General features: G+C 37.2%; 4 protein-coding genes across 4 annotated transcripts in view; 1 reads left to right on the top strand and 3 right to left on the bottom strand.

Moving 5' to 3' along the window:
• The window catches only part of LOC127879083 (uncharacterized), a 2244-nt gene extending 1668 nt beyond the window's left edge, over positions 1 to 576 (bottom strand). The window contains exons 1-2 of the mRNA XM_052425690.1: positions 485 to 576; positions 1 to 31 (exon numbers count right to left, since the gene is read on the bottom strand). The exon at positions 1 to 31 is cut by the window's left edge and continues 46 nt beyond it. Of these exons, the coding sequence (XP_052281650.1) occupies positions 1 to 26 (26 nt within the window). The 5' untranslated portion in view covers positions 27 to 31; positions 485 to 576. The remainder of the gene's footprint in view (positions 32 to 484) is intronic.
• Positions 1 to 1467, bottom strand: part of LOC127879082 (ras-related protein Rab-30-like) — a 23926-nt gene extending 22459 nt beyond the window's left edge. The window contains exon 1 of the mRNA XM_052425687.1: positions 1377 to 1467. The gene's annotated coding sequence lies outside the window, so the exon portion shown is untranslated. The remainder of the gene's footprint in view (positions 1 to 1376) is intronic.
• Positions 1468 to 33196: 31729 nt separating this feature from the next.
• On the top strand, positions 33197 to 86550 carry LOC127878559 (DENN domain-containing protein Crag-like). Its single transcript, XM_052425089.1, has 30 exons — positions 33197 to 33351; positions 40139 to 40443; positions 42960 to 43149; positions 43857 to 43913; positions 44806 to 44875; positions 45996 to 46165; positions 46626 to 46870; positions 47433 to 47555; positions 48298 to 48442; positions 49324 to 49417; positions 50221 to 50302; positions 54075 to 54252; positions 54488 to 54629; positions 56319 to 56464; positions 59233 to 59288; positions 59856 to 59918; positions 60344 to 60562; positions 61136 to 61256; positions 61895 to 62023; positions 63012 to 63306; positions 64569 to 64763; positions 66344 to 66460; positions 72100 to 73389; positions 78829 to 79048; positions 79516 to 79567; positions 79931 to 80415; positions 81030 to 81180; positions 82686 to 82939; positions 83323 to 83495; positions 83904 to 86550. Exons 2-30 carry the CDS (start codon positions 40148 to 40150, stop codon positions 84038 to 84040), a joined length of 5895 nt encoding a protein of 1964 aa, XP_052281049.1. The 5' UTR covers positions 33197 to 33351; positions 40139 to 40147; the 3' UTR covers positions 84041 to 86550.
• Positions 86551 to 115799: 29249 nt separating this feature from the next.
• On the bottom strand, positions 115800 to 143969 carry LOC127877773 (tyrosine-protein phosphatase non-receptor type 9-like). The gene is made up of 12 exons (XM_052424001.1): positions 143860 to 143969; positions 135514 to 135657; positions 133148 to 133237; positions 129864 to 129988; positions 127471 to 127576; positions 126935 to 127045; positions 125845 to 126488; positions 125476 to 125636; positions 123511 to 123589; positions 123029 to 123176; positions 121505 to 121709; positions 115800 to 116548 (listed from the first exon to the last, which is right to left on the bottom strand). The coding sequence occupies exons 1-12, from the start codon at positions 143893 to 143895 to the stop codon at positions 116325 to 116327; spliced, it is 2073 nt and encodes a 690-aa protein (XP_052279961.1). The 5' UTR covers positions 143896 to 143969; the 3' UTR covers positions 115800 to 116324.
• Positions 143970 to 144179: the final 210 nt, after the last annotated feature.

Below are 144179 nucleotides of genomic sequence, written 5' to 3'. Positions count from 1 at the left end.
CTGTCAAATAGATCTTTGTCAGTCATGTTCTCTATAAAATATAAAATAAATAAAATAAAATTTCAATACCGGTATGCACAAACCCTGCGACACATAATAACCGAGTCTTAGCATTGCATTCTCAATTTTGCAAAGGTTAATTCTAGAACCTAACCTTTATATATAATAATATCCATTTATTTTTTGTATATTAATCATGTAAATGAAATAAGAACTGAAATTAATTATAGCAGTTTTAATACGTAAACAAAACTAATAATGAGATGGTGTGTGAAATATAATGCTCCCTAAATGTATAATCAACTTAAAACTAATAACGTAACTTAGCTTTTAAGTTTATGATTATGATCAATCACAGAAGTTACATTTTACATTTGTTACAAATGAAGACAAGTCCGGTACGACATGGCGCGGGTACGATCTGGAACAGATTTTCTTTGACATATTTAACACAATAATTTAGGTGATTTAAGTAAATTCATACCTGCATCGATTCCAGATGAGACGATTTCTCTTCCTGCCAAACAAATACTGTGTTTATCGTACCGATATCCGTAAAACCGCTCAAAAGATCGCTCCCGAATTCACAGTAACAACAATGTAATAATTCCGCGGAAAGGGGAGTAACTCTACTGAACAGGTATAGTGGTGTTGGAAATAAATAAATATATATTATTTCACGCGCATATACCTGATTCAAATGGTTAGGATTTATTAAAAAACACAATAATTAATTTATTAAAAGCTAAATTTCAAGTAAATCTGCCTTCTTTCTGCAAAATATTTGCCATCGAATTTTTTACTTTCACTTTTGAGCAATGATTTTTTCTTTTCCGGTCATGGCAAGGTCAGATACCGCTTATTTGGACATATCCCCTCCCACATATGCAAATTTTTCATTTGGATTACTTCTTTTATGCTCGTAGTGAAGCATTAAAAACACCCCACATTTTTCGGTCAACTTTTTGCCTGAACACCGATTGCGCAATAATTTGCATAGCAGGTGCGTGGTTATTGCTATAAAAAGTATCTCTAAATTCTTTGCGCGTCATATAAATAAGACTAATTCACATATTTTGCACCTCAAAATTGACCCCAGCATTTTTCAATTTGACTCTTCAAGATATCAGTCCAGAGGACATTGACTGTTGAATTTTAAAATCAATTCAAATCTCTAAATACATGTTTCATAGTTATCGTTCGAATACGAATATCCGAAATGTTTATCCGAATAGATAATTACAATCAGTAAACATATAAATTGCATGAAGATAAAACAAAATGCATGCGTTATATCGATAGCTTGAAGTTAAACTAAATTCTTCCAAGGTAACATATCAAACAACTATATGCAAAGTGTTTCTTAATTTACTTACTTTTGTAGATTTTTTGTTGTCAAATCTTTTCGTTCTTTTTTGTTTTCTTTAATCAGTTAAATCTCTCTAGTAGGCCCTAACACCCGTATCAATTCATACTGAATGTTTGGGGTAATATAATTTATAACATCTTTCTGCTGGCTGAAATGTGATAGGGTTCCGCTGGGGTTCGAATCCTATGGAAAAGAAAGAATTAGAACTTTTTCGCAATGCTGATTTTTTAGTACTTCACCCAAACTAAATACTACAGGGATATCGAAATATAGGTAGCAGGCTCTTTCGGCCCCAAGCTCTTTCGGCCCAGTCCGAAATTTCAGGCTTTTTCGGCTTTATCAACTCAAATCTACATTTTTGTTACCTGCTAACCCGAATACACACCACACATGTATTTAACAACCTGATAAAGATCATAAAACCGGGCATAGGTGCGAGTGTGCTAGACAATGGCTTCATTTGATAATGATTGACGGGGTCGGAGTAATTAAAGAAAACAACATCTGTTTAATGCATTTACGATGTGTAAACATCGTCAAATTAGTTATTAATCAATAAGGTTATGTTGTAAATTTATGACGAATTTTGCAAACACTTTGTAGGCATATCCGCGACAGAATATTTTAGTACAAAGAGGGGGGATATTGTTCTTACCTTCATCTGCAATGACTGCCGCAACCGCCCTGCAACGCCTGACATCAGCATAAACATCAGACTAAACTTAGAAAATGTCGCGCAGTCGACTATGCTTTAGATACTAGTTACTTCTCTGATATTATTGTTATAAATATGAAGTATATTCAGGTTTTACAGTTTCACAAGCATAAACAAGTTCAAAGATAGTTTTCATTGGTATTATTTATCATTTTGATATCATCTATTAAACGGACTAGCTCTTGAGCTAAATGATTTTTCTTTGTGTTAATCGTAAATCGTAAGTAAAGTAATATAAAACAGTGGCATTATTTTTGACATTAATACATTTAAGTTGTTTATTCGTTGTATGCTCAGGCATCCGAGGATCCTGCTTTGCTTCCACGGTTCGACATTTTGCACGATTTCGGATTGTCCGACGTGTCAGCGTCAGAAGACATAGCGCTCACCCGAACGTCCGAGTTCGAGCCTTTTGATTTGACAAGAGCCGAAATGCAACCGCCCGTTGTGATCGACGAACGGTATGTAAACTTAAAAATGGTATAATCGTGTAACTTATGAGCAATCAATATAAAATAGTTATTCTATTTAACAATGGATACTACTGTTATATGTTAAATGCTTAACATTAGAATACTGTTTTACGTTAAATGCTTAACATTATAATAATATTAAACGTTAAATGCTTAACAGTATAAATGCTATGCCCTTGTTAAACTGTTCGTTTCAGTAATCTTCCAGACAATGTTAAAAACTACATTATTTGTGTATCTGTGTATGCGTAAATAGTGACTTTAAATCAACTGCTTTAATATGCAAAACTACTATATCTATACATTTTAGTCGCGCTCTGTAAAAATGGGGTTTAATGCATGTGCGAAAAGTATTTCTATTTTTTTCAAAACTATTTTACGTAATGAATTAAGTATTTGTATATCAGTTACCGTTATATTTTCCCGTTTACAGAAACAAACAAAGAAGCAAGCTGTGTGGCGATGCAGCGTGCGACGGAAAGCGTTCATGTGTACCGCGTCGGTCACGCAAGAGGGTGACATATTTCAAGCGAAGGGGACGCACACTCACGCTGCTGACCCTTCGATGCGGAAGAAAGTGGAATTGAAACGTAATGTAAGTTAGAATGGCGTGTTTATATATGTACGAAGTTTTGATAAAATAGAGAAAATGAAACGTAATATAAATTATTGATATATTGATGTAAAAAGTTAGTTAATCAAATCTTGTTTAGTTGTATATATAAAATGTACGATGTTTTGAGAAAATAGAGAATATATGTATGTTGTAATCTTGTTCAGTTGAAGACAGAGGCCGTGGCTGATGTGTTCGCGGCCTCCCGTAGATTGGTTAATGACCATATGAAAAAGACCCACGCTGTGCTGCGGCGCATCAACATAGTGGGCCTGAAGACCACGTATGAGAGACGGGAGGCCGTCCATGCCCTGATGAGAAAGTTGATGGCCGTTCCCTTTCTGCCGGGAACTCATATTCCGCGTGCATTCAGAAGGTACAAGTAATGTTTCCAACATGGTTACACGTTCTAGTATATATAATAAGTGGACATTAAATAAACTTTTAATTTTCAAATAATTGTGGTAAAACATGCTTTTTTTATTAAGGTTGGCTGAACGCGCGACGTCCATGGAGACGGAAGCGATGTTCTCCTACATTCAGTCCACCTGGCTTAACAGTTCAATCTGGGTAAATTATGTAGTATGTAATTAGGTTAAATTAATGTATTGTGTTGTTAAGACGTATGTATTCCTTATTGTTATAACTTTAAAATTATCCAAATAAATGTAATATAAATTATTTTATAGTTTTTATTATTTTCAAAGCCGTCTCATATTCTTGTACCTATTCTTCTCATTTCGACGACGATATACCTGAAGCAAAAGACAAAGAGAATCTTTTTTCAAATGCATTAATCCTCAATAAAGATAATATATTACTGTAATGAACAATATTCCATAGTTTTAAAGAGTTTCGACCAACATATTTGCAACGCATAATTCAAATAAAAAAATGGGGCCGAAAAAGCCTGGTACCTGGGCCGAAAGAGCCTGAAAATAGGGCCGAAAGAGCCTGAAAAAACCGGGGCCGAAAGAGCTTGGGGCCGAAAGAGCCGACAACCGAAATATATATATATTTTTTAGTTTTGGGACGATTGAACTTTACCGGTACGTAAAAGAGAATGGAAAAGCGTATAATTGTACCGGTAAAGTTCAAACTAGCCTTTGTTTTTGATTAATTAGGTAGAGAAAAGTAAAGAACTTAAAATCGTGAGAAAAATATTATTTTGGATGCATTAGTCTGCAAAGCTAATCTCGAGCGGGAAGACTGCCAAGAAACGCACTGATACTGGTGACGTTCTTTTCAGCTACACCAGTGCAATTTCTCCAGCAGGACACAGTTAATGCGAATATGTAGCTTCAATAGTTCTAATAACTCTTTAAAAAGTAAGTATCGATTACCATATAATGTTTCGAGAGCGGATTGACTCTCAGAGAAAAAAAGTCATTTAATTATAAATTAGACATATTTCCGCAATGTATGGTGGCGGCTATTACTGTGTACTCACATTTCTATATGAATTATGGAAACCAAATACAACATGCTTATTCTATTTCAAAACCTACCACAGGTATTGCCCACAGATTATGACAAGTTAAACATCTCTTGACTACAAAACTCGCATGACCCAGTTGACAATGATCATGCAGTCTTTAAGACTGAAATCTTCACGGAGTAAAGGGCATCTTCCCTACAAAGTTCATGTACCTCGATACCATAATTCAATAAACGTATGAAAAAACATAATTACCGTTCTTGTCCTTACATTATGAATCAAGACTAACTGTCCAGTGCCGTTTGAAACCTTTGTTTACATACATTTCAACTAACTGACATTTCAAACACACGAGTGATTCCATTGGTCCAATGCGGAGGTGTGTCTTTACAACTGGAGATTTCATTCATAAAGACTGCATGATCATTGCCAACTGGGTCATGCGAGTTGTGTATCGTGTTATTTCTTAAAAGTTTACCCAGCATTTGTAAAAATATTGCAAGACATATACATTTCCAGAAAGGAAATTCATTTCTGCGTTGAATAAGACCGAGATCGTGAAAATCGCTGCACATTTGATGAAGATATGGCTGTTCAAAGCGATGCACCCCGTTTGGGGTGATTTTGAGTTGCATACCATGTTATATATATATATTTGATAGTGATTTTTTTTTCAGAAAAGTTAATTTTGGTTATACTATGATTATTTATCATTCAAAATGATGTTTTCACTAATTAATATCATAGCCATACGCTAACCACCAGTGGTTTCTTCCACCAATCCTTACAAATATATCATAAGTATATTTTCCCTTCGTATCTTTTTTCCCCTATGATGGGTCCTCGTCGAGTTGCACTATCTCAACGATACTGTTTGTTTTTGTACTAATGGGTAACCTGAAAACTGTAATCCATACTCAAGGGATCAATACTGTTTTGTTTGTATAAGACCATGCCCAAACCGCACACTCGGGAGGACTGTATTTAGTCTGTGTCTCAAGAACTACTTTTCAATATTGTTAATTAAAACGAAATTAGGTAAGCATATTAGTATATATTTTAACACATTTAAAATAGATAAAAGTTAGTTTATATATATATATATATATATATTTATATGCAGATTTATAATAGCGAAACATTACTTATTGTATGCTTTAAAATAAATCATTTTTCTCGCGGATGGATACTAATGGATTTGGCATATCCACAAAATGGACTATGGATTTAAGATAGAAAGTGTCAGATAAAGCATTGCTACTTGTTGCATCGCTCTGGTCTACTGACCATTGAACGTAAGTATGCCTTAATTGCCCATGAAGTCGTTTTGAACGCGAAATCAAATAGTCCATGTTTGGTTAGTACTTTTTAGTTAAGTTTTTCTGTTTTGTTTTTGCACGAAATCATGTGACAATGCAAAATACGAGGACATTGGCATTTTCTAATGAACAATACGTTTAACGCGATATGGTAATAAACGCTGTTTGACCATTTATGCGTTTGAATTGTGTAAATGCTTTTGTAAATGTGACTATTTGATTGCATAAGTAACTTGAGCAAACAGTTTTTTGTAATTTACTAATTTATTTGCTGTCAAAATTCAGGTTTGGACACTAAGGCAAGTCTACATGGTTCTTAAAAAGCTATTCAAATCTTCCGCTGTCATTGGACAAATTTTCCAAATTGCGAAAGTGTAGCAATTTTGGCTAATCAAATAATAGTTTTTTGAAGTTGCAATTTGGATGTATTTACTATTCAGTGCTGTCCTAGATTATAAACTTCTAAAAGTTTAGACAATTATGCTTCAATTTTTCACTGTGTTATTGACTGAAGTGGTTGATGGCAGGGCTGTCAATTGTCCAGAGTATTCCGGAAATCTGGAATTGAGCCCTCCAGAGTTGTTTTTGAGAATGTAAATCCAGTGACTTTTTGAGGGGATTCAATTGAGTGCACCATCATTTGAGGATGAAATTAATACTTTTGTTAAAGCTTCATCGGATATCTTGAAAATAAAGCTTGATACCAATTTTGCCTGTATTTTATTTAGTTAATTAAATATTTTTAATTGGTTAGCAGATGGCATGGACATCAGGGTTGTCATTATGATTGTAAACAAAGGATTTTTTTGAAATAGTAACCGATTCGGCCGGGGTCAAAGTCCAGGGCAAGGCCCTGGTTGGGGGTCAGGGGGGCAAAGCCCCCCGATCGCAAACGAATTCTAGACATTTTAGGGACAAAAAACTGCTATTCTCAGAGCATAAAAAGTTAAAATGAGGTCTAGAAAGAATAGACAATTTTAAGATTTTTCATATTTTTAGTATACTGTACAATGTAAAAACATGTTATATTGATAGATCATTGCATGTTCCATATCCATTACCCGATAATCCAGTATTATTACGATTTCTTTTTTTCAAAACCAAATAATGGCCAATTATGACGATGAATGTCGTCCGCCATTTAACGCAAGTGCAAATACAAATTGAATTGTGGGATTGGGGAATTCCCATTGAACATGTGTGAATCACGTGACGCGATTTGAGAGCACTGAGAACCGTTTATATTTAGTAGTTACGACGAATCAACGACTCGCTCTAAACTTTTACGTGTACCTCCTTTAAAAAAGTTTGAGAAAGTAAAAGTGAATTTCTGAGATTTAAAACGCGTCTTTCTTTAAATTTTACCGAGTACTTTTCATTCCGGATCGTGATATAATTTGTCAGGTCATTCATGCATGTAGACCTATAATAATTATGTATGCATAGTTTGGCAATCTCAAAACACGTTATTTACCTACTTATTACATTATGCGTTATGGCAATTTGTATATCAAAATGCATTATTTAATTGAAGTATTTTCAAATGCGTATACTTAAATGTGTTATCCGAAATCATTTTCAGATTTCATTATTCACGGAAAATTAAGAAAATTCTAGCAACAGAGACACATTTCTCGTGTTTTTCATGTATAGATGAAAATCATGCTAAAATTAGACTTCATGTATAACATCACGTCATTCTTCCTCGGGGAAAGCGTGGACTTTTATATCTAGATGCTGAATAACAACTTCGTAGGGCAGAGGTCGCTAATATCTTTTATTTTGGTAGAAAATCGAAGAGCATTTTTTAATATGTGGAAACCTTTTCTCTGACTAAAAAACTAGTTAATTACGCTCTACAGTGCTACATTCGTTGAGCTACGATAAGTAATAATCTGTGAAATGTACAGCTATTTGATACAGTTTCACGTGGGGTCGGCGTGTATTCGGGCGTGTATTCGGCTGCCTGAGCGCTGATTGGTTTACGTGCTTACCAAGAAGAATTTGATTGACAGCTGGAAAAATCAATATTGGCCACTCGCTGAGAAATTCATTGAAAACAGTAGCTCTTAGGCGGAGTTAATGGACCGACTAAATGACCGGGCGTCGCTCTACTATACTACGGTTATTCCTCGTCAATTATTGTCGGTTTGCGTGATCAAAACTTCCAATCGCATTTTTTAAGATTCGGGAAAAACAACCGATTTTCTGGCGATTTTAACCGATGAATTCGATCGGCAATCGGTTAATAATGACAACCCTGGGACATGAACAGTACGTGGCGAAACATCTTTGCTGATTCCGAAAATTTATAAGTCAACAAAATGTTGCAAATGTCAACCATAAAAAATTTCAAGTGATCAATTAGAAAAGTAAAGCAGTGCAATAGCATATTGTAAAGCATTGATTGTGTTAATCAAATTATATTTGCTAGGTAACTGATTTTAAATTTTCTGCAGTCAAACGATATGCACATTTTATTATAATTATAAAATTTTTCAAAGTTCTTAAGAAAAACTAGAATGGCAAATACACAAGCGGTGATACGGATGGTCTGGTTTATTAAAGATAGACTACTAATAAGGCTGATTTTTTTATAAAGCTTTGTCATGGGCAGTCGCTTCCCTATTTAACTTTCAAAATCTTTGAAAATGTGTTTAATTTCTTTGCTGTTTGTTTGCAAATGGTTTTCTTTTGAAGATGTTTAAAGTTATGGAATAATAAATAAAAAAAAATAAACATGTATATATGTGCTATGTAGTTGTTTTTCATGTGCTTAAATATGCTTTTTTATACTCCCGTATACATATGTATATATGTGCTATTTATTTGTTGTACTATGAAGTTATTGTGCATGTGCTTGTATATGCTTTTAAACATGAATTGTGTGCTATACTCATTTTAATATCGTAATATTTAAGTTAGGTCTGCAATGCTTTGTTTGTACAACTTAAAAGTGTATAACATATGTTTTAATTATGAACTATGCAAAAACAGCTCCAATATAGTTTTTAGGTATACACTGTAACTCCAATATAACGCGCTCCTTTATAACGCTGTGTCCAATATAACGCCGGGGGTGCTTGGATCACGTTTTTTCTCCAACCTTCCATTTCTAATCAGTGTCCGACAAATCCATTGCCCGGAGCCCGGGGGCTACCGAAATTTTTCATCGAGCTACTGAAAATCTCCAGCTGACGCCCGCCGGGCTACTATAAATCTATAAGAGCGGTAGCCCGGTTTATTGACAGACATACGTAGAATAAACACGCTGACCATGTGTTTGTACACTGTGTATTGCTTATAATCCGATAACAAAGTGCAATCAATTATCTAATCAGTCACCGATCACTTGCGGTAATGTCTTAAACAGTAACAGTGTATTTTAATCATCCAATCAAAATCAACATTTGTCGTCTGCTAATAATATAATGAGAGCCGGTTGGATAGTTGGCGCACATGATGCAACATCATTTCGCAGTTTGGAATTCTTTGTGAACCGCAACAATGAGTAATAGCGACAACGTTTTTGATGTCGTTAAATATCCAAGGACGCCAAACATTAAATAAATCAAAACAATAGCGGAATCTTCAAAACGGTAACGAAACCGAAAATGAGTATTAATGAAAACTTTGTGAACGCGGTTAACACCTGCTAATTAGTTTGCATTGTCAATTAATAATTGGATTAATCACGGAGTGTATATTGTAATCTAGAGTCCATGGATTAATCGACTGTTAATCAATAATCCCATATATGCACGATTTATATTTTTAAAACCAAATTATGGGTGGGTAATATAGACGATAAGAGTCATAAACACAAACGTTTGAAATTTTCTAAAGTGTCAAATGAATTTCGGCATAAGGTTCTATTTAAAGATATGATGAAATAAGCCCCCAATCAGGACCGTTGTATTGCAACATGCGTAAATAACCTGCCACGGTTTGCATGCGTTGTGTACAGCTATTTTAGGTTACAAAATTCTACATTTAAGAAATGAATTTCTTTTTCCTGATAAAAAGCGGGCGAAAATTGGCGTGGGTGTATTTATTTGTAAATAAAAATTTCGTAGCGGGTACAACATTGAGATCATTTAATTTCCATTAAAAGTTTCGTTGTGAATTTCAACTGAAGTACCGGGGAATCTCGCGAATTATTTGGCATTGCCATTTTCTCTTAATAAAATATCATGTAAACACACTGTATCGTTACCGTTACGCTGTATCAGTTCCTTCATTATTGAAACAATTATTGTATTGTATACTGACTGCACACAAGTGTCGTAACATGCGGATGCAATACGTAAATTCGGACAGTACTTAAAGTCGGACACAAGTAAATAAATGATTTAATACTCTTGATTTCTTGAAACTCGGTATTTGTTGTTAAAATGAGCAATTGCATTGATTAACACCATACGAGTCAATCGTATTGATCATCTAAACGCTTTATTTACGTTTACGACTTAACGTCCTGTCCGAATTTTAGTACACATACATGTGCACATACATGTAATATCTACATGTAGTATATGATTTTCTTTGGTACATTTAAGTACACGGGGCCTGTACTGTAACATTAATTTACAATATTGACTGCAGGGCTAGCGCTGGTCCAAAATTTCTTTGAGCCAACCAGATTTCGTTTTTCGGCGCGCGAAAAGTGGTTTTAAAATAATAATATATACTATCAACTTGTTCATATTTCTTTTTATGGCAGCAAGGGCATATCACATATAATATAACATGCAGTTTTCAATATAGAAGTAATTATGGTACTTTTCAAAGTACAAACATAAGTTAATCTGTACATGTACACTTAACAGTGGAGTAAGTTGTCCCAAATTTGAAATCCTGAAAATAAGGCCGGGGGTCTTAGAACCATGAACCCAACAGGAATAAAGGGCAAAGCCCCCCACCCCACCCAGAGACTTACAAATTGTTCTTTGTGATAGTCTTTCCAATTGCAATTTCAAGTGATTACAATTCGAATTAATATAAACTATATCGTCTGTATTACCGCATGTGTATTCGGCATTCTATTTCTTCTATAAAGAACTCCGAAAATAAATTTAAATCAGCGAAAAATAATGTATCCGAAAACGACAGTCCGAAAAATTGTACGCGTTCTGCACTTGAAATAAAATTTGCATATCGTTTAATTGCAGAAAATGAAAATTGGTAGCCCAGCAAATACGTAATAAATAGACCATTTGGTTGACATTTTTCTTCACAATAGCATGTGAGTAAAACAACATAATTATCACCTTTTATTTCAAACGATAACGACGATAATCGTCAGAAAGGTGTAACATCATCAACATAGAACTAATTATTTAATGATCATCCTTTAATTCAGATCGATAGTCGGTAGACATGTCTAAAGTGATCAGCTGAGAAATTATTTATTATTGCTCTTGTCATTTGTTTATCTTTAAATACGACGTTTGCCATCGGCCGATAAATTGTAGGCAGACGACAATATCAACTGTGTATTCCAAGTGTCTACGCATGATTGATCAAATATTATGCGTGAGAGAATACAATGTTGATTGGCCAGCTACCACGTGCGCTTCAATAACAATAAGGTCAAGCGATGTCTCATGTTCTGGTGCAGAACGGTTTTCGTTTATTGTTCAATTTGCGAACACTTTTAATGAAACAAAGAGAAAACTATAGAAAACCAGCCTGGATTTAAATGGCGGATAATTTCAATGAAGATTTGCGAGATTTTAGCATTTTCGCAAATCAGAATTTTCTTGAGCCAATTTCTCAATATTTTCGCAAATGGCTCAAATGGCGAACGACAGCGCGAGCCCTGCACATCAGACTACTTGCTGTTTTATGTATATATATATATTATGTATATGTAAATGCAGAAATAAAATAAAGATGAAAACCTGCCTCTTATTATTTTGTAGGAAAATTTTATGGGCTACCAAATATTTTTATTTGTAGCCCAGCGGGCTACCTGAAAAATAAGAAATTTGTCGGACACTGCTAATTCAAATCCATGTTATGCAAGTTATGCAACTTCATGTATTTTCAGATAATTCAAAGATGGCGGTGATCACATCTTGATTGCTTTATTCAACCGTCCGTTTAACTGATTTTAATCGCTTTGAGGTTAAACAACACCGACAGCTATTGGGTGTTAATCTGTTGTGTAATGTGAATAAAGTTGTGAAAAACTCGTGTCTCAGTGTTTATTACATGTATTCCTTATCAGAGCGGTTTGGTGCGCTAATTTCAATAAGTTAAGTGCAAGCGGAATAGTTATCAAATTAAAGTTATTTAAAACAATTAGCGGTAAAACATCTTACTTTGATATGATTGCAGTTTGACTATATTAAAGGAGCGGCTGTGAAATATACTGCGCACAGTATAAAACAAGTTTTTCTGTCATTTCATTATCATTCTAGTATTTAGGCATTTAATATTTAAGTAAATGTACGAGAAATTAATTAAATAATCCAGACAATTTATTTACATGCTAACGCAGTGTCATTGTTAACAGAGATTCACTTTCATTTTTGCCCGGCATCAGAAAGTCCCCAGGAGACACGTTTTTTGCAAGACTGCGTATGACGCAATAAAACAAATTTTCTTTGTACATGTATCGTATTGCACTCAATCTAAATTTAAAGTTGCTCGTCCAATGAAAGCTCTGCCCCATAATGCACTGTTTTCTTTACACTTATGAAAAATGGCGTATGCATATGGTTGTGTTTATGAAATTCTTAAACATATTTATCGCCATAAATGTTCAAGACTTTTTTTTTTTTATTGATGTAACTTTATTGGATTATCGGATAAATGTGCACATTAGAAAAAAAGCGGTATGTATACTGTAATCGATACGATTCGGTTTATATGCATGTATTTGCGTATGACAACACAGCATGGCAAAAAACAGGACCTATATTATAGGCTATACTTTACCTGTTTTTATAGCCCACTGCAATAAATGAGCTCAAAACTGATAACGCTGTCGGTTTATAACGCTGTTGCGTGACGTTAACCTGTCATCTGCGTTATATTGGAGTTACAGTGTATTTCCCTTTGTCGTATTTGTGTGTAACTTACAAAATATTATGCCTTTAATGAACATTTTTACTTAATTTTGTGTTTTATATGCTTAAATATGTCCTTGTTCTATAAATGCTTATATGATATGCTTAATCTTTCTCTTTTTCAGCTCAATATACACTTGTTATATATATACAATTGCTTTGTGGGGAAATAGCTCATGAGCTTATGTTTATTGTTATTCACATCCGACGTTAAATAAAGATTCTTGTATCTTGTATGGAAAGAACAGACGATTATCACAGAATCTTGGACCTGGTGATTGGCAAATGAGTAAAAAACAAATTTGCATGAGAATGAGTAGAACAAAATGTGAATATAAATGAGAAAGCAATATTGGTTTCTGAGTGGTTATGGTACACTGTAACTTTCCTGGTAGGCCGAAGCCAAGGATCCATATTTATTAAATAAGCCTCAACCTGCGAAAATAGGGCCTAATGTTTGTGCGTTTACATGTTGTAGTGTCATCCAAGATTAGTCTGTCCAGTCCACTAAGCCTTATCAGGGAAGACTTTTTAGCTCACCTGATTGCTCAGGTGAGCTTTTGTGACCGGTCTTTGTTCGTCGTATGTCCGTCCGTTTGTAAACATTTCCTCGTAAACACTCTAGAGGCCACATTTCTTGTCCCATCTTCATGAAACTTTATCAGAAGCTTTGTCCCAATGAAATCTCGGCCGAGTTCGAAACTGGGTCATGCTGGGTCGAAAATTAGGTCACTAGGTCAAAAAAAAGAAAAACCTTGTAAACACTGTAGAAGTCACATTTGATGCCCAATCTTCATGTAACTTTGTCAAAATGGTTGTCTTAATGATATCTTGGTTAAGTTCAAAAGTGGTTCCGGTCCCTTGAAAAACATGGTCGCCAGTGGGCGGGGCAGTTTTTCTTATTTGGCTATAAAGAAACCTTGTAAACAATCTAGAGGGCACATTTCTTGTCCAATCTTCATGAAACTTGGTCAGAAGATTTGTCCCAATGATACCTTGTAAACACACTAGAGGCCATAGTTTTGGTCAAATAATGATGATACTTGACCAGGATGTTTTTCTTGATGATATCTATGCCAAGTTCTAAAAAAACCTTGTAAACACATGTAGAATTAGCATTACTTGCAAATGTTTTCATGCAAAAAAAACCATGCAAATAGACAGTACACAATCATAATTAATCATAATGCTCACACTGCAAAAGTAGAAGAGAACCAATCTAATATGCTCTAGAGTACTGAATTTTCAACTAAGCAATGAACAAAGTTAAGTTTGAAATGTTTGCTAAAGTGCAATATTTCAAATGAAACTTGTGTTGATATGTCTTGTGTCAATTAAACAGGTCAAGCATACTGTAAAAACGCAGTCATAAGTCTACCCGGCTCATAAGTCGGGGGGTATACTTTGGTACCAAAAGTGGAGATTTTGAGTATGTTAGCTTCATAAGTCTAGTCAGAAATTTTCTGTTTACAAATTTCATAAACGGACGCCATTTTAAATGTACATGAAGTTGCGGTAGTATTCTATACATTGCACGTGACGTCACTGTGGAACTGTTGAACGTAGGCAATGTAGATGTATTCTAAACTGCGTTTAATATATTCAATACGATTTATTGTGGAAATGGAAAATAATATTTTTCAATATAGACAAGCAAAGCATAATCAACCACATAGAAAACAACATAGAAAACTTTAAACAATACGATCTTATGTACATTGTAATATACACAACACATTTAATGGGCGGATTAATGTTACCTTCATAGCACATTAAAATCCCTCGAAACTCGCGTTTGCCAGGCATTTTCAAAGATTTATCGCAAGTCCAGTTGTGTTTTTGTTTATCTAATTAATAAATGGTTGCACTCAATTATCACGCTAGTAATTATCCACAAACTATTTTCCGCTTTTAATCCGATGAAACAATATTATCACTGTAATCCAATCTTTGTACTTTTAATCTGACTGTCAAAACAATTGATTAGTGTCGCGGTAAAACATGTTTTTATAACAATGATTGACATACCCAAGAGACCGCTAACTCCACCTTTTTCTCTGAAACAGTTTCAAATGTGGAGCTATACACGTGCTCAAGCATAATGGGATGGTTGCAAGCGAGTTACAAACACGCGATTGGTTAAGCATATCGCTTCTCTAAACAAAGGAATCCAATTTTGTCGGCGAGAAAGGTGTTCTTTATGGCTTCTTGACAGGAAACGACTTTCCTTTGATGCCGTCAAACTGTCGATTCACACATATTGCGAATTTTCGCGAGACTTTAAATGATGTCCTTGATTCTTTGTTTACATGAACAGTAAAAAAACAACACCTGCTTACATAATGACTGTGGATTAAATTATCAAAATAAAAACAAGAGTAATTGCAAACTGTGATTATATTAATTGGTAAGTAAAAATACGACGTTTTGTTAGTCGTAAATCAACGATTTTTTTTATACAACAACAACAACTATTGCTGCGGGGATCAATCTTCGTCGAATTTCATTATTTTTTTCATGCAATTTCATTATTTTTTTCATGGACCACCTCATAAGTCGATACCGGTTTTTTAATCAAATTTTGGAGGTAAAAAATCTCGACTTATGACTGCGTTTTGACGGTAGGCTTAGCAAATTATAAATTTCATGATCACCCTGAAACAGTAACTTGACGTGTAGTATATTAACAATATCAGGGACCAAAACTTAGCTCGCATACTCACAAAATGCGAGCGACATTTATGGATAGCGAGTTGAAAAATATAAAGCTTGCAATTTTCTGCAAGTAGAAATTTCAGATTTTTCAAACCTATTTTTCCATAAATCCTTTTAAGTATTGAGAGATATTACTTTCCATAATCGCAACTCCCATTTTCAATATCAAAATCTTGCTTAAATTAAGCGATTAAAGTGTTACAGAATTGCATTAACATAATCGGCCGCTATTGTTGATGTTGTTGTTGTAAGATTCAAGAGAAGCTACTCTGGTATGAGCTATGGTTTGCTAGTCGCTTGCAGCTAATAATGCACAATTTTAAGCAATATGGTACAATAATGTTTTAAACAAAAAATATATAAAAAATCCAAATTGCGAGTAAGTTTTTCATTTTGCAAGTGAAAAAAAATCAACTTAATAGGTTAAATTCGGTTTCTGAATGTTATGAAATTCTTTTAATTTGTTTCACATTAGTCACAGCTTGAGTAAAATATAGAAAAGATGTTACATCATATATATTGATTTTGCATGATACATGTAATTGTCAACGTGGTATCATGCTAAAAAAGAAATACATGTAGAGCCAGTGGCTCTGTTGGCTACCAAAAAAGTTTTCAAAATCAGGATCAACAGATTGATGTATGAACAAGTTAAGTTCAAGTATTAAGCAGAATAAAACACATAAACAGTGTAGATGAAGACTAACAATTAACAGAGTGAACATTTGGAAACTTTGTTTTGTTCATGTTACCTGGCCTTTACCCAGATGCTTTCATCAAAGTGTCATCAATGTGCCTATTAAAATATTTCAAATCTGCTGCCAGGTTTAGAAGCTGTATTCTTTCAAGCACAGCATTAGAATTGCAATCATCTGACATCTGCTGACTTGAAAATAAAATTATCAGCAGCAAAAGACATTTTTGTTAAAAAGAAAACACTTTATTGTTTTGGCTTTGTCCGTCCGTCCGGCTGTCCGTTCGTCCATCCGTCCGTCCATCCGGCACTTTTGTGTCCGGAGCCATATCTTGGAAGTACTTTGGCGGATACCATTGAAACTTAGAATGAGTATATAAATGCATAAGAGGATGATGCACGCCAAATGGCATTGTACACCATCTGTTAAAAACAGAGTTATGGCCCTTTGTATCTTGAAAAAATGCTTTTTACTATAGGCACTTTTGTGTCCGGAGCCATATCTTGGAAGTGCTTTGGCGGATTTCATTGAAACTTGGTATGAGTATATATATGCATAAGAGGATGATGCACGCCAAATGGCATTGTATACCATCTGTTAAAAACAGAGTTATGGCCCTTTGTATCTTGAAAAAATGCTTTTTACTATAGGCACTTTTGTGTCCGGAGCCACATCTTGGAAGTGCTTTGGCGGATTTCATTGAAACTTGGTATGAGTATATATATGCATAAGAGGATGATGCACGCCAAATGGCATTGTATACCATCTGTTAAAAACTTATGTCCCTTTGTATCTTGAAAAAATGCTTTTTTACTATAGGCACTTTTGTGTCCGGAGCCATATCTTGGAAGTGCTTTGGCAGAATGCGGAGGGATATTGTTTTGGCGTCCGTCCGGCCGTCGGCCTGCCCATCCGTCCGTCAGGCACTTTTGTGTCCGGAGCCATATCTTGGAAGTGCTTTGGCAGATTTCATTGTAACTTCGTATGAGTATATATATGCATAAGAGGATGATGCACGCCAAATGGCATTGTACACCATCTGTTAAAAACAGAGTTATGGCCCTTTGTATCTTGGAAAAATGCTTTTTACTATAGGCACTTTTGTGTCCGGAGCCATATCTTGGAAGTGCTTTGGTGGATTTCATTGAAACTTGGTATGAGTATATAAATGCATAAGAGGATGATGCACACCAAATGGCATTGTACACCATCTGTTAAAAATTGAGTTATGGCCCTTTGTATCTTGAAAAAATGCTTTTTACTATACGCACTTTTGTGTCCAGAGCCATATCTTGGAAGTGCTTTGGCGGTTTCATTGAAACTTGGTATGAGTATATATGCATAAGAGGATGATGCACTCCAAATGGCATTGTACATGTATACCATCTGTTAAAAACAGAGTTATGGCCCTTTGTATCTTGAAAAAATGCTTTTTACTATAGGCACTTTTGTGTCTGGAGCCATATCTTGGAAGTGCTTTTGCGTATTTCATTGAAACTTGGTATGAGTATATATCCCCCGCCAGAGGCGGAGGGATATTGTTTTGGCGTTGTCCGGCTGTCCGTCGGGCTGTCCGTCACTTTTGTGTCCGGAGCCATATCTTGGAAGTGCTTTGGCGTATTTCATTGAATCTTTGTATGAGTATATATATGCATAAGAGGATGATTCACGCCAAATGGCATTGTACACCATCTGTTAAAAACAGAGTTATGGCCCTTTGTTTCTTGAAAAAATGCTTTTTACTATAGGCACTTTTGTGTCCAGAGCCATATCTTGGAAGTGCTTTGGCGGATTTAATTGAAACTTGGTATGAGTATATATCCCCCGCCAGAGGCCAGAGGCTGAGGGATGTTGTTTTGGCCTTGTCCGGCTGTCCGTCCGACACTTTTGTGTCCGGAGCCATATCTTGGAAGTGCTTTTGCGAATTTCATTGAAACTTGGTATGAGTATATATATGGATAAGAGGATGATGCAAGCTAAATGGCATTGTACACCATCTGTAAATAACGGACAGGGCTTTCCTTAGACCTCAAATCTCAAGAGTCAAGGACTCTTGGGACCATATTTTCAAGAGTCAAAATCAAACTTCTGAGAGTCCTAATAATAACGCAGAAGAGTCAATGATTTTTTGCAATTTAAGCAAATTACTGAGATATAATATATAAAAAGCAACAAATAAAAAGATACATGTATGTTAACATTTATTTCTTACATTTTACTGTCACTACAACACTATGCATTTAAACACAATATTTCAATGATTAATAAATACAAAACATGTATTCTAATACAACATTAACTTCATGTATACAGCAGAGTAATATGTCATATGTTCTTCTTTCGCACGTTTGGGGGTGTTAGGAGCACTGTCATTTAGATCTAAAGTACGCTTTGTCGTTGGCGTCTTACACACACTTTCAGAGTTACTACCGATTCCGAATTCGAAAAGGTTTCTCTGCGACATTTTCCGAATGCACTAGCACAATTACACTTTGCACAATTACACTTTATCCAATAACTTTGTTTGACCGTTTCGCGTGGCTATTAAATTAAGAATGAAATACAAAATGTGAAAAAAAAACATTTCCGCTGGCTATCACAAAAAACAACAACAACATACGGGTGGTACCTAAACACAATAGCCTATATAAATCGGTAAACTATAAAAGGAAATTATTTCTACTCGCCGATAAAGGTGCCTCCGTATTTAATCCCATCGAAAATTCCGACGCCCTGTAATTATTTCATGTGCCATCTTCACGGAAGACGTGCGACAAACACGCCGTTTTCTATGCCTTATCAAACAGTCAATTATTACGCCTACATGTATTTTGTAATCAATTAGCTCATGCAAAAATTGTCACTTTGCCACAAGGCCAGTTGTATCGGTTCTATAGTTATTTTTAGCAACTTTGATGCAAAGCGTGTAATTTGACGTTGAAGACAGTACATATGCCAGCATAACTTTCGCGCGTCTTTGAACTGAGCAATCATGAAGTGAAACAGTGATGGGTGCATTCAGCTTTGGAAATACATTCTGCCATACTCTGGAAATATCTCAAAATATGCTTTACGGTGTTATGTGGATATGGATGTTATTATTTTATATTGAATATTATTAAAACTGACGCGGATGAGTCCATTCTGTTTTGGTGGGTTTATAGTTCTTCTTAAATGCTCTGAGCTTTTATGAGTACATACGTACAGCTCAGAGGGTCAATAGCTGGGAGTTGGATTATTGCAACTAGGTGGGTTTAATACACGTCTTTTCCGCAAACAGCTGATAACAAACGCTATGATAAATAATGGAAAGTTAATACACGCGTCATCGAACCAGCAGTGTTTTAATTGGTCAATACTAGATTTCTTAATTAACCAAACTCCGCCTACTGGGTGGACTTGTGCTTCGATGATTGGAAACGGGCGTTAACGATTAGCGTGTACTAAATGAGATACTCCGCCCCGAGCCAATTATCGCTTAGTCTTAACAACTTTTGATCTCGTTGACGCAAGTCGGTATATTCCCCCAAGTCAAATGTGACGCATGACGTAATTTTCTCAAGAGTCAAAAAGGGGTCTTCTGTAATTTTCAAGCGTCAAAACCCGGGAGCTCGGGTCAAAGGAAAGCCCTGAACGGAGTTATGGCCCTTGGTATCTTGAAAAAATGCTTTTTACGATAAGGTTATACCATGTCCATTAACCCATTCAGCCCTAGCGTTGTATAAATGCGTCCAATTTATCTACAGTGGAGTTCCTAGCGTCGTATATAAATGCGTCCAATAATCTACAGTGTGAATTCCTAGGGTCATAAATATACGACAACTTGGATGTATCTCTGAATGCCTAATGACTTAAAAATACGTCTGTTTAATGTGGTATTAAAAAATATAGTTATTTATTTGCAGTTAGTTTTCCAACGTAAGGATATTTTTGTAACAAATACTTTCTCAATCTGAAAATTAATTTTGCTTGACTATTTGTGGTCAAAACATGTGAAAATAAGACAAAAAATATAAATACATTGCAAGTACATGTACTGTCAACTCATGTTTTTTCTAATAAGGATATTTATTTGCATTCAATTTAATTTTATAAAGTTCTAATATAAAAATAATAAGATAATCTCAAATTTTGGTTGTTATCCCCACGCTTTTTGAAAAAAAGGTGGGGATATTGTGGTGATCTCCGCCGTCCGTCCGTCTGTCCGTCTGTCCGTCCGTCTGTCCGTCCGTCCTGGCCACTATCTCCTCCTACACTAAAAGCACTAGAACCTTGAAATTTACACACATGGTAGCTATGAGCATATGTGCGACCCTGCACTATTTGGAATTTTGATCTGACCCCTGGGTCAAAAGTTATAGGGGTTGGGGTGGGGCCGCGTCAGAAATTATCACTCATTTTTTTAGGTTATTTTACATTTACTTCTTTATTTCTACACCGATTCACTTCAAATTGATACTGGACCTCACCTATGACAATACGGTCAATCTCAACCATGCATGGCCCCATTCCCAACCCTGGGGCGCCCCGCCCACATAGGCCACACCCACCAAAAAATTCCATTTACTATAATTTTTTCATTTCTACACGGATTCACTTCAAATTGATACTGAACTTTTGTTATGACATTAGGGTCAATCTCAACTATGCATGGCCCCAATCCCAACCCTGGGGCGCCCGCCCACATAGGCCACACCCACCAAAAAATTCCATTTACTATAATTTTTTCATTTCTACACGGATTCACTTCAAATTGATACTGAACTTCTCTTATGACATTAGGGTCAATCTCAACTATGCATGGCCCCATAACCAACCCTGGGGCCCCGCCCACATAGACCACACCCACCCAAAATTGCCTTTACTATAATTTCTTCATTTCTACACCGATTCACTTCAAATTGATATTGAACTTCTCTTATGACAATACAGTCAATCTCAACTATGCATGGCCCCATTACCAACCCTGGGGCGCCCCGCCCACATAGACCACACCCACCCAAAATTGCCTTTTACTATAATTTCTTCATTTCTACACCGATTCACTTCAAATTGATACTGAACCTCTCTTATGACAATACGGTCAATCTCAACTATGCATGGCCCCATTACCAACCCTGGGGCGCCCTGCCCACATATGTCACACCCACCCAAAATTGCCTTTTACTATAACTTCTTCATTTCTACACCAATTCACTTCTAATTGATGATGAACTTCTCTTATGACAATACGGTCAATCTCAGCTATGCATGGCCCCATTACCAACCCTGGGGCACACCTAGGTCAAACATTCGGCGTGGGGATACGCGTCGGCCTCTGCCGCGCCATTTCTAGTTTTCTCTGTTAATGAATTGAATAAAATTACTTTTTATTGAAACATAAATGTGCTTACTATAAACTATTGATGTTTGTTTTTTGTTATAAACAATATCTTATGATTGTTTTTATTTCTTTAAATAATTAGTTTTATTTTATAACATTCTTATATTATTTTTTATATTTGTTAAAGCAGTTTTTATTTGTAAAATCCGTCCGATTTGCACCCATCCTCAAACAAAGCATATGTTGCGGGGGATATCAATTCTACGAATTTGCTTGTTGTGATTATGTGAGCTCTGTTGCTTTTGATGTAGTACAAAGTTGAATACATGGTAGTAAAAAACACCAAAAAAACCCTAGCAATCAACACCTCCAAAAAACAACAACAAAAGAATAAAAAAATAAACAGAACAACAAGCCCCAAAACCAGATGATAGAAAAACGCCTAATTACAAAAAGTTGCAATAATTATCAGATTCTTGGTAGTCAAGGCTACTGTAGATTGGTAGTCAAAGGCTTATAACATGAACATGCACATTTTATTTTCAATCTTAATATAAAGTTTAACTATAGTGTTTAAATGATGAAAACAAACACTTCATAAGTTATTCATATTCTCACTAGGGTAACTTGACCATTAAACATCAGTTACCTTAACAGTGTGTGTTGAACCAGGAACAATTGTTTGGGTCAGGAAGTTGTTGAGTTTCCAGGTCAACTACGCTATTATGTAGTTACTAATTATTTGAACCAGACTCTTTTGACTGTTTAGGCCGACATTTTTATGCCCCCCTTCGAAGAAGAGGGGGTATATTGCTTTGCTCATGTCGGTCAGTCTGTTGGTCTGTCGGTCCGTCCACCAGGTGGTTGTCAGACAATAACTCAAGAACGCTTGGGCCTAGATTCATGAAACTTCATAGGTACATTGATCATGACTCGTAGATGACCCCTATTGATTTTGAGGTCACTAGGTCAAAGGTCAAGGTCACGGTGACCCGAAATAGTAAAATGGTTTTTAAATGATAACTCAAGAACGCATTAGCCTAGGATCATGAAACTTCATGGGTAGATTGATCATGACTCGCAGATGACCCCTATTGATTTTGAGGTCACTAGGTCAAAGGTCAAGGTCACGGTGACCCGAAATAGTAAAATGGTTTCCGGATGATAACTCAAGAATGCATACGCATAGGATCATGAAACTTCATGGGTAGATTGATCATGACTCGCAGATGACCCCTATTGATTTTGCGGTCACTAGGTCAAAGGTCAAGGTCACGGTGACCCGAAATAGTAAAATCGTTTTCAGATGATAACTCAAGAACGCATATGCCTAGGATCATGAAACTTCACAGGTAGATTGATCTTGACTCGCAGATGACCCCTATTGATTTTGAGGTCACTAGGTCAAAGGTCAAGGTCACGGTGACCCGAAATAGTAAAATGATTTTCGGATGATAACTCAAGAACGCTTATGCCTAAGATCATGAAACTTCATAGGTACATTGATCATGACTCAAGATGACCCCTATTGATTTTCGGGTCACTAGGTCAAAGGTCAAGGTCACGGTGACCTGAAAAAGTAAAATGGTTTCTGGATGATAACTCTAGAACGCTTATGCCTAGGATCATGAAACATCATAGGTACAATGATCATGACTAGCAGATGACCCCTATTGATTTTCAGGTCACTAGGTCAAAGGTCAAGGTCACGGTGACCTGAAATAGTAAAATGGTTTCTGGATGATAACTCAAGAACGCTTATGCCTAGGTTCATGAAACTTCATAGGTATATTGATCATGACTTGCAGATGACTCCTATTGATTATCAGGTCACTAGGTCAAAGGTCAAGGTCACATTGCCAAAAAATGTATTCACACAATGGCTGTCAAGGTCACGGTGACTCAACTTAGAAAAATGGTTTCCGGATGATAACTCAAGAATGCTTACGCCTAGGATCATGAAACTTCATAGGTACATTGATCATGACGCGCAGATGAAATAATGATGAAACTTGACCAGGATGTTTGTCTGGACAATATCTAGGTCAAGTTTGACATTTGGTAAAGATTGAATGAACCGACTCCTCTCAGGTGAGTGAACTAGGGCCATTTTGGCCCTCTTGTTTCATGAATGCTACTAGTATTCAACATTGATTTCTACTCAAGAAAGGTTTATTAAGCAGGACATTAAACAATAAAACAAAAAAGTGCCAGATTACACTTTATTTGATGAAAAACAAACACTGAGTGATTTCTTTTAATAATGTTTTAATGTACAATTTTTTATTCAATAGCAGACAATGAAGACATTCCACAAGAATTAAGATTAAAAAGAAATGTTCTTGAAAGATGCATTAATAACACTATTTCTATTGCTTTTAGTGACTAACTGTTTTCATAAATAAGATATATAGTTAAAAAGTAACGTAAAAAGTTGGTTTATAAAAAAAAAATTGACAAGTTTAAACTTTTTTTTTTTTTTGTCGACTGTGATTTTGTTCTTTTATTTTTATTATTTTTTCGACCCCCTGACCCTATTTTTATTAAAAAAATTCAGTAAATCAATTTATTAAAAAATGTTGGCCTTAGTACAGAAAAAAGGGCAATGTCCTTCGGGTAAACTGTAATGTATACTGTGGATATATATAACAAAAAGTTACTACTGTACAGGACTGCTATTTTGCTATTTTCGAGAATTGCGTAAAATATTAATTATGTCACTTTACAACAACAACAAAACTAGCAATTTCAATTACAATGATAGATACATGTAAGTTGCATTATTTCTTATTCATTAGTTCCATACTTCAGATGCTAAATAAACATGGAGTTTGAATTTCATGAGTTGTTGTTCTAAGTGCAAAGGCCAGTGTCATGTTGCCAGATTACAGCGTCATTGTCTCCCATCTAGCTGTAGAACATTTCAGTGTGAGTCCACCATGAGTCACTGACCTTGTGTTGGTTATTGATTGCAGCATTAAGCACATTGAGTCATTCACCTGGTGTCACATGTTTGCTACTGAGCCAGGTTTAGGGGGGGGGGGGTATTACTAGACAAGAATCCTGCTTTTTGTTGAAAGCAAATTACAAAAAATACCGTAAAAACGCAGTCATAAGTCGAGATTTTTTACCTCCAAAATTTGATTAAAAAACCGGTATCGACTTATGAGGTGGTCCATGAAAAAATAATGAAATTGCATGAAAAAAATAATGAAATTCGATGAAGATTGATCCCCGCGGCAATAGTTGTTGTTGTTGTATGAAAAAAAATCGTTGATTTACGACTAACAAAACGTCGTATTTTTACTGATACTTCCCAATTAATATAATCACAGTTTGCAATAACTCTTGTTTTTATTTTGATAATTTAATCCAAAGTCTTCATGTAAGCAGGTGTTGTTTTTTTACTGTTCATGTAAACAAAGAATCAAGGACATCATTTAAAGTCTCGCGAAAATTCGCAATATGTGTAAATCGACAGTTTGACGTCATCAAAGGAAAGCCGTTTCCTGTCAAGAAGCCATAAAGAACACCTTTCTCGCCGACAAAATTGGATTCCTTTGTTTAGAGAAGCGATATGCTTAACCAATCGCGTGTTTGTAACTCGCTTGCAATCGTCCCATTGTGCTTGAGCACGTGTATCGTCCCATTGTGCTTGAGCACGTGTCTCCGCCTTTGAAACTGTTTCAGAGAAAAAGGTGGAGTTAGCGGTCTCTTGGGTATGTCAATCATTGTTATAAAAACACGTTTTACCGAGACACTAATCAATTGTTTTGACAGTCAGATTAAAAGTACAAAGATTGGATGACAGTGGTAATATTGTTTCATCGGATTAAAAGCGGAAAATAGTTTGTGGATAATTACTATTGTGGATTATTGAGTGCAACCATTTGTTAATTAGATAAACAAAAACACAACTGGTCTTACGATAAATCTTTGAAAATGCCTGACAAACGCAAACGCCAGGCTTATGACAATGCATTTAAAATACGTGTGATAGAGTTTGCGGAGAATTCAAATAACAACAGTGCTGCTGAACGTGAGTTTGGTATAAGTGAGAAACTAGTGCGTCATTGACGTCATGTGCAATGTATAGAATACTACCGCAACTTCATGTACATTTAAAATGGCGTCCGTTTATGAAATTCGTAAATAGAAAATTTCTGACTCGACTTATGAAGCTAACATACTCAAAATCTCCAATTTTGGTACCAAAGTATACCCCCCGACTTATGAGCCGGGTAGACTTATGACTGCGTTTTTACGGTACTACTTTTGAATCAAGCAAATAATATTTGATGCAATTTTCAACTGTCAGGGAACTTCAATGGCATAAACAAATATGCTGGAATAGAATAAATGGGATGTCCAATAAATGTTGCCCTGACAATTATTTTTCACAATTGAGATGTCTGTTTGACTCCCAGTTTTCAAATCTTTTGAAAACCGAGAGTTGTGTAATTGTAACCTTTTATTTATCAGAAAATGTTTCTTGCACAACTGTTTAATGTTTTTCTCCTTTTTATACCCCCACAAACGAAGTTTAGGGGGGTATATAGGAGTGAACTTGTCTGTCGGTCTGTCGGTCTGTCTGTCGATCCATATTAATTGTCCGCTCTCTAATTTAAGTAGTTGTCATCCGATCTTCACCAAACTTGGTCAGAAGTTGTATCTACATGATGTCTAGGCCAAGTTCGAACATGGGCCTTGCCAGGTCAAAATCTATGTCACGGGGTCACTTAGTGCGTTATAAACATTCAGCATGTTGTCCGCTCTCTAATTCAAGTAGTTTTCATCCGATCTTCACCAAACTTGGTCAGAAGTTGGATCTAGATAATCATAAGGCCAAGTTCGAACATGGACCTTGCCGGGTCGAAAACTAGGTCACGGGGTCACTTAGTGCGTTTTTTAACATTCAGCATTGTGTCCTCTCTCTTATTCAAGTAGTTTTCATCCGATCTTCACCAAACTTGGTCAGAAGTTTTATCTAGATGATCTGAAGGCCAAGTTCGAACATGAGCCATGCCAGATCAAAAACTAGGTCACAGGGTCACTTAGTACGTTTTACTTATTGAGCATGGTGTCAGCTCTCTATTTCAAGTAGTTTAAATCTGATCTTCACCACACTTGGTCAGAAGTTGTAACTAGATGATGTGTAGGTCAAATTCGAACATGGGCCATGCCGGGTCAAAAACTAGGTCACACACTTAGTGTGTTTTAAACCTCACCATGTTGTCCGCTCTCTCATTCAAGTAGTTTTTATTCAATCTTCACCGAAATTGGTCAGAAGTTGTATCTTGATAATGTCTAGGGCAAGTTTGAATATGGGTCATGCCAGGTCAAAAACAAGGTAACAGGGTCACTTAGTGCGTTTTAAACATCACAATGTTGTCCGCTCTCTAATTCGAGTAGTTTTCATCCAATCTTCACCAAACTTGGTCATAAGTTGTATCTAGATGATGTCTAGGTGAAGTTTGAATATAGGTCATGCCGGGTCAAAAACTAGGTCACGGGGTATCTTAAGTGCGTTTTAAACCTCACCATGTTGTCCGCTCTCTCATTCAAGTAGTTTTCATCCAATCCTCACCAAACGTGGTCACAAGTTTTATCTCAATGATCTCTAGGACAAGTTTGAACATGGGCCATTCCGGGCCTAAAACTAGGTCACGGGGTCACTTAGTGCGTTTTTTAACATTCAGCATGTAGTCCGCTCTCTTATTCAAATAGTTTACATCCGATCTTCACCAAACTTGGTCAGAAGTTTTATCGAGATGATCTTAAGGCCAAGCTTGAACATGGGCCTTTCTGGGTCAAAAACTAGGTCACGGGATCACTTAGTGCGTTTTAACAATTGAGCATGGTGTCCGCTGTTTTTTGTGAAGACGACATGCAAAATATTTTGTGTCAATGCGGCATGCGGGGTTTTATTTCACGTCTGTGACAAAGCTCTAGTTGGAATTTGAAAAGGGGAATAACCCAGGTAATTAATAAAATGACTTACCTATAATCGGTCGGCTTTTATCAGATAATATCATGACCTATTTAGTACTGAAACTGAAACATGCATTCTTTACTCTGGAAAGTGCAATGTGTTATTGACTTCTAATAAAGAAATGCATGCATATTCCTACCTTTTGGTGAAACCTATGTTAAAACTAAAAATAGCTTTTGTTCATAAGGATTCAGATGAAAATGATTATGTTTACAAATTGTCCTTTCTCTTTAAAATTTACAAGCATTTACATTGAAAATAATATTAAGAAAGATATTATATAAATCCTCCAACACAAAGGGAAAACACCATACTCGTGTTTTTTTAGAGTTTTCCTTCAAGAAAATCCCACAGTTTCGAGGGTGTTACTATATATAGAAAATGCACTAACATCCTTATAAAAAGTTTATGTTCACATGGGAAACTAGGCAATATTATTTATTTTACTTTAAGACAATATTGTTGGCTAAGACATTATCTTTTGTTATCCCCCTCCAGAGGCGGAGAGATATTGTTTTGGCGTTGTCCGTCCGTCCGTCCGGCACTTTTATGTCCGGAGCCATATCTTGCAAGTTCTTTGGTGGATTTCATTTAAACTTGGTATGAGTATATATATGCATAAGAGGATGATGCACGCCAAATGGCATTGTACACCATCTGTTAAAAACAGACTTATGGCCCTTTGTATCTTGAAAAAATGCTTTTTAGTGTCTGGAGCCATATCTTAGAAGTTCTTTGGCGGATTTCATTGAAACTTGGTATGAGTATATATATGCATAAGAGGATGATGCACGCCAAATGGCATTGTACACCATCTGATAAAAACAGACTTATGGCCCTTTGTATCTTGAAAAAATGCTTTTTACTATAGGCACTTTTGTGTCCGGAGCCATATCTTGGAAGTGCTTTGGCGGATTTCATTTTAACTTGGTATGAGTATATATATATGCATAAGAGGATGATGCACGCCAAATGGCATTGTACACCATCTGTTAAAAACAGACTTATGGCCCTTTGTATCTTGAAAAAATGCTTTTTACTATAGGCATTTTTGTGTCCGGAGCGGCCATATCTTGGAAGCGCTTTGGCGGATTTCTTTGAAACTTGGTATGAATATATTCCCGCGCCAGAGGCGGAGGGATATTGTTTTGGCATTGTCCACCTAAATAAATTGTGAAGGCTTAAGAACCTTCCTTTGTCTTAGTTTTGTGTTATTGTCCTCCGTCCGTCCATCTATCATTATGTTCATCCGTCCAATTGGCACCCATCCTCAAACAAAGCATATGTTGCGGGGGATACCTTGTTTCACTTGTGTGTGTGTGTGTGTGTGTGTGTGTGTGTTATTGAATCAGATTTCATGTATGTATACATGTAGTTTCTGGATATCATGATTTTACCTGCCGAAAATTCTCTTGTACAAAATTTACTTTTCTTTGTTGAGATCTTTCCATCCTTGGATTTATCTCATATTTATTGCAGTAAAAATTACAGGGATATGAAAATTACTTTGCTTCTTTAAATTTGGTGAAGAGCAAGGGGAGGTCTGCATTATTGACATCTTCTTGCTATTTCACAGATTTTGGCATATTTTGAAGTTTGTCATTAAATGCTTTATATTGATAAATGTAAACATTGGATCTTAAAAGCTCCAGTAAAAAATCAAGAATAAAATTAAAAAAGGAAAAAAAGTAACCGGTACCAGGGCTCGAACCAGTGACCCCCGTAGTCCTGGTATTAGTCTGAAGTAAAAATGTATTAGCCCTCTCGGCTATTCCGCCGAGTATACACAGTTTAAGTATTTTATACCTTATATAAGAAATCTTCGTAGTTTCGTAAATTTAAACGACAACAACAGAACTCTCCAAATTATTTAATCGTTTCGCGTTGCAACGCTTTATAATTTTTAGGTTTTCAAATCGTCAAAAGATACATATAATGGCTATATTAGACTATGGTAAATGTTTAGTAATAGTGTTTCCTCACAAATATCATAACTAAAACGAAAATTTGCGAATCTGAAACAACTTTTTTCAATTTTGCCAATTTACCAAACCGTGAAAAGATCCCGTTAAATTGATAGTGGTACTTCATATCTGATGTGACTGGTATTTCAAAAGATATCAAGCGATTCAAAGTGTTTAAAACAGTGTTAATGGACATAAATATGAGGACTCGGTTATTCAAGTACAATATCACCATTATCATTGATTTCATAGATTATTGTTCTGTTTTAAAACTTTTGGCTTAAATTTAGGTCATTCTCTTTCCTTGACTTGGTACTGCTTATAATTGTGCATTTAAGTAATCAGAAACAGTATTAACACATATGCTAATTTGATTAAAAGAAAATATTTTCTATTTAAAACACCGTTTCCAAAATGTGATATAATGTGAACGTTTCACTCGAGTAATATTGAATGTATTTAACAAATTTAGGCAGCCATTAAGTTTGTTTTGTTTCTTGTAGCACCAATACTAAATTAAAGTTGATTATAAGTGCATTAATCATGTCACATAGGTATATGTGTGACTGACCATCAGCATCTTTTATGTATGTACCTGTGACATATGATCTGATTTGAAGACAACCAGCTGGAGTATAACACTTCATGGTTTGTGAATGAGCCAAGGTGGGTTGGGTATGTTGCTTACATTATTATGGCTGTTTAACCCACCATTCAGAATTTGATTTTACAATCTTCTAGGTATGTCACATTAAAATACTGTGTCTGGGTCATAGGTGTAGGAGAAACAAACTGAACTCTTTGTGTGTTTTGATACAGCTGAATTCATTAGTTGTTGTGAGGCATTTTATTAGCTCACCTGAGCACATTGTGCTCATGTAGCACAATGTGCTCATGTTGAGCTTTTGTGATCGCCTTTTGTCTGTCGTAAGTTGTGATTAGTGGGGCTTCAACATATGCCTTGTTGACACTCTAGAGGCAACATTTATTGTCCGATCTTCATGGACTTTGGTCAGAAGATTTGTGCAAATGTATACATGTATCTTGGATGAGTTTAAAAGTGGTTTCAGTTAGTTGAAAAACATGGCAGCTAAGGAGCGGGGCATTTTTCCTTATTATGGCTGTAAATGGCTATATAAAAAACCTTGTTAACACTCTAAAGGCTACATTTAATGTCCAATCTTGATGAACCTTGGTCAGAAGATTTTTTTCAATGATATCTTGGGCGAATTTTAAAATTGTTCTGGTTGGTTGAAAAACAAGGCGTCCAGGGGGGGGGGGGGCATTTTTCCTTCTATGGCTATAGTTAAAACTTGTTAAAACTCTTAAAGTTATATTTACAGTCCAACCTTCATGAAACTTGATAAATTGGGACGGGGCTTTTTTCCTTATATGGCTGTAGTAAAAACTTGTTAACACTCTAAAAGTCACATTCATTGTCCAATATTCAAGAAACTTTTAAGAATATTTGTTTTAATGATATTTTGTATGGGTTCGAAAATGGTTCCAGTCTGTTGAAAAACATGGCCACCAGTGGGCAGGGAATTTATCCTTATATGGCTATGGTAAAACCTTGTTAGCACCCTCAAAGTTACATTTATAGTTCACTCGTCATGAAACTTGGTCAGAACATTTGTTCTAATGATATCTTGAGCTGCACAGAAGAGGTCAGTTTCTTTGTAACGCAGGCAAGCGACTTTGGGCCCTTCAAGCCCTCTTGTTTAAATTGTGTTACATGCAAACTTGGTTTATATTGGATCTATGATTTGATAAATAACAAACTTTCACTGAAAAGGTTTAGCAAGGAGCATTGTCTATTGCATTGTCTATTTAAATACTAAGTAGATCTATTCATCTTTCACTTTCTGCTCTTAAAAAGATTAGGCTTGTCTTGAAATTTCATTGCATTCGAAAAAAGATTAATGAGTGCAGACACACTTGTAGTAATTTATCGGTACTTGACAAGGTATTATCAAATTATTGAAAAATCAGTGCAAACATACTTGTAGAAATTTCATTGTAATTTAATGATTATTAAGTGCACACATACTTTAGTTATATAATAGCAATTTAATGATTCATGATAAGTTCATACATGTACATGTACATACTTGTAGTAAAGAGGCTTTTGATTCTGTTTTTCATTGATTGATAACCATGAAAGAAAAACCCAATTAATTCTGCACATGTACATGTATGGCCATTGAAATGATGGAGTTACTTTCTTGGAGTTGTTTCCAAATGATGTTACATTATATGTAACAGATTCACGGGCCAGATTACTTGCCAGTGAGTCAGATGTGGTAGATGGGATCTTATTTATCACCAACCCTCACTGCTATATACAGCATTGTCAACCCTGTGTGGTGTTTAATGCATGGGACTGTCGAAAGGAATGTTTTTTTATTGTTGTGTGAACATTTTGGTATTTGAATGTTTCTGTGGGATTTTGGGTATTTGTGTTTTTTTATGACATAGTAAGTTTGATACTACTATATAGATAAAGATCAAGCAATTAGTTTGAGGAAACCAGTACTATGTGTTAACAATTGATTACTTCATTGAGTTGAAATGATCAAGATTTCTGTTTTTGTTGTTGTTTCATTAGTCTGCAGACATGCACTTTATTTTGCATTGTAAAATACATGTCATGTGAAATAAGCACATGACAGAAATATGTTATTTATAGAGGAGTGTGTAAGGTGTTGATGCACTAAGTTTTTAAACTGTTTGCATGGATGCAACACCAAATGTCAATATTGGAACAGACATTGTATGTTTTGAATGGCGTGCAGACACTGCTTATTGCTGTGTGCGGTCAATGAGATAAACAGATTAAATCTGAAAGTACTGGTAATTCCTATCTCAGTCATGTTAATAATTGAATTTTACCTGATTGCAGATTGTGGTTTTCTTTAAAGCAAATAAATAGCAATTTAAATGATTACACACAGTACAATCTAGTTAATGGCATATTTAAATCCTGTATTAACTGTTACTCTTATTTCCCTGAATGTTCTCAAAACTTGAAATTTTTGGGTGACTTAACATTTACAATTGCACTCATTGAAAATTGCTCAAGCCTGTATATCCATCACTGTAACTTGTGTCAGAGTTCCTACATTCTCACTAATGTTTCATGTAGCATTTTAGAGTATGAAGCCTACATACCCTACAATTAAGCAACAATATAGGAATAAGGCTTGTTATGGGTAAGTGCATCATACCTGTGTACCATTCCAATAGCTGCAGCTCTTCTCTGAACTATATGAATAACACAGTGGAGTTCTCTTGTTGCATTGTCACTTTGAAAACGTCTTCTATTTTCAGAGTGGATTTCGTGCTGTTCTTGTGCGATCGCTTACAGATAGATTCACAGTTTCTCACGCTGATGTGTCCTTTCAGACGACTTTTCCCACTTTGTCATCTTGATTGAATCATAAATGAAAACCTATCGTGGACTGTAAAAACTTGATACCAGGCTAGAACCTTTTGCTGAATAGCTGCACTGGCAGTGTAGCCTTCGCAAAGTGCCACTGAAAGGAGTTATTTAAGTATTTGTTGTGTAGTTCTGTGGATAGCATGAAACTGACAATGGCGACTGTTGTTTTGCCTTTTGGGCCATAGAGGACTTGTGGGGAACATTAGGAAGACTTAAGGTAAGATTGGTCAATGGGGTTGCTAAAAATGGCTACCATTAGCTTGTACAGGGTGGGGATTGGGCCTAGGCCATTATCTGTTTAAAAAAAAGAAATAGCAAAATTTTCTATTTTTATGCCCCCGAAGGAGGGCATATAGTGATCGCACTGTCCGTCTGTCCATCCGCCTGTCTGTCTGTCTGTCACACTTTGCGTTTAGGTTTCGAAAAATGCTCATAACTTCTATGTCGCTTCAGATGTAACCTTCATATTTGGTATGCATGTGTATATGGACAAGGCCTTTCCATACACACACACATTTTGAACCCTGTGACCTTCACCTTGAACTTAGGGTCCGCGTTTAGGTTTCAAAATCTGTGTTTAAGTTCCAAAAAATGCTCATAACTTCCATCAAAGCGTTTTTAGGGGGCATATGTCATCCTATAGAGACAGCTATTGTTTAATTTTGGAACAATACGCAAAGTTTAGAGCATATAAAGAATGCATGATTTAAAGCAAACTTTGCTTTATAACATACCTGTTATAGTGTATTCTTAGAGCTTTTGCCACTTATTTTGCTATTTGTTAAAAAAACTCTTGCCTTGTTTTAATTACAATGAACAATTTTGTTTCCAGTTAAATAGTTAAATTGTTAAGACAATTTTTATTAGCTAGGCTGTTTTCGGAGGAAACCCGAGGTATTGTCATAGCCAGCTCGTCGTGTCGTCCGCCGTCCAGCGTCAGCAGTCCACCGGGGTCGTGCTAAAACCTTAACATTGGCTCTAAAATCAAAGTGCTTCCACCTACAACTTTGAAACTTCATATGTGGATGCACCTTGATGAGTTCTACACGCCACACCCATGTACACAATGTAGTATGTCATGTAACCGGTGAGTGATTATTACGAGTGGAATATTTTCAATGCACCGTATAATGAATAACAAACGACTATCTGCACTTTTCTATGCGTTATTTGAACAAAACAAATTTATTTCGCGATGTATTAAATTTAACAATATAGCTTTGAAATACGATAGTAATACCTACTTACCAGAAGAAATTGAATGGACAATATTTATTTATTAAATGGAAATGCGCGTGCTGTGGCGTAGAAGCGTATTTACAAACGTCATCGATAATTCAGATGAACAGTGATAACATTAGAAATAAACTGATTCCATGTAATTGAATACTCCGGATAATTGAATATTCGGACGTGACAAATGGGCTATTCAATTAAGCGAAATCTAATGTATCAAAGTTGTAATGTTTTTACAACTACTTTTTGCTAATTTGAATTTTCCACTTTTAACAAATTCTCTCAGTTGGTGACAAATAGTGTGAAGAATATTTTTTTTTAAATATTTTGCAGAAGTTATAAGCATATTACAAAATAATTAATGAGTGGCATATACATGTACAGTCATGTAATAGGTCCCTAGGTTGAAGGTAAAGCTTGTCATTCAAAGTTACAGATCAGATTTAAAAAAAATGTACTGATACTATGAAAAATCTTGAAAAAGGAAGTTTCTTTGTGTTAATGGTGCAGTTGTTTTAGAAATTCTGTTTAACAACTGATTACTGAACAGAAAAAAAAACAAAACAATACATCAAAACTTGAAGCAGAAACACTTAAAAATTCCGAAAATTGTTTTTGTTAATTTTTTCCATTGCACTTGAAATCTTCAATCCTTGTTATATAAGGGTTATTTACACCTGGTAAAACCAAGCAAGTTTTAACACAATCCCTTAAGTGAAACTGAACAATTTGGCAGTTAGATAAAATCTTTCAGTGGCCACCAAGTCCCTGGTTAGACTGTATGAGTAGTTTCCCTTTGTAACTGTATACACAAATGGCATACAGCTCATTATACAGTTTCAATGCAGATGGTAAGTAAATTACAAGTTCCAATTTGTCATTTCTTTATTCATATACATATGAGCAAGTAAGTTTTGTTCACAAAGACTTAATGTTATACATCTGGTATTATAATTTCCACTGTTCTTGTTTCTTGTCAGCTTACAGTAGTGGGAATTTTGAAGAAAAAATACATAACAAGTCTACTTCTATTTGCTGTATACATGTACATTTGTTTTATTGGGTCTGATGAAGTACAAACTGGGCGTTAAGTGTCATGTAAAGAGTGTTAATATTTTTTAAACATGCTTATATGATACTTGTTGATAAAGAACTTGAACTTGTTGCTATGATTTTTTTTTTAAACAGAATACAGAAATTGTCAAATTGTAAAAAAAAAAATTCTTTGTCACTCTGAGTGAAGTATGGCTATTTCTTCTTACATGTACAAATAAGAACTCCTCAAGTGTTGTTATCTCACCTGAGCACAATATGCTCATGGTGAGCTTTTGTGATTGCCTTTTGTCCATTGTGCGGCGTCCGTAGTTTGGCGTCAACATTTGCCTTGTTTACACTCTAGAGGCCACATTTATTGTCCAATCTTCATGAAATTTGGTAAGAAGATTTGTCTAAATGATATCTTGGACAAGTACAATGTATGAAAATGGTCACGGTTGCTTGAAAAACATGGCCGCCAGGGTGCGGGGCATTTTTCCTTATATGGCTATATATGGCTATAGAAAAACCTTGTTAACACTCTAGTTTTTAAAAAACTTGAGCACTTTGTGCTCATGGTGAGCTATTGTTGTTAGTTTAGTCGGGGCATGTAATCATATTTAAGTGTGTCTTCCTCGTCAAGTGTTCGCTAATTACTAATCCATAGGCCATTATTATAATTTTAATTATTCTAATCTTGACCAACTTTGTCAGAATATTAATATTGACAACATATAGACAGAGTTTGATCTGAGACAGGTGTGTCAAAATAATTTTGCAGGGTAAGTATTCATCAACCCATCCTTAGACTTGAGTATAAATAATAGACTTGGGTTCCAGAAGAAGCACTTAATGACATTTAATATGTACAGGCTACCAATGGCTACCAATGGCTACCAATGGTGCTTATGTTAGGAACATAACATCCTCAGTTAAGAAATGTGTAATCAAGGGTGGTAAATGCCATGTAATATTGTTTGACTCTAAATTGAAGCATTCCTTTAATATTTAAAATGAAAGAATATGCTTTATTCTTAGTCATACAAAGTGTTTGTTTATACAGGCTCTGGTCAATTTTGTAGCAAAAAAGTTGTGTGTCTCTATGAGCCACATTTATCATGCAATCTTTCAACTTGATCAGAATCTGTATCAGAAAAATACATGTATATGTAGGTGGAGTTGAAATCTAGGTCACCCAAGAAAAAGTTCACAAGGTCTAATCTTAGAAAAACCTTTTAACCATTCTAGAGGCCACATTTTTGACTCGATCTTAATAAAACTTATGTTATAATATTTATCTCAACATTGAACAATATCTTGTTCATGTTGGAATCTGGGTCAGATGGAGTGGGTCAATGTCACCTTTTCAAGTCTTCCTCTGTTTGTTTACTTTGTATTCATGTAGCTCAGGTGAGCGCTTAAGGACCATTATGGCCCTCTTGTTTGAATTAAAGAATTCATAAATTATTGTAGTAAAGAGCATCCCACATGTGCTTTTATTGCAATACATCAGACATCTTCAACTGAGTGGGAGTTGTTAGGTGTAAAGGGAGAGATAACATAATCATTAAATCTGAAGACGTTGACATTGAGAGTGAAAACTACAAAGTTATGTATTTTACAGTTTCATTCAGCATGGATTTTGCTTTGATTGCTCTTAACTTTTCTTTGGGATTATATACCGGTAAATTGACATCGAATTAGAATAAACTAGAAATGACGCGGCAGAGGTCGACGCGTATCCCCACGCAGCATGTTTGACCCAGGGGCGCCCCATGGTTGGTAATGGGTCCATGCATAGTTGAGATTGACCCTATTGTCATAAGAGAAGTTCAGTATCAATTAGAAGTGAATCGGTGTAGAAATGAAGAAATTATAGTAAAAGATAATTTTGGGTGGGTGTGGCCTATTATGGGCGGGGTGCCCCAGGGTTGGTAAAGGGGCCATACATAGTTAAGATTGACTTTATTGTCATAAGAGATGTTTAGTATCAATTTGAAGTGAATCGGTGAAGAAATGAAGAAATTATAGTAAAAGGCAATTTTGGGTGGGCGTGGCCTATGTGGGCGGGGCTTCCCAGGGTTGGTAATGGGGCCATGCATAGCTGAGATTGACCGTATTGTCATAAGAGAGGTTCAGTATCAATTTGAAGTGAATCGGTGTAGAAATAAAGAAATTATAGTAAAAGGCAATTTTGGGTGGGAGTGACCTATGAGGCCGGGGCTCCCCAGGGTTGGTAATGGGGCCATGCATAGTTGAGATTGACCTTAGTGTCATAAGAGAGGCTCAGCATCAATTTGAAGTAAATCGGTACAGAAATGAAGAAGTTAATGTAAAATAACATAAAAAAAATGAGTGAAAATCTCTGACCCGGCCCCGTCCCAACCCCCATAACCCCCTCCGAAAAACGGAGGCACTCCCAAAGCAAACGGACCCGATCCCAAACCGAAATTATTAATTTTTTTCCCAATTTCCAAAAAAATACAAAAACTAAAACAAAAATTATTATTCTTTTTTTTTATTTTTTTTTTTTTAAGAATGAAGTGTCTTATAACTTGTGTGACTAACCAGTGTTTGTTTTGGTCAAAAATATCTGCTATAAGGTTTTGACTGTTCAGTTCTTATCACAGAGTGTAACTGTAACTGAAAAACAAAACTGCAGTACTTGAATTTACGTTGAACATGCCCAATATTGCATCTGTTTACATAAAGAAGACAAAATAACAAATAAAAACAAATTTATTTGTTAAACCACTGAATTATTTAAGCATGATTAATTCACAATTTTTTTCCCAAATGAGCCGTTTCATCGAAGCAAAAATTCCCAAAATGACCAATTTTGTCGATAAAAGATTTCCAATTTGGTCAAACTCCTTTTCCCAAAATAGGCAGAAAAACCCCTTTTAAGAAAGCATTCAGTTCATCTCAGCTGAAGTTTACTCAAGTGTGCCGAATATTTGTTATGCAAGCACAGTGGCTGAGAAATCCTGTTGAAATTAGACATGTACAATAACAATTCGGCAATAAAACTCAACATAGTCTTCTATTTCCAGTAGTCTGTATCCTGTGTACAAAATGTACAACATTTATACAGACTGGGTGGCTCTCGTGAAGCTTATCAAATGCAGGGGTGTTTCTAGCGACTTTTGGGTAAAGGAGTCTGGGTCAAATTGGTATTTTTAAAATCGATAAAATGGCAAATTTGCAAAAAAAATCTACAAAATGGACAATTTTTTCCCCAACAAATATTGACAACATCAGGACAAAATCATATAAATAATAGTTATATACTTTGTCAGTGCACCAGCTGGGATTTGAAAAAGGCATAGGGGATATATTTTGTCAAAAGGAAACTGTTGAGCTCGCAGTATATTTTGTCAAAAGGGAACTTTCTAGTGCAAAGTCATATCCTGAAAGCTCCCTGTTGCATATTAATTTTTATTGCATTAATAATTGTTAGAATATATTATTTCCATTACCATCCCAACAATTTGCTACAATGAGGAATAAATTAATATGTAATAAGAGATTTATAATTTTAATATGTCTAAAAAAATAATATTTTTTATATTTTTATAAAAAGGGCAGGGCGGGGCCTCAAGTGGGCAGGGCGGGGTGCCCTTCCATTAAGGCCCAGCTGGAGAACTGCTTTGCTTAATGTTTATGAAATAAAATTGAGATATTATTATCATTGGACATTCTTCCTTATAAAAAGATATTTATTTTTATTGGATATCGGGATTTATGTTTGCAATTTCAGTTTGGGATTGGGTACTTTTGCTTTGGGATTTGGTCCTTTGTACAGCCTTTTTTAAATAGCAGAAAAATCCCTGAAATGGTATGGTATTAGTTCACAACCCTCAGAAATATATTATTGAAAGGTAAAAAGCAAGGCAGTCTTCATTATATTCAGCTTTGTGTAACATGGAGTCTTTACATATACACAATTATGTCTAAGGGAAGTCACTCCGTTTGTTTGTCAGTCAGTGGGGTGGTTTGTTGATCTCTCGGCATCAAGTATCATAGATTAGTATGTGGAGTGAAAAACTTGTGTACTTCCATATACATTTCTTAAGCAATTGAATTAAAACTAAAACATGTCATCACTGAAGTCACAGAGAAATGTTGATGTGAAAAGACTGTTTTGGTTCCCAATTATTCACATGTTCCTGAGTTGTGTACCCTTGAACTTGGTTATTTTTATGTCAGTAGCACAAAATGTTCATTGTTTTTGGAACAAACTACTTTGACATATCAATAGCATTTAACTTGAAAGTTAAAGTATGGCAAGACTATGAAGTTTAAATGTGCAAAACACCTGTCATCCCCAGTGACCCCAAATATCCTGAGTTGTTTGCCCTTTAAAATACATGTAGCTAACAAAAGGGTGCGCAGGTTTAAGTACAATTATTGATGAAGCTATTTTTATATTTCACTAATAAGGATCTATTGAAATATGAACATAATTGACAATAGACTAATACTATGTTCTAACATCCATGTAAGTCTGTCAAGTACATGTACATTGTACTTTTAAGAGTGTTCAAGTGTTTTTAGAAGACATGTGCGTCAGAACAATTAATGTATACATGTAGCTTTTGAATGGCTAAACACACTGTCAATCAAATCTTGTTTTATGGTCAGTTTTGAATGTTATTTAAACGCATAAATAATTATTCACAACATAGTAGTCCTTAATTGTAAAATTTTCGTTTTGTACCCTGTTTTTGCAGGTTGTGAGGATGGATGACCGGCGTGTGGCTGACTACTTTGTGGTTGCTGGGCTACCAGAGAACCCGCAGCCCCTAGAGGAGTTCTCAAATGAGGCTGCCATAAAGTCCACGTACAAGCAGGACCCTATCACAGATATCACAGTGATAAACAAGTCACTGGGGGACAAGGTGCCTAACGGGTATGTGTGCCTGGAGAAGACACCATCAGAGTACCCTGCAGATCTGAACCATGGAAGTATACTGCAGCATGAGATGTACATATGTTACAGACGCAGCCGGGATAAACCACCGCTGACAGATGTTGGGTGGGTAGTTGCAGGATATAGTGAGGTCACTTGTATCTTTAGTGTGAAATAAGTATGTATTTGTAACATAAGTTAACATAACACAATAACATAATGAAGAAAATTGCTGATGTCATTTGGCATGCTAGTGATATGTCAAAATGGCAAAAATTGCTTTTCCTCATTTTTATGCCCCCCTTCGAAGAAGAGAGGGTACATTGTTTTGCACATGTCGGTCCGGCGGTCTGTCGGTCCGGCGGTCCGTCCGTCTACCAGATGGTTTCCGGATGATAACTCAAGAACGCTTACGCCTAGGATCATGAAACTTCATAGGCACATTGATCATGACTGGCAGATGACCCCTATTGATTTTCAGGTCACTAGGTCAAAGGTCAAGGTCACAGTGACTCGAAATAGTAAAATGGTTTCCGGATGATAACTCAAGAATGCTTACGCCTAGGATCATGAAACTTCATAGGTACATTGATCATGACTGGCAGATGACCCTTATTGATTTTCAGGTCACTAGGTCAAGGTCACAGTGACTAGAAATAGTAAAATGGTTTGGATGATAAATCAAGAATGCTTAGGCCTAGAATCATGAAACTTCATAGGTATATTGATCATGACTGGCAGATGACCCCTATTGATTTTCAGGTCACTAGGTCAAAGGTCTAGGTCACAGTGACTCGAAATAGTAAAATGGTTTCCGGATGATAACTCAAGAACGCTTTTGCCTAGGATCATGAAACTTGATAGGTAGATTGATCATGACTCACAGATGACCCCTATTGATTTTTAGGTCACTAGGTCAAAGATCAAGGTCACAGTGACTCGAAACAGTAAAATGGTTTCCGGATGATAACTCAAGAATGCTTACGCCTAGGATCATGAAACTTTATAGGTACATTGATCATGACTGGCAGATGACCCCTATTGATTTTCAGGTCACTAGGTAAAAGGTCAAGGTCACAGTGACTCGAAACAGTAAAATGGTTTCCGGTTGATAACTCAAGAATGCTTACGCCTAGGATCATGAAACTTCATAGGTACATTGATCATGACTGGCAGATGACCCTTATTGATTTTCAGGTCACTAGGTCAAGGTCACAGTGACTAGAAATAGTAAAATGGTTTGGATGATAAATCAAGAATGCTTAGGCCTAGAATCATGAAACTTCATAGGTATATTGATCATGACTGGCAGATGACCCCTATTGATTTTCAGGTCACTAGGTCAAAGGTCAAGGTCACAGTGACTCGAAATAGTAAAATGGTTTCCGGATGATAACTCAAGAACGCTTTTGCCTAGGATCATGAAACTTGATACAGGGTTTTTTTTGGCCCGATTTTATAGCCGAAATTCGGCTATGTTCCCAATCCCAAAAAGTATACTTTTTTCCCAAAATGTGGCAAAAAATTCCCAATTGCAAAAAAAAAATAATTTTTTTTTTTTTTTTTTTTTTTTTTTTAGAAAGAAGTCTTATGTGTATTTTATCTCAATTTTAATTCAATTACATCTAACAAAGTATTATATGATTTTTTCTTTTAATTTGAATGATTATAAAGAGTTAAATCAAATTTAGTATTTCCCTAATCAGTGGACTTTTCGTGTGGAAAAAAAGGCTCATGAATTTATTTTCCCAATTTCATGAAAATGCCGATAAAATTCCCAATTCCAAAGCCATGGGCTATCTTCCCAAAAAGTGGAAAAAAAACCCTGTGATAGGTAGATTGATCATGACTCACAGATGACCCCTATTGATTTTTAGGTCACTAGGTCAAAGATCAAGGTCACAGTGACTCGAAACAGTAAAATGGTTTCCGGATGATAACTCAAGAATGCTTACGCCTAGGATCATGAAACTTTATAGGTACATTGATCATGACTGGCAGATGACCCCTATTGATTTTCAGGTCACTAGGTAAAAGGTCAAGGTCACAGTGACTCGAAACAGTAAAATGGTTTCCGGTTGATAACTCAAGAATGCTTACGCCTAGGATCATGAAACTTCATAGGCACATTAATCATGACTGGCAGATGACCCCAATTGATTTTCAGGTCACTAGGTTAAAGGTCAAGGTCACAGTGACTCGAAATATTAAAATGGTTTCCGGATGATAACTCAAGAATGCTTACACCTAGGAACATGAAACTCCATAGATACATTGATCATGACTGGCAGATGACCCCTATTAATTTTCAGGTCACTATGTCAAAGGTCAAGGTCACAGTGGCAAAAAACATATTCACACAATGGCTGCCACTACAACTGACAGCCCATATGGGGGGCATGCATGTTTTACAAACAGCCCTTGTTTATATTAAGAGAAACTATGAAGATTATAAGCGTTGGATTGGTTTAGGAAAAGTAAGCATTTTAAAAAGTATTATGAAAATAAAATATATAGTCTATGCCAACTCCTGAAAAGGTAGCCCAATATTAAACCAAGGAAATAATTCTGCGCTTGTGTGAGAAAATAAATTCTCTGATTGCTCTTGATGTTTTTTTACGACCGCATGTATCTCCTTGCAGAGTACTGTATGAGAGCAAGGAGCGTCTGATGGGAGGCTGTGAGGTTATCCTCCAAACGTACTACGGCTCTCCCGCCAACGTGAACAACAGCAGCAACCAGCACACCTACATCACATACCGCCGCGCCCCTGAGAATGCCCCCAGTGACATGCTAGCCGTTGTAGACCTCTGTGTCATACTGGAAAACAAGGTGGGTGATTGGGCTTTAAAGTGTTCTTATTTTGTGCTGTAAACAAGAGGTTTTAATATTTGCTGAAGGATGGACCTGATCTGGCCTTAACTGTCCTGACCTGACCTTTTTATGCTCCCCACTGATATTCAGAATTTCTTGTTTTTCATAGCCAGGGCACATTTTGTAGGGATTCTTAAGTTATTCTTAATTTAAGATGACAGAAATTAGAATTTGATTTTAGATTTTTGGTAGGGTGGCATATAGCATTGGAACTGTCTGTCCGTTCGTCCGTATGTCCGAAAACTTTAACATAGGCCATAACTTTTGCAATATTGAAGATAGCAACTTGATATTTGGCATGCATGTCTCTCTCATAGAGCTGCACATTTTGAGAAGTGAAAGGTCAAGGTCATCCTTCAAGGTCAAAGGTAAAAAAAACAAATCAAGGGAAGTAACAAGCTTTAAAGGGAGATAATTTCTATTTATCATTTGGCAGGTACAGATCATTTTCACAAGGGAAGTAATATTTTCAATTATATCCCTTTAAAAAATATTACTTCCCTTGTAAAAATTATCTGTACCTGCCAAATGTTAATGAAAAGTATAATAAAAGCGGCGTAGTAGGGGCATTGTGTTTGTGACGAACACATCTCTTGTTATCTCTTCTCTCTCCCTCTGTGTCTCAATTGTTGTGCTGATGTCTCTCCTCTGTGTGACCGTTTCAGGGAGAGGGACCGCCGCACTCCTACTGTCAGATACACAAGAACCTCAACAGGTCGATGGTATGTTGCACCTGGCTGAGTGTGAACACACAGGCCTCACTCTTACCTTTGGGAACTGATCCATGATCTGTTATCATAAATCTCTATCGGAATTTCTTAAATTTTTAAATCTATAAAAATGTCATTTAAGAGAAAGATTGTTCTTTAATCATTTAGCCACATGATGAAACAAATGGGGTCTTATGCCATATGCAGACAGCATAAGTCCAGACCAGCCTGTGCATTCATTCTTATTTGCTATAAAGTCATGGAATTTGGTGTGGTCTAATTTTTCAACACAGTTACTCCTGAACAGACTGCAAGAATTTGTCTGGAGCTTTGCTGGCTGCATATGGCATAAGAAACCTTTTCGCATGAAGCTGCTCTTGTAACTATATTTTTCAAAGTGTCCAAAGCATCCTTTATCTTTGAACTCTAGTAATAACTTTCCAACTAATGATTGAATCAATAATCATGCAAGAAAGTTATTTACTCTAATGAGAGCTATAAAGACACAAACTTCTCCGTTTGAGAAAAAAAACAGTGACCATGTAGTCAGGCTGGATAGCTTAGTTGTAACTTGTTTAGCGATTGGTCATAAAATCCTTACTACTGCCACCCTTCCCCTACCTCTGAAAGAAGGCCAGTTGTCAGTTACTACTGGCATAAGTACATGTATGTGCACATAGTTCTAGTAAACCAGCTTACCCAGTAAAAGTGCAAGTTGGTTGACAGACCTCCATTATATGACTGAAATGGCAAAACAACAACAACAATTGACTATGCAGATGCTATTGTCTCGATTTTAAAAAGTGATATCAGAATCTGACAATAAAATACTTCAGACCATTTTCAATGTGTTTGGGGTAAGATTCATCTTCATATATGTATGCATATTTTGTCTTCCTTATAGGTGGGTTCAAGTGTTTATCTCTGCTACAAGAAAGCCATGACCAAGACAGATATTCTAGCATACAAGCCAGGTACTATACAGGTCTTAGAGGGTTCATAATGAATAAACACCAAATGTTTTTTGATTTATTAATGATTTTTAATGTTCACTAATATTATACTCCTTGTAAGAAGTAGAGGGATGTATACTTGTTTCACCATGGACGTCTGTGTGTACAAACCTGTCAGACGAGGAACGTCTAGATTTTTCTATGTTTAATATTTAAACTTGCCAGAATTATTCCTTATATTATCAAGTTATCAAAGGCAGATAATCCTATGTTAAAAATTAATTAATTAAGTTAAACCCCATTTTCAACGTAGAACTTATATAACAAGAATACTACAACTTTCTACATTACAAGCAACATCCGGGGACATTTGTCACTGCGATTACAAGCTCTAGTTACATTTTCTCGTGTGATTAATATTTAGGAGCCATTCTGGACTGATATTCAATAAATTAGTCAATTATATAACTCGTAAGATCATGTTTTAGCCCTGTTTGCTCTTTCCCATTTTCAGTGGCCAATAAATAAAAAACCTGATTCTTGCAAATCAAACCACAAGGAAATATTTTTAATAGCTAATACTCATAATGACGAGACAGCAATCTGGACCTATTCCCAGTGTGATTTTTTTTTTAAATTTATGTTGTATATAATTAATTGTGCTCAGTATCTTTTTAAAGAAAAATAATTCACTACAAGGCAAAATTTAAAAAAGATAGAATTTTTGAGAACAAATAAACACAGCTGGATTGTTTAATGTATTTTTAATCAGACCATGTATATATTTTTATATAGCATATGATAGGTTATTAATGCTCTTGATTGTACAAATTTCAGGCAAATGACAATTTTATTGTTTAATAAGTTCACGATGGCCTACCTCCCCAAAAATACAAAGGCTAAGGTGTTTTCTCTCAAAAAGGCCCAATGAAACTACCAAGTGAGCTCCATCAGAAGAAAGCGGGTCTCATGTGGCCTTCTTTGCTTTGACCTGCATATGCATTTTTAGTCATAATAAGACCGGGTAGCTCCCGACTGCTCAATAGCACAAGCTGATCTTGAGCTAGGCTGGAGGCATACAACTTAAGAACCATTTTCCTACAACGCAGCTCACATTATATTCTTGTTTTCTGGTTGCCAGCGGTGCTGGACCGATACCCCCGTGAGGACTATGAGGACTTTCCCCTGCCCGAGTCGGTAGCCATGTTCTGTCTGCCCATGGGGGCCACTGTGGAGTGCTGGTCTGCCAAGTCTCAGCACCCCCTGCCAGTCTACTCAACTTTCGTGCTGACAGGCATCGGCTGGAATAAGGTGGCTAGCATAAAGTATAGTGTGTTGTAGGAGTTTACTGTGAAACTGTATTTGATATCTGATCTAAACATTCTTTTGCAAATGGGTCAGCTTTACACTTGACACTGGGTTTATTTTAGAATAGGCACTGTACCAGTGGTAGAGTATCTTTATGCTGACATGCTTTGGTCCACAGTTATCTTTTTTATCTTATTTGCATCCTTATTTTGTCCAATAAACCATAAAGAAATTGTCAGTAGTTAATTATATAAATTAAGTCAAAACCTAGAAACATAACAGTAATAATTTGCTGATGTTAACAACAGCTCAGTGTATAATACATGCGTTGTCTTTATTATTGGCTTATAGAAGGAAAATCTGTCCAAAGAATTTTAAAGCCTTTGCCCATGAGGAGAAAAAATCTAACAATACTGCTTGAAATGAATCTCACTTGCCGATCAAGCCCGTGTTGTGTACATAGGTGTATGGTGCAGCCATTACTTTCTACGAGGAGTACCCGGAAGACAAGCTGTCCGACTTCCAGATGCGCAACCTCGGGGTCAAAAACAAGAACATTCGGGAGCAGTACCGCATCAGGAAGACTGTGCACTCCAACAAGTCCATCTGCTTGCTGTCTCACTGGCCGTTCTTCGACCCCTTCCGCAAGCTGCTGTCTTACCTGCACAGGGTCTCCATCACTAGCTCTCATATCGTGCCTATTGAACGGTAATACTGGGGGCTTTGTGGTTGATGTCGATTGAATTTTATTTTATATATTTAATTGAATTGTATTTATTAATATGTAAAATTAAATGTTTTAATAAATTATTGCTTTTCTGAATTTAGTTCTTAGATTATTTTTTTAGTTTAATGGTATAAAATAAGGAAGAATATAAAATTCTGATATTTTAGTTTTTAGTTTAAACCTATTTATTTTAGCTCGATTGCATCGTAAGCCTAAGGCTTATTGAAACGCTCTCGAGTCCGTTGTCTGGGCCTAGAACCAGTACTTGGTGTCTTTGGGGGAGATCTTAAGAACGCTCCCACAGTGGGGAACACGTGACCTCACGGTCGCTAGGCGGACACCATATCCATTACACCACGGCAACCTGATATTTTAGTACACTATACAACAGCTTTTTGAAATACATGAACCACTGTTTTATTTAAAGTTTCAGATTCGATCCTGTGATTTTGATACAGTTATTTTAAGTGTTTCATTGCCTACAGTAACATATTGGGAATAACAGACTAATACATACTTAAAGCCGTTCTGTACAACTTGTAGGCACATCTCCCACTTCATGTACGATGTTCCCTACCCCTCACCCCAGCGACCACGTATCCTTGTGCAGCTCAATCAGGACTCTATATGCCTGTCCATGCCAGAAGACTCGCCCCTTCCTCAGACGTGAGTTGAAGTTTAAGTACTTGTAGAAAGTAGTTCATGACCAATCATCACACAAGATGTGGCCAGTCTGGAAATGAACTCATGGTCTGTTGATTGGTGGTCCAGGGCTCTACCAACTGAGCTAGCAGGCTTATATTCCTTAAACCAGAGCTTGTGGCAGAGTCTTCTGAAATAAAAGTGGGCTTTTTTATCACTTCAATTAGTGGTGTGACTGAGGTTTAATACTTAGGGCAATGTAAATACTAAACATATACAACAAAAATTATTGTTGTAGAAGGAATCAGTGTTTTATATTATAAAACTAGTTCGGAGATTGTAATTTACTGGGCTGATGATGCCTCCTGGCAGGTAGAAACACTCCCTTAGCAGCAGCTTTGTGTACATCAAATGACCAAGGTAGATGGTTGCTTCATATTCAAATTTTATCATATAATAGCTGTTATATTTAATATGTTACATTAATCTGAATGTTCATTATTGCAAAAAGAGGCCACCATTGGAATTATAGCCCATCGCACTACCTTTCATACAAAATCCTGGGGTTAAACTATGGACTGCATCATGCGAAAATGTGTCATTTGCCATGGTCTTGGGTAGCTCCAGTGTAGTGTAGTTCTATAATAGTTGTTGACAATATTTGGCAAGTGCGCATGCCTGTCTGGAGGTTTGCTTTTCCTAATGGCATGTATGCCCATTTTGTCATGAAGCGTGTCCAATACTGTTCTGTGTTTGACTCCTCCAGTGGAGCCTCGTTCCTGCTGATGTTAAAGGACCTCGGCCCTGAGAACTGCATGACCATCCTGCTGTATGTGCTCCATGAACACAAGATCCTCATCCATTCCCTCCGGCCCGCCGTGCTCACCAGCGTAGCTGAGGCCGTATCTACGGTAACGTACCAGTAACCCTAGCAGGGCATGGGACAGGGGCTTGGCTAAATAAGTTGCAAGGCTTCATAAGCTTTTGAAAACTGGAAGTTTGAACTTTCTGGCCTCTGGTTTTTGTTTTGCTCGAAGTACTTGTAAGTTTTGACAGCATCAAATGACATTTACAAGTGCAATGCATTATCAATACTCTTATGTTCTTTTACCCCATATTGCATTTTCTGAACCTACTGTAAACTTTGTTTTATTACTTAAATCAAGGCTTTTACACTGTACTTTAAAACAACCAGTTTGTTAGGACTGTCCTCACTTCCAAATGTTGGAAGCATTTTTGTTAAGTTTTCAAACTTCCGTGACTGCAATTTTGGAAAAATTAAGTAGAACATTGGGAGTAAATTATTTTTAAACTTCGTTTTTTTGCAAGCCATGCATGTGTAGGTATTGTACATGGTTTGCAGATTGGACTCTTACTGACTTTACCCAGTATTTATAAGTTTCATTTCTTGAAAACTTGACAACGTCAATACGAAAGTTTGCCACCTCTGGCTTAGAGTTTTGGGTAAAAAGTCATTCAGTGTTGATAAATATATTCTTGAGTTTTGTGAAGTATAATTTTGTGTTTGTCCTATGACTTCAACAGTTTCTGGCATGTATGCTTAACATGTACATGTTCATGACGAATATAAAGTTACTTCATTTAAATCTTTTTGACTTTGTGCATACTTATTTTGTTTGAAAAAACAACAACAAAAATTATCAATAAGTAAATAAGTCCATCCATTTCTGCTTTATTTAGAGTTGTACAATCTTAAGCAATAAATTGTCACATGAATTACCCATTACTTTATTCTTATTTGCTGTTAGTGATTAAGTTGCTATGGTTTCAGTTGATATTCCCCCTGCAGTGGCAGTGCCCCTATATTCCACTGTGTCCCCTGGGACTGTCAGATCTGCTCCAATCACCAACACCATACATCATAGGTATGTTCCTAGGGGATCCATCTTCCAGTGTATTTATGCAATGAATATTGAAGTATAAGATGTGCTATATGACATGGGTTATGCGAAAGTGGGCCATTTACAATATGAGGCCAGCGTTAAACCAGGCCCCATGTTCACAAAATATTTTTTGCAATCAAAAATCGATTTTGCTTGTCATAAAAAATAGATTTCCATTGTAGTTGATAGGCATAAATGAAAATTGATGTCAGTTAAAATTGATTTTCGATTGCAAAATCGTTTTGTGAACAAGGGGCCAGACCTGCCAATGCAATCCTGCAGTCTGGTCAGGAGCTCCCCTGTTTGCTATGAAGATTTTGTTGTCTCATTAGATGACAATGTAGCTCCTGACCAGATGTTTAGATAGTCAACTTGTCTGATGCTATGGTGGCGGCATGTGGCATAAGATTAATTTTTGCATGATGCTGCTCCAATAAAGAATGAAGAAATAAAACTATAAACAGCATTTACCCATTGGACGGAAACTTCAGTTTATTGTTTGAAGCACTGTACAAAAATTGTGTAAATTTCAATGAAGAAATTATAGGGGGAATATTGGAAACATATATTGAGTAAGTTGAAGGTAAATCATATAATATGTTATTTGTGTGAAATTATGTGCTTTTAAACTTGAATATGTATGTGCCATATATGAAATTGTTATATCAAATATATTAAAAATTAATGTACTGTTTTTAATAAATTAAATATGAGTTAATTTTGTTCTCAAAGCCTCTATTGCACTAAGCAGTTCCTGTACTGATGACCATCTTGTACACTTACAGGTTTGGACTCCCGCTACTTTGACCTGTTTGACCCGCCTCCAGATGTGATCTGTGTTGACTTGGACACCATCAACATATGGCCGTAAGTCGAGACTGCTCTTGTGTATGTTATTGGAAGGCATACCATGACCATCTGAGTTTAAACATATTTATTTTAGCTTGATTTCGTCAAAAGCCTCAGGCTTATTGAGACACTCTTGAGTCTGTTTTCTGACAAGTCTTTGTGTATTGAGAGGAGATATTGAGAACACTTGCAGAGTTTGCATAAAACCTTGGACCTGAGATTTTGTTGTTGCTAGACTTAGCCACTTTATCACTGTGACATTACAAGGTTAAATGTGTTGCATATAAAACTGGTTTGACAAGATCTAATACCTTACCTCATATGCATAGGACACACCACATAAAAGTTTAAGAATTCATATATATATTTTACGAGTGAGATGTCAATTTATTTAATGACCAGCGATGTATTAATGTTTAAAATGATAGTTTTCAATTTTAACTGATCCATTTTTAGCTGCAAAGAAATTAAAGTAGCTTTGTTTTCAGACCATATTTGTCTTATGCCTTGGCTAGATGCAGATTGTGTATGTTCTCTTCATATTGTATAATCAATGTACTTAAAGGGCATGTCAACCTCTGTATCATGAAAAGTAAACTTCCAAAAATGTGTTTTGTTACAATACCACATTAAACTTCCAGAAAAACACTCATGAAATGTAGCTATTTAAAAGATATATACATAATCAATTGTCTGACCCAATCCAGATTTTCCAAGCAACATAAACATATCCATATATAACCTCTTCTAGTTGCTATAAACATCAAATTGAACTAGATTTATGGCTGCCTTCTAAAGCAGAGAATTAAATGTGAAATAATCTACCATCATAAAAAAATACTAGGCATACAGATTTAGTACCACAGGTATTCATTTCCCAGGCAATCTGTGGCAGAAAATAACATCCTCATTGTCATTCATTAAGAAAATTCAATTTAATTACTATCAGAAACATTTCATCGTGACTTAAGCAAGACAAAATCAATGCAATTTCAATTTACATCTGTGTATTGGTTTCTTGATTTCTGTCATGCATAGACAGTTGTAGATGAATTCCTTGATACAAGTCAAACATTCATTAGTTTGTGCATACATGATTTGACATTGAAGTTGTATTGTGGTAGAAACACTATCCATTGTAAACATTGGTTCAGTTCCCATAGGATTTCATGTCTAAGGGAGTAATTTTTAAGTTCATGATGTGAAAAACATAAAATGAAACGTACGTCAGTTAATTTCAGATTAAAATGTTATAAAACCAATGTGCACATGTCCACAATAATTTCTTGAATAAATCTCCTACCTTTTGTTTATGTTACTGTACAAGTCAACAATTTAATTTAAAATTATTTTATGACTGTTTAGATGTGTATGGCAATTAGTTATCACTGGTATTTTTGCTTGCCTTGTCAGGAGTTTACGTGGGATTTCTAATAAGTAAGTTTGCGGCATGAAATTAATAGAATGCAACTCTTCAGGCAAGCATGTTGGATTTCTTTTTGCAGATTAATTTGTAGGCATTCTGAAATGATTCCAATACTGCTGAGATTTGTTTGCAAAATGAAGTGGCTTTCATCTGTTATTCTTGCCTTGTTCAGAAAAGTGTGTATTTTGTATTCTAGCTGTGAGGTATTTATGTAAAATGTTTTGTTATTATGTATTATTTTGAAGGAACTTTCCTACTGTTTCTAGCTCAGCATGGTCTACATTTCTTGACTGCTTAAAATTAGTTTTTTATGCCCCAAGGAGGGCATTTAGTGATCGGACTGTCCGTCCGTCACACTTTGCGTTTAGGTTTTGAAAAATGCTCATAACTTCTATGTCGCTTCAGATAGCAATTTTATATTTGGCATGCATGTGTATATGGACAAGGCCTTTCCATACGCACACAAATTTTTACCCCTGTGACCTTGAACTTAGGGTCCGCGTTTAGGTTTTGAAGCTGCGTTTAGGTTTCAAAAAAAGCTCATAACTTTTACCAAGCGTTTATAGGGAGCATAAGTCATCCTATGGTGACAGCTCTTGTTAAGTCAATAATTAATTCATGAAAATTTTTCATCAATTAAAATTCTTTCATTTAGTCAACTTTACTATAGTTAATAAATTGTACAGCATGAATGTTATTTTTGCATTTATTTACATGATATTATTATGTTTTGTACTTGTATATATATATATATATATATATATATATATATATATATATATATATATATATATATATATATATATATATATATATATATATATATATAATCATACAAGTTGGATGTATACATGTATATTTTGTTCCAAACAAACAAATATTACCTTTTACAATGTTTTGTGGTTCATACAACCACCACCCAAAGCTGTAGCCAAATGGCTTTATGAACAATATTTTAGCTTTCTGGAGAGTGAGGAATAAAAAGTTTTGCTAAGAGGTTCATAAGCTTAAAAAAGTTGTATGATGTCAAGGATGATTTACAAAGCAATTACAGAGTAGGTTGTTTCCATGCCAGATCTGTCCATGGATATATGGTGGATATCATAATCATAACAAAGCCAATTACAGTCAAACTCATTTACAAAATACCATTGTCCATATAGTAATGTATTTTGAAGACATGGCTGCAGCTCAATCAAACCCAAGGCCAGTAGGCATAAAGCTCTTTTAGACCAATCCCTTAATGTTATATAATAATCGTAAGCCTGTTTTATGTTTAGTTCCTTTTACATCAAAATTGTAAGATAATAAAATATTCTAAAATAATTAATATTTTACCTTTTTATGTCCCCCACTACTATAGTGGGGGGACATATTGTTTTTGCCCTGTCTGTTGGTTGGTTGGTCTGTTGGTTGGTTGGTTGGTTTGCGCCAACTTTAACATTTGCAATAACTTTTGCAATATTGAAGATAGCAACTTGATATTTGGCATGCATATGTATCTCATGGAGCTGCACATTTTGAGTGGTGAAAAGTCAAGGTCAAGGTCATCCTTCAAGGTCAAAGGTCAAATATATGGGTCAAAATAGCTCATTTAATGTACACTTTTGCAGTATTTCAATATTCAAGATAGCAACTTGATATTTGGCATGCATGTGTATCTCATGGAGCTGCACATTTTGAGTGGTGAAAGGTCAAGGTCATCCTTCAAGGTCAGATGTCAAATATATGTGGCAAAAATCGCTCATTTTATGAGTACTTTTGCAATATTGAAGATAGTAACTTGATATTTGGCATGCATGTGTATCTCATGAAGCTGCGCATTTTGAGTGGTGAAAGGTCAAGGTCATCCTTCAAGGTCAGAGGTCAAATATATGTGGCCCAAATTGCTAATTTTATGAATACTTTTGCAATATTGAAGATAGCAACTTGATATTTGGCATGCATGTGTAGCTCATGGAGCTGCACATTTTGAGTGGTGAAAGGTCAAGGTCAATGTCATCCTTCGAGGTCAAATATATGGGTCAAAATTGCTCATGTAATGTCACTTCTGCAATATTGAAGCTAGCAATTTTATATTTGAAATGCATGTGTATCTCATGGAGCTGCACATTTTGAGTGGTGAAGGGTCAAGGTCAAGGTCATCCTACAAGGTCAAACGTCATATAGGGGGACATTGTGTTTCACAAACGCATCTTGTTTGAAACATGACAGTAGACTTTTTATTGAAAATATTTGATCAGAAATGTTCCCTTTAATATAATTTAAGATTTCCCAAAGGAGCTTTGGGAATTGTGGGTGCATTAACATATTCTCAATCAATTTTGTCAATAAGTCAATTTAAGGAAATCCAGATTTTTTCAGGCCTGATGACAAGAAGAACATTTCTTACAAGTTGTTGCCCAAGAAGCCTGCGAAGGTGTTACAGGAGTCCCTGCACAAGCTGTATGACAAACTGTCCACAGTGAAATGGTCGGGACACGACGAGAGCACAGTAGACATGGGTCCCATGGATCTGGACTTCAAACGCAAACATAGAGAGGTGGGTATCAACATAAAATACAAACATAGGGCGGTGGGTACAAACTTATAACAGAAACACAGGGAGGTGGGTACTGATTTCGAACACAGGCCTTAATAAAACGCTCTTAATCACTGTTTTATGCTAATTGGACAGCACTGTCCAGTTAATGACACGTGGGCATCAGTTTAGACCACCTGTCTGTTTGATTACATCACTGTGAGTTCAAGCCCACCTGCTTGTTTTCTTGTTTCAGATGGTGCTAGATATGCAAATCCAGGAGGCGTTTCTACGGTTCATGGCCTGCATCATGAAGGGCTACAAGCAGTACCTGAAGCCCATTGAGAATGCCCCCGACATTGACACCACCAACGCTGCCTCACTCTTTGATATGCAAGGTAAGTTTACATGGAACACCCCCGACATTGACACCACCAACGCTGCCTCACTCTTTGATATGCAAGGTAAGTTTACATGGAATGCCCCTGACATTGACACCACCAACGCTGCCTCACTCTTTGATATGCAAGATAAGTTTACATGGAACGCCCTCGACATTGACACCACCAATGCTGCCTCACTCTTTGATATGCAAGGTAAGTTTACATGGAACACCCCCGACATTGACACCACCAACGCTGCCTCACTCTTTGATATGCAAGGTAGGTTTACATGGAATGCCCCTGACATTGACACCACCAACGCTGCCTCACTCTTTGATATGCAAGGTAAGTTTACATGGAACACCCCCGACATTGAAACCACCAACGCTGCCTCACTGTGTGATATGCAAGGTAAGTTTACATGGAACACCCCCGACATTGACACCACCAACGCTGCCTCACTCTTTGATATGCAAGGTAAGTTTACATGGAATGCCCCTGACATTGACACCACTGACACTGCCTCACTCTTTGATATGCAAGGTAAGTTTACATGAAACACCCCCGACATTGACACCACCAACACTGCCTCACTCTTTGATATGCAAGGTAAGTTTACATTGAACACCCCCAACATTGACACCACCATTGCTGCCTCACTCTTTGATATGCAAGGTAAGTTTACATGGAACACCCCCGACATTGACACCACCAACGCTGCCTCACTCTTTGATATGCAAGGTAAGTTTACATGGAATGCCTCTGACATTGACACCACCAACGCTGCCTCACTCTTTGATATGCAAGGTAAGTTTACATTGAACACCCCCAACATTGACACCACCATTGCGGCCTCACTCTTTGATATGCAAGGTAAGTTTACATGGAACACCCCCGACATTGACACCACCAACGCTGCCTCACTGTTTGATATGCAAGGTAAGTTTACATGGAACGCCCCCGTCATTGACACCACCAACGCTGCCTCACTGTTTGATATGCAAGGTAAGTTTACACGGAACGCCCCCGACATTGACACCACCAATGCTGCCTCACTCTTTGATATGCACGGTAAGTTTACATGGAACGCCCCTGTCATTGACATCACCAACGCTGCCTCACTCTTTGATATGCAAGGTAAGTTTACATGGAACGCCCCCGACATTGACACCACCAACACTGCCTCACTCTTTGATATGCAAGGTAAGTTTACATGGAACGCCCCTGACATTGACACCACCAACGCTGCCTCACTCTTTGATATGCAAGGTAAGTTCACCTGTTGGGTGCAAATATATTTTTGTTATGGAATACACTTGTGCTAGACTTAAAAAAAGTTGAAGGTACTTACAGCACTGACCTATTTTATGCACCAATATTAGACTACTTAAAGAACGAAAGTAGTTATTATATGTGATTTTTTAACAATTTTGAATGGGTCAGAGTTATTATTTACCCCTACATTAGTGTTATTTGTCCAAAATCTATCACATTCTAGGATTGGTATTTTGTGCTATATAATTTATAATTTTTTGGATCTCTTATGGAGAATATGTATATTTTTTCTGTTGGTAAACTTTGTAATGTATAGTACAGGATATCTAAGGCAAAATACTACTGTTGGTAAAATTTGTAATGTATAATTTTGTTGTATCTTAGGAAAAGTATGCATGTTTGAGGCGCATGTTAAAATGACATTTTCAGGTTTTCTCAAGAGTCGAGATAAAGCCAACCACAAGTTTATGCAGACTCTGCTGAGGACGCAGCTTTTCAACCGGTTTATTGAGGAGCGCTCTTTTGTGTCGGACAAAGATGACAGCCTGGCATTCTTTGATGAATGCTGTGAAAAGGTAGACATTTTTAAGTTCAACATCCCTGAAATTATTGCCTGATAGTCACATTATCTAATCACTGTTGTTTTTAGCTCACCTGTCACGAAGTGACATGGTGAGCTTTTGTGACCGTGTGATGTCCGGAGTCCATTGTGTGTGTGTGCGTGCGTGTGTGCGTGCGTCTGTCAACAATTTGTTTGTGTAGACAGTAGAGGTCACAGTTTTCATCCAATCTTTATGAAATTTGGTCAGAATGTTTATCTTGATGAAATCTGGGTTGGGATTGTATTTGGGTCATCTGAGGTCAAAAACTAGATCACTAGGTGAAAAACTAGGTCAAATAATAGAAAAACCTTGTGTAGACAATAGAGGTCGCAGGTTTCATCCAATCTTTATGAAATTTGGTCAGAATGTTTATTTTGATGAAATCTGGATTGGGTTTGTATTTGGGTAATCTGGGGTAAAAAACTAGGTCACTAGGTCAAATAATAGAAAAACCTTGTGTAGACAGTAGAGGTCACAGTTTTCATCCAATCTTTATGAAATTTGTTCAGAATGTTTATCTTGATGAAATCTGGGTTGGGATTGTATTTGGGTCATCTGGGGTCAAAAACTAGGTAACTAGGTCAAAAACAAGGTCAAATAATAGAAAAACCTTGTGTAGACAGTAGAGGTCACAGTTTTCATCCAATCTTTATGAAATTTGGTCAGAATGATTATCTTGATGAAATCTGGATTGGGATTGTATTTGGGTCATCTGGGTTCAAAAACTAGGTCACTAGGTCAAAAACTAGGTCAAATAATAGAAAAACCTTGTGTAGACGATAGAGGTCACAGTTTTCATCCAATCTTTATGAAATTTGGTCAGAATGTTTATCTTGATGAAATCTGGGTTGGGATTGTATTTGGGTCATCTGAGGTTGAAAACTAGGTCACTAGGTCAAATTATAGAAAAACCGTCAACAATTTGTTTGTGTAGACAGTAGAGGTCACAGTTTTCATCCAATCTGTATGAAATTTGGTCAGAATGTTTATCTTGATGAAATCTGGGTTGGGATTGTATTTGGGTCATCTGGGGTCAAAAACTAGATCACTAGGTCAAAAACTAGGCCACTAGGTCAAAAAACTAGGTCACTAGGTCAAATAAAAGAAACACCTTGTATAGACAATAGTTTTCATCCAATCTTTATGAAATTTGGTCAGAATGTTTATCTTGATGAAATCTGGGTTGGGATTGTATTTGGGTCATCTGGGGTCAAAAACTAGGTCACTAGGTCAAATAATAGAAAAACCTTGTGTAGACAATAGAGGTCGCAGGTTTCATCCAATCTTTATGAAATTTGGTCAGAATGTTTATTTTGATGAAATCTGGATTGGGTTTGTATTTGGGTAATCTGGGGTAAAAAACTAGGTCACTAGGTCAAAAAATAGGTCAAATAATAGAAAAACCTTGTGTAGACAGTAGAGGTCACAGTTTTCATCCAATCTTTATGAAATTTGTTCAGAATGTTTATCTTGATGAAATCTGGGTTGGGATTGTATTTGGGTCATCTGGGGTCAAAAAATAGGTCACTAGGTCAAAAACAAGGTCAAATAATAGAAAAACCTTGTGTAGACGATAGAGGTCACAGTTTTCATCCAATCTTTATGAAATTTGGTCAGAATGTTTATCTTGATGAAATCTGGATTGGGATTGTATTTGGGTCATCTGGGGTCAAAAACTAGGTCACTAGGTCAAAAACTAGGTCAAATAATAGAAAAACCTTGTGTAGACGATAGAGGTCACAGTTTTCATCCAATCTTTATGAAATTTGGTCAGAATGTTTATCTTGATGAAATCTGGGTTGGGATTGTATTTGGGTCATCTGAGGTCGAAAACTAGGTCACTAGGTCAAATTATAGAAAAACCGTCAACAATTTGTTTGTGTAGACAGTAGAGGTCACAGTTTTCATCCAATCTGTATGAAATTTGGTCAGAATGTTTATCTTGATGAAATCTGGGTTGGGATTGTATTTGGGTCATCTGGGGTCAAAAACTAGATCACTAGGTCAAAAACTAGGCCACTAGGTCAAAAAACTAGGTCACTAGGTCAAATAATAGAAACACCTTGTATAGACAATAGTTTTCATCCAATCTTTATGAAATTTGGTCAGAATGTTTATCTTGATGAAATCTGGGTTGGGATTGTATTTGGGTCATCTGGGGTCAAAAACTAGGTCACTAGGTCAAATAATAGAAAAACCTTGTGTAGACAATAGAGGTCACAGTTTTCATCCAATCTTTATAAAATTTGATCAGAATGTTAATCTTGATGAAATCTGGGTTGGGATTGTATTTGGGTCACTTAGGGTCAAAAACTAGGTCACTAGGTGAAATAAAAGACAAACCTTGTGTAGAAAATAGAGGTCACAGTTTTCATCCAATCTTTATGAAATTTGGTCAGAATGTTTATCTTGATGAAATCTGGGTTGGGATTGTATTTGGTAAGTCAGGTGTGCAATTCAGGGCCATTATGGCCCTCTTGTTTTAATATCTGAATTAAATTCAACAACACATCAAACAAACAACACAAAATCAATGCTTTTATCTATTTAAAACTGTTATTCTTGAAATTTTACTTGTCCATTCATATTTGAACAAAATATTGAATATATCCTTCGCTTGTTGAACTCTCATGAAATTGCCTTTGCATGTGTGCCATTAATTTGAACTTAAATTAAACATGTAGAGTTTGATGAACCTAATTAGGGTCACACCCCTGTATAATTGTATTCTCATGTTGTAGGTTGTGGAGACTTCAGAGGAGCCCAGGCTGATAGATCTTGACGACTCACAGAAAAGGTGCAGTTACAGTTTGGAATGTTTTGAACAGAACATTTATTATCTGAATCCATTCAGTTTATATTCAAAACTTGTGTTGATGTTTTCTATACACACTATCATCACACCCACATTTACCTCGCCTCATTTTGACGTTGAAAGTGACCTACTTTTGGATTTGCAATTTATTAAGAACTTCCTAATTTGTGGATAGCTCATAAAGGCACGTTTTGTCTGATATCATAACTGCTTGCTACATCTATGAAAACTCTCAATAAACAGACATCACTTGACCACATTTTACCCTTGATATTGATCTGCTTTTGGACTCGGGCTTATTCAAATGGGCCATTGAATATATAGTGAAAAGTGATTGCAGAGAGTATCTGCATTCACTGAACACATCTATCTTGCTGATATATGTAATAAAAAATATTTAAAGCTAACAGAATGTTGTCTTTGTTAAAATTAATGCTTTCTCTGCATTTCTCTACATTTAAAATATTTTTAACTGTTTATATCTTAAATTCAAACATGTTGTTTCTAATGACTGTTCATTTTGCAAGATATTTTTGTATATACTTACAGTGAGCGCACAATGTTCATTTTACCACCGGAGCCTGTTGGCCTGCCTGAGGGAGTTAGATACAGGTGAGGAGTATCATTTAATATCCGCAGAAACCAGTACAGGCCAACTGTTAAACTGAGACACTGTGATGTGATTGTGCCTGTTTATCTCTACTGTGCCATGTTTTGGGCTGAGTGAGGGAACCCCATTTAGCTGTTGTAACCACTAGTCTACCCTGATAATAATTAGACTGAATGTTATTGGACCGAATCCTATTGTTTAAATAAAACAAGATTGACTATTTTTTTATTGAGAATATAATTCAAATCATTTTGAAAAGTCTAAGTGCTTGAAGACTTTGATTTGGAAAGTATTGCTGTTTACGATTTTTAAAATTAAAAGATATCATTTAATTAAGACATCACATTGTAAAAAAGGTTTTAATCAATTTGGAATTCCATTTGTTCTTGTATTTACGTTATCAATATTTATACTCACATGGTTTCAGCTACAACGGATTCCCAGTGCTACAGCCAAGTCTGTTCTTGGAGAAGAATAAGCCTGCGCGGTCGGCCTCACAGGCTCGATCCCAGGCAGGCCCCAACAGCCCCGTGGCGCGCCGCACCAAACAGGAAGTAAAGACAGCACAAAAAGCAGCACAGCAGGCGTATACTGCCACCTCCAACCCGACAATGTGGGCCAAGTGTCTCCTGGGACATGCCTATAGGTAGGGCACCTGAGGCCTCGTTGAGGTTGCTTTGTGTTGCAAATACACAGGTTGTGTACCTGGTAGATAATGTTCAGTCAATTCAATAGGAATGTACCATTACTGCCTTTGTAAAGATTGTTATCATGTTTTCCTAAAATATTAATCTATTATTGTTTGATTCATAGTGATTATTACATTACTGTGATATTCTATCAAATGCAGATGCAAATCAAACTAAGATTAGGTTCATGTACAATAAAGAACAAGCATGCACACAAACAATAGATGATTCCACACATGCCAATTATATTTAGATTAGCATGTTATATTATCCAAACAACACACTTGGATATCCCTGGTTATAACTAGATTATAAGAAAGTGTAAGTACATTTTGTTTGGGATTTTGCTAAAAACTTATAGTACTGATTGGGGTTTTGAATCTATTGAATTAATTCTTGGATATTAGCTGAGCATGAATTCAAAGTGTTCGTGAAAAAAATCTTGACTGGTCTATTTGACATTCAAGTTTAATTTCTGTTAAAGCACATGTTTCATGCTTACAGTATCAATGTATGTTTTCTTCTTTCAGCCTGTGGTACATGACTCTGCCTGCCTACATCAAGTCTGGCCAGTCAGTCACCAAAGCCCTTAAACTGGGCCACGAGGTCATGAGGGTCATGCAGAAACACCAGCTCAAACCTCCTGATGAGGTCAGTAGGGTACCTGGGGGATCTAGTCATTAAGACTTTAGTCTTGTTCTGGGGAAAATGGGCTTGACGCACTCCACACAAGCTTATTAGAGACAACACTATCCGCCTAAAATGAATTAATGTTCAGAATAGGCTTCCTGTAAATTGAAAATTTCATAAAAGCAGAAAGTGTCCTTTCTGAATACCTTATGTGGGATGCACAGGCTCTTCAATGATGACATATGATGATGCATTAAGCCCTGTTTTCCCAGAACATGGCTGATTTTAAGGATATTTTTCAAATGTGTTCTGGTCCAATTCTAACTCTTTTTTTTATCTCCGTACTCTTTTAAAAATGGTCTACCATATTTTGTTCTAACTTTTGAAACATTGGCACATTCTAGCCATTCAAACACAGTATTTTGCAAAAGCTTCAAGGATTGCTCCAGACAAGCCTGGGCTTTTGTGCAATTGGTCAAGAGCTGCTCTGTCTGCTATGAAGTTGCATACTGTTTCGAGGTATGTTTAGTGGACAGAATAGCATTAGTTCCTGTCAAGAATGTGCAAATGCGCTGGCTGGTATGAAGCTCTGATGGCCACTTATGTCATAATACCCATTTTTGCATGCTTTAACGATACCCCAATTCTGTGTGTTGCAGCTGTGTTTTCGTGTGATGCTCCAACTGTGTGGCCAGTACAACAAGCCTGAACTGGCTGTGAAGGTCTACTCCACCATGAAGCGCGCTGGCATCCAACCCAACGCCATCACATATGGATATTACAACAAGGTATGGCAGCCATGGATGATTTTGAAATGTTCCAGGTTTTTTTCTTGTGTTCAGATCAATGCAGTTAATGAAATATATCTTAAAAATAATGCATTTCTGTTGATTTTTATGTCCCCCACTATAGTAGTGGGGGACATATTGTTTTTGCCCTGTCTGTTGGTCTGTTGGTCTGTTTGTGCCAACTTTAACATTTTGCAATAACTTTTGCTATATTGAAGATAGCAACTTCATATTTGGCATGCATGTGTATCTAATGAAGCTGCACATTTTGAGTGGTGAAAGGTCAAGGTCAAGGTCATCCTTCAAGGTCAGAGGTCAAATATATGTGGCCAAATCGCTCATTTTATGAATACTTTTGCAATATTGAAGATAGCAACTTGATATTTGGCATGCATGTGTATCTTATGGAGCTGCACATTTTGAGTGGTGAAAGGTCAAGGTCAAGGTCATCCTTCAAGGTCAGAGGTCAAATATATGTGGCCCAAATCGCTTATTTTATAAATACTTTTGCAATATTGAAGATAGCAACTTGATATTTGGCATGCATGTGTATCTCATGGAGCTGCACATTTTGAGTGGTGAAAGGTCAAGGTCAAGGTCATCCTTCACAATGTCAAGGTCATCCTTCAAGGTCAAACGTCATATAGGGGGACATTGTGTTTCACAAACACATCTTGCTAATTTTTGTTTATGCATGCATGAACATATAAAAAAAAAAATTCAACCTTGACTTGATTACTGGATAATATGTATATTGCTCTGACTACTCATAAGAATTAAATAGAATAAGTACCTCAAGCCACAAATAACCTATCTTCTATAGAATAGTACCAAGCTCAATGCTTATCTTTCAAAAATGTCAAATAAATAAGTTTGCAAAAAAGATAATTTAACTAAATACAAATTCAAACTTACTTTGCTAAAGGCATACCACTAGACATATATATTCTCTATGCACAAGAAAATGTTGTCCTCATTTCCTGAACAGGCGGTGCTGGAAGGTATATGGCCCACAGCCATCAACCAGGGTCGTGTCCTGTGGCGCAAACTTCGCAACGTTGTTCTGGGAGTGGCCAAGTTCAAACGTACCGTCCGTCGTCGCAGTGTATCCACATTCTCCAGCAGTGAGTCAGACCAGATCTCTCGCACAAGCTATGACAGTTTCCTTGAGGACGATCGTGTGGACGCGCGTCACGAGCCCATCATGAAGTCAGAGGGTCATGTTGAGGTGCCGATGTTTGATGTCCCCAGGAAGACCAGCAATATCCCAGAGGAAGTGGAGAGTAAGGATTTAGCAGCTACTACTTGTGTGGTTGTTTGATTTCACTATGGTGGTGGCCAGGCTTTCTCTAACACACACACATACAGTCAGCCTTGTACATTTAAGAAAGCTTATTTAGGTACCATTGTTATCCCCCGCCATAGGTGGAGGGATATTGTTTTGGCGTTGTCCGTCCGTCTGTCTTTCCATCTGTCCATCCGGAGCCATATCTTGGAAGTGCTTTGGCAGATTTCATTGAAACTAAGTATGAGTATATATATGGATAAGAGGATGATGCACGCCAAATGGCATTGTACACCATCTGTTAATAACGGAGTTATGGCCCTTTGTATCTTGAAAAAATACTTTTTTGAGTGTCAAATATAACACTTTTGTGTCCAGAAGCATATTGGCGGGGGATATCAATTCAATGAATTTGCTTGTTGTTTTGGTTTTCCAGATTATAGATCAAGCAGTCTTGTTTGCCATTAAAGTGCATACAATTTACACTGCATATTTATTGTAATGCAAATGACTGTATGTGTTTGAGTTTTGTTAAACAGAGTTAGTATAATTCACATTTGTTCTTTTCTTGCTTTATCAAATGCAGAGGGTGCATTAGAACTGTTTTACTGACAAATATGAGAAAAGTGTTTTGGGGGTATACATGTGTCTCAATAACTATTGCATGTGTCTATTGATGTAATCAGATACCCTTGATTTGAAAATAAAGGTCAGCAATTCAATGATTCATATATTTATGTGGAAAGCTTTAAATTTCTTTATTGGATCTTGTTGAATAAATGTACATTGAAGACATGTGTTAATAACGAAATAAAATTACTGTAATTAATCTTTAACTTTCGGGGAAATTCTTGAAACCTTCTTAATTAAACATTTCTGTGTGAACATAGAGGTGAACAAAATATGAAATTGTTAGTAGACAAATTAATAATTTAAAAGTTTGTTTTTTCAATATTAAGCCAAGTATTTTTGGATTTGACAATTTTGATGGAAATCTTTTAAAGGGGGGCTAATCATTCAAGGAAAGAAGAAAAACGTGTTTAAAAATTGCATGCATAATCAGCACTTTGCACTGTTTAATTGCTAATTTGTATTTAAATATCTGCAAATATCAAATGTGAGGGATAAGTGAAAGGAAAATCTTGGAATTTCATGTCAGAATTTTACCCTTAGAGGGCTATGTCAGAATGCAGCCTCTTCCCAGTTTGACCACTTGCATTGTTATCTCTGCACCCTCCACCTCTCACCCCTCCTGTCTAGGAGCTGCGTCGGACAGGGGCTATAACTCCATGACTCTGGAAGAAGCCAAGACTTTCTCTGAAATAATCGACACCGAACATAGGGAGTCCAAAGATAAGGAGTCCAAGTTCCGCAGGGATCTGAAAAATGTGCTTAGTTTCAGTTTTAGGCGAAAGAATAAAAAGAGTGAGTCCGAAATACTGGAGGAGTCTAAAGGTAAATACAGAGTTGTTGTTCATAGTACCATTCGTTTTTCAAGGTTTTCTTAGAAAGCTAGAAAATGTATTATGAGTTCGGTAGAAAGCAGTTGGAGTGGATGCAAGTAATTAACATCTTGTAAGACGTATCAATTTGTTTAAGGGTATTTTTTTCAAGTCTTGCTCTTATAAATTTTCCGCTTTGTAATGTTATAGTATCTGTTTCTATTAAACATAATTCATGTTTTAACATTTGAGTCAATCTATGGGAAAACTGGGCTAAATGCATGAGGGTAAAGTGTCATCCCAGATCTGCAGTCTGCACAAAATACAGTATAGACGGAAAGACTCGTCCTTGATATGCTTTAATGGACTGCGCAGGCCACTCTGAGACGACACTTAATGCCTATTCATTATGCTCAGTTTCACCTGAGTGTGCTTCACCTATTTGTTTGGTTTGTGTTGACTTTTAACAGTTGGTTAAAAATTGTTGAGACCACTAACAATTGGCACCTTAAAAATTCATCCATTTTGGTTGTATTCATCTTAAACTAGATATGTTTAATTAACATTATTAAATAGTGAATATTAAAAAAAAAAGAGTTTATAATAGCATTAAATCAATTGATGATGGATATTATAATCTTCTCACAACCACATGGTCAAGAAGACAAGTTTTATTGCATACAAGCATTTTTATCACATTCTATAAAATACATAGTTAAAAATTAAATAGCTCGGAATTATGAAAACTGTTAAAATGTTTAAGTGATGCAAATCAGGTGACAAGCTTACAGTGACATCACTGTAAAGCCTAATTTGCTAAATTATAAATTATTTACAGTCTGTTAATTGTGTTAAATGTGAGTCTCAAAACATGGATTTAAATAGTATGTAGGAAACAAGACCTAAAGTTGCATTCCAGAATTGTAGGATTTCGTCCATTTCGACAAACATGATTGTTTTTAAGTTTTAAAGCGCAAAAAGATGGATTTATAACTTGACACCACCCGATATATTTTAATTGGCATAGATAAAATATGTTTCTTATTTATACTTAAATTTACCATGCCAAATAAGGTGTGTGGCTTTAATTAAATCCTAGCCATGTAGTTGTCATATTTTATAACAGTTTTAATCCATACATTTGTGAATGCAATTTTGATGAGAATTCATTCCATTAGCAGTTGATATTTACCACTTTAAATTTAATTCTGAACATATTCTCTTAATTGTTAAACAGTAATAACTTACAACATTTTGAAATCTGAAAAAAAGTGTTAACCCATTTATGCCTAGCGTCTAGAAAAAAGGCCTTGGAAAACAGTGTAGACCCTGATGAGACGCCGCATCATGCGGCGTCTCATCAGGGTCTGCGCTGGTTGCTAAAAGGAATTTTTTGTAAGAAATATTCTAAATATAGAAATAAATATACTAGACATCCCTAATTTTGGAAATAAATTGATCCAATTTAGAAGGATGGGAGAGTCCACTAGGCATAAATGGGCTAACTACCAATGTGTTTAGAATAGGGGTTGTTTGTTGTCAATTACTTCTGTTCCTTTCAGCCCTCTATATATTAAATTGCTGTGATTTCAGCGGACCTGGATGATGTCTCAGAAAAGGGTTCTGCAGCAGAGAAGTTCCAGTTACCAGCCCACAGCATTGTGAGACAGTCCTCCATTCCAGGAAACACCAGCTCCCCGGACATGTACTGTATGTATTCTCCAGTCTGTTCTTATTGTTTAGGGAAATGTCAAGATAAATATAGTGGGTCTTGGGCCAGCTAGCTAAGTTGTAGATTACTGGACTAAGAATTGTTAAGCACAGGTTCAATCCTTGGGCCATCCACATAACTTGTGTGGGCATGGATCATGAACTCCTTTCTTTGGTTATTCTCCCCACTACCTTTGTTTCAAGTAGGCAATTTTTATGTCCCCCACCACTGTAGTGGGGGACATACTGTTTTTGCCCTGTCTGTTGGTTTGTGTGTGTGTTTGTTTGCCCCAACTTTAACATTTGCAATAACTTTTGCAATATTCAAGATAGCAACTTGATATTTGGCATGCATGTGTATATTATGGAGCTGCACATTTTGAGTGGTGAAAGGTCAAGGTCATCCTTCAAGGTCAAAGGTCAAATATATGGGTCAAAATTGCTCATTTAATTAATACTTTTGCAATATTGAAGATATCAACTTGATATTTGGCATGCATGTGTATCTCATGGAGCTGCACATTTTGAGTGGTGAAAGGTCAAGGTCAACCTTCAAGGTCAAAGGTGAAATATATAGCTTCAAAGCGGCGCAAAAGGGGACATAGTGTTTCTGACAAACACATATCTTGTTAGTTACTGTCATAACACAGGGGTGTGATTTTTCCTCTATTCAGCTAATTTCCTCCATTTCAGTGTTGAACTAATTTTACAAATAGTTGAAAACTTTGCTATATGTATATGGAAACGAAGAGTTTAGATGAACCTTGTAAGGGGGGTAGGGCATTTTCCTCCCCTGAGCAGTTTCTTAAATCACACTCCTGCATAAGTATGTGCACAAATGGCTGGTAAAACAGCGAACACAGGAAAGGTGTCCGTTGGCTTACTGACCGTTGTGAAATGACTTAAATACTGTTGAAAGCAGCAAACAACCCAACTGAACAAACAAACAATCAAACATTAGGTGGCTGTGCCTTTTCCTCTTTTCTTCCCATGTGTTGCCTTTGTGCACTGGTCAACTCAGGAAGACTTTTTTAAATTGTATAATGGCAATAGAAAAGACTATGATTAAGGGTGCATGTGTTAGACAGAAATTTCATGGATGTAGAAAGTTATACAAAAATGTAATAAGACTGGTCCATCATTCTTTCCTCCCTTTTTAACACCATCCTGTACATTTCCTAACCATTTTTTTTCCCTAGCTGTTTCTGTCACTCTCAATTATACCAAGTTATATGAGGGGTGCCCTTTTTAGCTCACCTGAGCTGTGCTCATGGTGAGCTTTTGTGATCGCCTTTTGTCCGTCGTGCGGCGTGCGCCGTCAACATTTGCCTGGTGAACACTCCAGAGGCCACATTTATTGTCCGATCTTCATGAAACTTGGTCAGAACATTTGTCCCATTGATACCTCGACTGCGTTCGAAACTGGGTCATGCTGGGTCAGAAACTAGGTCACTAGGTCAAAAAAAAGAAAAACCTTGTGAACACTGTAGAAGTAACATTTGATGCCCAATCTTCATGTAACTGTGTTAAAATGTTTGTCTTAATGACATGTTGGTTGAGTTGAAAAATGGTTCCGGTCCGTTGAAATATATGGCGGCCAGGGGGCGGGGCAGTATTCCTTATATGTCTATATAGAAACCTTGTGAACACTCTAGAAGTCACAATTTTAGCCCAATCATAATGAAACTTGGTCAAAACATTGGTTTCATTGATATCTCGGACGAGTTCGAAAATGGTCCAGATCAGTGAAAAAACATGGCCGCCAGGGGGCAGGGCAGTTTTCCTTATATGGCTATAGTAAAACCTTGTTAACACTCTAGAGGCCACATTTATTGTCCAATTTTCATGAAATTTGGTCAGAAGATTGGTTTGTATGATATCTTGGATGAGTTCAAAAATGGTTACGTTTGCTTGAAAAACATGGCTGCTAAGGGGCGGGGCATTTTTCCTTGTATGGCTATATATGGCTATAGTAAAACCTTTTGAACACTCTAGAGGCCACATTTATTGTCCAATCTTTATGAAAGTTGGTCAGAAGATTCATCCTAATAATATCTTGGACGAGTTCAAAAATGATGGCGGTTGGTTGAAAAACATGGCCACCACAGGGGCGGGGCATTTTTCCTTATATGGCTATAGTCAAATCTTGTTAACACTCTACAGGCCACATTTATTGTCCGATCTTCATGAAACTTGTTCAGAAGATTCATCCCAATAATATCTTGGACAAGTTAAAAAATGATGCCAGTTGGTTGAAAAACATGGCCGCCAGGTGCGGGGCATTTTTCCTTATATGGTTATAGTAAAACCTTGTTAACACTCTAGAGGCCACATTTATTTTCCGATCTTCATGAAACTTGGTCAGAAGATTTGTCCCAATGATATCTTGGATGAGTTTGAAAATGGTAACCTTTGCTTGAAAAACATGGCTGCCATGGCGGGCATTTTTCCTTATATGGCTATATATGGCTTTAGTAAAATCTTGTTAACACTCTAGAGGCCACATTTATAGTCCGATCTTTATGAAACTTGGTGAGAAGATTCATCCCAATGATATCTTAGAAGGGTTCGAAAATGATGCCAGTTGGTTGAAAAACATGGCCACCAGGGGGCGGGGACATTTTCCTTATATGGCTTTAGTAAAACCTTGTTAACACTCTACAGAGTTCACATTTATTTTCCGTTCTTCATGAAACTTGGTCAGAAGATTCGTCCCAATGATATCTTGAATGAGTTTGAAAATGGTAACCTTTGCTTGAAAAACATGGCTGCCAAGGGGCGGGGCATTTTTCCTTATATGGCTATAGTCAAACCTTGTTAACACTCTAGAGGCCACATTTATTGTTCAATGTTCATGAAATATGGTCAGAAGATTTGTCTTATTGATATCTTGGATGAGTTAGAAAATGGTTATGTTTGCTTGAAAAACATGGCTGCAGAGGGGTGGGGCATTTTTAGCTCACCTGTCACGAAGTGACATGGTGAGCTTATGTGACCGTGTGATGTCCGGCGTCCGTATGTGTGTGCGTGCAACCGTCCGTCAACAATTTGTTTGTGTAGAAAGTAGAGGTCACAGTTTTCATCCAATCTTTATGAAATTTGGTCAGAATGTCTATCTTGATGAAATCTGGGTTGGGATTGTTTTGGGGTATCTGGGGTCAAATACTAGGTCACTAGGTAAAAAACTAGGTCACATAATAGGTCAAATAATAGAAAAACCTTGTGTAGACAATAGAGGTCGCAGTTTTCATCCAATCTTTATGAAATTTGGTCAGAATGTTTATCTTGATGAAATCTGGGTTGGGATTGTATTTGGGTCATCTGGGGTCAAAAACTAGGTCACTAGGTCAAAAACTAGGTCAAATAATAGAAAACCTTGTGCAGACAATAGAGGTCGCAGTTTTCATCCAATCTTTATGAAATTTGGTCAGAATGTTTATCTTGATGAAATCTGCATTGGGATTGTATTTGGGTCATCTGAGGTCATAAACTAGGTCACTAGGTCAAATAATAGAAAAACTGTCCACAATTTGTATGTGTAGACAGTAGAGGTCAAAATTTTCATCCAATCTTTATGAAATTTGGTCAGAATGTTTATCTTGATGAAATCTGGCTTGGGATTGTATTTGGGTCATCTGGGGTCAAAAACTAGGTCACTAGGTCAAAAACTAGGTCACTAGGTCAAATAATAGAAAAAACTTGTACAGACAATAGAGGTCACAGTATTCATCCAATCTTTATGAAATTTGGTCAGAATGTTTATCTTGATGAAATCTTGGATGGGATTGTATTTGGGTCATCTGGGGTCAAAAACTAGGTCACTAGGTCAAATAATAGAAAAACCATGTGTAGACAATAGAGGTCACAGTTTTCAACCAATCTTTATAAAATTTGATCAGAATGTTTATCTTAATGAAATCTGGGGTGGGATTGTATTTGGGTCAACAGGGGTCAAAAACTAGGTCACTAGGTCAAATAATAGAAAAACCTAGTGTAGACAAGAGAGGTCACAGTTTTCATCTAATCTTTATGAAATTTGGTCAAAATGTTTATCTTGATGAAATCTGGGTTGAGATTGTATTGGTAAGTCAGGTGAGCGATTCAGGGCCATTATGGCCCTCTTGTTCCTTATATGGCTATATATGGCTATAGTAAAATCTTGTTAACAATCTAGAGGCCACATTTATAGTCCGATCTTTATGAAAGTCGGTCAGAAGATTCATCCTAATAATATCTTGAACGAGTTCAAAAATAATGGCGGTTGGTTGAAAAACATGGCCACCACGGGGGCGGGGCATTTTTCCTTAAATGGCTTTGGTAAAACCGTGTTAACACTCTAGGCGTCACATTTATTTTCCGATCATCATGAAACTTGGTCAGAAGATTTGCCCCAATGATATCTTGGATGAGTTCGAAAATAGTTTTGGGTGCTTTAAAAACATGGCCACCAGGGGTCAGGCATTTTTCCTTATATGGCTATATATGGCTTTAGTAAAACCTTGTTAAAACTCTAGAGGCCACATTTATTGTCCAATCTTCATGAAATTTGGTCAGAATATTGGTCTCAATGATATCTTTGATGAGTTAGAAAATAATTATGTTTGCTTGAAAAATATGGTTTCCGAGGGGCGGGGCATTTTTCCTTATATGGCTATAGTAAAATCTTGTTAACACTCTAGAGGCCACATTTACTGTCCGATCTTCATGAAACTTGGTCAGAAGATTCATCTCGATAATATCTTGGCTGGTTGGGTGAAAAACATGGCTGCCAGGGGGTGGGCATTTTTCCTTATATGGCTATAGTAAAACCTTGTTAACACTCTAGAGGCCACATTTATTTTCCAATTATCATGCAACTTGGTCAGAAGATTTGTCCCAATAATATCTTGTTATCTCAGGTGAGCGATTTTGGGCATTTCAGGCCCTCTTGTTACTTGTTTCTGATGGTTCCCTTGGTTTAAATGTCAAATGCGTTCTGAATTTATTTAGTCAACTTTTGTTGGAAATATCTGTCTAAAAAAGTCACACCCTTGAATTTAAAGACAAAAAAGGTTATAATTAGTACTAGTACTATAGACATTATTGATTTTATTCATGTAATTGTTTAAGTTATTGCGGTCAGTTGCTATGCTGCTTTCATAATATATTTTTCTCATCAGAATTTTCCTTGGAATACATTTTCTCTGGAATTGTAATAAGTCTTTAGCAGGATTTCAAAACAGTTTTCACAGGAATAATCCTGTTGGGACCCAGAACCCAAAAATTTCAAAATATTCTGTTGATTCTGTACAAATATTGCCACCATTTCATTATATGGCTATCTTGAGAACTCTCAAAAAAATCTTCTCAAAACTTAGATGAAAATGTAATGAAAGATCCAGATCATAATATAATTTTGCCACCCTACTTGGTATATTTTTACTCACAGTCATTGACAAAGGAAGATGGAGATAACCGAGGCAATTATAAAATTTAAAATATGTAAGCATAAAAAACTCATGCATTTAAATGTTAAGATTATTCATAGATCAAGTTGTGCTCCTAACTCCCCCAATTCTTTTTCTGTGCACTGCTCTGAAATTTTCTTGACCCTGACATTTCCAAATCATGTCTCTACGTTTTCCTCTCCTCCACAACAGATGGTTCAGAGGCAGGTCTGCTGATGGTGAGTGAGAAGATGTTGTCTGGTTCCCTCCCCAAGAGCGTGGTACCAACCATTGGACATGTGGGCATCAACCAAGGCGACGAAAAACTAAGGAAACGTCACAGCAGTGCTGGAGACCATCATTATTTGAAAACAAGGTCAAACAGCTTGCTACCCCACTGGAAGATCAGGCATCCCAGTAGTGAGGAGAACAGGGTTAAGGGAAATGACCTTGCTAGTCTTGTTAGTTCTGGGGGTAAGGAAATGTTGTCAAAGACTATTGATAGCAATGTTGGCGTGATGACCAGCGAAATGCAAGAATTGTCGGAGGAAATAAAAGATAGTGGTGTTGGACTGGATGATAATGAGGTGATAAGTGAGGGGAATGAAGAGGGGGCTGAACTTGAGAAGGGAAGTGACGAGTGTGATAAGATAAGTGTCAAAAATGTGTCCAGTGAGGATTCTGGTATTTCGGATAGTGCATTGACAGGTTATGCCACTGAACAAAGGTTGGAGGGTATTACTGAGATGAAAAGTCGGTCAGACAGCCTGAAGTCTGCCACATCTAGTCCTTTACATTCCATTGTGACGCCTGTGACTGAAAATGATCCTCTTGGATTATTTGTTGAACCAGTAGCAGTTCCAAAGCTTGACACAAAAAGTAGTTGTTCAAAACAAAGTTCGCCTGTAAAGGATCGGAAAGATTTTGTTCTGAAGAAACCTTTCCAAGATAGTTCAGACTTGGGTGGGTGCAATACATGTACCTTTCATACAGATGGAATCACGGTCAGGGTAGACCAATCAGAACCTAGCAAACTGCTTACCCCAGTAGACTCCATAAAGCAGACTGTTTTTAAAATAGAAAGGACTAATAGTTTTCCTGGAAACTTAGGACAACCAAGTGTTCAAAGAGCAGAAAACAATGGTGTCAAATCTGAAGTCTCATCCCTTGGACGGTCTATAACATCATTGAACGAACCCAAAAGAGATCAGTTGTCTGGCACCCTGAAAACCGCTGGGTTATTCAGAAACAGGAGTTTTAGAAGCCATAAGGACAATATCAGTGGAATGCTCAAGTTTGCTACTGGTGCTGTGGCCAACAAACTCTCTGAGATCAAGTGGCTCACACCTACCAAACTGGGCTCCAATAACTCTCTGACTCCGTCGCATGATGAGGATTCAGAGGATGAATATAATCGTGGGAAAGCACGCAAGAAAGGCAGCTTAGATTTCCTGAATCGCAGTAATGATCAACTAGATTCATCAAGCATCAATGGTGTTCATGGTAAGTTATCTTGTGGGAGGGGCTGGAAAATCAGTTGTCTTTTTTATGCATACTGACATTTGAAACTGAGGCGGTACATTTTTATTTTCACTTAGATGTTGTATGATTAACAAAATACATCAAAAGACTATTTGCAGCGATTTTTTTGCGCAAACATACCAGTACCAGCCCAATTGTGAAAATTTTGCGCGAAAAACCCTGCAATTGGGAAAATACGCATTGTGAAGTCTTCATATTTGGAATTAGATTATTTGCTCCCTAATACCTTAAAATTGATAACGAAATGTTGTCAAGTTTTCAATATTATATTTACTTAGATTCAAGCTATTCAGTAGAGCTGCATAAGGAAACTAAATGTTGCATTTTATTGATTAAAAAAATAAAAATACATTTTTTTGTTTTTTTAGAAACCTTTATTTTTTTCTTAATAGCAATTGGGAAATTTGTAGTTGTTTCTAATTGGGAAAGTGCCGTTTTCCGGTACTTTATAAAGAAGGAAAAAAATTGCTGATATGAGCAAAATATTTTAACTTAAGTTTTGAAACTTATGAAGATGATCAGACTTTGCCAATCTATAGAAAGGTGGAACCAATGGCCTATAGGTAACTGTAAAACTGTTAAACTCAAGACATATAAGATAGCCTAATTAGGGTGATAAAAGACATGCATAATTAGTAAATGTAGCTAACAAATAATTTGTGTTAAAACAAATTATTGAAATTTCATAGAATTTACACAGTATGTGTTGCACATGGGTAAAAAAGTGACATTTATACATTAATATTAATCAGATAGAACAGTTTCCCAATTAACACTCAAAATGTTCATGTACTTGGATTTTGATGGTTGATCTTATAGTAATCAGAAACCTGCCTATACATGCATGTCAAAACCATGATGGAACTTTGTGTATATTATAATAAATTAAAAAGACGCGCATCCGTGATCATAAGATTCAAAAGAAATGTTTTGAAAGTATTGGTACATGTACATTAAATTGGTATATAAGCTTACAGTTTTTATGAGCAACATTGTATTTTGATAATTAAATATTTGCTGTATAAAAATACATGCATCTGCATTATTGGCAACTTTGTCAACTTTGTAATGTTTGGATGATATTTTTAACTTCTTTAGCATCATACTCCCGTAAGTATTCTCTTGGCAGTGGATGGCAGCTACTACATGTAGATGTGTGTGTGTGAGTGTGTTAAAGGGTGTGAACAGAGCTTTTCATAACAAAGTGCAATGTTTAAAACACACATGTAAACTTAAAAAGTTCTTTTAAAGTTCTCAAGCTATATTTCATAATTATAGCATTTTTATGTGACCAAACTCACAATGGAAGTTTTCTATTAAGCTTAATCATAATACTGCCACAAACACAATTATACTGGAGTCACCTTATTGTTTGTTGGTTGCTCTGCTAGCATTTTGTATCCTTCGAAATACTTTTTAGCTCACCTGATTGCTCAGGTGAGCTTTTGTGACCGGTCTTAGTCCGTCGTCTGTCAGTCCATCCGTCCGTCCACATTTGTTCGTAAACACTCTAGAGGCCACATTTATTGTCCGATCTTCATGAAACTTGGTCAGAAGCTTTGTCCCAATGAAATCTCGGTCGAGTTGGAAACTGGGTTGCGCCGGGTCAAAAACTAGGTCACTAGGTCAAAAAAAAGAAAAAACTTGTAAACACTGTAGAATTCAAATTTTATGCCCAATCTTCATGTAACTTTATTGTTTGTCTTAATGATATGTTGGTTGAGTTCAAAAGTGGTTCGGGTCTGTTGAAAAACATGGCCGCCAGTGGGCGGGGCAGTTTTCCTTATTTGGCTATAGAGAAACCTTGTAAACACTCTAGAAGTCACATTTTTTGCCCAATCATCATGAAAATAGGTCAAAACATTGGTTTTATTGATATCTCGGACGAGTTTGAAAATGGTCCAGATCAGTAAAAAAACATGACCGCCAGTGGGCGGGGCATTTTTCTCTATATGTATATAGTGAAAACATGTGAACACTCTAGAAGTCACATTTTTGGCGCTATTTTCATGAAATTTGGTCCGAACATTTGTTTCCTTGATATGAGAGTTGAGCTCAAAAATGGTTCTAGTCAGTTGAATAACATGGCTGCTGGGGGGGGGGGGGCAGTTTTCCTTATTTAGCTATAGAGAAACCTTGTAAACACTCTATAAGTCACAATTTTTGCCCAATCATCATGAAAGTTGGTCAAAACATTGGTTTTATTGATATCTCCAGGGCCCTCAATCTATCATATCTGCCGCCGAATTTCGGCGTCAGTCCCCCACCTGAAAAGTATACTTTTTTCCCCTTTTGGGGGGGAAATTCCCCTTAAAAAAAAAAAATTTTTTTTTTTTATTTTGTATTTTTTTTTAATTGAAAGATGTGTCTCATAATTATTATATCTCAATTCTATTTCAATTTAATCTTTTAAAACATACTAAATTATGAAAAATGCAATGAATATAGTGCAAACATGTACAAATGAAATAATGAGAGAGTAAGTAAAAAATTCCCCCAAAAAGGGAAACGCCGCGAAAATTCCCCCTCCTAAGGGCTGCAGACCCCTTCCCCCAAAGTAGTGTGAGGGCCCTGATCTCGAACGAGTTTGAAAATGGTCCAGATCGGTGAAAAAACATGGCCGCAGGTGAGGTTTTAGGATTGGTCTTTGTCCGCCGTCCGCCCGTCCACATGCGTTTGGTTTGTAAACACTCTAGCATTCACATTTCTGAAGCATTCTTTATCAAAGTTGCTGAAAGATCTCAGTCAAGTTTGATAATGAGCAAAATCACATAATTAATGCCATAATTATTGCCTTTAGATTGTCCAAATTTTCATTATATTAAACAAAATCCTTGTAAACACTCTAGTAGAAGTCCAAATTTTGTTTCAGATTTTATGAATCTTGGTCATAATATTTATTTTTGTAAGCAAAGTTTGATGTTTGGTAAGGGGGGTCAACTCAAAATATAGGTCAGCAGGTCAAATCTAACGAACACAAAAACACTCCATACGCCAGAGTTTTGGTTCAATAATGATGAAACTTGGACAGGATGTTTGTCTGGACAATATCTAGGTCAAGTTTGACGTTTAGTTAAGATTGAATGAACCGACTCCTCTCAGGTTTGTGAACTAGGGCCAACTTGGCCCTCTTGTTCAATTTTTGGTCAGATTAAGATGAAAATTTCTCATGCATTGAGAATGTATTGAGAATGAGTTTTATTGTGAAAACTTTTAACCATGTTATAATATACTTAATGGCTGACTTAATGCCATATTTGACAAACCAATTGTTGAGACTTCTTTTTTACACCTTAGATGCAAAAAGAGCACTTAGTGCAAAACATGATTTTTGCCTTGCTCAGATTAAATCGGACTGGCTGGCAACCTATTTGGATATATTAACATTTCCTGGAATTGATCTTTTCTATTTGCTTCAATATACTTGATAAAAATTGCTAATTTCTGACTATCTGTCAACTTTAAAATGGCCGACAGACTGCCGTCTTGGATAAAACTTTGACCGTTGAACTACTACTTAAATGTTTGTTGAAAAATTGAAACTTCTCACACTACATGTAGATATTTGCTTGTTTTCAAGATGGCTTACTTTAGGTAATGTTTCATGTGTTACATTTTTTAAGGGACAAATTTCCATAAAACTTCGTTTAATCCATTAACATTTGAACTGTTCTTGTACACCATTCTGCAGATTTTCATTAACCTTTATGTGTGTCTTTTTTTAATAATATTTAAAATGGCTAACTAGTGGTTTTAATTGTTTAAAGGTTGTCGTTCTCAAAAGTATCCTTTAGGCAGGCTTTTTAGGATTTGAAATACCGGTAACTTGGCATAAATGTTAACCTATTTGAGACATTAAGTCATTTGCAAGAACCACATGGTCACCTTCAAGGTCAAGGTCAGGCTTTGACTTTGTAGGTCAATAGGGAGCTTATTGTAAAACCATTAAAACCTCTTTGTCAAAGCAGTATGTAGGGGTATTTATTTTTTTTACTAATAGATCATAATAGATAAATTATAAATCACTTTAAAGAATATTCCTTCTAGGCTATTGTCATTCTGTCTTGGCTACTGTGCTGCAGTAGATGTTGATTTGTCAATATGTATTTTTTTATGTCATAATATTTTGGTATTTGAACTCAAGAATAACCAAATGATGATACAATTTAAATGTTGAGGCATGCCTGGGAAAAAGCACAAGATTGCATCTGTGTCAAGTTTTGTCCTGGGTCAGTCCCATCATTCTGTGGCCTTGATGTTCAAACAGTTAACGTTAAGTCCAAGCTGAACATGTTTCCACACATACATTTTATAAGCCTTGGTACTCAATGAAGTATTAACTGGTTCTACTGACTAGCCGTCATACAGGTGATCATATCACTTCAATATTTTTTTCTCCAAACACGAATCATTGTTAATTTTACTAACAATTAAAATTTGGTGAATTGTGGTACATTTTACCAGCAGTGGATTTATGGTTAGAAGTGACATTTTTCAATCAGAAAATACCATGAAAAAAGGGTGCACCGTCTAATCTTGTACTACACATTTCCCAGATGTATTGAGTCCTGTTTTCCTGTGACATGCCTTTATGAACAGCGTCATGCAGAGAAGGTCTCATTCCATACTCAGCCAGCATAGCCTCAGACCAGCCTCAAAATGCAGCAGTCTGGTTAGGAGCTTCCCTGTCCACCATAAGGTCTCATAAGCTTAGCTATGCTGGCCGAATATGGCACAAGACCTACTTTCGCATGATGCGGCTCATGTTAGGAAGTCATCTTTTACTCCACTGTTACAAAACAACAATGCACATCCCTGTTATTTACCAGGCAAATCACTTCCATGGAATAAAAATAATACAATTCTTTTAGGAAATTCACTATGTTATTTATTATGTTTATTTATTGTTTTATTAACAACACTGACGTTTTTACTACATAACCGATCTCTGTTCTTAATAACAAAAGACATGAAATTATCAACCTGAAATGTAAAAGAATTCGAGTTACGTGTCAACTTTTTTAGAGGACATGTTAAGCTGAAAATTTATATAAAAACATTTAGATATATGAACAAGCAAAGGATAAAACAAAAATGTTTATTTCCAAACCATAGCATGTTTTTGTAAAGGTGGGAACAGAATGATTAAATAAGGGCAAATTATGATTTGTGATCACTAGTCCTCTGGGGCGAGTAGCGTTTTTGGAATGTTATACATCTGAAGTCTGAAAGAGAATTGGATTTACTTAAATAATGTGCAGCAAATCTAAAATTAATATGTTTCAAGCATTCTCATTAGTCTAAATGTATAGTGGAGACAACATAAGAGACATACCTTTTGTAATAAGAAAGGACCTCTTCACAAAATCTTGCACACACCCTTGTGCTGGTATATTTCAGAGAGTGCTCCAAGTGGCCCATCATTCATGGAGCGTATGGACAGGGAGTGTGAGGCGGAGTGTGACAGCGTGTTGGCACTGCAGCCAGACTGTGAGCAGCAAGAGGTGGTGGTGGAGGCTGAGATGAGTAGCTGCTGTCGGTGCACGCGCTGTCACTGCCTGCTGTATGATGAGGAGATCATGGCCGGATGGAACGCAGATGACTCCAACCTCAATACAGCGTATGTCATCATCGTGTTGTGTTCATTGTGTGCTTTATGACAAAATCACTGCCAGAGCATGGGGCCTGCTCCTCATGGCACTTTCCCATCAGATGTTTCTCTATTTAATATGCTTTAAGATCTTCAAGACCAGTCATAAGCCCCAAGTAAAGCTGTGACCTCTCGGCATTTTCTTGTGTATACTATTTATATAGGAGTCTGATGGTGGTCTATTGGCATTTTCTTGTGTATACTATTGATATATGAGTCTCATTTTGAGAAAACTGGGCTAAATGCATGTGCCTAAAGTGTCGTTTAGAAGAGACCTTCTTTGAACAAAAACATTAATAAAAGCAGAAAGTATTGCCTCTGATTAGCCTATTGGGACTGCACAATTCTAATCTGGGACAACACTATACCCATGCCATTGGCCCAGTTTTACCAAATCAAGGCATATATATATCCAGACTTATCCTGACTGCTTTCAGGTGTGTTTTCTGCAACCAGAAGATAGTGCCTCATTTGCTTATTTACATCAAGGTAAGTTCTTATTCAAGTACTGCAACAATTTACCAAAATGGTATTTTTTTATTGCTATAAATACATTTGTCATTTTTTTGTAGGTGGTTTATGAGTTTATAATTTATGAGGGTGCTAGAGAGTTTGTTTTTCGGTCAGTCTGTTGATAATTCTTCGTTCGATAATCCAAGAATATTTAACTGTTGTAAATCCAGTCAAAAAAGTATGTAAGAACATGTCGAGTAGTAATTATACCCTTTGCAAACAAAGTTTTAGGGGGTATAAAGGAGTCATGCTTTCTGTTGTTACACACTCTTGAGCTATGCCCCCCTCTATAAATCAATTTTTCTTTTATTTTGCATAATGTTTGTTCCTCTTTTTTAGGACCACAGGAAACGAAAAGAAGCCAAGATTGCAGAAGAGGAGAAAATAAATGATGAGCTACTGATAGACTTTCATGAGAAGAATCCATCACATACCTCGTACGGCAAGGACGCAAACCTCTGTCCAAGGGAGGACACAAACCAACACTTCATGTTTCCAGACGATGAGGGAGCCGTCGACGACCCATGGGTACGCCACCCCAGCGCTGAGCCTTCCCGTGCCACACAGCCCCCCTCTGATGATACAAGCCCAGAGAGCCCAGAACACGGGCCAACACTGTCCCAGATGGGCCGCATGGGTCACCGGCGCACGACCAGCGAGTGCCTCACCAGTGCTACTAACTATAGCTGCTCTATGGACTCCCTGGAGAACTGTGGAGGGGATGGCAGGAACATTCGCTCCCCGCTCAGTATATCCATGGGAAGCGATGATGCAGAGGGACACACTGTTCTTACACCAGAGCGAAGGAGGGCTATGTTTGAGGGGTGAGTTGGGAGTCTTTGATGTGAGCGCATTACTATGGGATTGATTGAGAGAAGGAGTGCAATGTTTGATGGGCGAGTTGGGGTCTTTCAAGTGAGCAGATTGCCATGGGATTGATTGAGAGAAGGAGGGCAATATTTGTTGGGTGAGTTGGGGGGGGGTCTTTGAAGTGAGCACATTGCCATGGGATTGATTGAGAGAAGGAGGGCAATATTTGATGGGTGAGTTGGGGGTCTTTGAAGTGAGCTCATTGCCATGGGAATGATTGAGAGATGGAGGACAATGTTTGATGGGTGAGTTGGGGGGTCTTTGAAGTGAGCATATTGCCATGGGATTGATTAAGAGAAGGAGGGCAATATTTGATGGGTGAGTTGGGGTGGGGGTCTTTGAAGTGAGCACATTGCCATGGGATTGATTGAGAGAAGGAGGGCAATATTTGATGGGTGAGTTGGGGGGTCTTTGAAGTGAGCACATTGCCATGGGATTGATTGAGAAGAAGGCAATTTTTGATAGAAGACTTTGAGTCTTTAAAGTGAGCACATTACTATGGGATATAATGAGGTGAGGAGGGCAATGTTTGATGTGTGAGTTGTATCAGGTGGTTCTGTATCTCCAGAGCCCTGTCCTCCATGGAGCCTGTGTCTGTGCCCTACCTGAGTCCAATAGTGCTGAGGAAGAGTCTTGAGAGCATTATAGAGAGTGAGGGCAACACTGTGCTGTCCAGAGACACCTTCCTTGACGACCACCCCATCATCTACTGGAACTTGGTATTGTGTATAGTATATTATAATCTGTGATCCTGGTTGCTTGAACTTAGTATAGTTTATAGTATATTATATCCAATCTGTGATCCTGATTGCTTGAACTTAGTATAGTGTATAGTATATTATATCCAATCTTCGATCCTGGTTGCTTGAACTTAGTATAGTTTATAGTATATTATATCCAATCAGTGATCCTGATTGCTTGAACTTAGTATAGTGTATAGTATATTATATCCAATCTGTGATCCTGGTTGATGGAACTTGGTATAGTGTAAAGTATATTATATCCAATCTGTGATCCTGGTTGATTGAACTTGGTATAGTGTATAGTATATTATATCCAATCTGTGATCCTGGTTGATGGAACTTGGTATAGTGTATGGTATATTATATCCAATCTGTGATCCTGGTTACTCTGGGTTCCCAAAGGAAATCTTTATTTTTAATCCTAACTTATCATACAGTATTATCCAGAATATAAGAAGCACCCTTATATAAGACACAATCCCTAATTTCCATTATTTTTAGAATTGTTTCTGCCTACAAGACACATTTGAATATAAGACACAAATAAACTATGATGACATATTCCAATGTATGCATTTACGGATGTTAATCAATGACGTATTTAATTTGCTCTGATGTTTGATTTTATATCAATAATGCTTGTTCAAAGTATGGTTCTTCAACATCTGTCATCTCACAGTTGAAAACTATTTGTCTAATTCCAGGTAATTATTATAAGGATAACCAAAAAGATTGTCACAACAATGCGAACTCAGCAATCAGTCAAGAGACTTGCTGAGCGTGTTTTAACAATACCCAACACTATCGCATTTTGTCTGGAATTTTAGTTAACACAAATTCTGTTCATTAATATACAATACAATAACTATGTAACCAATTTTGTTGTGAACTAAAATTGTGTCATGAAAACAGAAATGCAAAGTACCAGTAAGGGGTATTACTCTTGCATTTATGAAATTTGACTTAAAAATTTGATTTTTTTTATAAGACCCACTTCACGTTTAGCTGCATAAAGTTGCATCTTGTATTCTGGAAAATACTGTAGTTGTATTAAAAAAAGCAAATTGTCTGTATGAAATACAATGATTTTAACTAACATATTGAATATTTTTTTATTTGAACAATATTAAGTTATTAAAGGCCATTCCGCTAAGACATTTTGTGAAATTTGTGAATATAGGCCTTTTTATGGGCCCTTTTATGTTTCCCTCATGCGTTAGTTTACCTCTTAACTTTATATGCTAATGATTGACTATTTTGTTGATGAGATTAATTCTTCTGATATTTATTCAAATTTGACAATTAATGTTCTTGAGATTCAAGAAAAATCAGTATGATTTGTAAAGTTGTAGAGTGTTCTGTATTTCCAAGCCACTTATGTGTCTGTCAAAAATTAAGAGACTATACACAATTGATATAAGTCAAGCAATGTTTGAGTATAATGTTGTCTTGATTCCTATACTATTTCCATGTCTATGCAGCTTTGGTACTGCAAGCGTATCGGTGTATCCAATCATCTGCCTGGCTTCCTACTGACCGCTAAGGCGTACAACCCAAGGCTTGGGGCTGACGATTCCGGCGTGTTCGGGCCAGATAATGTGAGCGTGCGGGCCATGTGGGACAACCTGCGTATCCACCAGGAGGTGGGCATGCCCATGCACCTGGCATGGCGTAACTGTGACAGCTCCACTACTGTAGACGCTCTTCTCACTGACTCGCAGCCCTTCAATAGGCAGTAGGTGTCACCTGCATGCTAGCAGTCCTTGGGATATTAAGTTTTAGTCTAATGCTTATTTAAATGTCTTGCAAAATTGTGTTTTGGAGTCTTCATTGATTTTTAGATACATTTATTAGATTTGATTTTAATTGTATTTAAAACCGATTGTTGTTCCTTGTTTGTATTGCAATCTTTGTCAAAAACATGTGTTCTGGGGACATGAGTGTCTGCGACACATTTCAAGTTCATATAATTGGCTTAAATTATTTCGTTCGTTTTCGTGAACCATTATGGAGCCTTTATCTATGGTGAGGGCCCCATATTTATTCAGCAAGCAAACATTAAATGCACTGAAAATCAGCAAAAGCTTGATTTTTGGTATCCCTTACCTCTATTACCAGAGTGATGCACCAGATCATCTCCAAGATCCAGTGCAATGACGTACTCAGCCCGATCAAGATGGTGATGAATGGTCGGCGCCGACTGCGTACACGCAGGAAACGGTTCCGGAGCATGTACCGAGACATCATGTATCTGGCACTGGAGGCGTGTGGCAGGGATAACATAGATATCGGTATGGATACAGCGAGGTGGTTGTGTGGCCTTTAGTGTTGCTATACCCCTTGTCTGGGAGAGTATGTACAGTTTTCGAGTCAACATTAAATTTATTGTTACATTAAATAGGAAAAACGGCTCTAGTCAAAATCTGGGTTCAGAAATTTCTGCGAAATTTCTGCTGATTTTTTAAGTGCCCATGACCATTTTTAAGATGGATGTAAATTTTAGGAAAACTTTTTTAATTGCTATGATGAGGGAATTTTATGCTGAAATTTAATACGTTGGTAGCTTACATGCAGACCTAGCTTTGAATTGCATAATTATATCAAGTAATTTATTTAGTAAAATGTTGAAAACCAAGTTTCTTGGTACAGCCTTGTTTCTATTAAAATGTTTATTCAGCTTTTCATATTGGCTGTTACAGCTGCATTTGACCGTGAATACAAGATGGCCTTCTCAAGGCTGGCTCAGAATGAGGTGAAACGTGTACAAAGAGATGACAAGCCTCGTTCCCCGCTAGTACAAGCTTGCAGAGCTGCATTCCAAGAATTGAACATGTAGACTGCTGTGACAAGTCACGCTTGCAAAGCTGCCTTCCAAGAATTGGACATGTAGACCGTGCTGTGACAAGTCACGCTTGCAGAGCCGCCTTCCAACAATTAGACATGTAGACTGTGCTGTGACAAGTCACGCTTGCAGAGCCGCCTTCCAAGAATTGGACATGTAGACCGTGCTGTGACAAGTCACGCTGCCTGCTAATACAAGCTTGCAGAGCTGCCTTCCAAGAATTGGACATGTAGACCGTGCTGTGACAAGTCACGCTGCCCGCTAATACAAGCTTGCAGAGCTGCCTTCCAAGAACTGGACATGTAGACCGTGCTGTGACAAGTCACGCTGCCTGCTAATACAAGCTTGCAGAGCTGTCTTTCAAGAATTGGACATGTAGACCGTGCTGTGACAAGTCACGCTGCCCGCTAATTCAAGCTTGCAGAGCTGCCTTTCAAGAATTGGACATGTAGACAGTGCTGTGACAAGTCAAGCTGCCCACTAATACAAGCTTGCAGAAATGCCTTCCAAGAATTGGACATGTAGACCGTGCTGTGACAAGTCACACTGCCCGCTAATACAAGCTTGCAGAGCTGCCTTCCAAGAACTGGACATGTAGACCGTGCTGTGACAAGTCACGCTGCCCGCTAATACAAGCTTGCAGAGCTGCCTTCCAAGAATTGGACATGTAGACAGTGCTGTGACAAGTCACGCTGCCCGCTAATACAAGCTTGCAGAGCTGCCTTCCAAGAATTGGACATGTAGACCGTGCTGTGACAAGTCACGCTGCCCGCTAATACAAGCTTGCAGAGCTGCCTTCCAAGAATTGGACATGTAGACAGTGCTGTGACAAGTCACGCTGCCCGCTAATACAAGCTTGCAGAGCTGCCTTCCAAGAATTGGACATGTAGACAGTGCTGTGACAAGTCAAGCTGCCCACTAATACAAGCTTGCAGAGCTGCCTTCCAAGAATTGGACATGTAGACAGTGCTGTGACAAGTCACGCTGCCCGCTAATACAAGCTTGCAGAGCTGCCTTCCAAGAATTGGACATGTAGACAGTGCTGTGACAAGTCACGCTGCCCGCTAATACAAGCTTGCAGAGCTGCCTTCCAAGAATTGGACATGTAGACCGTGCTGTGGCAAGTCACGCTGCCCGCTAATACAAGCTTGCAGAGCTGCACAGGTTAATCAGGGATGACGCTTTTCTGTCTTGACTGGATTTTTTAATTTAAGCGAACGTGTAAGGTTAAGTCACTGGTCACCAGTCTGGGAGCTTGCTGTATATGGATGCAACCAGGGATCACATTTTCTACATACTATTTCAGTCATTTTGCTGAGTGCATTGTGTTGTTATTTATTTTACACTGGTTTCGACTAAACTTTAAAGGCCTACCTGTTTTGTTATGCAGACTTGCTGCATGCAGATAATGCTTTTTTTCTTGCTGTCATGTTGTAATGTTGTATTATACACCCGCAAAGAAGTTTCAGAGGGGTTGATTGAACTTGCATAGTCAGTTGGTCGGTTGGTTAATCCAAATAAAATGTTACAAGTTTTTTGGGGGGTGGTGGTTGGGGGAGACTTGTTATACATGTCTCAACCAATTAAATTGAAACTTCAATTATGTCATCACCATGAAGTGAGGGTATTAACATGATATATTTGTGTCAAAGCTCTCATTTATGTTATTAAATGATATCTGTTCAATAAAATGAAGTAACCATAAGCAGGCCAGCAAATGGTCACATTTTTTGAAGCATTGGCATTCCATGTAACATATTATGAAATAATGTGCCACAATACCATAGAGAATGAATTTCAAGTATTGTTAGAGATTTTAAATAAAATGTTCACAAATTATTTGTGTTGTATAACATGTGCATCATTAACCTGTTTTGCTGTGATATTGAAATAATGATGTTCAAAACTAAATCTCCAGTGTTTGTGTTTGTACATCAATCATGTATTATATTGTTCTATTATTTCTTTTGCAGTATATTTCAATAGAACTTAACCAATTTATGTGTTCGTGCAAAATATGGGCATAGACTTGTATATTAAAAAATACTCTTGTTTTTTTGCACAGTTGCCATAGTCACTTTGATAAATAATTGAGTTAAATATATGATAACTGGAAAAGTAGTATTAATGCAATTTTTTTAAAGTAATTATGCTGCATTAATTGCTCAATTAAAGCTCGGTAATGAAATGAGTAAAGTGTTTGTATGTGAATGTAAAAATGTCTGATTTCAATGACGTTGTTTTGCATTTAATGGACTATGAACACATGTGTATATAACAATTGTAATTTAAATATGCATGATGTTCTATGCCAACATTTCAGTGCAATATGTTGAGTTGTGCATTACAATTACATTTTTCCAATATTGTTTATAGACTTAGCTTTCTTGATATTCGTTTGTATGCTCTGCTGTATCAAATTTATTTCCCAAATATGTTTGACATATAGATTGAACCTGATTTCATTAGGAAATGAAAATATAACTTGTCCAGACATAAGTATTTTTATTAGCTCATCTATTTTTTGAAAAAAAATTATGAGCTATTGTCATCACCTTGGCGTCGGCGTTGGCGTTGGCGTCGGCGTCCGGTTAAGTTTTGCGTTTAGGTCCACTTTTCTCAGAAAGTATCAATGCTATTGCATTCAAACTTGGTACACTTACTTACTATCATGAGGGGACTGGACAGGCAAAGTTAGATAACTCTGGCGTGCATTTTGACAGAATTATGTGCCCTTTTTATACTTAAAAAATTGAAAATTTTGGTTAAGTTTTGCGTTTAGTTCCACTTTTCTCAGTAAGTATCAATGCTATTGCATTCAAACTTGGTACACTTACTTACTATCATGAGGGGACTGGGCAGGCAAAGTTAGATAACTCTGGCATGCATTTTGACAGAATTATGTGCCCTTTTTATACTTGGAAAATTGACAATTTTGGTTAAGTTTTGTGTTTAGGTCCATTTTATTCCTTAAGCATCAAAGCTATTGCTTTCATACTTGCAACACTTACTAACTATCATAAGGGGACTGTGCAGGCAAAGTAATGTAACTCTGACTGGCATTTTGACAGAATTATGTGCCCTTTTTATACTTAGAAAATTGAAAATTTGATTAAGTTTTGTGTTTAGGTCCACTTTATTCATACAGTATCAAAGCTATTGCTTTCATACTTGCAAGATTTATGAACTATCATAAGGGGACGGTGCAGGCAAAGTTATGTAACTCTGACTGGCATTTGGACGGAATTATGGGCCATTTATACTTAGAAAATTGAAAATTTGGTTAAGATTTATGTTTTGGTCCACTTTACCCCTAAAGTATCATAGATATTGCTTTCATACTTGGAACACTCACAAACTATCATAAGGGTACAGTAAAAGGACAAGTTGCATAACTCTGGTTGTCATTGTTACGGAATTATGGCCCTTTTTTGACTTAGTAACTTTTAATATATGGTTAAATTTTGTGTTTCGATCCACTCGAAGTATCAAGGCTATTGCTTTCAAACTTCAAATACTTACATGCTATCATGAGGTTACTGTACCTGGCAACTTGAATTTTACTTTGACCTTTGAATGACCTTGACTCTCAAGGTCAAATTATTAAATTTTGCTAAAATTGCCATAACTTCTTTATTTATGATTAGATTTGATTGATACTTTGATGAAACTACTCTTACCTGACATACCACAATAGACTTCACCCAAACCATCCCCCGTGCCCTCCCCCCCTCCCCGTGCCCTCCCCCCTCCCCCCCCCCCCCTAATTTTTTTTTTTTTTTTTTTTTTTTTTTATAAGATCATCTCACAAATGACCACCACACCCTCACACTATACCCCCACCCCACCCCACCCCCCCCCCCAATTTTTTTTTTTGATTTTTTTTTTTTTTTTTTTTTTTTTTTAAGATCATCTCACAAATTATCACCACACCCTCACACTATACCCCCCCCCCGGTTAAAACGGTTATGTTTGAAATACCGTCCAACCATCGCACCCAAAACCCCCCCCCCCCCCCCCCGATTTTTTTTTTTTTTTTTTTTTTCGCTTTTTTGGAAGATAATGTAATAAATATCCACAACCCCACACTATACACCCCACACTATACACCCCTCTTCACTCCACTCCTCCCTCCTTTGTGATTGAAAATGAGAGTCCCTTCACCTTTAAAAAGAAAATAGATGAGCGGTCTGCACCCGCAAGGCGGTGCTCTTGTTTAAATAAGTTATTGTGGTATTCAAGATTAACATGTAAATACAATTTATGGTTTGACTTAAGTTTTTAGAGTGTTTTTTCCTTTGCTGTGAAGCATGATGTATTGTGTGTTCTGCTGATTTCCTCGTGGTTTTTACCAATATTAGGTATCAACTTTGATGGATGTGGTGCTTTTTATTCCATGAAGTATTTCCCACATGATATTCTCATTTTAAACTCCTGTGAGCCTGCAACTAGGTCGAGAGTTAATTTCTGCATTCCACTTGTGTGTTAGTGGTACAAGTATCGACATCTTTGCGCAAAAGTTGATTGAGCCCTAAAGTCCAAATCTATCACATGTTTTTTTATTCCCCCAGATCGAATGATTGGGGGTATATTGTTTTGGGCCCGTCTGTCTGTCATCCTGTGGAAAACTTTAATCTTGGTTAAATTTTTGCAATAACTTTTGCAATATTGAAGATAGCAACTTAATATTTGGCATGCATGTGTATCTCATGGAGCTTGAAATTTTGAGTGTTGAAAGGTCAAGGTCATCCTTCAAGGTCAAAGATATGGCTTCAAAGCGGCGCAATGGGGTCATTGTGTTTCTGACAAACACATCTCTTGTTTATACTTCAGAACTCAAAAAATACATTTTGTGAAAAGAGTTTCTGCTCTATTCTTTAATTGATGTTTATTGAACTTTTACTTAAGTTTCACCAGAAATCAAGTTTGACAGAGGTTGTGTTTGTCAACCAAAATTATTTCAAGCCCAGCCGTGTCAATGATGAACTGAAACACACGTTTCTTTCCTCTATTTACATAACTTAAATAATTAAATACCTTCAATTATGTTCTCAAAATTGACAAATAGTTGAGATTGTCAATCAATTTTGTTTGATATGTTACATTTAATAGCATCTGGTTAGTTCAATATGTTCTGTGTTTTTTGCAAGTGCTTTCTTAACATTCCAGTTTTGTTTGCAGTTTACATATGTTTCACAGGGAATTTGTTTGTTAGTTTTATGTTTATTTTGTTGTCTTATTAGCTTTTGATGCTGTTAGTTAGCAGTTAAATCTCGTACAGAATGTTGTCTGTGTGACTGTCAAAGTGTCTTAGACATGTCATCATGATACCATAGTGTGTATTACATTAGCATTTATTTATTGAAACATTAACATATAAATGTATCTTAATTTTATTTTAGCTGTTTAAAGTGTAGCTGCCATTTCCAACAGTCTCTTGACACGAGTATCTGAGTTTGTTCAAATGTCCAAAAGCATAATTGTTTACTACAGCAGAAGGTGTATCAAGCCTCTTGGTTTTCTATTGACTTACCTAAATCTTTTTTAAACTGTGGTAGCTGATTTACTAGATGTACCTTTAACTTTAATTATTTTATTGATAAGCAAGACTATGTTTCTGGGAATTTCTGTTGAGATAATTTCCTTTTCACTCAAAAGAACAGTCCAGAATTCTGCCTTTTAATGGTTCACGTTTGTATACATGTAATATGCAGGGTTTACTTTTGGCTAAGGTTTGTTATTTCTTTGTCTTTGATATGAGTTTTACTCTTTAATAACACACCAACATTTTAGAATTGTTCATTGTTTTCCATTAAATCATACCAAAACATTGCAATCTTCCAATAGTGAAAGCTCAACATCTAGATTAACATTTGTCTATAATGAAATACACACATTTTTATTACATAAATTTAAATTATCGTTTGTATAACATGTACAGGTATATCATTTCATTTTACTTTCTCTACATACATAATATGTTAAACCATTTGGTGACTGTAAGCATTTGTTACATGCTTTTTTAACATTATTTTATGAGCAATGCTAATCTTGTATTCTATGATATCGCGTTTGCTGTGTACATTCATTTTTAGCCAACATATTGTTATGTACAAACATGTAAATTGTAATTTACCGTGCTTTTGAATTGTATTTAAAAATAAAATGGTTACAGAAGTACTTTATGTTGTAGTTTTTGTGCACACATTACATGTTTGAATATGAGAGCAAATGTATTCAAATTTCTTAACAGGTATTGCAGTATTTGCAGTGGCGTCATTTTATCAGGCATTGAAGCGTAACTTTATAGGCTCAGAACTTATTTTATATGGGCAACATCAACTGAAGGGAACTACACCCCATGTAAAAAGTAGTACTTAATCCATGGCACATCATTTGGACAGTTATTGCAATAGAGACTCTACTGTTGATCCAATCATGAATAGAGTTAGCAGTTTGTGAAATTACCATGAAATCTTGGTTTGTTTAACATTGCGTCAGATCGTAAGATTACAATTTGATTTATTGCAAATTTTTCATTCGCAAAAGTCTCTGTTTGGAACATAGACCTTTTTTTCATTGTAACTTGACCATATTTCTCTAAGTGTTTATGACCTACAGAGCTCTATGGAAATAAACAAGAGCTGTCAGAGGACAGTGCGCTCGACTATTCGAGTGCTTGACAGTAAGCCATCATTATTGAAATTGTTCATATTCAATAATTTATTAGACGATCCTTCAACAATAAAAAAAGGAAAAAAAAAAAAAATTTCGGGGGGGGGGGGGGTTGAGAGGGGGGTATAATGTGGGGTGTGGTCATTTATTAGATGATGTTTCAAAAATAAAAAAAGGAAAACAAATAGTTATTTTTTTTCGGGGGGGGGGGGTTGAGAGGGGGGTATAATGTGGGGTGTGGTCACTTATTAGATGATCTTTCAAAAATAAAAAAAGGAAAGAAAAAAAAATTAGGGGGTGGGAGTTGGGGGGGGGGGGGCAGGGAATCTTGGGGGGGGGGGGTGTATTGTTTGGAATCCATTGTGGTATTCAGGTAAGTGTTGTTTTGTCAAAGTATTAATAAAATCTGATCATAAATAAAGAAGTTATGGCAATTTAAGCAAAATGTTCAATTATCTAAGTATAAAAGGGGCCATAATTCTGTCAAAATGCTTGATATAGTTTTCTGCTCTTGTTTATAGGTTGGGGTCATGTTGGTAAACCAAGTATGCAAAATATGAAAGCAATATGTCAAGGGACATAGGAAATATTTGGGGTAGTACGCAAACTTTAACTTTTGCTGCATATTCTAAGTGGAAAAGGGGCCATAATTATTTCAAAATGCTTGATAGGGTTGTCTGCTCTTGTTTATAGGTTGGGGTCATGTTGGTAAACAAGTATGCAAAATATGAAAGCAATATGTCAAGGGACATTGAACATATTTGGGGTAGTACGCAAACTTTAACATTTGCACGCCAACACTAACGCCAACGCCGACACCGGGGTGAGTGAGATAGCTCCACTATATATATTTCATATATAATAGTCGAGCTAAAAATGGGCCATAAAGTGATACACACACTAGGTGTATGTTCTTTGTTTTAATGAAATGCAATATTGGATATATAGAGAATGCATGGTTAGTGCCGAGATGAGGAAAGTTTATCCGTTGAGGATTATTAGAAAAAAGGGCGAGAAAAAAGAGTGGGTATATTGTTTTGTTGGATGTCGGTCAGTTCATTTCCGATAAATAACTTGTCAACAAATCGACCGATTGGCTTGATACTGTAATATGTAACAGTTATGAAATTATCAATTAAATCTACTTACACATGTTTTATTAACTCCAGATACTTGCTAACAATCCATTGTTTGTCACAATTCAGTAATTCCAATCCAAAAATACGCTCCATGTTTGTTTACTATGACGCTGTCAGCCAGCTGTGTAGGAATACGACCTACATTTTCAATTGCACAATATAATTTGTTATTCCTAACTATTGTTCTCCAAAATTAATGGCTTTCACTTGTATTATTAATCTAAGGATGCATTTGTGTATTGCATTTTGGTAAAGTTATGTTCCAGTTGCAAATGCTTAGGAACTATTTCGTTAGGCGTAGAAAGCCTATGCATCATATAGTTTCATGTTTCCATTGTATTATTAAAATGTTTAACAGAATTTAAATGCAGAACATTTCTGCCTGATATTATGTATTAATGTTATGTGTTTTAATACAAATTGCTTTTTATAATGTAACAACTCATATTATTGACTTACTTTGTTGATTTAGGATTCCGAAATGCTGTTTAGGAAAATGGCTCTTTGTAAACTTGTTTTATTGGCTAAGGAATTCCTAAGTGCACGTTGATTGGTTGGGACGCCTAAGTTTCGGAATCCTAAAGCATCTTCACTACAAATAGCGCGCAGCATCACGGAACCTTCACCTCGGTCAATGACTCAAAATCCACGTCTTTAAAAGTCGGAAACCTACAAGCTTAAGCTAAAGCCATCATAATGGTAGGGAATAGTTCTGTAAACTCTTAAGTATTCTTTTAAGTTATTTAAAATAGTAATCAAGTAACAGTGATGCTGCGCACCTTCATCATACTTATAGTTATTTATTCGTAAACCAAACTTCTTAAGTCGCGTTCTACGATTTGAATATATTTGTTTAACCTTAACTCGGTCGTTTGTTCTATCCTGACAACTTAGAAGTGTCTAAGTATTACAATTGGTGTCAGAAGCGCGGTTTATTTTTAAATAATTTTCCGAGTGATACGAACCCAGCCTAACGTTAGAAAGAAAAACAAACACATTGATATTAAAGCAGTTTAAATTTATTCAATCACACAAATCAGTAAACCGAGGTCACACTCAACTATTACTACGTGCAACTACAACTAATACATTATCTACACCACATAAAAGATGGCATCCCCAGACCCTGATATCTCATTTAATCTTCGTTCAAATAATGACACTTCAGACAACATAAACACAGAAAATCAGCACCATGAGAATGACGAAAATGATACTCAAAACCATCGCCCTTCAGTTGATCGACACATGCCCGATGACGATCGTTTTGTCAATGTGACAGGCGATGCAGAACACTATTTCTCTTCAAACAATAACAGTTCACACACACATCGTGAAACACAACTTAGTAGACCACGATTCGAACATCGAGGTAACTTTGCACCCCCTGCAATTCCAGTAGTTCATCCTTCATTGATAAGGCCAGATGAGGGCTCCGGTGACTTTGAAGCATACATGTCACATTTTGAGGACTGTGCAGATCTCTGGATGGGATGATAAATCCAAATGTCTTGTCTTGGCCAGCTGCCTACGTGGCTCTGCAAGGTCATTCTACATGAGCTTGCCCCAATCTGAAAAAAGGGATTATTTTCTGCTCTGTAGAAGACTTGCTTCGCGCTTCAGTAACAGCAAGCATCAAAACCTTTGGCTTTTGAAGTTCGAAAGCCGGCGCAGGCAAAGGGGTGAATCAATTGCAGCTCTAGCGGATGACCTACGCCAGTTGGCCCAGAGAGCCTACCAAGACCTGGACATACATTCCCAAGAGCGCCTTGCACTCAATCAACTTTATAAACAGGTTTCACCCGATATGCAGTGTCGGTGCATTGATAATGGCTGTCGCACAATCACAGATGCTGTTAATGTTATTGAGCGCTACGAGGCAGTTCTTGGTACGCATTCCACATTTGTAAGGGCACTCAGTGAAGAGAGCTCTACAAACTCTGACACTGATATGCGCAAGTGTCTTCAGCGTATCGAGTCACGTCTGGACAGGTTAGAAAAGGTCTGTCCTAGAGGCCCACCATTTCAGAACTCTCGCCACAAAAAGCCCCAATCACCTGGTTGCTTTGGATGCAAAGCCAATGATCACTACTGGCGCGATTGCCCGAACAACACTGAGAGAAACAGGTTCACAAACACCAACAATATGCTACACCACAATCAACAACCGCCCAATCGCATGTTTGAGCAGAAACACAATGTTCTTGATGGCTCTTCATCTCGCCGCCAGATGAACGACAATAGGTCGGAAAACTAGTTTCAACCGAGGGTCAAGAGTCGGTGCAGATTATTAACAGACCCACACCTTGTTATGATAACGTTGTTCCAATGCATTCTGCACGAGCCGGTGCGGATACACACACTTATGACAATGGTTTCTATGTTACCGGCACGGTTGCTTCTAAGCCTGTTAGATTTCTTGTTGATTGCGGCGCGACAACTTCTTTGATTTCCACTCAAACATTTGCAAATATCCAACAATATTGCAATTATATGACCCCAGTTACTCAATCTTTTCACACGGTGAGTGGGCAACAAATGAACATCCTTGGCAAAGTCGACCTTGTGGTTCAGCTTGGTAAGGAGTGCTACGATGTTACTTTTGTGGTTGGTGACATTGATTCAGATGGAATTCTAGGTCAGGATTTTCTTCGACAAAATGTGGACCACATCAATTACGGAAAGTCCTGTTTGGTGATGGGGTCCGGCTCCAGTCAAATATGTCGTGTAGAGGTTCGTGACACGGTCAAGATACCTGCACATTCTAGAATGTGGGTTCCAGTCAATATTCCCCTTGCTGAATATATGGCACCACTTGGTTTTGTAGAACCAGATCCTGATGTTATGGCTGAAAAGGAAGTTTTTCCCATGAGCGGTATTGTTGAAACACACTCAGAGAATGTTCTAGTTAATGTTGTTAACTATGGTTCAGAACCTGTCACAATCTTCAAACGAATGCATCTTGGCACCTGCAAACCTTTCTTTGAAAACACGCAACAACATCGTGTTGCACGTGTGACACAACAAGTTTAATGTAACACTTTGCCACAGCACCTTACTGATCTGTATGATCGCAGTTCAGTCCATCTAAATGATCAGGAAAAATCTGATCTTCAAAACTTGCTTTGCAAGTACAGTCCTGTCTTTTCCAAATCTTCTGAGGACATTGGGCGAACCTCACTAGTCAAACATGTCATCAACACTGGTAAAGCTGCACCAATTCGGCAACCGCCAAGGCGTTTACCACTTGGTAAACGTGCAATTGAAAAGGAAGAAGTTACCAAAATGCTGGAACGTGGCATCATAGAGCCGTCAAGCAGTGCATGGGCTTCTCCAGTTGTTTTAGTGACCAAGAAAGATGGCACCCCGCGGTTCTGTATAGACTATCGGCGCCTAAATGACGTCACCATCAAAGATGCATACCCGCTACCAAGGGTTGACGATTGCATCGATTCACTTTCTGGCGCCAAATATTTCAGCTCGCTTGATCTTAATAGCGGCTACTGGCAGGTCGGTATGAGTGATGCTGACAAAGAAAAGACCGCTTTTGCAACAACTATGGGGCTGTACCAATTTACAGTAATGAGTTTTGGACTGGCAAATGCTCCATCTACATTCGAAAGGCTGATGGAGAACGTTCTAAGAGGTCTACAGTGGGAGGAGTGTCTCCTATATATGGATGACATTGTTGTTCCATGTGCCACTGTGTCCGAAGGTTTAGCCCGCCTTGAACATATCTTCGAAAGGCTTCTTGATGCTAACCTTAAATGTAAGCCCTCAAAATGCAGCTTGTTTCAAAAGAAAATAAAATTTCTTGGCCACATTGTATCAGAGGATGGTATCTCTACGGACCCAGCAAAGATTGAAGCAGTGCTGAGATGGCCAACGCCGAGAGATGCAAAGGAGGTTAAGAGCTTTCTGGGACTTTGCTCGTATTATAGGCGCTTCGTCAAGGACTTTGCGCTTAAAGCGAAACCTTTGCACAAGGTTTCGGATAAGAGCTCCAAATTTGAGTGGTCACAAGAATGCGACGAGTCATTCCAATCTCTAAAGACTTCTCTAACTTCCTCACCAATTCTAGGTTATCCGGTTCCTGGTTCCAAGTTTGTCCTGGACACTGACGCCAGTGACATAGCAACTGGTGCTGTCCTCTCACAAATTCAAAACGGGACCGAAACTGTGATTGCATATTACAGTAAGGCTCTCAACTCCCATGAAAAAGCATACTGTGTTACACGGAAGGAGTTGCTTGCTGTAATAAATGCATTGAAAGCACTTCACTCCTATATGTACGGACAGCCACTCCTTGTCCGGACAGATAATGCAGCGGTAAGCTGGATGAAAAACCTGAAGCACCCTACTGGGCAAGTTGCACGCTGGCTACAGGAGCTTGGTACGTATAACCTTGAGGTTACGCACCGTAGTGGGTCACAGCACAGGAATGCTGATGCCCTTTCACGGAATCCGTGCTGTAATTGTGCCCGGCAACAACGCCTCAGTGATGAAGTGTCCGAGCAACAAACTGCTACACCTGAAAATTGTCTCCCTGAGGTAGACAAGCATGACAATGATCGCTTAAGGGCCGTTACACGATCCAAAGCAAATGAAAAGTCCCAAATGCAAACCTTCAATGGCTACTCTTAGTAACTGGTCACCCACAGAAATCAAAACCGAGCAGCTGAGAGATCCTTGCATTGCATACCTCATTCAAGCTCTTGAAGGTTCTGAGACAAGGCCACAATGGCAGGCTGTCAGTGACAAAGCATCTGCTGTCAAAATCCTTTGGCGCATGTGGGACCGATTGAACGTTAGTAGAGGTTTCCTAGTACGTACATGGCATGAGGATGAGCTTCACAAATGGGATCAGATTGTCGTACCGTCTCACAGACAAGAAGATGTACTTTATTACTTCCATGACATTCCGTCTGGTGCTCACTTGGGTGTCGAGAAAACACTAGGAAAGATTCGGCAAACTTTCTTCTGGCCAAGTATGCGAGAAGACGTTGAGAGGTACTGCGCGATGCGTACACACTGCGTATCACGCAAGAAATCTAAGCCGCCTAAGTCACCCCTAGGTCAGAATCACACCTTAGCCCCATTAGAGCGGTGTGCTGTGGACATATATGGGCCGCTTCCCAGGTCTGAATCTGGTAATGCATTTGTCCTTGTGATATGCGACTGCTTTACACGGTGGACTGAAGCCATTGCGATACCAAATCAAGAAGCCAAAACTATTGCAAAAGCATTTGTCGACAATTATGTTTCGCGATTTGGAGTCCCTCTATCAATACATTCGGATCAGGGTAGTTATTTTACCTCATCTCTTTTTAAAAACATGTGCGACTTGTTGGGAATAAGGCATACTCTGTCCACTCCATTGCATCCGCAGTCCAACGGAATGGTTGAGCGCTTTAACCGCACTCTAGGTACCATGCTCACCATGTACTCTGCCTCAAACCAACGAACTTGGGACCAGTTTCTGCCACAAGTACTCATGGCTTACCGGTCTTCCATCAACACTAGCACCGGACAGTCTCCCAACAAAATGGTTTTTGGTAGAGAAATCACATTACCCTTGCAGGCCTGCATTGGACTGCCACCAGGGTCTGGTACAAACGAAAAACCTTTTCCTGACGATTATGTGTCAGACCTACGTGCAAATTTGGAACACATCCATGATGTTGCTCGTAAAGTTCTTGCGAAAAAGGTGGTCTACCGCAAGCGACATTATGACCTTCTCGTAAAACTAGACAATTCAAGGTTGGTGACCCTGTCTGGTTACTGGATTCAACACGCAAACCAAGTGTATGTAGTAAACTACGTCCACAATGGCAAGGGCCATATCTTGTATTAGGAAAGATAGACGATCTTGTCTATCTTATAAAGAAGTCCCAGAAACACAAAGCTAAACCAATCCATGTTGACAGGTTGATGCGATTCAACGGAAGCGAAATCCCTAAGTGGATTCTTACGCAAAGTAGATATTTATCAGTACAATTTACACAGCTCACAAATTGTTATCTTCACACAGACCACTTCCTACAACAATACAATCTGCACTTTATTATATATATATTGTTTAATCTTCGCTGTGGTTGCAATCACTCGATGGCAAACTTCTGAAATTTGCATGAATCCTGCAATATGATAATTTGATACCGATACAAATGATGATGCTTAAATGAAGATTGAAGTCTATGATGAATGGTGCGCACCATACGCTGAGTAATGAAGTTGGCTTGATCACCCGATTGCGATTAACTCCAGAGAATGATTAGATTCTACGTTAAAGCATATCAGCTCATCAGTAAGGTATTTCCCTTGTGTACTTGCAGGATACAAGCCAATTTGGATATCAACTCATCTGCCCCTTCTGTGTTGATCATCGACCCAAACTCTTCAGCCGTTCTGGTGATTTACGCTACCACGCGAAGTCAAAGCACCCCATTGAGCTCCGAGTAGCACCAAATGACCTTTTCAGCAATAAGGTGGCCTTCTACTTCTCTACGGAGCCAGCTGCATTCATCAAGTGCCATGAAGTTGAAAACCCCAACAGCGCCACTGCGTCCTACGCAAAATATCTTGTAACAAAGTGGGCTGCAGGTAGATCTCCTGGAATTTCTTCATGGATTAAGGGTTGGGAGTTGGGATGTGAATCGTCTGCAAAATCCAGGAAACGAAAATCTTCTGGAAGTGTTTCATACATCCGACTAGATGAATTCGGTGCTGTGGCGTATTTGGAAGATGGACCTTCCGTCTATAAGGCCACCATTAAGAAGGGGATCTTCCAAAATCAAAAGTCTTTGAGCGCATTGAAGCGGCGACAGGATTGTATCGCTCCTTCGCAGACTCAACCTCAAGGTCCCTGGGCTGAAGAGGACTATCCAGATCTTTATATGGATATCGCGCAATTGCTTGGGATTGAGGACCGGTTGGTTGCAAGGGTGCAGAAGAGGAGCGACATTGTGTTCCAGGCAATAAGAGAATCGGAAATCGACATTATACCGTCTCCAATGTCGATCCACCTATCTGATCCATCATCACCCGTCCAGCTACCCCTCCAATCCATGCCATCCTTTGATTTGTCTCCCTCCCCACAGTGTCTGCATCTTCATTGATCATCCCTGTACCACCATTTCAGAACTCTCCGCCACAAAAAGCCCCAATCACCTGGTTGCTTTGGATGCAAAGCCAATGATCACTACTGGCGCGATTGCCCGAACAACACTGAGAGAAACAGGTTCACAAACACCAACAATATGCTACACCACAATCAACAACCGCCCAATCGCATGTTTGAGCAGAAACACAATATTTTTGATGGCTCTTCATCTCGCCGCCAGATGAACGACAATAGGTCGGAAAACTAGTTTCAACCGACTCTGAGGGTCAAGAGTCGGTGCAGATTATTAACAGACCCACACCTTGTTATGATAACGTTGTTCCAATGCATTCTGCACGAGCCGGTGCGGATACACACACTTATGACAATGGTTTCTATGTTACCGGCACGGTTGCTTCTAAGCCTGTTAGATTTCTTGTTGATTGCGGCGCGACAACTTCTTTGATTTCCACTCAAACATTTGCAAATATCCAACAATATTGCAATTATATGACCCCAGTTACTCAATCTTTTCACACGGTGAGTGGGCAACAAATGAACATCCTTGGCAAAGTCGACCTTGTGGTTCAGCTTGGTAAGGAGTGCTACGATGTTACTTTTGTGGTTGGTGACATTGATTCAGATGGAATCCTAGGTCAGGATTTTCTTCGACAAAATGTGGACCACATCAATTACGGAAAGTCCTGTTTGGTGATGGGGTCCGGCTCCAGTCAAATATGTCGTGTAGAGGTTCGTGACACGGTCAAGATACCTGCACATTCTAGAATGTGGGTTCCAGTCAATATTCCCCTTGCTGAATATATGGCACCACTTGGTTTTGTAGAACCAGATCCTGATGTTATGGCTGAAAAGGAAGTTTTTCCCATGAGCGGTATTGTTGAAACACACTCAGAGAATGTTCTAGTTAATGTTGTTAACTATGGTTCAGAACCTGTCACAATCTTCAAACGAATGCATCTTGGCACCTGCAAACCTTTCTTTGAAAACACGCAACAACATCGTGTTGCACGTGTGACACAACAAGTTTAATGTAACACTTTGCCACAGCACCTTACTGATCTGTATGATCGCAGTTCAGTCCATCTAAATGATCAGGAAAAATCTGATCTTCAAAACTTGCTTTGCAAGTACAGTCCTGTCTTTTCCAAATCTTCTGAGGACATTGGGCGAACCTCACTAGTCAAACATGTCATCAACACTGGTAAAGCTGCACCAATTCGGCAACCGCCAAGGCGTTTACCACTTGGTAAACGTGCAATTGAAAAGGAAGAAGTTACCAAAATGCTGGAACGTGGCATCATAGAGCCGTCAAGCAGTGCATGGGCTTCTCCAGTTGTTTTAGTGACCAAGAAAGATGGCACCCCGCGGTTCTGTATAGACTATCGGCGCCTAAATGACGTCACCATCAAAGATGCATACCCGCTACCAAGGGTTGACGATTGCATCGATTCACTTTCTGGCGCCAAATATTTCAGCTCGCTTGATCTTAATAGCGGCTACTGGCAGGTCGGTATGAGTGATGCTGACAAAGAAAAGACCGCTTTTGCAACAACTATGGGGCTGTACCAATTTACAGTAATGAGTTTTGGACTGGCAAATGCTCCATCTACATTCGAAAGGCTGATGGAGAACGTTCTAAGAGGTCTACAGTGGGAGGAGTGTCTCCTATATATGGATGACATTGTTGTTCCATGTGCCACTGTGTCCGAAGGTTTAGCCCGCCTTGAACATATCTCCGAAAGGCTTCTTGATGCTAACCTTAAATGTAAGCCCTCAAAATGCAGCTTGTTTCAAAAGAAAATAAAATTTCTTGGCCACATTGTATCAGAGGATGGTATCTCTACGGACCCAGCAAAGATTGAAGCAGTGCTGAGATGGCCAACGCCGAGAGATGCAAAGGAGGTTAAGAGCTTTCTGGGACTTTGCTCGTATTATAGGCGCTTCGTCAAGGACTTTGCGCTTAAAGCGAAACCTTTGCACAAGGTTTCGGATAAGAGCTCCAAATTTGAGTGGTCAGAAGAATGCGACGAGTCATTCCAATCTCTAAAGACTTCTCTAACTTCCTCACCAATTCTAGGTTATCCGGTTCCTGGTTCCAAGTTTGTCCTGGACACTGACGCCAGTGACATAGCAACTGGTGCTGTCCTCTCACAAATTAAAAACGGGACCGAAACTGTGATTGCATATTACAGTAAGGCTCTCAACTCCCATGAAAAAGCATACTGTGTTACACGGAAGGAGTTGCTTGCTGTAATAAATGCATTGAAAGCACTTCACTCCTATTTGTACGGACAGCCAGTCCTTGTCCGGACAGATAATGCAGCGGTAAGCTGGATGAAAAACCTGAAGCACCCTACTGGGCAAGTTGCACGCTGGCTACAGGAGCTTGGTACGTATAACCTTGAGGTTACGCACCGTAGTGGGTCACAGCACAGGAATGCTGATGCCCTTTCACGCAATCCGTGCTGTAATTGTGCCCGGCAACAACGCCTCAGTGATGAAGTGTCCGAGCAACAAACTGCTACACCTGAAAATTGTCTCCCTGAGGTAGACAAGCATGACAATGATCGCTTAAGGGCCGTTACACGATCCAAAGCAAATGAAAAGTCCCAATGCAAACCTTCAATGGCTACTCTTAGTAACTGGTCACCCACAGAAATCAAAACCGAGCAGCTGAGAGATCCTTGCATTGCATACCTCATTCAAGCTCTTGAAGGTTCTGAGACAAGGCCACAATGGCAGGCTGTCAGTGACATAGCATCTGCTGTTAAAATCCTTTGGCGCATGTGGGACCGATTGAACGTTAGTAGAGGTTTCCTAGTACGTACATGGCATGAGGATGAGCTTCACAAATGGGATCAGATTGTCGTACCGTCTCACAGACGAGAAGATGTACTTTATTACTTCCATGACATTCCGTCTGGTGCTCACTTGGGTGTCGAGAAGACACTAGGAAAGATTCGGCAAACTTTCTTCTGGCCAAGTATGCGAGAAGACGTTGAGAGGTACTGCGCGATGTGTACACACTGCGTATCACGCAAGAAATCTAAGCCGCCTAAGTCACCCCTAGGTCAGAATCCCACCTTAGCCCCATTAGAGCGGTGTGCTGTGGACATATATGGGCCGCTTCCCAGGTCTGAATCTGGTAATGCATTTGTCCTTGTGATATGCGACTGCTTTACACGGTGGACTGAAGCCATTGCGATACCAAATCAAGAAGCCAAAACTATTGCAAAAGCATTTGTCGACAATTATGTTTCGCGATTTGGAGTCCCTCTATCAATACATTCGGATCAGGGTAGTTATTTTACCTCATCTCTTTTTAAAAACATGTGCGACTTGTTGGGAATAAGGCATACTCTGTCCACTCCATTGCATCCGCAGTCCAACGGAATGGTTGAGCGCTTTAACCGCACTCTAGGTACCATGCTCACCATGTACTCTGCCTCAAACCAACGAACTTGGGACCAGTTTCTGCCACAAGTACTCATGGCTTACCGGTCTTCCATCAACACTAGCACCGGACAGTCTCCCAACAAAATGGTTTTTGGTAGAGAAATCACATTACCCTTGCAGGCCTGCATTGGACTGCCACCAGGGTCTGGTACAAACGAAAAACCTTTTCCTGACGATTATGTGTCAGACCTACGTGCAAATTTGGAACACATCCATGATGTTGCTCGTAAAGTTCTTGCGAAAAAGGTGGTCTACCGCAAGCGACATTATGACCTTCTCGCAAAACTAGACAATTCAAGGTTGGTGACCCTGTCTGGTTACTGGATTCAACACGCAAACCAAGTGTATGTAGTAAACTACGTCCACAATGGCAAGGGCCATATCTTGTATTAGGAAAGATAGACGATCTTGTCTATCTTATAAAGAAGTCCCAGAAACACAAAGCTAAACCAATCCATGTTGACAGGTTGATGCGATTCAACGGAAGCGAAATCCCTAAGTGGATTCTTAACGCAAAGTAGATATTTATCAGTACAATTTACACAGCTCACAAATTGTTATCTTCACACAGACCACTTCCTACAACAATACAATCTGCACTTTATTATATATATATTGTTTAATCTTCGCTGTGGTTGCAATCACTCGATGGCAAACTTCTGAAATTTGCATGAATCCTGCAATATGATAATTTGATACCGATACAAATGATGATGCTTAAATGAAGATTGAAGTCTATGATGAATGGTGCGCACCATACGCTGAGTAATGAAGTTGGCTTGATCACCCGATTGCGATTAACTCCAGAGAATGATTAGATTCTACGTTAAAGCATATCAGCTCATCAGTAAGGTATTTCCCTTGTGTACTTGCAGGATACAAGCCAATTTGGATATCAACTCATCTGCCCCTTCTGTGTTGATCATCGACCCAAACTCTTCAGCCGTTCTGGTGATTTACGCTACCACGCGAAGTCAAAGCACCCCATTGAGCTCCGAGTAGCACCAAATGACCTTTTCAGCAATAAGGTGGCCTTCTACTTCTCTACGGAGCCAGCTGCATTCATCAAGTGCCATGAAGTTGAAAACCCCAACAGCGCCACTGCGTCCTACGCAAAATATCTTGTAACAAAGTGGGATGCAGGTAGATCTCCTGGAATTTCTTCATGGATTAAGGGTTGGGAGTTGGGATGTGAATCGTCTGCAAAATCCAGGAAACGAAAATCTTCTGGAAGTGTTTCATACATCCGACTAGATGAATTCGGTGCTGTGGCGTATTTGGAAGATGGACCTTCCGTCTATAAGGCCACCATTAAGAAGGGGATCTTCCAAAATCAAAAGTCTTTGAGCGCATTGAAGCGGCGACAGGATTGTATCGCTCCTTCGCAGACTCAACCTCAAGGTCCCTGGGCTGAAGAGGACTATCCAGATCTTTATATGGATATCGCGCAATTGCTTGGGATTGAGGACCGGTTGGTTGCAAGGGTGCAGAAGAGGAGCGACATTGTGTTCCAGGCAATAAGAGAATCGGAAATCGACATTATACCGTCTCCAATGTCGATCTACCTATCTGATCCATCATCACCCGTCCAGCTACCCCTCCAATCCATGCCATCCTTTGATTTGTCTCCCCTCCCCACAGTGTCTGCATCTTCATTGATCATCCCTGTACCAACTTCAACCCCCGAAATCACCCCTCTCCGAAGGACCAATGAGGTAACTGCCGTCATCGCCTCCACAGCCAACACTTTACTCTCCAGCCAGACTCCATCATCAACTACCGCAATCGCCCCTCTCCGAAAGACCAATGAGGTAACTGCCGTCATCGCCTCCACAGCCAACACTTTACTCTCCAGCCAGACACCATCTTCAACCAATCTGTCACCTATTAACACATCTTCCGTCCGTCCTGTTCCAGCCATGATGTCGACGCCTGCAGCCACACTCCAAGCACCCATCACTGCCAACCTGCCTTCCCTGCCAACAGCATCTGTTTTCAAGCCACCACCAACTATTAGGAGTCCCATCACCACTTCATCAATGTTACTCACAACAACAGTCCCTTTTTCTGTCCGATGCCTTCTATCACCTATTAGAGGTTCAACACCTGTATATCATCCAACATCCCCAACCACCGAGGCTCAAAGCGAGGTCGCGAGGTATTCCCCTTCTCCATTGTCTGCGGTGGAACACTACGTGCCGACCCCTGCCAACACACTCCTACAAACACGTGCGACGGCACTTCTGGTCAGTGGGGCAATGCCTCTGCTACCCCCTTCCAAACGTGATTGGTCTTCTGTTCCGGATGAGGCAATTACGCTCGTACAAGGTTTACGCTGGCCACCAAAAGGATGGAGGAACCTATCTCCTGACTGCCGATTACTTGCACTGGAGTATGCTGCAACATCCATCCTTCAGTCCACTGCTGTATCATGGAGCATCACCAACCGATGTCTGTTGGTCCACCAATTTCAGCACCTGATGCTCCCTGGTACAGCAGGTATTCTCCTGGACAACAGTGAAAAGGCCCGCCACTACTTACACGAAACAGTCCGAGAGATTGCCAGCGGCGTCAGCTCTCTTCCAAATGAAGTCAAGTCGACGATACTAAGGACCCTCCCAGAACATCAAGACGATCCTCTCCTGTCCATCATCAAGGACATTCCAGTCAGGCCCTGAAGGAAGAAGATGTCATGTAAACTTTGAATGTTTAAAGTTGTTTAGTATAAATAATTGAATTTTATTAAATCATATGTTTTAAATGACTGTTTAAATTTAATGACATAAAAAAAGTACTTGTGCTTGTACATTTCAAACTCCAGGAGGAGTTTATTTCTTTAAGGTAGGGGAAATGTAATATGTAACAGTTATGAAATTATCAATTAAATCTACTTACACATGTTTTATTAACTCCAGATACTTGCTAACAATCAATTGTTTGTCACAATTCAGTAATTCCAATCCAAAAATACGCTCCATGTTTGTTTACTATGACGCTGTCAGCCAGCTGTGTAGGAATACGACCTACATTTTCAATTGCACAATATAATTTGTTATTCCTAACTATTGTTCTCCAAAATTAATGGCTTTCACTTGTATTATTAATCTAAGGATGCATTTGTGTATTGCATTTTGGTAAAGTTATGTTCCAGTTGCAAATGCTTTGGAACTATTTCGTTAGGCGTAGAAAGCCTATGCATCATATAGTTTCATGTTTCCATTGTATTATTAAAATGTTTAACAGAATTTAAATGCAGAACATTTCTGCCTGATATTATGTATTAATGTTATGTGTTTTAATACAAATTGCTTTTTATAATGTAACAACTCATATTATTGACTTACTTTGTTGATTTAGGATTCCGAAATGCTGTTTAGGAAAATGGCTCTTTGTAAACTTGTTTTATTGGTTAAGGAATTCCTAAGTGCACGTTGATTGGTTGGGACGCCTAAGTTTCGGAATCCTAAAGCATCTTCACTATAAATAGCGCGCAGCATCACGGATTCTTCACCTCGGTCAATGACTCAAAATCCACGTCTTTAAAAGTCGGAAACCTACCAGCTTAAGCTAAAGCCATCATAATGGTAGGGAATAGTTCTGTAAACTCTTAAGTATTCTTTTAAGTTATTTAAAATAGTAATCAAGTAACAGTGATGCTGCGCACCTTTATCATACTTATAGTTATTTATTCGTAAACCAAACTTCTTAAGTCGCGTTCTACGATTTGAATAGATTTGTTTAACCTTAACTCGGTCGTTTGTTCTATCCTGACAACTTAGAAGTGTCTAAGTATTACAATACTTCACATGTGAATTGGCCTTGGACAGTAGATGACCCCTATTGAAATTGGAGTCACTAGGTCAAAGGTAACTGTCACAATAAGTGTGAAAAGCATTTCCGATCAATAACTCATTAACTAATTGACAGATTGTCTTAATATTTTACCATTGCATTCGTTTTGGACAGTAGATGATCCCAATTTAATTTGATGTCACTAGGTCAAAGGTCAAGATCACTGTCATAAATGTGTGAAAATAGTTTCCGATCAATAACTCGTCAACAATACTTAACATGTGCATTGGCCTTGGAAAGTAGATGACCCCTATTGAAATTGATGTCACTAGGTAAAAGGTCAAGGTCACTGTCATAATGTGTGAAAATCGTTTTCGATCAATAACTTGTCAACAAATTGACTGATTGGCTTGATACTTCCCATGTGCATTGGACTTAGACAGTAGATGACCCCTATTGAAATTGGGGTCACTAGGTCAAAGATCACTGTCAGAATAAGTGAGAAAATCATTTCTGATCAATTACTCGTTAACAAATTGATCGATTAGCTTGATACTCCCCATGTGCATTGGGCTTGGACAGTAGATGTCCCCAATTGAAATTTGGGTCACTCGGTATAAGGTCAAGGTTACTATCACATTAAGTGTGAAAATTGTTTTCGATCAATAACTTGTAAACGAATTGAACAGTTGGATTGATACCTCCCATGTGCATTGGCCGTGAGCAGTAGATGACCCTTATTGACATTAGGGTCACTAGTTCAAAGCCCTGTTTGGGGGGTATATGTCTTAGACCCCGGAACTCTTGTTCAGCATAGAGACCTTAGTTTCCTAAAGTCTGCTCTGGAAGTTCGATAGAAACAGTCACAATAGTGGTGTTTGAGTTTATGTGCATGTGTGCAACCAAGCTTGTCCAAACTGTAACTCTTTTATTTATTGTGAAGTTTTAAAATAGGTGACCACAATTGATCACCATCATGAGACGTGTCAATCATATGAAACACCTGTAAACCCACTTGTTAAGGTCATGGTCACATTTAGAGGTCAAAGCTCAGATTTGGCTATATAATAGCTGGTTCAGAGTATAAATGTGTCATTTATGCAATTTTATTATCCATAGGCGGAGGGATATTGTTTTGGCGATGTCCGTCCGTCTGTCTTTCCGTCCGTCCGGAGCCATATCTTGGAAGTGCTTTGGCGGATTTCATTGAAACTTGGTATGAGTATATATATGGATAAGAGAATGATGCACGCCAAATGGAATTGTACACCATCTGTTAATAACGGAGTTATGGCCCTTTGCATCTTGAAAAAATGCTTTTTTTGTGTGTCTGGAGCCATATCTTGGAAGTGCTTTGGCGGATTTCATTGAAACTTGGTATGGGTATGTATATCAATAAGAGGATGATGCACGCCAAATGGCATTGTTCACCATCTGTTAATAACGGAGTTATGGCCCTTTGTATCTTGAAAAAATGCTTTTTTGAGTGTCAAATATAACACTTTTGTGTCCAGAAGCATATTGGCGGGGGATATCAATTCAACGAGGGGGATATCAATTCAACGAATTTGCTTGTTAATTTTTTTTTTAATTGTTACAGCTCCTTCCTAATACTGTTAAAAGTCAAAACTTGAGAGCATTCTAGAAGTCACCTTTTGTTGTCCAATCATCATAAAACTTCTCCTGAATATGAAGTTCTTATAAATCTCAGCCATGTTTTCAAACTGATCTGGTTAGTTGAAAACCATGGCTGCCAGGGGATGGTAGGTTTTACATACATGGCTTTAGTAAAACCTTCCAAACATTCAAGATGGCACATATGCCTATTCATCATGAAACTTGATCAGAACATTTGTATGAATGATATCTCAACTGTTTGAAATTAGTTCAGGTCCGTTTAAAAACATTGCTGCCAGGGGGTGTGGCAGTTTTCCAAATGCAGGTGTATTTTTTTTGAATATCTTGGGTTACTTTGAAAAGTGTCAAGTTCAGAACAGGTAAGTTAATTTGGGTCTCAGGTGAGCACCGTAGAGTTTTTGGCCTTCTTATTTGCATGTCCAGTTTGAATACGAAGCAGCACTGCTGCATTATTTTAACCAATTAATTTGTAATGCAAACAGCAGGATAAAACTTCATGTTCAATGTCTTTTATACGTATGTTTATAGCTATAACTAGGTTTGTCCTTCGCTTAGCAAGAACAGTCAGTCATACAGAGTTTGTGTAGCAAGATATTGTGATTTATTCCAATGTACAAGGCTTTGGAAATTGATATCAGTGTTTTATTTACATAAATGCAAATGGTTATAAACTGTAAAAACAGTTATAAATCCTACATTACAATAACCAACATACATCTAGCACAGTTCACTGGCATTTGACTGGGAGAAACAATGTTTCATTTAGAACAGACATTGAGGATAATGCAGAATGTACAAAGCATAGAACTAATAGCACAATATCAAAACACAAGAGGTGAACAGACGCAGATGTGAAGCTGATGAGATCGCAGCATGATGTTCTAAAAATGAGGGCATTGAAATGAGACCAATAAAATATGTTAGTAATTAACTATTTTTATCACACATTATTCAATGAAGTCTGGGATGACACTTCCTGTTTTTAATATCCCTTCTTATTAGCCTGTGAGGACTGTGCAGGCTAATCGTGGACAAAAGCCAATATTACCCAGAGCGTGGCTTGCGTATATATAGGCATGTGACAACTGACATATAGGCATCCGACAACAAATATTAAAAGAGTGATGATATACTGAAGACAACCTGAAAACTTTGTTTGGAGGTCATTTTAATTGGAAGTGTAGCTCACTAAATGTTCACTGTCATTGCTCAATCCCATTTTATATTAGTATAATGTAATACAACCATCACTAATGGGTCACAAAATATCCACTCAAATACATACAGGTATATACTACTGTACTGTTTTAACGCATATTTAAATAATATTTTACATGTAGCCTGCAGTTTAAAAAGTGCCAAATTATTTTGTTCGATATATTTACGACCGTACAAAACTAGCGACCTCGGTGATAAACAGAGATGGAAAGCAGCACTACACTGTCAACAGTAGTGGTTAGAGATTTAACAACAATTGGCAAATTTTAATTAATTGAAGTCTATTAGCGCACCAGCATGTGGGTGTCAGCTTTTGGAATGTGGGATACTACATGTATGCATCTAGGATAACTAAGGGCTACACTTGGCAAACAGTGAATAAGATAACAAATAAACAAGGGACAAAATTGTCACAAAACCAGGTTTTCATTGTGAAAAAAAAATCTGATAAAGGGAGAAAACTCAAACTGAACTTTTGAAATGAACAAACAAAATTAACCCCCTTTGTAAATTTGTTTAAAAAAAATATATATTTTTAGTCGTGGCGACCTTGACATTGGAGATATTGACGTGATTCTTTCATGCGACACACCGTCCCATGATGGTGAAAAAATGTGCCAAATGATTTTAAAATCTGACAATGAACGACATAGTTATGGCCCGGACAAGCTTGTTCCGCCCGCCCGCCAGTACGCCAGCCAGCCCGCCCGCATTCGCCAATCTAATAACCAGTTTTTTCCTTCGGAAAACCTGGTTAATAAAAACATACCAATATGACATATGACTGGAAGATATCTTACTCTTACATTCTTAACAGATATGACTAAAGCTGTTGCTATCATACATATAAGAACAGTATATTTGAGAGTCTGAGATTCAATAGAGGAAATGAGTCTCTGTTTTACAACTGCAGTAATACTTATATGTGGCATTTTAGCTACATTTCTGTAAAGTAATAACAATAATAGCTGTATTGCAATATCTTAACACCATGTTATTATGGTTTTATGAAGTTTCTGGTTATTGGCTGAGTTTAACATCTATACCAATATTGACTGCGTATGTGAAATTATTACAATAATCATAACTCTGACTTAATTTTTAAATAATGCATAATATAATATTTACAATTTTCTCAGCACCAAAGTAGCAAAAACATATCTACAACTAGGTAACAAATTTCATAGAAACAACATATTAGCAATTATTTGTGAAAAACATAGTAAACATAGGGTGTTATTCCAAACACTTTATATAGTAACATGTCAAAATAATAAATAAGATTAAAAAGCAAAAGAGACGCTTTGGATTCAACTTATGATACATTCAATCAAATACTTTGCGTAATCAGAAGTACCCTTATACAAGAGATTTGATGTGCTTTGATCAACAGACACAGTAAAATGACAAAGAGGCAACAAAAACAACAATTAAAAACTGTTTAAACAATATTGAAGAAAGATTACAAAAATGAAGATGTATTTTACCGAGTGGTAGCAACATTAAACCAGAGGGAGGAGAATCAAGGTGAATGTTTGATACACATTGACTAGAACTGTCAAACAGGATGCTACAAAACAAAAAATGCAAGTTTTAACACTTAACAATCAAAATGACACACATTTCAAAAGAAAAAAACCTGTCCAAGTTCAAACAAAATTCTTAGATAACTATGTACAAACGTTATGCTTTCAGGCGGACATGAACATTCCTACAGCAGATTTTTTTTTAAATCATATGACTCTGGTCAATGGTTAATACACATCAAATATTATCTTTAAATTGCTTTTACATTCCATACATCGCATGAATCTAGTGATTTAATTCTTTGTTGAAAATGATAAATACTAAAAATTTTGTCAAAATTGTACGACTAGGACTAGTTAATGTCTTTATACAAAATGTTGCAAAAAAGCAACAATTGTATAAAAAGGCTCCCCTCCCTTTGTTTAATACCAAATGATGGTGTTTATAAATAGAATGGGTACAATGCCCTGTATTACAAGGTATATCTGCAGAACGGAGCACCAGAAAATCATATGAACGTGAGAATCTTTATCCACTGTTGAAGCAAACTATGTTCTGTTCATACTAAAGACAAATACATCCTGACATAGCACAACATTGAGGGGTAGTAAAAAATCTATCAGTAACAATGTCAAGTATAAGTAAAACATAGAGAAACAGAACAGCCACAGTATGCAAAACATAAAGAGGTAAAAAGAGAACAGCCGTTACAGCACTCACCCGAGACATCCAAGGACCTTAACTGTTCTGAGAAGGTAGTGTTATAAATAGACTTATAAGGAAAACTGCGCCAAAACCTGGCAGCCATATTTTTTTCAACAAAAATTGCAATACACAATCATTTTCAAACTAAGCCCAGATCTCATAAAAACACAATGTTTTAATGTTCTGAGCAAGTTATACATTTAATGTTCAAAATGTGACTAGAGTGTTCTTACTTAAGCAACATAGAGACAACTGCCGTGTTTATACAGGCCATTTTTTTATGGACACTAACCAGATCTCACTTGTGGGAGAAATGATTAGAACAAATGTTAAGAGAATATTTCATGAAGATTTTGCAAATAAATATGACTTCAAGCATGTTCCCAAGCTTTTTCTTAATTTTGACCTTGTGACCTAGATTTTAATGCCACATGACCCAGTTTCAAACTCATCAGAGGGGGAATTGGGACAATAGTTCTCACAGAATATCAAACAGATTGTGCAATAAAAGTCTCAAGAGTGATCACAAAGCAAATGTTGAGACGCACAGTAGACAACAACAGACATAAAAAAGGCGATCACAAAAGCTCATCATGTTGTGCTCAGGTGAACTAAATATGTTGTACCGCAAGCACAGGAACATAACAAAAAGAAACAAGACACAGACTGGCACGAATGACTGGTAAACAGTTCACAAGTTTTACAATTTTGCAATAAGTTATATAGGGGTGTAAACAAATATTCAGATACAAAAATATCTGGATAATGGGATAATATTCAGACAGTCATTTAGTATCAGAATATTTAAGTTATATAAAATACACCAAATACCTCGTTAATTAGGCACACAAATGCCTTTTTTATGTTTATTGGTTAAATCCACAAAGGCTATAGGACTCTGCAAGTGGTTTCCACTCATACCAAAATGTGTCATAACCATACTTGATAGATATGCAATTCATAGATGAACAACAGATTTTGCTTTCACTTCCAGTTACATTTTACAGGTTCATAATACAAACAGTATATCACAATCTACTATGCATTGTAGGTTTTTAGATAATAGTGAAGTTATCTATCGGTTAACATGCGATTAATGGATGAACAACAGATATTGCTTTCACTTCCAAAAATCAATATAGATTTAATTAATTTAATTGACCTAGATTTAATTAATTGAATTGACAAACATAATGACACTTCACACAGACACAATTATTAATTGATATGAACATGAAGACATTGATTTAACTATTTCTTCTTAACGACTTTTTTATACAACCATTTCAAAATAAATTGGTACTTTAACAATACAGGCGTTGTTGTACATATGAACAGGCTATGTTGAACAAATATATAGGCTGACTGTAGCCATTACCCAATTGTGTATACTGTAAAGCTGTGAAAAAGCTAGTATTTTACCAGTCATTTTCTCATGGATTTAGTACTTTGATTGTTATTATTCATTAGGAACAATCTAATTGCTTTAACAGTTCAAAACTTTAAAAAAAAAACAACCTATGTTAGAGAAAATATTGTTACCATTGCACATTTCCACTGATATTGAAGATCTATACAGTTATCCACAGAGTATCCAGATATGGCATACCAATAGCAAATACGATTTCCGTCATCGAGTGACATCCCTACTCTAAATAAATCTTTTATTATAAGCAACTACTGTAATTGAATTTTGTTCAATGTAAAATGTTGAAAAAATTATCAAAAGAAAATAACAGGCAATATAAATTAATTTCAAAACTAGAGCTTTGTCACAGACGTGACTAATACCCTCACATTCCGCATTGACACAGAATATTTTGCATGTTGTCTTCACAAAAAAACAGCAGACACCATGCTCAATGTTTAAAACGCACATAGTGACCCCATGACCTAGTTTTTGACTCGGCATCCCCCATGTTCGAACTTGACCTACACATCATCTAGAAACAACTTCTGACCAAGTGTGGTGAAGATCGGATAAACACTACTTGAAGTAGAGAGCGGACACCATGCTCAATGTTCAAAACGCACTAAGTGACCCAGTGACCTAGTTTTTGACATGCCATGACCCATGTTTGAACTTGGCCTAGACACCATCTAGATACAACTTCTGACCAAGTTTGGTGAAGCTCAGATGATAACTACTTGAATTAGAGAGCGGAAACCATGCTCAATGTTTAAAACGCACTAAGTGACCATGTGACCTAGTTTTTGACTGGCATGACCCATACTCGAACTTGACCTAGATATCATCTAGATACAACATCTGACCAAGTTTGGTGAAGATCGGATGAAAACAACTTGAAATAAAGAGCGGACACTACATACGGACCGACAGACCGACCAACCGACAGACAGACAAGCTCACTTCTATATTCCCCCCTAAACTTCGCTTGTGGGGGTATAATAACAATGGAACAAAAATGCTATTATAATAATATTTAAAATAATAATAATAATTTTATACAGTTGATGGAAAAAAGTGTTTCCTCAAAAAGAGAAACATGAGGGCCTGAAAGGCCCAAAGTCGCTCACCTGAGATATCAATGGAACAAATGTTCTTACCAAGTATCATGAAGAATGAACAACAAATGGCACCATGGCGGCCATAATTTTTTAACAGACCTGAACCATTTTTTAACTCTTCCAAGATATGTCCAAATTTCATGAAGACTGGTAAAAAATGTGTTTTCTAGACTGTTCACATGTTGTCACTATATACATATAAAGAAAACTGCCCCACTCCCTGGCAGCATGTTTTTTCACTGATCAGGACCATTTTCAAACTCGTCCGAGACATCCACATAACTAATGTTTTGACAAAATTTTATGATGATAAGGCAAAACATATGACTTCTAGAGTGTTCACAAGCTTTTTTACTATATAAATATAAGGAAAAAGACCCCCCCCTGGCTGCCATGTTTTTTACCGATCTAAACCATTATCGAACTCAACTGCCCTATCCAGGTGTGGTAGTGCGGACTCCTTCGCTTACGCAAATGAACCGGTCACAGGACGGTAACAGTTTTGTAACTTTGTGAGCACTTATGTAATGCTGAACTCTTATTTCCAGTCAGGATGACTATACTGACTGGTTGTAATTCAATTAACTAAAGGCGTTCAGTCAGAGACGCCTAAATACACTCAAAGAATTTATTTATAAGTGAAAACCAAAGCAGCTTTAACAAAAATAACTAATTTTTGTTCCAAGAACTCGGAAAATGAAGAACAATGACAGAAAATTAAGAACAGGTACAAGCCAAGTCTAAAGAATCTAAGTATCGTTACAAAAATGAACAACATACAGTAAATACCTTAATGAATGTAAAAAGAAATTCAAAATCTGTCAAAAAAACTGATGTAGTTTACAAAATAGGTCTAATTTAATCTAAAGAACAAAATTTATGGAGATTAGGAAACTTCAGTGAATCAAATAAAAAAATAAGAAAAATTTACTACAGTTATTGAAATAGAATAGAGTCTTTCTAATTTAGAAAATACCAAATAAAAATAATCTAAATAATAAGAATGATTTAGAAAATAATGCCAAAATGTCTTTATGCTGGTGTTTAAAATAATTTAGAGTTTAATTATTTCAAAACTCCAACCTTTTTCAGGAGCTGTTAACTTTTCAAGAAAGCATCAAGAGGTGTTTAAATCAGCCAAAACAGCTTATTTTATACAGTTCAGAAGAGATCAATGGCAGAGTGGTCAATTTTCCCTCAGAACAGTGCATTTATCAATGATTAATATATTCCCAAATTCCAGAGCAAAACTAAAAATGGATTTCTGAACCAGGTTAAAAAAGGGAGATAAATACTGCATAAACACTGCAAAATCATGTACATGTTGTCTTTCTTTCAGTTATCTCTTAGTTGAAAGGCTTATCATAAATGTAAATGACTAAAACAGTTATGTTAACTATGAAAATTCTGTGTTATGAAAAATTACATAATACAGTTAATGTCACATAATATTGACATAATAAAACCAAACTTTACTGCACAGGAAACAAATGTTCTGACCAAATTTCATGAAGATTGAGCAAACTAGAAAGTTAAAAAGATTTTACTATAGCCATACATGTACATGTATATAGCCATATAAGGAAAAATGCCCCGCCCCTTGGCAGCCATGTTTTTCAACCAACCGACATCATTTTTGAACTCGTCAAAGATATCATTGGGATGAATCTTCTGACCAAGTTTTATGAGGATCGGACAATAAATGTGGCCTCTAGAGTGTTAGCAAGATTTTGCTATAGCCATATATAGCCATATAAGGAAAAATGCCCCGCCCCTTGGCAGCCATGTTTTTCAAGCAAACGTAACCATTTTCGAACTCATCCAAGATATCATTGAGACCAATCTTCTGACCAAATTTCATGAAGATTGGACAATAAATGTGGCCTCTATAGAGTGAACAAGGCAAATGATGACTTCGCACAACGGACAACGCACGATGGACGTTGGACAAAAGGCGATCACAAAAGCTCACCATGAGCACCTTGTGCTCAGGTGAGCTAAAAATATGTACAATTTACACACATGTTAATGTTCAGACAGACACAATACAGATCAACAGGAAAACATGGCCCTAAATCAATTTTAACAATAAACAACAAAGAAAAAACTGATTGCACATAATATTACTCATAAGGTGTTAAAAATGTGTTTGTTTCCACTAGCACAACAGACCCTTATTTGATAACAATGTCTCAACCTTTTTGTATTCCAGGATAAGTTTTCAATCTTTTTAGCTACATTTGATCATATTAGCAAATTTAACGTTTACAAATAAAATACTTTTGGGCAGAGAGAAACTTTTTGCATTGAACGTCCTTATTTAAATTGGTAATAACAACTGGATGGTACTTTTTTCAAATGAAACACAAATTATGGACCACCTGTCTTTCTCATATTTTAGGAGTGTTAATGAAAAACAAACAACTTTTTATCCGCCTAGCATTTTTCTGCGTCACAGAGTCCTTGACAGATCTGGTTAAAACCCTTCACTGTCGCTGTCTTCCAATACAGGACACTCTTCACTAAGGAGTCCATGTTTTTTGGCGTACTCTATCACAGCAAGGTGACAGAACACATACTGGTCTGGCATTTGGATGCTGAAGGCGCGCTGTGATCGGATCCGGCGTACCGTCTCACGAATATTCACCGTGTGGATGTGGTCCAAGCGACTTAGACTGATGTCAGTGTTGATGAAGGTACCTGGTGTGGAAATAGACTGATGTCAGTGTTGATGAAGGTACCTGGTGTGGAAATAGACTGATGACAGTGTTGATGAAGGTACCTGGTGTGGAAATAGACTAATGTCAGTGTTGATAAAGGTACCTGGTGTGGAAATAGACTGATGCTAGTATTGATGAAGGTAACTGGTGTGGAAATAGACTGATGTCAGTGTTGATGAAGGTACCTGGTGCAGAAAAGACTATTGTCAGTGTTGTTGAAGGTACCTGGTGTGAAAATAGACTGATGTCAGTATTGATGAAAGTACCTGGTGTGGAAATATACTGATGTCAGTGTTGATGAAGGTACCTGGTGTGGAAATAGACTGATGTCAGTGTTTATGAAGGTACCTGGTGCGGAAATAGACTGATATCAGTGTTTATGAAGGTACCTGGTGTGGAAATAAACTGATGTCAGTGTTGATGAAGGTACCTGGTGTGGTAATAAACTGATGTCAGTGTTTATGAAGGTACCTGGTGTGAAAATAGACTGATGTCAGTATTGATGAAAGTACCTGGTGTGGAAATATACAGATGTCAGTGTTGATGAAGGTACCTGGTGTGGAAATAGACTGATGTCAGTGTTTATGAAGGTACCTGGTGCGGAAATAGACTGATACATGTATCAGTGTTTATGAAGGTACCTGGTGTGGTAATAAACTGATGTCAGTGTTGATGAAGGTACCTGGTGCGGAAATAGACTGATATCAGTGTTTATGAAGGTACCTGGTGTGGAAATAAACTGATGTCAGTGTTGATGAAGGTACCTGGTGTGGAAATAAGACTGATGTCAGTGTTGATGAAGGTACCTGGTGCGGAAATAGACTGATGTCAGTGTTTATGAAGGTACCTGGTGGGGAAATAGACTGATGTCAGTGTTGCAGAAGGTACTTGGTGTGGAAATAGACTGATGTCAGTAATGATGAAGGTACCTGGTGTGGAAATAGACTGATATCAGTGTTGATGAAGGTACCTGGTGTGGAAAAAGACTGATGTCAGTGTTGATGAAAGTACCTGGTGTGGAAATAGACTGATGTCAGTGTTGATGAAGGTACCTGGTGTGGAAATAACTGATGTTAGTGTTGATGAAGGTACCTGATGTGGAAATAGACTGATGTCGGTGTTGATGAAGGTACCTGGTGTGGAAATAGACTGATGTCAGTGTTGATGAAGGTACCTGGTGCAGAAAAGACTATTGTCAGTGTTGTTGAAGGTACCTGGTGTGAAAATAGACTGATGTCAGTATTGATGAAAGTACCTGGTGTGGAAATATACTGATGTCAGTGTTGATGAAGGTACCTGGTGTGGAAATAGACTGATGTCAGTGTTTATGAAGGTACCTGGTGCGGAAATAGACTGATATCAGTGTTTATGAAGGTACCTGGTGTGGAAATAAACTGATGTCAGTGTTGATGAAGGTACCTGGTGTGGTAATAAACTGATGTCAGTATTTATGAAGGTACCTGGTGTGAAAATAGACTGATGTCAGTATTGATGAAAGTACCTGGTGTGGAAATATACAGATGTCAGTGTTGATGAAGGTACCTGGTGTGGAAATAGACTGATGTCAGTGTTTATGAAGGTACCTGGTGCGGAAATAGACTGATATCAGTGCTGATGAAGGTACCTGGTGTGGTAATAGACTGAAGTCAGTGTTGATGAAGGTACCTGGTGTGGTAATAAACTGATGTCAGTGTTGATGAAGGTACCTGGTGTGGTAATAGACTGATGTCAGTGTTGATGAAGGTACCTGGTGTGGTAATAGACTGATGTCAGTGTTGATGAAGGTACCTGGTGTGGTAATAGACTGATATCAGTGCTGATGAAGGTACCTGGTATGGTAATAGACTGATATCAGTGCTGATGAAGGTACCTGGTATGGTAATAGACTGATATCAGTGCTGATGAAGGTACCTGGTGTGGTAATAGACTGATATCAGTGCTGATGAAGGTACCTGTAGTGGTAATAAACTGATGTCAGTGTTGATGAAGGTACCTAGTGTGGTAATAGACTGATGACAGTGTTGATGAAGGTACCTGGTGTGGTAATAGACTGAAGTCAGTGTTGATGAAGGTACCTGGTGTGGTAATACAATGATGTCAGTGTTGATGAAGGTACCTGGTGTGGTAATAGACTGATGTCAGTGTTGATGAAGGTACCTGGTGTGGTAATAGACTGATGTCAGTGTTGATGAAGGTACCTGGTGTGGTAATAGACTGATGTCAGTGTTGATGAAGGTACCTGGTGTGCTAATAGACTGATATCAGTGCTGATGAAGGTACCTGGTGTGGTAATAAACTGATGTCAGTGTTGATGAAGGTACCTGCTGTGGTAATAGACTGATATCAGTGTTGATGAAGGTACCTGGTGTGGTAATAGACTGATGTCAGTGTCGATGAAGGTACCTGGTGTGGTAATAGACTGAAGTCAGTGTTTATGAAGGTACCAGGCAAGAAAAGTTACAGATTATAATTGATCAATACAAAAATTCAACAATAGGCATTTAGCGGAATGGCGAGGGGCCTTCTTGCATTTTTATGACTCAACCTTTTAAAATGTGTCCATTTTTTTAGCACCTCTTCCATTTCTCATAATTTAAGACACAACATGTTTTTATTGGCTATTGATGATTTTATATAGTAACATACCGTATTTGTTGGAATTAGCATCCATGTACTTTTTAATAAGGAACAAACCTCATGGAATATATGCTGAATGGATGCTTGAAAATAAGTTCTTGATTGGAAACAGCACAATTAAGTCAATGTTTACCAAACAACGTTTTTTTCCTTAAAAAAAGATAACCCTTGTTTTTTTCAGGCCACCTTTCATTTTTGTATTTTGGCTTAATCACAACAACATGAGCAAATTGAGCAAGCTGTGCTTTGGTGAGCTAAAAAAATCTAAATGTATTTTATTTACATTTGTTATTGTCCTTTTTTATGTTAACTTTTAGAATGGTTAGTCTGGTCGGATCTTGCCTGATGATTACAATCATCTATTAGACTTCAAAAATGGTAATGTTATGATGCAAGTGTTGGAATGTGCACTTTAGCAGTGGTTGTCTAGCATTTATACGTGTGTTTCCATTGCTCTAATGTTGTACTACATCAACATTCTTTTCATTGAATTCTACATCCTGGTGTGTTTTAGCAACACTTCACTGCAGTAGGATACCTTTATCAGAAAATTAACAACAATATTTAACCTTCAAATCAGAGGCGTATTTAGGTGGGGGGCTAGGGGGCTAAAGCCCCCCCCCCCAGCTGGCTGGCTAGATATGATTTTAAAAAAATGAGCCCCTTACAGTTCCAATTCACTTGTGTATTTCCTGTCATATGCCCCTAATTAGGCCATTAACAGCTGTCAATTTGTTTGATTAGCCCCCAGGCATGTGCAGACGATCTAACCTTCGCCAGCTAAACTGAACGCTTCATTGACTGCAAGTGATAAACTGCGCTATTTGATTGGCTGAAGGAGGTACATTCAACTTATGAAATTCATCGATACATTTAGCGATAGGTAAATGTTTACAAATGGCTGCTGCATGGGACTTGTGAAAAACAATATCCTCCATTTACCTTCAGTCGAGCGGTTAAGGAAACAACTAAAATAATTTCTGAATGAATTCAAACATTGCCGCAATAAACGATGTACCTAAAAAGATTTATTTCATTCCTGTTAAATCCATGTCAAAATTGTTTATTTAGAGCGTGTTTGACCACACAAAGCCGATAGTTCCATACACATCCGCAAATGACATACACTTCGCGCGTTGTTTACCTTGAGTCGAGAGGTAACATCCGAAAAGCGAGAGCACTCGATTGCAATAGACATGAGGTCAACAAAACTTCGAAAATTCGATTCACTGAACAAATTTAGAGAAACCGAAAGATTAATTTTACTTTTTTTCATAACTTTTATTTACCATTTAACAAGTTTCTGTTTTAACGGTCGATCTTCTTTTGAGCAACATTGACATGAAAAAAGTGCTCAAGAACTGAAAAAAAAACTACATCGTTCGCAATTTGTTCCAATACAATTTCGGCATATATATTACTATTAAAAGATTTGATTAAATTATCATCAAATCGGGACAGGGTATACCCACTGAACATGTGGATATCGGCATGTCTCATATTTTCGCGATGTGCGCGCACAGATTGTTCCATGCAACCATTTCTGGGAATCGTGAAAAAGTAAACGAATTTTCTTTAAAATAAATCAAATACTTGAATTTATGTGTTAACACTAGCGCAGTGGTCTGCAATTTATGCGCAAGTTTAATGAAGAGTACCGAAAAAATGCACGGAAAAGGCATAAATTTGGACTATTTCAGTTGAAGTAAGATTTTTAATGCAATTAAACTGGGTTTTTTCTTATTTTAGTCGTCCGGCGTAGCACAAACTCTGGCGTAGTAATGTTATTAAAACAAAATACTGGTTTGAGAGACATTTTATTTACCCCTGTGTGTCTGTCTGTGTGTCTGTCACACTTAATGTCTGAACTCAAGTCCTTGTTTTACATGCACTTTTATCATGCAAAATGCTGATTAGATAGCATGAAACTGCATTACTTGAAGGTACCATTTCAAAAAAAAATCAACGACGGAAGGGGACACCCCTCCCGCACCCTCCCCAGTTGAGCCCCCCCTCGGAAAAAAATCTGGATACGCCTCTGCAAATGAACACACAAATGTGAACAACACCCCCTTTCTGCTTCTATATTCAAGGGCAAATAGCTCAGGGGGTGTGGATAATGGGAATGGAGAAATGGAAAAATTCATCTATACTAACTGTGATGACAAATTTCAAGTTTAAATTTAATTGCCTAAGAAATGTAGATTTTGTATATTTTTGTTTGTTTGTTTACTCCACTCATTTCTGCAGAAAGATCAACAGACAAACATTAATATGCAAGAATCACAATTCACTCTACCTGTTCGTCCAATGCCAGCACTGCAGTGTACAACCATGGGTGGCCCCAGCGGGTGTCCCTGCCATGAAGGTTCCAGTAGCCGGGTGTTCTCAGCCTGGCATGCTCGAACACGCAGTATGAATTCCAGGAACCCAGAGGCTGGCGGAATCCCATAGTCCGGCCAGCTTGTGAACTGTAGGTGCTGAACTGACCGCAATTCTGAAGTCTGAAAGGGTGAAAAGGCTTAAGTTTTATAACTTGTGTTCCTAACCTTACACAACATTACGGAAGCACTTCCAGGGTACCACCTAGCACAAATGAGAGCTGTCCTGGGAAAGTGCCTAAGATTTTTCTTGCTCTTGTCAAGGTTTTTAGCCCTTTTTTCTGAACAAAACTTCTTGCACAGAAGGTAGTTATTTACTATTTTATTAATTAGCAAGATATCATATGAGACACATAAACTTTGATTTTGAATGAAAACCTTTTTTTTTTTTATTATCTAACAATGACCTTTACTGTTGATCTTGACCAAGATGCAAAAAGAAATAAAGTTGTGAAAGTATATATATGCTTTTATCACATGCTATACCCCGTTTCCCATGTAATACAACCATTACATAATTTTTTATATTACACATGTGTAATACAACATTTTTAGGCGTTTTTATTGGCTTAGTTTTCGACCGTTTATTGACCAATCGCATTTTGTTATTTTGCTGAAATGACGTTGCATCATCAAATGACATCACGAAATGTAAACAACATTCGGGATTTATTATTATGTTTGTGTAAATATTTATTTAATCGGCTCATTTAAAAGCATGTGATAAAAAAGATCTGACACTCGTTGTCATATCATACTTTATTAAACTCGTCCAGAAAATTAGTTAGTAAGCTCGCCAAAGGCTCAATTACTAACAAAATTCCTGAACTCGTTTAATGTTTAATTAAATATGGTATGATATGACAACTCATGCCAGATCCTATATGTATCCACGAAATAACTCAACTCAAAATTATTTATTTAGCTGAAGCCATTTTCTATATTTAGTTAAAGTGATCTTGACCTTGATCATAATAATCATAAATTTTGTAAATTGCAAGCCCTTGATTAAAACTTATCAGTAAAGTAATTTTTTAGTTCTGAACTTTCAGTCTGGTCAGGTGCTACCCAGTCCGCTAATTAGACAGCAACACAAGAACTTTCATGACTTTATAGCAGACAGTGTAAATCAAGACCAGACTGGGGCTGGTCTAGAGCTAAGCTGGCCGCATACCCTATAAGAGCTGTTTGCATATAAGCCCCATTTATTTCATGTTACAGGGACATTGTAGATATGCTGTTTGTCTAGCAAGGTAAAATGCCCAATCGCCACTATAGAAGCGTTCCCAAGATCTTCATAAGACATTGAATACTGGTTCTTACTAGGAAATTCAAGAGTGAATCAATTATTCTTCAGCTTTCAATGAAATCATGCAATAATAAAAAGGTTGAAACTAAGCATATAAAATTATCAACTAAAACTACATGTAGATGATTCATACATTAGTATTAAGTAGCCTTAGCGTTGTGATAGTGTATTCTCTATTCTGCTCAATAGCTGTGCTGGTCACTATGAACTCTCCACACTCCAGCAAACCGGTCTGCTCCGGCCAGTACTGACCACACTTTACACGACCCTTCTCCTGCGTCCTGAAGTTGAAATCAGGTTTCATCTACCTTCTCAGAAAATTGCATTAAGAAAGAAATGACAATCCATTTATCTTTTCTATTTTGTTTATTGACAAATTAACAAAGATTTGGCGTTATGACAGGTAAAAATTCAAACAAAAAAAGAGTGATAGGCCGAGTGGTTTAAAACCTGCGCATCAGACTGACACAGTTTTATGCAGTGTTTTTTTCATCTTTAAGGGATAGGAGACAAGGCACTTTCTATGAGCAATTTTATGAAACAAAGGGTAATGTCGGATAAAAAATTTGTTTCATCAAATATTTTTGCTACAATGTCTTACAAATCTGCGCTTACTTGGTAGTCATCACTATTGTGACGCACTGGGACAACCAAACCATCCGCCAGAAGTCGGCAAACGTCTTCGGCAATGGACCTGAAACCACATAAGCCACCTTATGACAAAAATGGTATTCCATAAGCCATCAGTGTAGCTCCAGACCATTCCGTAAGCCATCAGTGTAGCTCCAGACCATTCCATAAGCCATCAGTGTAGCTCCAGACCAGTGTGAAATTGCACAGTCTGATCAAAAGCTTTGCTGTCTGCTCAGCTACTAAGTTATGCACGTTTTTGTGGTCTCATTAGTGGACAGCTTAGCACCTGCCAAGACCGCACAATTGGGTATGCTGGTCTTGAGCTACACTGGCCAAATATAGCCCCTTTTTTTATGACGCAGCTTAATATTTGTAAGCAATCTGACACCATTTAGTGTTATAAGATAAGCCTAAACATTTTTTATGACAATTGTTTACAAATAGTTCAGCTTCTTGTTCAATAGCAGTTAATATGAAAATACTATGTGACTTAGTACTAATTTATTGTTTAAAACACTTGAGAAATAATGGTGAATTTATGTGAATGAAACATAATGTAAACCTTAAGAAGAATTTATAGAAGATAACATGTTTTATTACTATAATACACACAATCAAAATAAAAAAAACATAAATTAAAAAGTGTATTTTTATGTTACTGGTTTTAAGTATTTTCCAAGTTTATAACTCACTTTAATATTTAAAACCGATTATTAAAGACAGGACTCAAACAAGAGCACCGCATAACGGGTGCCGCGCTCGGCTGCGAAAGCTTGTCAGATTTTTTTTTTTTTTTTATAGAGGTCACAGTGACCTTGACCTTTGACCTAGTGACCCAACAAGAGATTTGTTTGTCAGATACACAATGCCCCCTACTGCGCCGCATTGAAATAACATTTCTATTTATCATTTGGCAGGTATAGAAATCATCTCCCTTTAAATTTTATTACTTCCCTTGAATTTTGTCCAATCCAACCGGGGGGAGGGGACTCACAGTCAATTATGACCATTTCAGACATCACTGACAACCAAGGCCTGTGGTTTAAAACAGAGCATAGCCAGAGTTGATCATGTATCTATGGACATAAGTCCACAGGTATGTAATGAACATCAAAGAAATTATAATTATATCATTAAAAAAAACTTTGACAAATCAATTGTTTGGGTTATAAATAATCAAAATAATAACTCTGTACAGTAACTGTGAAAAGAACTTCAATTCTTGGTAAGGAAATATATAATATGAGATTTATAATTATATAAATTACTTCCCTTGAAAATAATTGTCTGTAACAAATCTCTATTTTTAGTAGCAAATAATTAAAAGCCACTACCCGTGACTGTAGATTCACCACTCAAAATGTGCAGCTCCATGAGATACACATGCATGCCAAATATATAAAGAGGCTATGTTCAATATTGAATAATTTTCTCCCTTTTTAAAAGCTTATTACTTCCCTTAAATCTGTATTTTTTACCACAGACAGTAAAGGATGACCTTTACCTTTTACCCCAATGTGTTTGTCAGAAACACAATGCCGCCTACTGCGCCGCTTTGATTTATTTAACAAAAATATATATGCATGGGCAGGTCAGATAACTATGTCCATTTAAAGCTTATTACTTCCCTTGACTTTTTTTTTCGACCCTAGACCTTAAAGGATGATGTTCACCTTGAAATTTTTTCACTCAAAATGTGCAGCTCCATGAGATACACATGCATGCCAAATATCAAGGTGCTATCTTCAATATTTAAAAAGTTATGGCCAATGTTAAGGTTTGAGCAAAACGCCTACGGCGGACGACGAGCTGGCTATGACAATAGCTCGGGTTTTCTCCGAAAACGGCCTTGCTAAAAACCAAGTAAACAACTGAGATACATTAAATTAAATTCAGATAATAAACTAATCTTGTGAAGCATTACAGAACAACTTTGGATTGACATACCCTGTGTGCTGATATAGGCATATTTCTGCATGTACCCGTCAACAAAGTTAGCGTTAATATAGTCTGAGGAGGGGTCGTTCTCCTCAGCAGGCAGTATGAACCGTGAGTGGTCCAGGCACAGCACGTCAGAGTAGCGGTTCTTGGGCACATTGTGCTTGGCCCTAACAATACAGCAACAATCGCATCTTTTATTTGAGCAAATATAGTAACATCTCAAAACAATATGATAAACGTTTACCTTGAACTTGTGATTATGTCAGCTGCAAAAATTAAAATTAACATTGAAGTAGGAATTGAGTGTTTGCCATAATGCCTTTAACCTTAAAATAGGCAGCAAAATATAACAAAAAACTCAAATTGAACACCTACTTTGAAACTTCAAAGGTACCCGCAGGTGGTTCCCTTCTTATGAGGCCATATTCTTCATGCAGGCCTTTCTTGCCAAGGGATTTAACATGCTCTACCAGCTCCTCTACAGTCATGCCCCCCTGCTCTGGGATTTGCATTGACTGGTCAGCACCTGACCCTGACCGCTTCTTGCATGGTTTGGGAGCACCATACGCATCTACTGGGTAAGATTCATTGACGTCATTGGGAGACCAACCATTAGAATGCTTACTTGTCTGATTACCAGAATTGCGTCTTCGTTTAGAGTGATTACGATTGTCCTCCTTTTCAAAGTTAACTTCCTTTTCAAAGCCATTTCTATCAATGACATCATTCTTTTCATGCCCTTCATTGCTCTGTTTTTCAGTCACACTCTCTTTCGAGTCCTCAGATTCGATACCATCGATGTGAACAAACTCAGAATTATCGCTCGAACCTTGCGACATCAATGATCGTTTGCGCGACACAAAGTACGCGTTGATGACCTCCTGGTCATTTGTCTGGTGGATGATGGCACAAACCTGCAGCCAGTGCTTGTGGTCGACCTTAAGGTTGCCGCCAAACTTATTGGGCAGCGAGTCCCTAGGAATGTGTTCTAGCAACTGGTTTTGGTTCACTGTGTACACCTGGGAGAGGGAATAAAAGTATCTTGAAGGAAGTCAAGAAGTACATAATAAGGATGTCGAGATAAAAATGCTGTTTTTTTTATTTATACCAAGAAACATTTCGGAGAATTTAACACATATGCAGAAAGAAAATAATTCTGGACTTCAGTATTTTGACCCCAGAAAATTTCATTTTGACCCCTGCAAATTTTAAGTACACTTGAGTTTCCGTGGGATCCAGATTTGCAAGGAATAATGGAATTACAGCCACACAGAATGACAAAAACATGAATGGCCAAAGGGCTAACCTATAGTCAGCTCTGATTAAACCTGCAGGGGATTTATTAACTTGAAATATACTTCTCAATTCTTAACAACACAATTTATTTTGTCATCATAACTATAGACTTTATTAAGTACCAATTAACAAGACAAACAAATAAAAAGCCACGCCATGGTCTGCCTACCCGATCTCGCAGTTTTTCTCTGACAAAGAGGCGCAGTATCTTAAAGGGGGCTTTAAACCAGAGTGGAGCAGTCACGATGAGAACTTTTTTCAGTCTCGCTGGATATGCACCCTTAATGAAAAGGAATAAAGTTTTATATATTTAAATAACATTAAAAACCTATGAAGAGACTAGCTTCTGAGATCAAACAAATACATTCATTTTTTAGTTCTAAATTAGTATATTTGCGAAAATATGATTCCTCTAATCATACACATTTTATTGGTGTGTCTTTATTGAACCTTAGTTAAAATTACAGAAAAAATCTGTGCTTTACATTTTTACTTCTTTTAACACCACTTATAAGATGAATGTTTTTCAATGTCAAATTTAGTAAATTATGTTAAACCTCATTTGATATCAATATTTCACAGATTTGGTAAAAAGACATTAGAAAGTACCAAAGTGAAAGCATATTTTCCGTAATTTTGATAATGGCGCATCACAGAAACCTCCTCAATGTTTAGGTAAAAGAGGATGCTACATATTCACTGTACCTTCAACATGTTGAGTATCTTAATGCTGAGGTCGTAGTCAAAGTTTCCATACTTAGAGTCAGACATGTCGTAAACAAACACAAGACCATTACGTTGAGTCTCACGGCTGAAATAAAAGTTAAAGAGTTGAGCACTAAGAGAAAACCAGTCTAAATGCATGTACATAAAGTTTTGTCCCAGATAAGCCAGTGAGGTCCGCACAGACTAATAAGGGAATACAATTTCCGCTTTGATGGAAAATTTCGTTTGAAGGAAATCTCCTCTGAACAAAAATCCAGTTTAGGCAGAAAGTGTCATTCTGATGAACCTGTTCGAACTGCACAGGCTAATCTGGAATGATACTTCATGCCAATGCATTAAGCCTGGCTTTCCCCAAAACCGTATGTATTATATTCTGAAGTGAAAAGTTGTTAAAACTTACATAACAAAATTTCAGGGTTGCGACTGTTAATCAAGATTGTTAACTTAGTGTGATAGTGGCCTTGACCTTTGACCTAGTGACCCCAATTTCAATAAGGGTCATCCACTGTCCAAGGCCAATGCACATGTAAAGTATCAAGCCAATCAGTTAATTCCTTGACGAGTTATTGATCGGAAACAAACTGGTCTACCGACATTCAGACTAGACGTAGTCTACCGACAAACAGTCAGCAAAACAATATACCCCTTCTTCTTCGCAGTTTTTTTATATGAAGGTGAAAATATACTCTGAATATATTCAATATAATTGACAAAAAGTTTAAATGTAAACATTTAGTCACTCCAACTTGTATTAGCCGGCAGGAAATATGAATTTTAGAATAACAATTAATGGCTTGTGCTGGTTGATTAAAATATACCTTTTACTTACTTATATAAACATGATGCCAATATACTCTAATCTTAGAACAATATCTGTTTTTGACAAACACACATGCCCCAGGTTGGTGATAGATGGCCGATGCAAAGACATAATCATGGTAAGATGTAAAGAGAGAATGGCCATTATATCAACTTTGTGTCAAATGAAAAGAAGCAAACAGTGTTAGTGTTAGACCAAATGGCACATTCTTGTTAGTTGAGAAAAAAAGAGAATTACTGTAATATCTAATTAGGTCAATGTCGAATGACCTACAAGCTACGAGCTATGTACCTCTTGCATCAAGCGGCCAGTGGCATACAATCAATGAGCTGTTGATGAGCTCATCAATACGCCAGGGGCATACAATCAATGAGCTGCTGATGAGCTCATCAATAGGCCAAGGGTATACAATCAATGAGCTGCTGAGCTCATCAAGCGGCCAGGGGCATACAATCAATGAGCTGTTGATGAGCTCATCAATAGGCCAGGGGCATACAATCAATGAGCTGCTGATGAGCTCATCAGGGACATACAATCAATGAGCTGTTGATGAGCTAATCAATAGGCCAGGGGCATACAATCAATGAGCTGCTGATGAGCTCATCAGACAGCCAGAGGCATACAATCAATGAGCTGCTGATGAGCTCATCAATAGGCCAGGGGCATACAATCAATGAGCTGCTGATGAGCTCATCAATAGGCCAGGGGCATACAATCAATGAGCTGCTGATGAGCTGCTGATGAGCTCATCAATAGGCCAGGGACATACAATCAATGAGCTGCTGATGAGCTCATCAACAGGCCAGGGGCATACAATCAATGAGCTGCTGATGAGCTCATCAGGGACATACAATCAATAAACTGCTGATTAGCTCATCAATTGGCCAGTGGCATACAATCAATGAGCTGCTGATGAGCTCATCAATAGGCCAGTGGCATACAATCAATGAGCTGCTGATGAGCTCATTAAGCAGCCAGAGGCATACAATCAATGAGCTGCTAATGAGCTCATCAAGCAGCCAGGGGCATACAATCAATGAGCTGCTGATGAGCTCATCAAGCAGCCAGTGGCATACAATCAATGAGCTGCTGATGAGCTCATCAAGCGGTCAGTGGCATTCAATCAATGAGCTCTTGATGAGCTGCTGATGAGCTCATCACGCAGCCAGGGACATACAATCAATGAACTGCTGATTAGCTCAGCAAGCAGCCAGGGGCATACAATCAATGAGCTGCTGATATGTTAAAGACAACGCCCACCATTATACAGGTGTTAAATGATCCGCATCATGCAAAAAAGGGTCTTAGACAATATGTATAAAGCATAGCTCCAGACCAGCACACTCATTTGCTCAGTGACCTCAGTCTGGTCAGCAGAATCCCCCTCTGCTACAAAGTATAGCAAGGTTTTCTGGAGTCATAAACAGCCAGGGTAGCTCCTGACCAGTGTGCCAATGTGCAGATTGGTCTGGAGCTAAGTAGACCTCATATTGCACCATTTCCAATGTGCATGACTCAACACAAAATTAGAACTATTGAGAAAGTAAGTGACCTCTCCAAAGCAGCATCCAGCAGGTAAATGAGAGCCTTCAGCACAGTCTGGTGGGTCGTCTCACTTGGTTGGTGTAGCCGGGCGGTAAACAGCGCAATACCTGCACCATGACAGTCTCTACCGGACTGGAATAGGACGCAACTGTATCAATATTGGACCTATTCCAGATAGTCATTCAACTCTGCAGTAAAAACTACCTTTTTAAATAATAAAATTATTTTTTTAACAGTAAATTATGTCCGTGAAATTAAAAGGAATGTACACCTTATTTCATTGAAAACCCCAAAAAGCACCTGATTAAAAAGATTAAGTCAAATAATACTTTGAGAAAAAAAATATGTATTGGGAGTATACTTGGGAATACCCTCAGGGCCCTAAATAGCGTAGCTTATATTGCACATAAAATCACTGCCCTATGCATGCATGTTGTATCAATTACACTGCTATAATGATTGCAGCTGTGTTACAACACCGTTCTGTAAGCTTATTACTTACATCACAATTGCCTTTTTAGCTTAATGTAAACACATTATTTTATTTATTTTTCATTATGCCAATAATATAATTTGCATTGGTGCAGATATGCAATGCTCAAGTAACATAAGTGCTTAATGGTTATTTTTATCTTGTGTATTAAATCGGAAACATAATGTACAATTTTATTGAAAACAAAATGAACAATTTTATTCCCAAAGATAAGCCGAGATTTACTGACAATGTGACACTTACACTCACTTGAAACATGTGTTTTACAGTTTCAGTTAGCAAGGTATATATTCCTGCTTGAGACAATTGGAAAGTTTTGATACCTTCCTTGCACATCTGTGTGACAGCTATGAGGAAATTATTTGTTTTATATTTCATTCAATAATGTTAGGTCCAGCCAAGCGCAAAATAAAGACCCACTGACACCAATACCTAATGATTTAACATTCTTAATTAAAATCAAGAGCTGTCTCCATAGGATGACATATGCCCCCGCTAAACGCTTTAATAAAAGTTATGAGCATTTTTCGAAACCAAAACGCAGATTTCGAAACCTAAACGTGGACCCTAAGTTCAAGGTCAAGGTCACAGGGGTCAAAATGTGTGGGCGGATGGAAAGGCCTTGTCCATATACACATGCATACCAAATATGAAGGTTACATCTGAAGCGACATAGAAGTTATGAGCATTTTTCGAAACCTAAATGGAAAGTGTGACGGACAGACAGACGGACAGTGCGATCACTTTATGCCCTCCTTCGTGGGCATAAAAATGATACAGTCAGTAATTGCATAAAGGTTAAAAAAGGAATATCGTCGCTGTCGTTCTCAAGCCTCGTAGCTCCAAAATTGTCAAAAAAAAATCCGTCTTTTCTGAATATGTGAAGTCTGGCAGTGTTTTGTGCTTTATCTCGTAGCTCCACGCCCATCAGAGCCCTTGAAAAAGCCACGTGACCAAATGTTGTAGATTGATTGTTGGATTTTTTCCGGCGAAAAGTCGTAGCTACGTCATTTCACCTATAGGTACGTCATTTCGTTTTGACACATTTGACAAAAACTTTTAATAATTGCAGCTAAGAGGTTTCCTATCAGGACGAATTGTCGTACCTCATAAAATGACAAAACTGTGGTGACAAAATATCGTAGCTACCATTTCTGAATTTCATTCTGACTTATCAGTATGAATCACGCGTCTAGGACTTATACCATATTTTGCAGCTTCATTTGTTTGGTATTTTTACAGAATTTCAATTTCTAAAACATCGTTATAAAAAAATGTGAAGTTTTTTTCTCTCTCCTGAAAAGTTGGCATTTTGTAGCTAGGAGGTTTGAGAACGACAGCGACGATATGTTGTTACATAAAAAAACAGATCATATTTGTCTTTACTCATCATATATTTGGATGCCAAATTTAAATCATAGAATTTTGCACTAGTTATACGGTGTATTATTAGTTGAACAGGGCAAAGTTCTTGAAAAAACACTTACTTTCATTAGCCTCTTTGAATGAGCAGCATCATGCAAAAATGGGTCTTATGCCACATGTGGCCAGCGTAGCTTCAGACCAGCCTGCAAATGTGTGCAGTGTGGCCCGGAGCTACCATGCTTACATACATGTATGAGACATTGCATAAGATTGCGTGATTTGATAGCAGACAGAGAATCTTTTGAGCAGGATTGGACACTGGTTGCATATGGCATAAGACACATTTTCGCAAGATCTGTGGGAGAAGCTTCAATGTATCACTTGTTATTTGTAGACAAATAGCATTCCCTGTCAAATACTAATATTTGTCATAATTTTTTTAAATCATCAAGATAGATATTTTCATAAGTATTACAAAACAGTTTGCAATTTTTTTAATATCTCCACTTGAATAGAAGTTATGTCACTTTCGATATGGAAAATTGACCATTTATTGTAAAATATTGGTACTTATTAATACACATTGAATGCTTCTAAGAACAGCATAATTCTTTTACAAAGAAATTTCCATAAGTTTTGTTCTTAAGACAAATAAAAAAATCGGTTAACTATTTTTTCATTTTGAAGACGATGAATGCAATATTTGACAGAAAACTAGTGTTCACAAAGGAAATCAAATTTTCATCAACAATTGATGTCTATAAAATGATATTCATTTTTAAATCAAGATTGTTAAAATATCTTTTCAGTGCCAAACAAGAGCTGTCTCCATAGGATGACATATGCCCCCAAAAAACGCTTTGATAGAAGTTATGAGCATTTTTCGCAACCTAAACAAAGATTTTGAAACCTAAACGCGGACCGTAAGTTCAAGGTCAGGGGGGTCAAAATTTGTGTGCGTATGGGAAGGCCTTGTCCATATACACATGCATACCTTATATGAAGGTTACATCTAAAGAGACATAGAAGTTATGAGCATTTTTCGAAACCTAAACGCAGATTTCAAATCCTAAACGCGGAACCTAAGTTCAAGGTCAAGGTAGAAGGGGTCAAAATTTGTGTGCGTGTGGAAAGGCCATATACACATGCATACCAAATATAAAGGTTACATCTGGAGCGACATAGAAGTTATGAGCATTTTTCGAAACCTAAACGCAAAGTGTAACGGACAGACAGACGGATGGACAGACGGACAGACAGACGGACAGACAGTGCGATAACTATATGCCCTCCGTTGAGAGCATAAAAACAAAAACAAAATCTTTTTCAAAATTGTCACTAAAAAATAGCCCTTGACAAGTGATATTGATTGTAAAGTTTCTATAAAGTAATGTGAACAGGGTGCGTAAGAGATTTAAGAAGCTCTGTCTTACCAGAACTGTAAACTTGCCAGTCTTCAATTCTTTCTGAAAAGGTGCCTCTGCAACGTCAATGAATTGCAGGTTTTCTTTCTCCCGCATGTCCTGGAAGCATAAATCCTAAATTGATCGCCAAATTGAACTTACGATAGTACAACATGTTGGAATATTCATTATTAACTAACAATTGTCATATTACATTGTACATTGTACTGTATTATTATTATTTAACTATATCTTCAGGTAGCAATCATCCTTTGGATTTTACTCCAAGGAAGATGTTGATTTATGACTGCTACCTGGCAGAAACTTGTCTGTTTCCAAGATTTCAGGGGAAAGTCACAGCCATTTTGTTTCACATCTGAGAGCAGCCTCTATAAGCAAACATTATTTCATGGAATGTATATTGGATTATTGGATGATGCATGTGCATATTAGAAAAGCGCTTTAAGCGGTATGTATTATGTTATCGTTCGATTCGGTCATATGCAAGTATTTGCGGATGACAACACAGCATGGCAATACACAGGACCTATATTATAGGCTATACTTTACCTGTTTTTATATCCCCCTGCAATAAATTAGCTCAAAACTTATAACGCTGTCCGTTTATAACGCGGTTGCGTGGCTTGGACCCCGTCATCCGCGTTATATTGGAGTTACAGTGTATCAACATTGTTGTAGCATTGTCTGATAACACTTTCTGTGCATTTCACAGAACACTTTTTCCATGACATTGAACACTTTGTAGATATTAAATAGGTGAAATATCTATAGAAGAAATTTTTGGAAATTGTCAGGCAATTCTAATGATGACAAGCATCGATCATACATGCATGTGGGAGACTTTCATTGAAGGAGCATATATTCAGGCATGCAATTTGTTCTCAAAATGGAATCACACTGAATCCAAGGAACAGTCAATTTTCCCAGGACCATAAGACACTAGAGCTTTGTCACAGATGTGATGAATACCCCCATATTAAGAGCGGATGAAAAGTACTTGAAATAGGCAACACCATGCTGAATGTGTAAAATGCACTAAGTGACACCGTGACCTAGTTTTTGGCCCAGCATGGCCCATGTTCGAACATGGCCTAGAGATCATCTAGATAAAACTTCTGACCAAGTTTGGTGAAGAGCCAATGATAAGTACTTGAAATAGAAAGTGGACACCATACTGAATGTTTAAAACTCACTAAGTGACCCCGTGATCTAGTTTTTGACCCGGCAAGGCCCATGTTCGAACTTGGCCTTAAGATCATCTAGATAAAACTTCTGACCAAGTTTGGTGAAGATCAGATGAAAACTACTTGAATTAGAGAGCGGACACCATGCTGAATGTGTAAAACGAACAAAGTGACCCCATGACCTAGTTTTTGGCCCGGCATGGCCAATGTTCAAACTTGGCCTAGAGATCATCTACATGTAGATAAAACTTCTGACTGAGTTTGGGGAAGATTGGATGAAAACTTCTTGAATTAGAGAGCGGACAACATGCTAAATGTTTAAAACGCACTACGTGACCCTGTGACCTAATTTTTGACCCGGCATGACCCATATTCAAACTTGACCTAGACATCATCTAAATACAGACCGACCGACAGACAAGTTCACTCCTATATACCCGCCTTAACTTTGTTTGTGGGGGTATAATAACTGGAGCCAGAGCATTTCTATGGCAAGCCCTAAGTATGTGTTCTCTGATCAGCGCTCTACTAGTACTTCAGTTCCAGCACCCAGCGTTCCCACAACCCCCATAAGTCAGGATGAACTACAGATATGTCATCTGAATCCAGAGACTACTCCCAGTGTTTCAGCCCAGAGAGAACTGAACACAGACAATGCTGGCCTAGAAGTCCCAGCCATGCCATGCACTCCTACCCATGAAGCACCTGCTCCTTGTCTTCAGCCTCACAATAAGGCTGGTGACAAAGAACTTTTGGCACCACTGAGAGCTAGTCGTCTTGAAGTTTTGGCTATGCCTAAGCATGGTACTGACTGATAAGTTCAGATTGTTTTGTGTATAGTCCTATACTCTCTTGTTATTTTTTTATGCAAACTGTGACAGAGTAAGAAACACTAGTTTTGATAATCTCAGTGGCCCAGTTTCAGTCAGTTTTCTTCATTTAATTGTCTTATTTAACTGTGTTTGGTAAAAAGGATCAATTCAGTTAATCTAAATATTATAAATTATCAAGTGTATTGATCTCAAATGAAATATTTGTCACACACAATTTGAATTTAAGGAAAGTAAAAAAAAGTTAAATTAAGATTAGATTAATATCACAATCTATAATAATAACGTCAGTTGTAAAACAGGCAATTCACTTCAAGTTATAAATACTTGTTCATGAATCTAGATGGTACATGTAAAATACCTCATGTGCATGGTACAATTCTGCAGCACGGTTGTATTCAAATTTCCTAGCCATAAGGAATTTGACGGCCGTATTTCGTGGTATTGGTGGCTTACTCTCATGTTGGCGGTATGTGTTCACTTTCTTGCAAAACGTATCTATAAGCTGAAATTAAATAATAAATAATATTTTTATAATTTGAAATTCCTGAGTATAGGCTGATTGGGCTTACGGGTGACAAAATTTTAGAGGCCTGAATTAAAAACTACAGGCCCCGAAAGAGTTTTTTATTTGTATTATCTTTCATTTAAACCAAGCATTAATTCGATAGAAACCAGAAAGTTTAAATATTAATACATGTATATTTCCATTTTTTTGCGTAGATGATACATCAAACTTGTTTAATCATGCCAAAAACTTATGTGTCTTACATATGCCAAAGTGTTACTAGAAAACACAGTAATCCCCATTTCAACTCCTAAAATATCTACTATGATAAAGGTTAGAGCTGCAGCAATTTTTTCTTTCTTTATATAAAAGTTCCGGAAAATGACACCTTTCCAATGGGGAAAAACAAAAGCTTAACCATTCGCTGCCCAAAAAATTCCCCATTGAAGGTTTCCAAAAAAATTAAACACGATCACCGCATAACGGGTGCCACGCTCAGCTGCGTAAGCTTGTCAGAATTTTTTATATATTTTTTTATTTAGAGGTCACAGTGACCTTGACCTTTGACCTAGTGACCCAAAAATGGGTGTGGCATGTAGAACTCATCAAGGTGCATCTACATATGAAGTTTCAAAGTTGTAGGTGGAAGGACTTTGATTTTAGAGCCAATGTTAAAAACCTTAACAAACCTTGACAAGGACGGCGGACACAACGAGCTGGCTATGACAATACCTTGGGGTTTCTCCGAAAACAGCCGAGCTAAAAAATTAATTATTTTTTATAAAATGCAACATTTAGTTAATTAAAGACACCAATTTCCCAATCTGAAGACTTCATGACACAAATTTACCCAATTTCATTTATATTCGTGCTAATTTTTCCTAATTGGGCTGGTAATGGTACTTTTTCCAATAGCAAACAATCGCAAAGCTGCCATAATTTTTCCTTACACTTACAGTTTAATGCATGAACCAATTGATTGATTAATGTGTTTCATCCACTGATTTGATTCTTTGGTTGTAGTAATAATGAGAAAATTAATGTCCACCAGAGCTAAGGCCTGGACTGGTTTAACAATTTGCTACCACTGTGACATTTGAAGCTGAATCTGCCAGAAAAATAGTTCAGCGATAAGCAGTTTTTTCTTTGGTCATTAGAGGGGCCTTTTCACAGATTTTGGCATGTATTGAAGCTTGTCATTAAATGCTTTATATTGATAAATTTAAACATTGGACCTGAAAATCTCCCGTAAAACAACACAAGAATACAATTAAAACAAGATATGTGTTTGTCAGAAACACTTGTCCCCTTCTGCGCCGCTTTGAAGCTATATATTTGACCTTTGACCTTGAAGGATGACCTTGACATTTCACCACTCAAAATGCGCAGCTCCATGCCAAATATGAAGTTGCTATCTTCAATATTGCAAAAGTTATGGCAAAATGTTAAAGTTGGGGCAAACAAACCAACAAACCAACCAACAAACAGGGCAAAAACAATATGTCCCCCACTATAGACATAAAAATGAAAAAAAGTAACCCCAAACTGAGATCGAACTACTGACCCCTGGAGTCCTGGAGCAAAAGGTCTCCCGCTTAGACCACTCGACTATCTGTGCTCATGCTATGACCAGATGTATTTTTAGTAATTTTTTACTTATATAAGCAGTACTCGTAGTTTCCCAAAATATAACGTCAACAACAGAACTTTCCAACTTATTCAATCGTTTGGCGTTGCAACGCTTTATAATTTTCAGGTTTTCAAATTGTCAAAAGACGCATATAATAGATATTTAAGAGCATGGTAAATGTTCAGTATCACTATTTCCTAACAAATATCATAACTTAAACGAAAATTTGTGAATCTGAAACAACTTTTTTTAAATTGTGTCAATTCAACGTGAAAAGGTCCCTTTAAGAATTGGTAAAAGGCATTTTCTCAATCAAAGAGGAATTACAAAATTACCAATTACCATCAGAAAAAATTACAATTTTTTTTTGCAAAAGCACATTATCCGCATATGAACATATGTTTTGGGCGTTCATTTTTCCCGAATGGCGTAGTTCTTGTCCTTTTTTCTAACAGGGCAAAAAAAATGCTGTAATCAACAAAATATTACACAGCAGCTACTTAGATTAGATACTCAAAATTATATTGTGATTTAGTGTCTCAATAACCTGGGACTTGAAATGAAAATCAATGGATGCAAGCTAAAATAAAAGTCCATATAAACGGACTTCCAGAGCCATTGAAAATTTTTGCTATGACGGCTCTGGGAGTCCATATGCACTCCTTAATAAACACAACCCCAGTTCTCCGCACTGGATCACTCAGTGCGAATCACTAAACTGACGTTGTTCATGATGAAAAGAGGGAAGTAATGCATCATCTTCACAAACACATTAAATTTTCCTGAATCGCATCTTTCATAAGTTATTCTTTGCAGTAAGGGTATCACGTTTACAGATTTTTCTGTAAATTCTGTAAAACGTTTAAATGAAATGAAATAAACGAAATGTTACCGTTTAAACGTTATCCCTATGTCCATTTAAAACGCATCACTACCATCACATTTCCAAACTGAAAATACTAATTATTTCCAGGAGTAATTTTGAGTTCATATCCCATTCGCGCAATGACATCATATCAAAACCATAAAATTTTATAAAACAGACCATCCGTATTACAACATGTGTATTCGTCATTCTATAAAAACAATGCCAAGAACGTCAAAAATAATGTAAAATCAACGAAAAATACTGTTTCTGAAAACATGATTCTGAAAACAAGTGGGCCTAAAAGGCCCAAAGTCGCTCAACTGAGATAACAAGATATTATTGGGACAAATCTTCTGACCAAGTTTCACGAAGATCGGAAAATAAATGTGGCCTCTATAGAGTGTTTACAAGGTTTTACTATAGCCATATAAGGAAAATGCCCCGCCCTCTGGCAGCCATGTTTTTCAACCAACCGGCATCATTTTTTAACTCATCCAAGATATTATCGGGATGAATCTTCTGACCAAGTTTCATGAAGATCGGACAGTAAATGTGGCCTCTAGAGTGTTAACAAGATTTTACTATAGCCATATAAGGAAAAATGCCCCGCCCCTTGGAAGCCATTTTTTTCAGGCAAACATAATTATTTTCACACTCATCCAAGATATCATTGAAACCAATCTTCTGACCAAAATTCATGAAGATTGAACAATAAATGTGGCCTCTAGAGTGTTAACAAGGTTTTACTAAAGCAATATATAGCCATATAAGGAAAAATGCCCCGCCCCTGGTGGCCATGTTTTTAAAGCAACCAAAACCATTTTGGAACTCATCTAAGATATCATTGGGACAAATCTTCTGACAAAGTTTCATGATGATCGAAAATAAATGTGACCTCTAGAGTGTTAACAAGTTTTTACTACAGCCATATAAGAAATATAGCCCCGCCCCTGTGGTGGCCATGTTTTTCAACCAACCGGCATCATTTTTGAACTCGTCCAAGATATTATTGGGATGAATCTTCTGACCGAGTTTCATGAAGATCGGGCTATAAATGTGGCCTCTTGAGTGTTAACAAGATTTTACTATAGCCTTATATAGCCATATAAGGAAAAATGCCCCGCCCCTTGGCGGCCATGTTATTCAAGCAAACGTAACTATTTTCGAACTCATCCAAGATATCATTAAGACAAATCTTCTGACCATATTTCATCAAGATTGGACAATAAATGTGGCCTCTAGAGTGTTAACAAGGTTTTACTATAGCAGGGTTCATACAAATTTTCTTGAATGAGGCCATCCTTAAAAATTCTTTTGTTTGGCATAACCCGACCGACCCACTAAAATCGGCCCGACTGAATTTTTTTTTTTAACTTTCCCCCAAAATTTTTTTTTTGCTCGTTGAAACTTCTTTCTGCTAAATTTTTCCTTTCCACTTTTTATCCTTTCCGGTTATTTGCGTCATTTACATGTAATTGAATGCTCTTTCAAGGAGATAGCAATGAACAAAACGCGTACCGGTATTTATTTGAGTCGCCTATTTATTTGACATACATGTATGCATATGCGATTATTTAGACTTTAAATAAAATTAAACCACTCCTGTTTTTCTCGTATCCCTTTTATTAAAATACGCTGCTGTCGTTCAGGATAGTTTGGGAGTAAAAAACAAATTAATTAATTATCACCGTTCAATTCAATTCGGCAATCGGCAGAGATGTGTAATATTATCGCCATATAACTAATTATTTAATTATCACTCTTTAATTCAGATTGGTAAATATTCTTTAGAAAGATAAAAAGTGGTCAGCTTAGAAATATTTATTGACGGGTATTGTCACATTTTTGTTTTATTTGCTTATCTCTTTATACGCCTTTCTGACCGGTCGCTATTTTGGAGGCAGACGGCGATATTAAATGTGTATTCAAATTATACAGCATCTGCGCATGAATGACCCAATATTATCCGATAGCTCCACCCGTTCTCACATTTCATTCAACAACGTCATGTCATGTGTAAGCAAGCTCAATGCTGATAGGCCAGCTACCATGTGCACTTCACTTCATTAACAACAAGGTCAAGCAATGTCTAATCGGGTACAGACCGGGTTTCGTTCACATCAACAAGGTCAAGCAATGTCTAATCGGGTACAGACCGGGTTTCGTTCACTGTTCGAATTGCGAACACTTTCAATCAAACAAAGAGACAAATATAGAAAACCAGTCCGGATTAAAATGGCGGATGTTTTCAACGAAATTTTACTAGATTTTCGCATTTTCGCAATTTAGATTTTTCTTGAGCCAAATTCTCAATAGTTTCGCAAATGACTCAAATGTCGAACGACAGCGGGAGCATTGCGAACGTGTTATTATTGGAATAAATGCTCACTATTACAGGACTCGCGCTGTCGTTCGCCATTTGCGAAAGTATATAGCGAATTTTGCCAAAGAAAAATATGATTTGCGAATATGCTTAAATCTCGTTAAATTTCATTGAAAACATCCGCCATTTTAATCCTGTGTGTTTTTTTAAACTATTTTTCTCTTTATCTCCATGAACAATTTGAAGCGCATAATTTTTATGGTAGCTGGCCAATCAACATTGAGTTCGCTATCGGGTAATATTGGGTCATTCATGCGCAGTTAATGGAATACACAGTTGATATTGTCGTCTGCCTACAATATAACAGCCGATGGCAAAAGTCGTATAAAAAATAAGCAAATGAAAAGAAGCGACACACTCAATAAATTATTTGTATGCTGATCACTTTACAAATTTCTACTGACTATCGATCTGAATTAAAGGATGATTATTAAATAATTAGTTACATGTCGAAGATGTTGCACCTTTCTGTTCTTGATTGAAATTAAAATGTTATAATAACTTTGTAGTTTTTTACTCACAAACTATGCTATTGTAAAGTAATATGTCAACCACATAGTTTATTAATTACGTATTTGCCCTTATACTTGTTTTCATTTTCTGTAGTCAAACGATATGCTCATTTTATTTCATGTGCAAAATGCGTACAATTTTTCGGACTGTCGTTTTCGGATAAAGTATTTTTCGTCGATCATATTATATTTTCGAAGTTCTTTGTACAAAAACTAGACTTACGAATACACGTGCGGTGATACGGACGGTGCAGAAAAATATTTACCAATTTCCTTTCATGAGACAGAAGACTTGGAGCTTTATTTGATAATTACCTTTCAGTTTGTATATGTCGGAGTTCAATGTCAGAAAAAATATTACTAAAAAATAAAATCAAATCCCTACCTACCGACCCACCCAAATTTACCTGGGTCGGGTTATGCCAAACAAACAATTTTTTAAGGATGGCCTGAAATTCAAACACTTTTAAAGCACTTTTCAAGGGAAAAAAATCCAAATTCAAGCACTTTTTGAGTCCGACATACTGAAAAATGTACTTGTATATTATTTAAGTGTCCAATACTGACAACCTTTTTCGCTAAATTGGTCCCTTCTTGCTAAACATTCTTTGTGACTTACAACAGTCTGCACTACCCTGATACCGTAACAACTGTTTTAATCAAAAGTAAGATATTTCATTATGATAATTTAGTACCGTAATTGACCAAAGGCATTACACATACCAAAACAAAACCCGTTATTTGTATTGAATATGTATTCTAAATGTTCACTCTTCTGGTGGCTTTACCACGCTGATTCCCCCATCTCTATATCTGTTCTGCATACTTAGAATTGGCGTTGTCAATAACCCAAGGGTACTTCAAAAACAACCCCAGTGATTTTTTTTGCTCAAATTTACAGCCGATTTTCGGCTGCTTCCCAATCGCAAAAATACACGTTTTTTTCCCCAAAAATCTGACCAAAATTTCCCAAAAAAAGCCCATTTTTTTTTTTTTTTTTTAGAAAGAAGTCTCATATAACTTAATTATGATTTCTTAAATCTAGGTCTCAACTTTATTTTTTAAACATCTTACAAAATATATAACTTGAATTTAGTTATTTTTGTCCATAAATCATTCCCAAACTTGCCACTTTTATTGATTAAAAAAAATCCCAATTTGACCAGACTCCTTTTCTAGAAAACTCCCTGAACATGCACTTAAAAACAATATCACTTCTGTTACTTATAATCCTATTTATAATGCTTAATTTTTCCCAATTTCATGGTTTATCGCGCTATTTTTCCCAATTTCACGGTTTATCGCGCTAATTTCCCCAATTCAAATGGCACAGGCTGTAACAAATTAAAGCAAAAAAAATCACTGAACCCTTTCTGAAAAATGCACTTATTCACTGGTATATTTCAACTTGTCAGCACCGTAATGGCATAATGCATACAAAAAAAACAAAAGAGACCAATTGGCGACAGATGAGTGGAAGTTACCTCCCTTACATTATAAAACCCGTACCGATCCAGTACCTGCTAGTATAAACAGATCGGAACTGTCATAAATTAAATGTTTGAAAAAAACTACGACTTTGGACTCATGGAGAAGACATGAAAATATGTATTTTTGTTCTAGTACAGGCACCGTGTACTTAAACAAACGCCACTCGCTGCGGTGTTCATCTCACTGTGTTCGCTTACCAATATGAACCCCGCGATGAGTGTTCAGATCAAATGTCGTGGGGCCGTTTGCCATAAGGCGAATACCCGAATCAACGCAGACCCATTATATATATCGCACATTTTCTTAGCCATCCGCTAACCAATCAGAAATAAATTACTGCCGAATTCGGTAGCCCGGATTTACCGCAAGTACCCTGATTTCGCAGTTCGCCATCAATATACTTCGTACAGCTAGTCGGCTACGTTATTGGCACCCCAATATTTATTATATTGATATTGATTGTTGTTTAAACGTTTACTGTTTTGGAAAACGTTTTCGAGCAAAACCCGGAACGCGACCGTTTAAACGTGATACCCTTACTTTGCATGCACGCTAAAAAACAATGACGTTTCAATACACTATATTCTTGTTGACATTTTTATGTTGAACTTTAGTACAGTGTAAATATTCCACATCAGTCCAACATCGTAATGGACTTAGGCTACATAAAAAATCATGACCTGCAAAAGATTGGTGTACTGCGTCCTACTTGATAGTGACACTTTAAGTTGGCAATGATGCAACAGCTTCCCAATATGGTAGATAGAGTGCATAAAAGAATGACAAAGTAAAAGAAAAAGCAGTTATTTCTTGCTTTAATGGTACCATTTGCATGAGTTTGTGCTTTAGACTGGCAAACGATGATAAGGTTTTGCATTGTCAGTGTTCCTTAGCCCTTGGAGTGGTGATCAAACATTGCACCTTAAGACAATAGACATCTCTCAGAAACCCTTTAGGTTATAAAGCTAAGAGTTGAATTATTGCAACTAACTAAGATAATATGGTTTCAGTTGAACCTTAAAAGAAAGATCTTTTACAACTTTACAAGCTTCTTTTAGACAACTATATGTCTATGAACATGTACATCCCATTGAGAGGCAAATAGACAACCGAGAAAATATCAGCATAATCGTACACGTAAGGTCATTTCTATATGAATGTTAAATAGTGCAGTTAATTAAACATGTTAAACTTAAAGGCCCGACCCAAGTTATTGAGATGTCAAGTGGAACTTCCTGCTAGTAGCAGACATACAATTGACAGCCTACACATGTATTTCAGAGACGTTCAGATAAAATAAAATTGCAATATGTACCTTTTCTTCTTCGTGTGATAACTCTGAGGAAATCATCCTCAAAATAAAAACACAATTAAGCAGTTTTATTTTTAATTCTTCATTATCATCTGTACCGGAAGTTCTATACAACTACGGCAGTTGTCGCAATAAAAAAGAAGGCGTCAAGTCATAACGGTCTGAAAATAAACAAACGCTTTGTCTGGTCCCCGCCCCATGCTTTGCCGATATTCAAATGTTATCATATGATTTAAATGGTTATTTGTTCTTTTTTTAACTTTCTTTTAATTTTTGATGTAAATAAAATTGTCATTATTGTAGAAAGTTGCACTTATTTTCAT

This window comes from Dreissena polymorpha, chromosome 4, assembly GCF_020536995.1.
Source record: "Dreissena polymorpha isolate Duluth1 chromosome 4, UMN_Dpol_1.0, whole genome shotgun sequence".
Taxonomy (NCBI): domain Eukaryota; kingdom Metazoa; phylum Mollusca; class Bivalvia; order Myida; family Dreissenidae; genus Dreissena; species Dreissena polymorpha.
The sequence above is the reverse complement of the archived record's forward strand: the minus strand, read 5'-3'. Positions and strand labels throughout refer to the sequence as shown.

Excerpts from the sequence above, each read along its gene's own strand:
- LOC127878559 (XM_052425089.1), top strand. The coding sequence starts at position 40,148 with ATGGATGACCGGCGTGTGGCTGACTACTTTGTGGTTGCTGGGCTACCA. Across the intron at positions 44,876-45,995 it reads TATTCTAGCATACAAGCCAG|CGGTGCTGGACCGATACCCC; the intron begins GTACTATACAGG and ends TCTGGTTGCCAG. Across the intron at positions 61,257-61,894 it reads AGCTCAAACCTCCTGATGAG|CTGTGTTTTCGTGTGATGCT; the intron begins GTCAGTAGGGTA and ends TGTGTGTTGCAG.
- LOC127877773 (XM_052424001.1), bottom strand. The coding sequence starts at position 143,895 with ATGATTTCCTCAGAGTTATCACACGAAGAAGAAAAG. Across the intron at positions 135,658-143,859 it reads TATCACACGAAGAAGAAAAG|CTTATAGATACGTTTTGCAA; the intron begins GTACATATTGCA and ends ATTTAATTTCAG. Across the intron at positions 126,489-126,934 it reads GAGAAAAACTGCGAGATCGG|GTGTACACAGTGAACCAAAA; the intron begins GTAGGCAGACCA and ends TCCCTCTCCCAG.